Source organism: Anomaloglossus baeobatrachus, chromosome 1 (genome assembly GCF_048569485.1).
Source record: "Anomaloglossus baeobatrachus isolate aAnoBae1 chromosome 1, aAnoBae1.hap1, whole genome shotgun sequence".
Classification (NCBI taxonomy): Eukaryota; Metazoa; Chordata; class Amphibia; order Anura; family Aromobatidae; genus Anomaloglossus; species Anomaloglossus baeobatrachus.
In genome coordinates, this window is record NC_134353.1 from 291,973,983 (window position 1) to 292,118,161 (window position 144,179).

Below are 144,179 nucleotides of genomic sequence, written 5' to 3' on the forward strand. Positions count from 1 at the left end.
GTGTGGGTGTGATGCCTGAGATCACTACAAGTTCGTAGACACCAAACATGCACAGCTTTACTTTTCTCTATGGGGTTAGAAAAATCACAAGTTTGTCCAAAAAAAGTGTCACACTTTTTGCGCCATTTTCTGAAACCCATAGCAGTCTCATTTTCGGGATTTGGGGTTCAGTGATGGCATATTTTTTGCATCTCGACCTTATGTCATAAATGGTACCATTTTTGCGCAGATGCTACGTTTTGATCGCCTGTTGTTGCATTTTGCGCAAAATTTGTGGCAACCAAAGAATGGGGGGTGATTTAAACTGTTAGGCTTTTTTATTTTTTTTACATTTTTTAAAACTTTTTTTTTAATTTACTAGTCCCCCTAAGGGGCTAGAAGGATCAGCAGTCTGATCGCTTGTGCATTTCTGTAGATGACAGCTGCAAAGCTCTGATCTGCTGAAATGCTGCTCTCCTCTCACACACAGCGCTCTGCCAGCAGTAAGAGGAAGTGACTCATGATAGTTACAGGAGCCATAACATGACCCTGTGCTGCTATGGCAACCATCAGCTCCACGTGATCTTGTCACGTGATTTCCGATGGCAGTAGGTGAGTGCACACTTATCGTGGCCGGCACTTACAGTCCGCTGTCACATTTTGACAGCATGATCTAAGGGGTTAACAGGCATGGGTGGATCACTGATCCACTCTCACCTGCGAGGCACACGTCAGCTGTTCAAATCAGTCATGTGCGGGGATCTGATTACCCTGACACGATCCATGATGTCGTGAAGAGGTTAATGAAGGTAGTGCTAGAGTAATGTGTACCTACTTCATTAAAGCATCACTCCAGCATTCCCATGCCCCTGGTCTTATAAAGTATTCACCTTCTGGTGGCTTCAACTTTTTTTGGCATTGCTCCAGTCCTGCAGCGCCATCTTGTGCCCATAACTTCTGACTGTCCAGAAGTCAGAAATTACGTTACAAGCTCTCATAGAAGAAGGCGGCTCTCATAGACTTGTATTGAGTTTTGACCTCCAGATTGCTCCATTAACCACTAAACGACATATGACATACTGGTATGTCATATGCCTTGTCCCTTGCTTTGATGCAGGCTCACACAATGAGCCTGCATCTTTCTCCACACATGACAGCTGATTTAATCAGCCATCATGTAACTTTCACATCCATGGGGGATCAGAGATCCGCCCGTGTTAATCAGTTAAATCCTGCTGTCAATATCTGATTGAAGCACTGTAGCACAGTATATGGTAACTGACCCTGCTTGGAGCCACGACACCCAGCATGCATTATAAAAGCACTTCATGATTAGGGGTACTTCTCACATAGCGAGATCGCTAGCGAGATTGCTGCTGAGTCACGTTTATTGTGACGCACCAGTGACCTCATCAGCGATCTCGCTGTGTGTTATACCAAGCAGCGACCTGGCCCCTGCTGTGAGATTGCTGATCGTTACACACAGTGCTGGTTCATTTTTTGGACGTTGTTCTCCCGCTGTGAAGCACACATTGCTGTGTCTGACAGCGAGAGAGCAACGATCTGAATGTGCAGGGAGCCGGCTTCTGACAGCCTGCGGTAAGCTGTAACCAAGGTAATTATCGGGTAACCAAGCGAAGTGCTTTGCTTGGTTACCTGATATTTACATTGGTTACTAGCATCCGCCGCTCTCAGGCTGCCAGTGCCGGCTCCCTGCTCCCTGCACACGTAGCCGGAGTACACATCGGGTAAATAAGCAAAGCGGTTTGCTTATTAGCCCGATGTGTACTCTGGCTAAGAGTGTAGGGAGCCAGCGCTAAGCGGTGTGCACTGGTAACCAAGGTAAATATCAGGTAACCAAGCGAAGTGCTTTGCTTGGTTACCCGATATTTACCTTAGTTACCAAGCGCAGCATCGCTTCCACGCATCGCTGCTGGCTGGGGGCTGGTCAATGGTCGCTGGTGAGATCTGCCTGATTGACAGCTCACCAACGACCATGTAGCGACGCACCAGCGATCCTGACCAGGTCAGATTGCTGGTGGGATCGCTGGAGCGTCGCGAAAGTGTGACGGTACCCTTAAAGCCTGCTTTACATGTTACGATTCTGCATACGATATCGTATGCGATCGTAACCGCCCCCATCGTATGTGTGTGGCGCCCTGGACAAGCCAGGGGCCACAGAGAACAGCACCCACACACCCCACACTCCCGGTCAGGCACACCGAAGTCAGACACAAACTCTTGTTGCCTTCCTCCAGGGGCTGATGTCCACACCAGGGGGCGGGCCAGGCGGTTGGCCCCGCCCACCGAGGAGTTCACAGTCCTGGAGGCGGGAAAAGTAGGGCAGATGAGATGAGATGAGAGGAGATTAGAGTTGGAAGTGAAAGTGAGAGGAGTGAAGTGGCAGTAGAGAAGCCTGAAGTTGGCCCGGGTGTGTGGCCCAGACGGATCAGCAAGGTTGGCAGACGGTGGTGACCGTCTGCAGGAGTGGCCTATCGGAGTTTACCGGACCGGTACACAAAGAGAAGTCAGCATCATCTGGCAGGGGCTTACGGACCCCGGCAAGGCTAGGAGTCGCCGTGAATTTGCCAAATCCGTCAGCGAAGGGAACCTCCTGGGTTTCCCAGCAGCCAAGTCCCGACAGAAGGCAACAGTCCAACCGTGAGAGGGAAACACAGCCACCGCCAAGGCTACCGTTCCCAGGGCCAGAGCCTGCGGGCAAAAGGGGCTCCTACAGCTCCCATCCAAGCTGGGGAGCGGGTTACCGGTGGGAACCCATTGGAACCGTTTACAGTACATAGGTGCAGGGAAAGGCAGTCACCATCAACCTGCTGGGAGAAACAACACCGCAGCCGTCTGTGGGACCCGTCCATCCAGCCGTGTGTTTTACCGAGAACTGTGTCCTCATCATTGGCTGAGTGAGTACCACCGTGCCGTGCGGCACAGCGCTGCCCCCGTGACCCTGCACCTCACCAGGCCCCGTAACCCGCCTGCCATCCATCCCTACCCCATCACCGGGCCCCGGGACAACCAACCTGCTACCCACGGAGGGGAGAACTAACATCAAAGCTGCTCCCTGTCACCGCTCCCGGGATCCCCGTCCAGAGCAGCGGTGGTGTCACTAACTTCACCACAACCGTGGGTGGCGTCACGGACAATCACCAAATCCCCACCATCCAATCAAATCCCCTTTTCACTCACGGGCGAGGAACGCCGCTCGAGTCCCCGGGATCCGGCCCACCGCTCGAGCCACTACAGAGCAGCGGCAGCAGCAGCCGGACCCGAGCAGTGGGAGAGCGTAGCGTCCCCTCCTCCGCCCGCGACAACTTGCCGTCATGAACAGGATCCTACCGTTCTACCAACTGGTGGAAGTGCGCCTTGTGTAACCGCCGGAGGTGTCCGGACAAAAAATTTGTGAAGCCGCCATCTTGGGCGCGAAGAATTCCCGCTCGAGCGTCTCCTCGAGTAGTGGAGGCGCGAAGGCCAAAACCCCGCCCCTGTAGAGGAGGAGCCGGAAAGAGACTAAGGGGAACGGAAACAAAATGTCTGCGCCCGACGGAGCCGCTGGAAGAGCGGCGGACACAGCCGTGGGAGCACCCGTAGATGGGAATGGGCCTGCCCAGGTCCCGGTCGCGCTGGCGGGGGGCGCTGCGGCCCCGGCTCTCGCTCAGGTGATGCCGTTCTCTTTGCCCTATGTGCCTGGAGCTGCCTGGCTACCGCAGTACGATGGGAAACCTGATGCCTTGCAGGTTTTCCGGAAAAAACCTAGTCCGCTACTAGAACTGTACCCCCTGACGGATAAGCAATGTGCAGCGCTAGTGCTGGGGCAGCTAACCGGCGCGGCTGAGCAAGAGGCGGAGACCTGGGCCGAGGGGGACCGGTCCTCTGTAGCCACCATCTTTGAAAAGCTGCAGACTGCCTTTGAGACCCGTACCGAGGCAGAGTTGCGGATGCAGTTCTATCAATGCCGACAACGGCCCGCAGATAGCATTCGGGACTATGCCTTGCGCCTGCAAACCGCACTCCGCACACTGAAGCGGGTGGACACCATCAACAGTGTGGACAGTAACAAAATGTTAAGTGAGCAGTTTGTGCAGGGGATGAGGTCCTCAGAGGGCAAACAGCTTCGGCTGTGGGCCCTAGAACACCCTGATGTGGACTTTGCCATATTAAAGGAACGGGCCATCAAAGCTCTGCAACCCGCCGCATTTGAAGCTCCTGAGCCAGCCCCGTGGCCGCTTGAGACTGCTCCTGTCGTGGTGGCCTCTACCCCACCAGCACCTCCAGTGCCTGCAGCCCCAAGCGGAACGATGGAAGAGCTCGCTGCTCAAGTTCGCCGCATGATGGGGACCTCGCTAAGATCCTCGCCGCGCTCCAGCCTCCGACCAGATCCCAGGCCCCGGTGAAGATGCAGCTCGCCGACAGCCCTGAGGACGTCCCCTGGATGCAGCGGAGGAGGACCAATGACTCACGGAATGGACCCCCAATCTGTTACAGGTGCAGCAAACCCGGCCACTACTCCCGACGGTGTCCGTTAAACGAGCAACCCCTGGGGCCAAGGGCCAATCCTCAGGAGTAGAACCCCATGGCCCCCCAGACTGGCGGGACCGGTACATCGGGGCCCGGCCCATCATCCCCGTGGCTGTGGATGGCATACCGGTGATGGCTCTCCTGGACACTGGATCACAGGTAACCACCATACCATACACACTGTATCAACGGTATTGGGGAAAAGACGAACTGGCTCCCCCAGATGCCAGTATGACACTGATTGCTGCTGATGGACTCCCATTGACCCAAGTGGGATACAAACAAGTGGCCATGACTGTGGGACGAGCTGAACTGCAACACCAGGGTATGATTGTGATAATGAATGAACCCAGTGATCATAACCCGAAGGTAGTGCTAGGGACCAACGTGATGGAGCACTGTATGAGTGACGTGCTGACCCTACTGCAGCAGCTGGCCGTCACGGCGGCGGGGAGCCAACAGAGAGCTGTGCAGCGTGAGATCCAAGCCTTGATGTACCGCCAACATGTGAACTCGACAGGAGGAGAGATTGGTGGGGTGAGAGTGATGGATGTTGCCCCTTTGATTGTACCTCCCAGGAGCGAGATGATGATTAGGTGTAGGGCAGCGGTAGGGCCCCAGGGGCATGACTACCCCGCCATGATAGAGCCCATGCCCTCTGAACACTGGCCTACAGTAATGGCCGCCCGAGGAGTGGTAGATGTAAAGAAGGGGAGAGTGCCCGTGAGGGTGCTGAACCGCGGGGAGGAAGAAGTCAGGCTTCCTCGGTACGCTACCCTTGCCAAGCTGTTCACCCTGGATCCCCACACCATCCACGAGGCCACTCCCCCAACCTCACCACCCACTGCTAGCACTCACCTATCCCAAGGGGAGTTAGACGAGTGGTGTCGACAGCTACACGTAGGCACTGACGATACCCCAACACATCACAAACAAGGGGTATACCGGGTGGTACGGGAGTATGAGCGAGTTTTTAGCAAACATCCCCTAGACTTTGGGCAGATTAAAGGGGTCCAACACCATATCCCCACCGGTGAGCACCCCCCTATCAAAGAGAGGTACAGGCCTAATCCCCCTGCACACTACCAATGTGCCAAGGACATGTTGAGGAACATGAAGGAGGCAGGGGTTGTTAGGGACAGCTGTAGTCCCTGGGCCGCCCCGTTGGTACTGGTTAAGAAGAAGGATGGCACCATGCGGGTGTGTGTGGATTACCGAAAAATTAACCAGATAACACATAAGGATGCTTACCCTCTGCCCCATATTGAGGAATCTCTGGCTGCGCTGAGAACCGCTAATTACTTTTCCACCCTTGACCTCACCAGTGGGTACTGGCAGGTGGCTGTGGCACCAGAAGACCGAGAGAAGACTGCATTTGCTACCCCTATGGGACTCTGCGAGTTTAACAGCATGCCGTTCGGGCTGTGCAATGCCCCTGGAACCTTCCAACGGCTGATGGAATGCTGTCTGGGGCATCTAAACTTTCAGACCGTCCTGCTGTACCTGGATGATGTGATTGTGTACTCCCAGACATATGAAGCCCACCTGGAGCACCTAGCCGAGGTGTTCGCATCCCTTGCCAAATATGGGATGAAGTTGAAGCCCTCAAAGTGTCATCTGCTGAAACCCAAAGTGCAGTACCTAGGGCATGTGGTCGGTGCAGAGGGTGTCGCCCCTGACCCTGATAAAATCACCGCCATTCAGGACTGGCCGAGACCGACCACGGTGAAGGAGTGAGGCAGTTCCTGGGCCTGGTGGGGTATTACCGTCGCTTCATCAAGGGGTACACGAAGATGGCTGCTCCCATGCAAGACCTCCTCGTGGGACAGACCAAAGGTGGTAGACCCCTAGGAGCCCCATTGGTGTGGGAAGAAAGGCATGAGGAATCCTTCCGTCAGCTGAGAGCGGCCCTGACCGGAGAAGAAATCCTAGCATACCCTGGTTACAACCACCCTTTCATCCTTTACACCGATGCCAGCAATGTAGGCTTAGGGGCAGTCCTATCCCAGGTCCAAGGCAGAAAAGAAAAAGTGATTGCTTATGCTAGCCGAAGGCTTCGACCGACTGAGAGGAACCCCGACAACTACAGCTCTTTCAAGCTTGAACTCCTGGCACTGGTGTGGGCTATCACCGAGCGGTTCCGCCATTACCTGGCAGCGGCTAAGTTCACCGCTTTCACGGATAATAACCTGCTGACCCACCTGGACACCGCCAAGCTGGGCGCGTTGGAACAGCGGTGGTTGGCTAGGCTAGCCAACTACGATTTCACCATCAAGTACAGGGCCGGCTGTGCCAACGTTAATGCTGATGCACTCTCTCGGATGTCCCACTTGTTGGAAGAAGGGCCTGAGGATGACGACCTCGAAGAGATTGAGCTGCCCGCGTTTCATCAGCCACTGACTGAGAAGGTGCATGTCTATCAACAACGGGTAAACCTGAACCTGCTGCCCAGCCAGGAGTGTCAAGAAGCTCAGGACCAGGCACCCGCTGTCCGCTTAGTCAAGATCTTGGTGGAACAAGGCGCTGCTGGAATAGACCCTGCCGCCCCAGCTGAAGCCCAACGCCTGTGGTGAGAACGGACCCGGCTGTATCTACACCAGGGGAAGTTGTACCGTGAGCTGATTAACCCGAAGACCCATGAGAAAATCCGCCAGTTGGTGATTCCCCAAGCTAATGTGCCCACCGTCCTGCAAGCGTACCATGATGGTGCTGGACACTTCGGGTGGAAGAAACACTAGAAATGCTGTTGAGAGAGCGGTTCTATTGGAGTGGAATGCGGGAATCTGTAGAGGCCTGGTGCCGAGAGTGTGGCCCTTGCACGCTGAGAAGGAAGAACGAGGCCAGCCAGAAGGCGCCCCTACACCCGATCATTACCCATCAACCGCTGGAGCTGGTCGCCCTGGACCATGTAAAGTTCATCCCCAGCCGAAGTGGGTACACCTACGCTCTAACCATTGTCGACCACTATTCAAGGTTCATGGTGGTTGTCCCAGTCAAAGACCTAACTGGCCGTACCGCCGCTAGAGCGTTCCAGGCTTATTTTTGTAGGCCACATGGATACCCTGAGAAGGTGCTTACTGATCAAGGCCCGGCCTTTGAAGCGGAAGTATTCCATGAATTTTGCCAGTTGTACAGCTGCAAGAAAATCCGGACCACGCCTTACCATGCCCAAACCAACAGCATGTGTGAAAAGATGAACCACCTGGTCCTGGGCCTCCTCAAGACGTTGCCGCTAGAAGAGCGGAACCTGTGGCCGGAGAAGCTACCTGACTTAGTCGACATGTACAACAATATCCCTTCCAGCTCAACGAAATGCACCCCCGCATACCTGATGAGGGCTCGCCCCGGCCGACTACCGGTGGATCTGGACATGGGATTGGAAGCCCCAGAAGCACTCCCTTCGACAGCTGAATGGGACACTCGGCGGAGGGTGCAGTACCGACAAATTCAGGAGTATGTCGGAAGAATTTGAGTCGGAGTCGGGAACAACAGGAGCAGCGCTTCAACCAGAAGGCGTCTGCTGGTCCTTTCCAGCCTGGAGATGTAGTGCTGAAGCGAAAAAGGAGGACCCACAAGCTGGATGATCAATGGGAACAAACCCCATATGTCATACAGCCCACAGGATGGGAAGATGGGAAGGCCTACCAGATCAGTCGTGACCAAGGGGGCACTTTGGCCACGGTTTCCCGGGATCATCTGAAGAGGTGCCCACCAGCATTGAGGGCAGCGGCTGAAGCTCAGGTTCCTAGACCGGCGGAGGAGGCAAAAGAGGTAATCCACACCGTGATAGATGACTTTCCAGCAGACTGGCCTACAGAGAATGGTGCGATGATCCTTCCAGTGATACTGTTCCCACAACCTGTGGATGAAGAAGTGATGGAAGTGGTCGACCATGAGCCAGTGCTCAGGGATGAACCTGTACCCAGCTCCCCTATGCCTCCGCCTGCCCCACACAATAGCAGGGAAGAGGAACTGATTGTTTCCTCTGCCCCACCGCCTGTCCCCACTGACACTGGACCCCGGAGGTCCACTCGGCCCAACCTAGGTAGACCCCCACTTAGGTACAGGGAAACTGTTCTTTAAAGGGGGAAAAATTCTGTGTGTGTGTGTGTGTGTTAAAAGTACCGTTTAAAAGTTGTGAATGAAAAAGAATGATTACCGTGAAGTTCACCTGATTGACAAACCGTGATTGAGACCGGTCGTTGCCGGCACCGTTGTCCCCGTGGGGACTGTCTACAAGTTTTGCATAAGGGACTCCCTATGGACAAGCCTGAGAACTTGCAAGGCAACCACGAACTTGTGGCTTGTAAATAATTATGTTTATGGCTTTCACCGTTGCCGCCTCTGGAGAGGCAGATTGGAGGAAGGGCCCGCAGTGGAGCAGGCTGGGGCCCAGCCACCACCGGAACCGGTGGCGATCCTCTGGGGGTTTCAGGGGTTCCCAATGGACGTGGGTCCCCTGAAAAGGACAGAACCCGCTCGGGTAACTTGTGCTGGACTGAGGTCAAGGGGTGCTGCCTGTTTGCTTAGGGGCAGCATCAGGGCCAGGGTGCTTGGGTGGGAGAGAGCGGAAGCCGTAACTGTTTGCAACGTTAAAGTAAGAGTACCTCCCGATGTGGGAAGATGTTATTTTAATTGTAATCTCTGTTTTACCGTTTATCTTTTCAGTTGTGAAAATAAAACCGGTGATGGACGGGCAGCCCGCGGACGGTCTGCGTTTTACTAAGGGGGAATGTGACGCCCTGGACAAGCCAGGGGCCACAGAGAACAACACCCACACACCCCACACTCCCGGTCAGGCACACCGAAGTCAGACACAAACCCTTGTTGCCTTCCTCCAGGGGCTGATGTCCACACCAGGGGGCGAACCAGGCGGTTGGCCCCGCCCACCGAGGAGTTCACAGTCCTGGAGGCGGGAAAAGTAGAGCAGATGAGATTAGAGGAGATTAGAGTTGGAAATGAAAGTGAGAGGAGTGAAGTGGCAGTAGAGAAGCCTGAAGTTGGTCCGGGTGTGTGGCCCGGACGGATCAGCAAGGTTGGCAAACGGTGGTGACCGTCTGCAGGAGTTGCCTATCGGAGTTTACCATAAGGACCGTGGACGGGCGGTGGCCCGGCGGTACCGGACCGGTACACAAAGAGAAGTCAGCACCATCTGGCAGGGGCTTACGGACCCTGGCAAGGCTAGGAGTCGCCGTGAATTTGCCAAATCCGTCAGCGAAGGGAACTTCCTGGGTTTCCCAGCAGCCAAGTCCCGACAGAAGGCAACAGTCCAACCGTGAGAGGGAAACACAGCCACCGCCAAGGCTACCGTTCCCAGGGCCAGAGCCTGCGGGCAAAAGGGGTTCCTTCAGCTCCCATCCAAGCTGGGGAGCGGGTTACCGGTGGGAACCCATTGGAACCGTTTACAGTACATAGGTGCAGGGAAAGGCAGTCACCATCAACCTGCCGGGAGAAACAACACCGCAGCCGTCTGTGGGACCCGTCCATCCAGCCGTGTGTTTTACCGAGAACTGTGTCCTCATCATTGGCTGAGTGAGTACCACCGTGCCGTGCGGCGCAGCGCTGCCCCCGTGACCCTGCACCTCACCAGGCCCCGTAACCCGCCTGCCATCCATCCCTACCCCATCACCGGGCCCTGGGACAACCAACCCCATACCCACGGAGGGGAGAACTAACATCAAAGCTGCTCCCTGTCACCGCTCCCGGGATCCCCGTCCAGAGCAGCGGTGGTGTCACTAACTTCACCACAACCGTGGGTGGCGTCACGGAAAATCACCAAATCCCCACCATCCAATCAAATCCCCTTTTAACTCACGGGTGAGGAACGCCGCTCGAGTCCCCGGGATCCGGCCCACCGCTCGAGCCACCACCGAGCAGCGGCAGCAGCAGCCGGACCCAAGCAGTGGGAGAGCGTAGCGTCCCCTCCTCCGCCCGCGACATGTGCGGCAAGTTCAATTTTGTTGAATGTGCTGCACAAACGATTAACCCCCGTCACACGTACTTACCCGTCCATACAACCTCGATGTGGGCGGCGAACGTTTACTTCCTGGAGTGGGAGGGACGTTCGGCGTCATAGCGACGTCACGCGGCAGCCGGCCAATAGAAGCGGAAGGGAGGAGATGAGCGGGACGTAAACATCCCGCCCACCTCCTTCCTTCCGCATTGCTGGCCGGGAGCCGCAGGACGCAGGTAAGATCTGTTCATCGTTCCCGGGGTGTCAGACACTGCGATGTGGGCTACCCCGGGTACGATGAACAATCTGACGTTCAATTCATGAGGAATGAACGACGAGGCGTGCGATGAATGTTTTACCGTTCAATCGCAATCGCACGTAGCTGTTACACACTGCAATGTACCTTACGATGCCGGATGTGCGTCACTTACGACGTGATCCCGCCGACACATTGTAAGATACATTGCAGCGTGTAAAGCAGGCTTTAGATAATCCTATTTTAAAGTAATCAGCCCCTGACAGGAAGTTGTCACTTTAGGGGGTTTTTGAACATTATAAATAGCTTGATTTGGCAAGGAAAAACAGGCACGCCTCCACGGATATCTGCAGACACCGAAATGTATCCTGCCCAATTAATGTGGTTGTTTCTGCTCCTGGTCTAGGAACGCCCAGAAATATGGGACGCTCGAGACCCTGGACATACAGTTAGGTCCAGAAATATTTGGACAGTGACACAAGTTTTGTTATTTTAGCTGTTTACAAAAACATGTTCAGAAATACAATTATATATATAATATGGGCTGAAAGTGCACACTCCCAGCTGCAATATGAGAGTTTTCACATCCAAATCGGAGAAAGGGTTTAGGAATCATAGCTCTGTAATGCATAGCCTCCTCTTTTTCAAGGGACCAAAAGTAATTGGACAAGGGACTCTAAGGGCTGCAATTAACTCTGAAGGTGTCTCCCTCATTAACCTATAATCAATGAAGTAGTTAAAAGGTCTGGGGTTGATTACAGGTGTGTGGTTTTGCATTTGGAAGCTGTTGCTGTGACCAGACAACATGCGGTCTAAGGAACTCTCAATTGAGGTGAAGCAGAACATCCTGAGGCTGAAAAAAAAGAAAAAATCCATCAGAGAGATAGCAGACATGCTTGGAGTAGCAAAATCAACAGTTGGGTACATTCTGAGAAAAAAGGAATTGACTGGTGAGCTTGGGAACTCAAAAAGGCCTGGGTGTCCACGGATGACAACAGTGGTGGATGATCGCCGCATACTTTCTTTGGTGAAGAAGAACCCGTTCACAACATCAACTGAAGTCCAGAACACTCTCAGTGAAGTAGGTGTATCTGTCTCTAAGTCAACTGTAAAGAGAAGACTCCATGAAAGTAAATACAAAGGGTTCACATCTAGGTGCAAACCATTCATCAATTCCAAAAATAGACAGGCCAGAGTTAAATTTGCTGAAAAACACCTCATGAAGCCAGCTCAGTTCTGGAAAAGTATTCTATGGACAGATGAGACAAAGATCAACCTGTACCAGAATGATGGGAAGAAAAAAGTTTGGAGAAGAAAGGGAACGGCACATGATCCAAGGCACACCACATCCTCTGTAAAACATGGTGGAGGCAACGTGATGGAATGGGCATGCATGGCTTTCAATGGCACTGGGTCACTTGTGTTTATTGATGACATAACAGCAGACAAGAGTAGCCGGATGAATTCTGAAGTGTACCGGGATATACTTTCAGCCCAGATTCAGCCAAATGCCGCAAAGTTGATCGGACGGCGCTTCATAGTACAGATGGACAAAGACCCCAAGCATACAGCCAAAGCTACCCAGGAGTTCATGAGTGCAAAAAAGTGGAACATTCTGCAATGGCCAAGTCAATCACCAGATCTTAACCCAATTGAGCATGCATTTCACTTGCTCAAATCCAGACTTAAGACGGAAAGACCCACAAACAAGCAAGACCTGAACGCTGCGGCTGTAAAGGCCTGGCAAAGCATTAAGAAGGAGGAAACCCAGCGTTTGGTGATGTCCATGGGTTCCAGACTTAAGGCAGTGATTGCCTCCAAAGGATTTGCAACAAAATATTGAAAATAAAAATATTTTGTTTGGGTTTGGTTTATTTGTCCAATTACTTTTGACCTCCTAAAATGTGGAGTGTTTGTAAAGAAATGTGTACAATTCCTACAATTTCTATCAGATATTTTTGTTCAAACCTTCAAATTAAACGTTACAATCTGCACTTGAATTCTGTTGTAGAGGTTTCATTTCAAATCCAATGTGGTGGCATGCAGAGCCCAACTCGCGAAAATTGTGTCACTGTCCAAATATTTCTGGACCTAACTGTATATATCTGCCGGCTGATGTATCCAGAGTTTGAAAATAACCCATCTGATGTCAAAAATTGAATTAGTAAGGTTTTTTTTGCAATCGCTTATTCATCATGCATATCCTTTGCAGTACCATACCTATGGTAAATTAGATTTCCATAGATTCTTAGGCTATTTGCGCACGTCTGCGTTCTGCCGTGACAAATATTCTGCAGCGTTTTGTCACTGCATGTGCGTTTCCAAAACACAGCCAAAACACTGCGATTTGGATTTATTTTGAATGCGGAAGAGATGCAGAATTTATGCGCTCTGGATGCTTGCTCTACCATAGACAGAGTGGGAAAAGCAACCAAAACACACAAAAGAAGTGACATGTTGCTTTTTAGAACGCATCGATTTTGTAAAAAAATTGACATTCAAAACGCTGCGTTTTAAAATGTAACGTGCGCATGGAATTTGCTAAATTCTCATAGACTTTGGTGGGGCCGCAGAATGCATGTGTTTATGCTGCAGATTAAAACGCTGCGTAAACGCATAAAAAAACCCCTGCAACATGCGCACATAGCCTTCAAGTACCTTGATTAGTTGGTTGCACATGTTTTTGTGTAAAATACAAAAGACCACATACAACATGCTGCAACATGTAGCACACACTACATGCTCAACAACATGTGCCAGATCAAGGCTACACAATATGTGTCCTGCTAGCCACATATGGCTTGTGGCCACGTGGCGTATCTTGTGGCCTTGTTGCCAATATTACTGTGGCTAGCAAGGTCAAACATTTTAGGGAGATCCTGCCAAAAGCATTGTGTGTGTGTGTATGGGTGTACATGCATGGTCAGTAAATGGAAGTTGAATTTTAGATCTATTTGTGTTTGGGTTTTATTAAGGGAAAGTGGTTGTTTACACACAGAATATCTTATGTGAATTTGCCTTTTAATTTTAAATTATTCCCGTAAAATGGTGAAAAAAAGGCCAACCAACAACCCCCCCCCAAAAAAAAAAAACAACAAAAACTGCCATACTAACACATTGTTAAAATGCTATATGGAGGTGTACTGCCCCTGCAGCGGTCGAATCGCTCGGATCCGGGTGTCACTGCTCGTGGCTAAAGGGTCTCCAGACCCGGGGGCGCGGGGTCACTCTAAAACGTGATGGGGTCTATTTACGGGGGAGTATTAGATAGTTTGTGATGTCACCCGTGGTGTGCGGTAATAGGGAGTACCGCCGCTGCCGTTGGGAGTACCCGGGGTGATGGAGTGGGCAGCCAGATGACGTTACCCTCCACGGGTAGGGAAGGCCCCAAGACTCTGGATGGTGGGATGGATTGCAGGGGAACGCAGGCTCGCTGGGGCAAGGGGTTATCAGGTACTCACTCAGAAGGAAAGCAGACGCTGAAAACATAGTAAACCAAGTCTCTGGGTGCCGCTGCCCTCTTGGGGGAGCTCGTCTGGGTTCCGTTCCCTGCAGCACTGCCTGATTGTCTGGAGCCTGCCTCCGTGCACAGATTTTAGTAGTCCAAGTGGCCCGTAAGCTTGAAGTTGTCCGGGCCCCGCTCCCCACTTTTTGGTGTGAAGGAGCTGTGCTCTGCTCTCAGGAGCTCACGCTTGGGATTTCAGTTGGCTGCTATGGTTTTAAAGCCCTATCCCCCTCGTTGCACTAGTGGCCCCCATCTCTGAGCTTCATGGGGACACTCCCTATCCTCCGCAGGTTAATTGCCGAGTTGCTTGAAGCCTCTCCCCGACCTAGGGTCCAGTACCCCGGCGTGCTTTTGTGACGCCCTGGACACCCCAGGGGTCACAGGTCACTACACTCACCACATACACCCCCACCCCAGTAAGGTACCACCAGTCAACCAAAAGACCTGATTGCCTCCCTCAGAGTCAGACAGGCACACCAGGTGGGCAGAGTCAGGCGGATAGACACGCCCTCCGAGGAGTCTGCTGGCCTGAGGCAGGAAAAACACAAGAGAGTGAGAGTTTGGGGAGTTAAGAGAGAGGAGCTCAGTTCTATGTGGGGCCTGGGTTGGAGCCTAGGACCCCAGATCAGTCAGGCAGACAGACGGTAGTGACCGCCTGCAGGAGACCGGGAATACGACCGGCGGAACCGTAAGGGACCGGGACAGGGTAGTGGCCCGCCGGAACCGAACTGGGGAGCTAACTGGATACCGGAGTACCAGGCAGGGTACTCAAACCCCGAACTAGGCTATAAGCCACCACCATAGTCAAATCAACTGATTGCGGTCTGGACCTCAGGGGTTCATTCCCACCTAAGTCCCGATTGAAGGCAACAGCCCAACCCGTCCGGATAGGAGCCACTGCCAGAGGCCAGAGATCCAAGGGGCCAGCGTCTGTGGACATATACGCCGGGGAGCGGGCTACCAGTGCCCAGGCACAGTAGCCAAGATCACATACAGGTTCAGGAGAAAGGCGGACATTACCAACCGATCTGGAGAAGCTGCAGCCGGCTGCGGGCCCCGTTCGTCACCCCGTTTGGTTTACCAGTGACTGTGTGGTTTAATCGTGAGTACACCAGTGCCCTCGGGCAGCGCACCGCACCGCAACCCTGCGCCCAGCAACCTCACTACCGGGCCCCGGGACACACCGCCCCTACCCACGGAGGGGTTAACACCAAGCTACGCCACTACACTGCTCCCGGGAGCCCCCGTACCTTCACCGCAGCGGTGGTGTCCACCATCACCACAACCCATGGGTGGCGTCACGAACTGTACAACACAACCAACCCACAACCCCTGCGTGCATCGCCACTACACCCCTTCCTGAGCGACGTGACCCCCGGGTCCGGAGGCGCTCGAGCCACCGACACACACTAGCCCAGACCCGAGCGGATCGGTGGTCGCAGCCGAGGCCGCGGGGCGGTACACTTTTGGTCCCAGACCGGCTATTGTACTGCTGCTGACCGTCCTCCTAGACTAAGCCAGGCACCCAGTCCCAATATCCCGCGACCGGGTCTCCAACTCCTCCAGGTCTAGACCACCATCTGCAACCCAATCTACTTCTCCCCTGGAAGCTCCAACTCCCAGCTTCATTCAAGCTCTTCACTGCTCGAGGGCTACCAATCAACTCCACTTGTCACCTCCCACCTCACTGCCTGACCCCTAGGTGGGCGGCCCTATTCCAGCTTAGCAGCCCACTGGTGTGCCTGACAGGGTGTGGTGCGAGGTGTGATTGGGATTTTCGATACTGATGGAGGCAGTGCCGCAAGTTGGGAACCCAGAACCAAGAGAAGTTGAATCATGCACAAAGAGATAAAGAGCATGCAGTTCCCTGTGACGACCTGACTAGTCCAGGGGCGTCACACATATTTTGCATTAGATGATGAGTCATGTACTGATCTTATTATATTGTTTGTGTACACACATTACAATGACAGATCTCACCAGACAATGGTGCATCTGTCGTGATCAGTATAGGAAGGAGAGGCAGCAGCACAGCATAAGTGGCCAAGGGACCTAAAAAAAAGGCTATATACAAGTGCATCTCAATAAATTAGAATATCTTCAAAAAGTTAATTTATTTCAGTGATTCATTACAAACAGGGAAACACATATTATATAGAGTCATTACACACGGAATGATTTATTTCAAGTGTTTATTTCTGTTAATGTTGATGTGTCACGCCCCAGGGCTTTGGGGTACTCGGTCCCGGGCCTGGTTTCACTGGGAAGTGTCACGGGTGTGGTGGCCGGTGCCCGGTTCCATGACCCTGGGGGGGTCGCTTTTAGGAGGGGGAATATTTACAGGGATTATTAATAAAGTTTTTGTCGTGACACCACTTGCGGGTTGCGGCTATATGTATGGAGATGCCGCTGCACAGTCTCTCACTGCTGGGGCTGGTGTTAGTGGCAGCCTGGATGTTGTAGCCCTCCACAAGTAGGGCTAGGCCCCAGGGGATAAATGATGGTATTTGATATTTAAGTCCATTCACAATACCGGGGCGTGGAAAGAAGGTAGACCACACAAGGGATTGCAGTGTAACTGGTTCTTTACTCACGATGGTGATGCTTGCAACCCGATGGAGGCTGGTCCTCACCACTGGTCCCCTTAGTTCCAGTGCCAGTGTGGTGACCTGGTGGCTTACTTCCCCTGCACTTGTCTCTGGTTGGTGGGTCCCCATGGCTTGGAGCATCTGGGGGTCCCCTTCTGGTTGTCTTTCAGTCTTGGTCCGTATGGCAGGCAGTTTTAACCCTGCGTGGTCGGTTCTCTGCTCCGGTCCCTGGTTCTCCCGTCACTGCTGGTGCCTCGAAATTTTAAGATCGGTGAGGTCCTGGATGGTCCCCTCACTGTGAAGATTTTATTAGGTCTGCCTGGAGCGTTTTCCTGACCTAGGGCTCTGCACCCTGTCGGTGCCATGGTTCCGAGAGTACTCCACCGTACTCCTTCGGCAACCACACGCCTGAGCCTGACAGGTCACTGTTACACTCTCCCGTCAGTACCGTTACATCCGTCTCCTTTCACTTCCACTTACTGTCTGTCTGACCCCTCCTCCCTGGTTGTTGTCTAGGGGACTGGATCGGTTCCACCCCTAGGTGGCCATCCATTGGGTCCAACCCTAGCCTGTCACCAGTTCTTGGGGAAGGGAAAAACAGGGATTATATGTGTGTTTTGGTGTTATCGGCACTGGTCTTCTGGATCCCTGGGGGTAGGTCCTGCATCTTTGACAAGATGCAGTTCCCTGAAGCTCCTGATGGCTTCAGGGTCGCTACAGATGATTATGGCTTACAGTCAATAAAAACCCAAAAGTCATTATCTCAGAAAATTAAAATATTATATAAGATCAACTGAAAAAATTATTCTAAACTCAGAAATATTGGCCTACTGAAAAGTATGTGCAGTAAATGCACTCAATACTTGGTCGGGGCTCCATTTGCATGAATTACTTCATCAATGTGGCATCGCATGGAGGCGATCAGCCTGTGGCACTGCTGAGGTATTATGGAAGCTCAGGTTGCTTTGATAGCAGTCTTCAGCTTGTCTGCATTGTTGGCTCTGGTGTCTCTCATAGATTCTCTATGGGATTTAGGTCAGGTGAGTTTGCTGGCCAGTCAAGCACAATAATACTGTGGTTATTAAACCGGGTATTGGTACTTTTGGCAGTGTGGACAGTTGCAAGTCCTGCTGGAAAATTAAATTTCCATCTCTAAAAAGCTTGTCGGCAGAGGGAAGCATGAAGTGCTCTAAAATCCTGTCCTGGTAGACGGCTGCACTGACTTTGGTCTTGATAAAACACAGTGGACCTACACCAGCAGATGACCAAACCATCACTGATTGTGGAAACTTCACACTAGACCTCAAGCAGCTTGGATTGTGCACCTCTCCCCTCTTCCTCCAGACTCTGGGACCTTGATTTCTAAATGAAATGCAAAATTTACTTTCATCTGAAAACACCACCTGGGACCACTGAGAACAGTCCAATTCTTTTTCTCCTTGGCCCAGGTAAGATGCTTCTGATACTATCTATTGGTGAGGAGTGGCTTGACACAAGGAATATGACACTTGTAGCCCATATCCTGGATATGTGTGTGGGGTGGCTCTTGCAGCACTGACTACAGCAGAAGCCCACTCCTTGTGAATCTCCCTCAAATTTTTTAATGGCGTTTTTTTAACAATCCTATCAAGGCTGCGATTATTCCGGCTGCTTGTGCACCTTTTTTACCACACTTTTTCTTTCCACTAAACCTTCTATTAATATGCTTGCATACCGCACTCTATGAACAGACAGCTTTTTTTAGCAATGACCTTTTGTGGCTTACCCTCCTTGTGGAGTGTGTGAATGACTGCCTTCTGGACATCTGTCAAGTCAGCTGTCTTCCCCATGATTGTATAGCCAACTGAACCAGACTAAGGGACCATTTTAAATGCTTAGGAAGCCTTTGCAGGTGTTTTGTGGTAATTTAATCTATTTTTTTTTTTAGATATTGACTTTTGGGTTTTTATTGGCTGTAAGTCTTAATCATCAACATTAACAGAAAATAGATCCCTCTGTGTGTAATGACTATATAATATGTGTGTTTCCCTTTTTGTATTGAATTACTGAAATAAATTAACTTTTTGATGATATTCTAATTTATTGAGATGCACTTGTATATACACATTGCTCGCCTCAACTTCCTTGCACCAATCATGGAACTTAGGCTGTAAGTTCACAGGGGATTTTTTTTTACTATATTTAGTAATACTTTTTATTGTCTTTGCACATCTCATTGACTTTTTACCTTAGAGAACAGACACAAATTTACAGGATTGGGACACTACTTCTGAGGCAGAGAGCCATGAAACAGTGAAAGAAGAGGCAGGACCATCTGGTGCACCAGCAGCAGAGGACAGAGAGGGGGAACAAGGGCACCACAGCAGTAGTCCCACATTGCCACTGGACACCTCCCTCATAGCTGTACCAATTACCCCCAAAGGTCGGCGAATATGAAGGTAAGAACTCTCAACAACACCCATCGCAAGGTAGATAGTCGACCATCTAGCTCACATGATTAACGACAATTACTTATTTCCGTAGTGTGGCTCGGTTTTTAAGGGAGGTGCCTAAGGAGCTGCAGCTGAGGACCAAAGCCACAATCATGATGCTAATTGATTCCTTAATCAGGCCCCCATATAGTGCACTGGATGTGCTCACATTGCTAGAATCCAAGCAGCTGTGGCCCCAAACCGTTTCCACTAGCACTGTGCTCACCCAGACCCTTCATCAGGCAACCCCAACAAACACCACCACCAGACCCCGAACTCCTGAATACCCTGGAAGTCCCTATAACCACCAGATGAGCATCCAAAAGGAAGGGTGGTGTTGTAAGGGGTGGGCAGACCCCTTACAAGGAAGCACAGGTTTTCTCTGAAGTGGTTAATGCTGTCCCCATAGTAACTGTAGAGGAGGGAGGAGGAGCCGGCAGCTTAGGGGGAAAGGAAGTGTGTGCTGAAGGCAGTTGTGTCCGGGACGGGAGAGAAGAAACAGCCAGGGGCAGAGTGTGGAGCTGAGTGGGCAGAAAGAAAGAAAGAAAGAAAGAAGGGAGCTGGAAGAACAGGGAAGCCGGAGAGAAAAGGAGCGGGCGGAACCTCATAGTGCGAAGCAGTCCCGGTGTGGGTCCGGGCTGTGGGTAGCCATAAGTGGGAGCCGGGCGAAGAGGAGTAATCAGGCAAGTCACCCACTTGAGGGGACGCTAGGGCAGGCTTTCCCTCAGCTAAAGGAAGCGCCACAGCACTGTGTTTTGTTACTGCCAAGTGTGGAGAATTGCGAAGAATAAAACATGTTTGTTATTTGCATTGAACCATGCCTGAAGAGTATTTGTGCGCCGGACGACATCTGCACCACCACACTCTGCCCCACCAAGACATCTCCCGTCCCGATAGTGACGGCGCAGCCAGGGGTAAGCCTGTCAGCTAGGGCCACGACTACAAGCCCAGAGGCGCCCCTGGCACCCCGTTACATTTGGCGTAGTCGGCAGGATCCGGATCGTATGCAAGGGGACCCGCTCCAAGAAGATGGAGACCAAGTGGTGCCCAGGGCCCCTGATCCGGACTTTCAGCGAAGATTTACAGTCCCATGGTGGGAAGAAGAAACAGTGCCTGAGGCGTTGGACCGGGCACAAGATGGCGGCAAGGTGGCCGTCGTCTGTGAAGAAACAGAAAGCGCGCGAAGAATTGGCGCCAAAAGAAGAGCCTGGGGCTGGCCGGTGCCGAAAAAGAAGTTCGGAGTACTCCGCCCAAAGAGGGGAGGTGCCGGTCCCAGGGCACGAAGGAAGATATGTGAAGTGGGCGGTGTTCCAGAGAAAAAGAAGAACCGCCGCGTAGGGGTCGACCTGATGTCTGAGACTGGGGGTGGAGTATACCCAAGAGCGGGAAAAGTAAGCCCGCCTCCACTTCCTCCAGCATCTCCACTGACCCCGACGCCATTACCAGAAACGCTGACTCCGAGCAAGATGGAGACTCCAGGAAGACAGCAAGCTGCGGTAGCCGCACTAGTAGCGACTAGCCTGGGCAGAGGACGCCCGAAGCAGACTGCGGCTGCGGAAGGACCCACCCTTAACCTACCGGCTGTGCCAGGAGGACCGGAGCAGCCCACTACACAAGAGGCCGCACAGTGGCAACAGGAAATCGAGTGGGAGGAATGCCAATACCGGCGGCGGTCGCAGCAAAGACCGGTGCTAGCTGAACTCTCCCACCCGAGACGTTGGAGCAACCCGCCAACTACGAGCCCTTCCGGAGGCTGCGCCAGTTGCCCGGACAGTCCCTGTCGGAGTACGTGCAGGCCCAACGAGCCGAATGGCAACGTGCATATCATCCGGAGTGACTTTTCAAGACCGGAAGATGGCGGGCCTGTTTTTGTTCAACACCGGCGTTGTTTTGAGCCGGAAGAAGGTGTGTTGTTTGTAACCGTTCAAGTTGCTGAGCCCGGAAGAGAGCCTGATGCTGGACTGAGCCAGGGGCTCCCTCCGCGTCGTTAAGAAGATTTTTGCCGAGTTGTGTTCCTGCCAGCTAACGTCTAAGACCGGGAGTGCTGCAAAAGCCTCCGGGCAGAAACTCCACTAAGACCGGGAGTGCCTGCCGACGGCCTCCGGGCACGACTAAGACCGGGAGCTTCCAGGAGGAACTCCGGGCGCTGGACTGGTGTGCCCTTGCGGGTGCCCTCAGGTGAACATGTTCGCAGTTTCATTAAAATGACTTTGTTTAGTTTTAAAATGTGATTTTAGATTTGTGCCTTGCCGGGAGGCTTAGGCTTAAAGAGGGGAGGTATGTAAGGGGTGGGCAGACCCCTTACAAGGAAGCACAGGTTTTCTCTGAAGTGGTTAATGCTGTCCCCATAGAAACTATAGAGGAGGGAGGAGGAGCCGGCAGATTAGGGGGAAAGGAAGTGTGTGCTGAAGGCAGTTGTGTCCGGGACGGGAGAGAAGAAACAGCCAGGGGCAGAGTGTGGAGCTGAGTGGGCAGAAAGAAAGAAAGAAGGGAGCTGGAAGAACAGGGAAGCCGGAGAGAAAAGGAGCGGGCGGAACCTCATAGTGCGAAGCAGTCCCGGTGTGGGTCCGGGCTGTGGGTAGCCATAAGTGGGAGCCGGGCGAAGAGGAGTAATCAGGCAAGTCACCCACTTGAGGGGACGCTAGGGCAGGCTTTCCCTCAGCTAAAGGAAGCGCCACAGCACTGTGTTTTGTTACTGCCAAGTGTGGAGAATTGCGAAGAATAAAACATGTTTGTTATTTGCATTGAACCATGCCTGAAGAGTATTTGTGCGCCGGACGACATCTGCACCACCACACTCTGCCCCACCAAGACATCTCCCGTCCCGATAGTGACGGCGGAGCCAGGGGTAAGCCTGTCAGCTAGGGCCACGACTACAAGCCCAGAGGCGCCCCTGGCACCCCGTTACAGTGTCACCAACTTCATCCCTATCATGTGGGCTCCATGGCCCATTTGTGCACGCAAAGCCACCACCATGAGGCCCCACCTGCTCTAAATGTAGTTGAGGAAACATACTTTCCACCATATCCAAACCCAGCACACCCTTCTAACCCCTGGCCAAGCACCTTTTATTATTCTTCAGCTCCTCGTCATAGCCATTACAAACCTTGCAACAGTCCCGCACCCCCTTCCTCTTCTCCATTGCGGTATTCTAAACATAATTTATGCTGAGGTTTGAAGATTTTTTATTTCATGTATTATGCAGTCAGCCCCTCAGGCCTCCATGTATCATGCAGTCAGCCCCCCCAGGACTCCATTTATCATGCAGCCAGCTCCCCAGGCCTCCATTTATCATGCAGCCAGCCCCCCAGGCCTCCATGTATCATACAGCCAGCCCCCCAGGCCTCCATGTATCATGCAGCACCGCAGGCCTCTGGCCACCGTGTACTCACTGATTTATAAAAATAAAAAAAATAAAAAACAAGTACTCACCTCTCTCCTCCTTCCACCGCTGCTCTGTCCTCACCTCTCCTTGTTTTACAACTGCTCCATCCTCACCTTTGTCCTCGTTCCCCTGCTGCTCCGGTCAGCGTCCTCCCGTCCTGCACTCTGTGATCTCAGCACAGCAGTTGCACAAGAGTGATGTCACCACGCAGGCACGGGGGGAGAATGATGATTCATGCAGCAGCGCCGGCGATGCAATATTATTGCAGTGTGCGAAGGGGACAGGGATGGTGGCACCGGGTCAGCGGTAGTGGCACCGGGTCATATTGCAGCTGCATGGTCTGCGACAGAACAGCGCAACTCCTCTCTCACAGAAAGGATCTGGCTGTTAATCTGCAGGGTGGCCGCGGGCCCGGGCCCGGTCACAATGGCGACCCCTGCGACCATGGAAGATAAGAGATTTGTAGGCCTTCCATCCAGTCGCCAGGTACCACTGATCTGGACACTGGACCGTTGTCCCATGAATCGATCTGCTCACCTCTAGACCCAACCATCCTAGATGCATGGGCAATCTCAGATTTGGGTCTACACAATGAAGTCTTGGGCATTTGCTGAATGTCCTTCATTGACACCGCCCCTCTGACATCTCCTCTTGCCAGGGTAGAAAGAGATATCAAATGGGTGTGGCTTGGCATTTTCAAAATGTGACATGCCGCGCTACACAATTTATCGCCTTTTCTATTTATCCAAACTTAGGCTGTATGTACAAAAAAGTAAGAACACCCCTACTTCTTCTGTAGCACCACATTGGGTAGGTGGTTAACCTACTGGTCGCCGGGCCGTTTCGGGTCGGGTCAGGCATTGTTACAGGGTGACCTTCCCCGGTTCTGTTGCTCCGAGGTATACATTAAATGGTGGGGGAAGCGGGGTATTGGGAAAAGTTTGTCGTGATGCCACCTGTGGCTTGCGGCCAGGGAGTAGCCGCTGCTGCCGGGTTCCTCGCCGGGGCAGGTGATATGGCAGACGGGATGGTGTCGCTCCCCACAGGCGGAGTGGGTCCCGGGTAGATGATGAGGGTTGTAATGGCCTTTGGCGCTTAAGCGCTGGGCAGTAGCGTCGGTAAGGACGAGCCAACACAATCTCCACAGGTTCAGGGTGCAGTTTAGTCACAACTTCAGCTGCCAGCCCGGTCATACTGGTCATTGCCGTGTTGGGCTCAGGTCAATCACAGAACCAGTAAGGGGTCACCATCGGTCTTTTGAGAGAGAAGGAGTGAGAGTCCTATTTCTAGGGTGTCCCCTTCCGCAGTTATGTACCCTGGCTGAGCTCCCGCTCCAAGCCCCTGGGCCCAATAAAGTCCAAGTTCTCCAGAGATGTCTTGACAGAAATATGGTCCTGACGGGTCTGTTTTTGATGTGTGTGCAGCATCGGTCTGGCGTGCCGGGGTAGCGGGGAAACCCCCGGTAGGCCCCGAACTTGTTTTCAAACGAAGCTGTCCCCGTCAGTCTTCAGGGCCCCCCCGCCGGGTGTATTAAAATGACCTGCGGCTGCGGCTCCTTACACTGTCAGGCCGCCACCGCAGGTCTGTATGTGGCAGACAGATTACCATAGTTCCAGCAGCGTAGCTACAGGGGGAGCAGAGGGGGGCGGTCCTGACCTGGAGGGGGCGCCCGGAGCTTATGAGCTGCAGCGCGGCAGGGGCAGAACACAAGCTGCTTCAGAGAGGAAGACAATGCATCCTAGTGGTGGATCTGCCAGGACTTGCGATGACTCATGCCCATGTGACCGTGTGGGAGGAGCTGGGCAGGAGCTGCCGACCGAGGAACATGTGCCCGAGGAAGATGTGTCCGGTGAGGGGGGGCAGGGTGAGTGACATATGAGGGGTACAGACTGTGACACAGGGGTGTTAAGGGATACCGTGTATGTGGATTATGGGGTTTCAGTGTGTTTAAGAGATGGATAATTTGGGGTACAGCCAGTCTGTGTGAGATATGCAGAACATGGTGCTGGGTGTGTGTGATTTGGGGGGTGCTGGGTGTGTGCACCAGTTCTTGCTGCGTGACGTGGGTGAAGTCCACACGGTAACCATATATCAGTAGGGATTAGGAAAAGAGGGATAGCAGCAGTCAGAGCATGGGATGGGATTGGAAAAGCTGGGTACTGAGCTGAAAGAAAGGCACTTTCTTACTCGTCCCCCAGTTTTTCTATGTTCTGATATCCATTTTGACCTCAGTTCCCAGCTTTCCCATTCTCTGATATCATGGGAGAGCTGGGTGCTGAGGACAAGATGGCTCTCAGAACATAGAAAAACTGGGTGCTGAGGAAAAGAACCAAATGTCCAGAGTAATTATCCTGTACCCCAAGTGTCTTATCCTGTACTAAGTATCAATTGTCAGTATCCTGTACCCCCAGTGTCAGTGTCATTAACCTGTACCCCCAGTGTCAGTGTCCTGTACCCCCAGTGTCAGTGTCATTATCCTGTACCCCCAGTGTCAGTGTCATTATCCTGTACCCCCAGTGTCAGTGTCGTTATCCCATACCCCCAGTGTCAGTGTCATTATCCTGTACCCCCAGTGTCAGTGTCATTATCCTGTACCCCCAGTGTCAGCGTCATTATCCTGTACCCCCAGTGTCAGTGTCATTATCCTGTACCCCCAGTGTTAGTGTCAGTATCCTGTACCCTCAGTGTCAGTGTCAGTATCCTGAACCCCCAGTGGTATTGTCATTATTCTGTACCCCAGTGTCAGTGTCATTATCCTGTACCCCAGTGTCAGCGTCATTATCCTGTACCCCCAGTGTCATTATCCTGTATCCCAGTGTCAGTGTCATTATCCTGTACCCTGAGTGTCAGTGTCATTATCCTGTACCCTGAGTGTCAGTGTCATTATCCTGTACCCCCAGTGTCAGTGTCATTATCCTGTACCCCGGTGTCAGTGTCATTTTCCTGTACCCCCAGTGTCAGTGTTATGATCTTAGGCTATATGTAATTACTCTTCAGGGGGCCTCTATATGTGATGTTAGTACAGGAGGGGCCTCAATCTAAATATATGTAAAAAAAAAGCACCTGATCTGCCTATAGAGCAGAGTTGTCAGAATACACAGGACTAGTAAAGGGTTATCCTACATGTTAGACTATGTGCTCACGTTGCATTTTTTCTTATGTTTTTGTCGCGTTTTAAACTGTACTTTGTCAATGACAAAATGCATGCTTTTCCTTCCCCAGCAAAGTCTATGAGAAATCAGAATTTCCATGCACGCGTTGCAGTTTTTTGTCAGCGTTTTGTTGACAAATTTTTGTCAAAATCTTTGACAAAAAAAAGCAGCATGTCAATTCTTCATTGAGTTTTGTCAACATTTGTTACCCATTGAATTCTCAATATGAAAACGCACTGTCCAAAATGCAACAAAAACACGGGGAAATCGCATGCATTTTTACCGCGTTTTTTTGTCAATCACAGTGTTTACATTAGTCAAAAGTCTGCAGAGGGTGCAGTTTTGTTGTCAAACCGGAACGCAGCGTGCGCATATACCCTAAACTAATTTGGAAACCATAGTGCGGCTTTTATAGGTCTCTGTCCCCACACAATGACTGTTCACATTTAGTATAAATGCTCATGGCCGATCATTACCTGATAATTATTCAAGGCTCTGTGCCCACGTGTGCGGATTGCATGCAGTTACGCTGCGTTCTGCACTGCAGCGTAACTGCATGCGTCCTGTGTCCCCAGCACAATCTATGAAGATTGTGCATAAACCATGCGCACGTTGCGTTTTAGTACGCAGCGATTTGCATGCTGCCAAACCGCTGCGTTGTAAAAAGCAACATGTCACTTATTCCGTGCGCTTTGGATGCAGGTCACGCTCTGTCTATGGTGGGGGCTGCATCCAGAGCGCATGAAATCATCTTTTTCACTGCATTCAATACGCAGTGTTTCTGCAGCGATTTGACGCGCACATGTACTATCAAATCGCTGCAGAAATTTCTGCAGGGACACGACGCAACGTGCACACATAGCCTAAATGTGGAAGGTGGAAAGAGAAGACAAATATTCACTAGTCTCCAAATAGAAGAGTGTATGGAGGGTAATGCTTCACACCTCCACATACTGACACTTATAGGGGATTTCCCTATATGGTGGATAGATGGCGGCACAGGGAGATTCATTTTAGTAATCTTTTCCATGTGAAGATGCTGGATAACATTTCTCTTTGAATATTATTTGGCTGATGGACTCGGTGGTTTACCAAGGACAAGGAACGTCCTTGTGTAAGAAAAACTGCGACTGACTGTAAATAATAGATTCCATTATTAACTACAATAAATAAGATGCTATAACAAATCCTGTGCTATCTGCAGGGCACAATACAGGTCTCTTCTGCGCACTGTATAGTTTGCTAAAAGACGCATGTTATACTGAGAGAAGCCGAAATGATCAAGTAATAAAAATGTTTATGGCAGCTATAGTGCGGGCCCCTAGAGTCATTTTCTCAGGTAGGCCCCTAGCACCCCAATCTGATCCTGTGTGTGTGTGTGTTGTGCCCATTTCTACCCCAAGTGGAACCCGCCCCCCAGGTGGCTGGCTTCAGTGACGGGGAAGTCCATGTTCGTCTGGCCAGCCCTCTGCCTACCCTGAGCAAACCCACTCTGTGTGAAGGCTCCTAAGCAGTATGTAGTGTGTGAATGTGAAACATCGGTGATTAACCGCCTCCTTACCTGAAATAGATACCGCACCTTAATTGAGGTGCAGTACCCTGTGGCGACCAGAGCCTCAGGGGCGCCACACTTCCATATAAATTAAGAGGGTATGTAGCCATTGGATGCTATTAATCAAATGTGCTTGATTAATGTGAGATACAGAACAATATCCGTCCCACGAAAGACACCAACAGAAACCTGGTATACTCCACTGACTATGATGTAGGTTGCTGGTTTTTGGTTAGAGTGACCTTCATAATATGCAGTGCTTTTTCTTTGAGTGAAAATTATGCAATATGTTACTCTAAACCCAGATATAAAATTAGCTAAAATAGATTCAAATTCTCACAATAGCATTTTTCCATGCCGCCATTTTCATACTGTGAGAGAGGGTAAGGTGGCCTCTCAGATACTTCTGGAAGTGCAGGCCTTTACATGGTGACAACAATTTTTACTTTGACAGAATGTTTTCACTCCTATAATCACTCCTATATGCTTACATGTTCCAGGGGCACAGTGAAAATAAAGGAACAATTTACAAGTTGTTTAATTTTATCATGAGGTTCAACGAATAGTGAGGACCAAGCATCTCCATGTTCAGGCCCCACAAAAAAAATAATTAAGAGGCTTGCTTAATTTTTTCATGGTTTGCATTATTGAATTATTCTGTCCAGTAGCGTCGCTAGCGGGGGGGCAGAGGGTGCGGCCGCCCCGGGCCTCGTGCTCAGAGGTGGCCCACCTGGAGCTGCGATACCATTAACTATATCAGTGTGCACAGCGCGCCGATATAGTTAAGGGCTCATTCACATGACCGTTCCGTCAGTTCCTGTTTTTTTGCGGACCCACGGACAGGACCATCTTTTCAATGTCTTTTGTGTAGGATCGGATGGCACATGGAAGAACGTCCGTGTGCATCCGATCCTACAAAAAAACACATCGAATGCCGTATGTCCATTCCGTTATTATGGAACATGTCCTATTCTGTTCCGTAATAATGGACCGTGACTCAATACAAGTCAATGGGCCCTCAAAATCCCTGGAAGCCGCACGGAAGCACTTCCGTGTGACCTCCGTCGGGTGCCCGTGCAGTCTGTTGTCCCGCTCCCTGCCAGCCCCGCGGCTGCCCGCACAGCAGTGTGTCAGTGTGTGCCCGCAGTATCAGCAGCTTCTCACACTGCAGTGTCGGCAGCCGCGGGGATGACGAGCGCTGCTGTCAGGAGGTTAGATGAGATCATTCCCTGCTGTGATGATCTCCTGCCCTCCTGACATCAGCGCTGTTACTGCCCGCTGCGTTCTCACATCACGTCTCGCGGGCGGCCCGGGACTGTCACTAGCAGTGACGTCACGGGCTCCCGCGATATTGCTGAGAACGCGGCGGGCATAGAAGGCAGTGACAGCGCTGACGTCAGGAGTGCAGATCGTCACAGCAGGTAATGATCTCATCTGACCTCCTGATGGCAGCGCTCGTCATCCCCTGCAGTGACCTGGGCTGACCTCATGATGTTAGCTCAGGTCACTGCACTGCTCTCCCAGCCAATGGGGAACATTCTGTTCTTCATCGACTGGGACAGTGACTACGGTATGGATCGTCGTGGGACCCCCTTATTGGATTACGCCGGACCCAGATTTGATTGTTCTTTTCAATAAATTGGTGAAAGAGGGAATATTTTGGGGAGTGTTTTTTCAAATAAAACTTTTTTTGTTGTCAATTTTTTTTTTTATTACTGACTGGGTTAGTGATGTCGGGTATCTGATAGACGCATGAGATCACTAACCCCAGGGCATGATGCTAGGTGACATTACATATCTGGTATCAACCCCATATATTACCCCATTTGCCACCGCACCAGGGCAACGGGATGAGTTGGGGCAAAGCGCCAGGATTGGCACATCTAATGGATGCGCCACTTCTGGGGCGGCTGTGGCCAGCTATTTTTAGGCTGGGGATTGTCCAATAACAGTGGACCTACCTAGCCTGAGAATACCAGACAACAGCTGTCCGCTTTACCTTGGCTGGTGATCCAATTTGGGGGGGACCCCGTGTTTTTTGTTTTAAATTATTTATTTAATGTAAAATAACAGCGTGGGGTGCCCTCTGTTTTGGATTACCAGCCAAGGTGAAGCTGCCAGCTGTGGTCTGAAGGCTGCAGCCATCTGCCTTACCCTAGCTGGCTACAAAAGATAGGGGGGACCCCATGTAGTTTTTTTTTAAATTATTTATTTATTTTTTGGCTAAATACAAGGCTAAGCACCCTTTAGTGCCACATGAAAGTCACAAAAGGGTGCCAGCTTAGAATATGCAGGGGGGTGGGACATTATATAGGTCTTTCTCATCTATCTATCTATCCCTCTATTCATTCATTCATTCATTCATTCATCCCTCTATCTCTCTGTCTCTATATCTATCTGTCCATCTCAATATCTACTCATCTATTTATCTATCTTGCTGCTTCCGTTTTTTTGCGGTCCGCAAAAAAAACGGAAGGTACACGGATGACACACGGACCGTATACGGAACGGAACGGATGTCACACGAATGCATCCGTGAAAAAAACGGACCGTTTTTTGTGGCCCACAAAAACGGAACGGTCATGTGAATGTAGCCTAAGGGAAAGGGAACCTGTCACCTTCAATATGCAATCTGACATATTATAAGATGCATATTTGCCCTAATAGTTGCTCCCTACCCATCCCTGTGCTGTAAAATTGTGTAATATGAAAGTAATAAAAAACGTTTTATTACTTTCATATTTCTTATGTAGATTACAGAGCCGCTAGCCCCATGGGCGGCGCCTTGCCCTATGGGCGTCTGCATACTTTCCGTGGTATCACGCCCCTGTGGGCGTGATACTATGGAGTCACATGAGCAACGTCCCCGTCGCTCATTCTATCCTGCGCGTGTTTATACTTACCATTGCGGCAGGCTTCTCTTCTGGGTTCTCCTTGTCAGTTTCAGACGCGCACTGCGCGTCTGAAGCCGGTGAGTGAACACCCGGAAAAGAAGCCTGCCGCAATGGTAAGTATAAACGTGCGCAGGATAGAATGAGTGACGGGGACGTAAAAGGTGAGTAATTTCATCCAAAAGAACGTCATCTGTAAGTCATCATCTATAACTGCACTGTGATTCTCTTGTATGTGCTGCAGGACCGATATCTACCTCTATATTGTCACCATATAGTGGTAATATCTGGGTCATCTGCTGAGGTTCCACTATACCCACGATTAGTCTGCGCCACCGTAGTTATCATAGTTACCTGGTAAGGGGCCCGCTCAGATGTTTTGCCCCCCCCCCTGAGCTGAAATCCTAGCTACGCCACTGCTTCTATCCATAATTTCACGAAGCAGATCAACACACCCTTAGGGACCTTTTTTTTAAAGGGAACCTGTCAGGGTATGCACCCAGTGCCACTAGCAGTTCTGGGTGCATATTGCGAATACCTGCCTAACCATCCCTGTATCTAGTAGCATACATAAAGTGATCTTTAGAAAAATTATTTCAGACGCGCGGTCACAGCAAATACAGTTATCGCATGAGCCTTTTAATGAATCAGGAGTGTCCAAAAAACAGCACTTCCATGTATCTCAACACAAATCTTACTCCAGTTAGGGGATGAAGTAAGACTTCTGGTGTAAGGTATAGCACAGTTTGTCATTAGTGATGGGTGACTAATGAAGTATTCGGGCTTGAATTATTCATTTGGAATGTTTCATCCCATTTGTGTATTCATCACAAATAAGAGATCTAATGCAAGTCAATTGGGTACGCAAATAATTTTCCGGCGCACCCTCCCAGGATGTTTGGTGGGGCTGAAATGGATGGAAAAGTGCTTAAATTGAATGGAAACATCATGGAGAAGATGCCTGAAGGCATCTCTAACACAGGTCGCTTGTTGTCAGATTATTACGCCCCTTTGACATATGGTCTCCCGCCTATTTGTGATAACTAGCGCAGGTAAAATAGACAGAGTTGCAGCCTCCAGCAGTGTACTTTATTTTGGCTGGTTATCAAAAATAGAGGCTCCCCAAAGATGTTTTTTTTTAATTATTTAAACACATGATGTGGGCTCCTGCCCATTTTTTATAACCAGCACAGACATGGCAGACAGCTGGAGACTAGTATTTTCAGGGTGGAAAGGTCTATGGTTATTGGGCCCTTCTCAGCCTAAAAATAGCAGCCTGCAGCCACCCCACAATTGGCAAATCCATTAGATGCACCAGTTGTGGCGCTTTACCCAGCTCATCCCCATTGCTCTGGTGTGGTGGCAATTGGGGTAATACTGCATATGGGGTTCACGTCAGCCGTGATTTGTTAAAAATCACAGCTGACATCAAGCCAGGGGTTGGTAATGGAGAAATGTAAGTGTGACCCTCCCCATTACCAACCCTCTAAGTCAAAAGGAAAAACAAAAAAACACAAAAATCCTTCCATTTTTAAAAATAATAATAATAATAATAATAAAAGCACCCCTGCAGTTCCAACGTAATCCATATGACGTACCACAATGATCCCGGCTCTGCTACATACTGAGGCCATGGTGAGTGGTGACATTAGAACACGTGAATGTTTGCTGTGGCCTCCAGGACATACTGACAGCAGTGTGGGAGCTACCAGCTGTGACTTCAGGTGAACTCAGTGCTGGACTGTCGGACTGCTTGTCACAGAATTCACAGCTGGTGGCTCACATATAGGGTACTGTGAGAACCACCAGAAGTGACTTCAGGTTAACTCCGTGCCAGACTTTCAGACTGCATGTCATGTTGGCAGCGCAGTCTGACAGTGTGGTAGCTGTGAGGCCCAGAAACCTTAAAGGAGATTTTAAAAGGTAGACTTTAAGGTTCCTGGAGGTATCAGCTTACAGAAGTTCACAGACTCCAGGTGTCCCAACAGCTGGGCACTCCAGGAACCTTAATGGCTCTCTTAAAAGGCTCCTTTAAATTTTCTGGGCTTCAAAGCTGCAGAGAGACCCATTGGCTGTGAGCTCCGGTATCCTTTTAGGTTACCGGAGCTCACAGCTAGTGAGTGTCATGGCAGCTCTCAACCCAGTATCTTTAAAGGGACCCTTTAAGGTCCCTGGAGATCTTAGCTGTTGGGAATCTAGAGTTCACAGCCTCCAGATGTCCCAACAGCTGGAAACTCCAAGACCCCTAAAGGCTTCCTTAAATGCTCCCTTAAGGTTTTGTTGCCTCACAGCTATGAATTTGCCGGACTGCTGTGCCACTGTGTTCTGCAATCCGACAGTCAGCAATGGAGTTTACACTCGGGGGCTTCCCTGCTGCTCTCAGTGGATTCAGGTGAACCCACTGCCAGATGGTGTGACACAGTTGCACAACAGTCAGGCAATCCGGCAGTGGGTTCAACTGAGTTCACTGAGGGCAGCAGGGGGAACTCCAGTGACCTGACTGTCTGACTGCCAGATTGCCAGACTTCTGTGCCACTGTGTCCCGCAATCCAACAGTCGGGAAGCAGGTTCACTGGAATTCACACTTTGTACTGTGTGAATCCGGCTGTGAAATCCGATGACCTAACTGATGCCACTGCTTTTCACAGCCATGTCTCCCACTGCCCTCAATGTATTCCAGGAGCTGCAGTGATCGATCACATTTTCCATCACTGCAGCTTCTGTATATATCAGAGCTGGGATCGTCGTGGGAAGTTGTGTGGATTAAGCAGTACCTGCAGGGGTATTTTGGGGTGGGTAATAAATTGGAGAAAGAGGGTGTGTTTTGTTAATTGATTATTTAAAGTAAAGGATTTTTATGCATTTGGTTATTTTTCTTTTTACTTACAGGTCTGGTAATGGGGGGGGGGGGGGAAATAAGGTCTCATAGATACCTCTTAATTGCCAACCCAGGACTTGATGGCAGCTGGGATTTTTTGACAAATTGCGCCAATGGTGGGGCAGCTGTAGGCTGCTGTTTTTAGGCTAGGGCAGGCCCAATAACCATCCCAGCTGTCTCATTTACCTGCGCTGGTTATCACAAATAGGCGGGGACTGCACGTAATTTTTTTTTTCTCTGTGCCTGCTAATCATAGTAATGCTAGTAGCAAAGATGGCTACATTACTGTGATTGGCTGGCAATCCTTGCATGACTAGTGGCTGAAAAATCAGGCAACAAACATGTGGGGATCGGACTCGAAACTTACAAGGCAAATACCAAAATACTCAACTAGTAACAAATATCCCAAATACTGAAATATTCATGCGAGTAACAAATAGTGCCGAATATATTCGGTCATCACTACTGGTCATGAATTAGTTGAGCTGTGAGGGTCACATCCTTGTTCTGCCCCAGTCTAAATCTGGCATGAATAGTTCTATAGCAAAGTACTTTGATGAATCAGTGCAAAAATGTTTTCTTGTATCATTTCATCTGTCATGTGGCTAAGTTATAAGAAAGTTTTATTTATGCAGTTTTTTTGAGGAAGACAAAAACAACATGGGATGTAGTACAGGTTTTATTTCATGTCATCTTGCACAGGTAATGATATATAACACCACACAACAGTTCTGGCCAACACAATACCATATAGCTAAAGCCACATATTTGTGAAATAATGTGTATGAAATCCCAGAGCATGTCCAATATTATAGTGCTAAAAACAGTACTTGTGAAAGCTTGCAATGTAGCTTCATATTGTCAAGACTGTTCTAATGCTGCAAAAGGAATAAGAAAATAAAAATTAATAAGAAAACATTATCTAAAAATTCACATGTACTTGTGTAAGAATAGCAGTTATACTTTGGGAAGAGCGGACCCGTGAAGGTTTGGGTTTGCCTGGTTCAGCAGGACATTAGTTAAAAGTTCGATACACGGACATGACCTGAACTTGACCTTGGACCACAAACCCCCCCAAAAAAATCAATGGGGACCTGTACTTTTGTGCTGTAAAATGAACATAGGAAGGACTAGGGGGCTGCAAAAGGAAACAAAATGGTGGTAAGAGCAGGACAATTGTCCTGCAAACAAATCTTGATAGGGAATAAATAATTTAAAAAAAACAAAACAAAACACAATGAGATCCCCTCTAAATTTGAAAACCAGCCAATGTAAATCAGACAGCTGCAGCCGGCAGCTGTCCCCTTTACCTTGGCTGGTTATCAAAATTAGAGGGGATCCCACACCATTTTATTTTAAGAATGATTTATAAATAAATATTTTTGAAAAAAAATACTGCATGCTCATTTTTTTTTTTATAACCAGCCAAGGTAAAAGCAGACAGCTGGTATTATCAGGCTGGGAAATCCCATGATTATTTGGCTATTCCCAAACTAAAAATAGCAGGCCATAACTGCCCCAGAAGTGGCGCATCCATTAGATGTACCAATTCTGGCACTTTACCCAGCTCTCCCTATTGCCTTGACGCGGCTGCAATCGGGATAATATTTTTGTGGTTGATGTCAGCTGTGTATTGTCAGCTGGCATCAAGCTCAGGGAGTTAGTAATTAATAGAAACCTATCAGACACCACCATTACTAACCCAGTAAGAGAAAAGAAAAAAAAAAAAAGAAGAGAGACAGACACATACACACAAAAAAATAGTTTGCTTAAAGACTCCTCCCCCACACTCCCTCTTTCACCAATTAATTAAAAAATATATAATATATATATAATATATATATAATATCGCAAAAGTTTCTTTGGATTTTTTTAAATTAACAAATGTATGAATGAGGGAGTGTGAGGAGTCTTTATTCAAATAAACTATTTATTCTTATATGTGTGTTGTTGTTTTTATTTACACTTACTGGGTTAGTAATGGGGGAGTCTGACTGATATTTTCCTCTCTATTACTAACCCGTGAACTTGATGCGAGCTGTCAATTCACAGCTAACATCAACCTCAAAAATATTACCCCGATTGCCATTACACCAGGGCAGTTGGGAAGAGCTGGAGAAAGCGCTAGAATTGGCACATCTATTGGAAGCACAACTTCTGTGATGGCTGTGAGCTGCTAATTTTAGTATGGGAAAAGCCAAATAAACATGGGCCTTCCCAGCCTGATAATACCAGACCCCAGTAGTCTGCTTTACCTTTGCTGGTTATGAAAAGTAGGGTGGATCCCAAGCAGGTTTTTTTCATTATTTATTCTTAAATAAATACATTTTAAAAATGGTGTGGGATTCCTTCTATTTTTGACAACCAGCTAAGGTAAAGCAGATAGTGGAGGGCTACACTTGCAGTATAAACTTGCAGCCTTTCAGAAAGTTTATTCAGCATTCAAACAGTATCCAAACTCCACCACGGTATTGTATGAACGCCTAACTTTCCTGTTTGGATTCTCTCATCCCTAGTTATAATTCTTATAAAGTATACCAATGATAATAATACTAGTCAGATACCTCAATGATTGTAGATGTGAATCAAAAAGCTTTGAAGAATAAAGATTTGATTGTTACACCTGTTATATGATGCCCAAAAGAAGTAATATGCTCTGTGCTACCTTACATTTTATTTATATGTGTGCCAGCAGGAGCATACTGTAACTACAGAGGTCAAAGAGGGGGGGGGGGGCAGCACTACATTGTTATTTAAGCACCATATGCTTGGGCCTGTTCCGCCTTCATTCATGGCTGCTGGGTGGGCACTGTGAGGGCTAGTCTTGACATTCTCCCAGTGTGTGCGGCACACAGCTGCACGTGCTGGGATGTAGACTGCCTTTATTTACAGTTTGGCCTGTCTTTGCCGCATGGGAGCGGTTCTGACATGAATCAGGTATATGCTTGCTTTGATATGGTTCTGCTTTTAATTTAATTAGTTAGCCGTATGGCACATTGAAAATATAAATATAGGTAGGACCCCCCCTATAGAGATTTGCCTTGACCTTGGCAGGGGCGGCTCAAATTATTGCTCAATCATTTGCTAAAAATCTCAATTTGCATTACAGTACAATTGGAATAATTGTGAATTTACACTAAAAAAATATTTTTTGCATGCCATTCTCGGGCAGTGCTGGCTCCCCCCTTTTTGGTGTAACTACAGAGGGTGTTTGGATTTTAGTCAAACCCAGGCCCTGGACCCAAGGAAGGCCCAAAAGTTCTCATTGTACCACATGAGAAGATAAGTAATATTCAATACTTGTAATAGTGGAGGGTCCTGTAGAAGACTTCTCATTGGAGTCCATGAGCTACGACTTGTGCCACTGTGTTAGAGTGTGTGATAAAGGGTGAGTAATAACGTTAAAATACTTTGTTTTACATTGGTGCCCCCCAGCTAGAGTCTGTAACCAAGACAGACCCTCTTCAACTAGAAAAAAAAAATTTAAACCTACATATTTGACCACCACACAAAAAGCAAGGCCAGTTCAGACGTATATAAAGCCGGGCAGTGATACAGTGGTAAACACAAAACCTACAAACACTAGCCTCAAAGGACTCAAACAAATTTATTGCAAAAAAATCTTTATTATTAAAAGTTGTAAAACAAGAGTACAGCAGAAAACATGAAAAATATACCAATCAAATATGCCCCATAGCACTATATAGTCATCAGTTTGTCAACATTATCAAAATATATCATACATTAGTAGTCATAATGACAAACCTTAAAATATAGCATCAAATAAATAAATTATGACAAAATATCAAATCCCAAACAAAGGGGTCACAAAAATAATGTAATAGGAAATAGAGGATTATTCACAAAGAAAAGACACAGGCTAATTAGGTAGCAACTGTGATATATAACGTATACGACCTTGGAGAAAGCCACGGTGAAACACATCAGGGTGTTATTGGTGAGGCTGTTATAATACGTAGCACTGTGTTATTTTCTCAGTAAGCATTTTGTTTTATACTTTTTTTTTTATATATATATCAGGTTTTATTACAAGCCTTTTGATATTGATTGTTACTATACCGTTATTAGTATCTATTTGCCCATACAATACCATCTGGTCACATTTGCTACCTAATTAGCCTGTGTCTTTTCTTTGTGAATAATCCTCTATTTCCTATTACATTATTTTTGTGACCCCTTTGTTTGGCATTTGATATGTATGATATATTTTGATACTCAATGTTGGCAAACTGATGACTATATAGTGCCATGGGGCATATTTGATTAGAGAAAAAAAAACGCAGCAAGTCCTCAAGTGCAGATAAAAATATTGCTATACCAAAATCCTATTTGGGGACTCTGCAACAAAGTTCTGCCCCCTAAGTGAGCATGTCTCCACTTAGTACATTCATTGGTATGTAAGCCATGTGGATCTGCTCAATTGATTAGCTAAAGTGGGAACTGTTTGTTGCTAAAGGATGTGCCTAAAGCCCATCTCACACATCAGTGAAAAACACAGACGTTCTTCACTGACGTGTAAAACACGCCTATGTCCCTCCGTGTGCCGTGATTCACGGCACACGTGGGTTGTCTAAGTGCAATCCGGGCTCCGTTCTCCGTGGCCCGTGATTGCATTTAGAAATCAACTCACCTGTGCCCGCTCCCGCTCTCCATGGTGCTGATCGCTCCCGCGGTGCAGCATCCGGCCGGCGCTGACCCCCGCAGCAGCTGCTTCCAGGTTGGCTGTGTCGTGCATTATAAATATGCACGACAGTAATGAGCCGGCTCAGAAGCAGCAGGGAGAACAGGCTGCACAGAGCGTCGCTGGAGCCGGGTGAGTTAAAATGCTTTTTATTTTAGAAGCACGCTTTTTTCTGGCACGTGTTTCACGGATCACACCATAGTAGTCCTCTAATGATAATCTATTGATAATTATACAGTGATTTTATAAAAGCTACACTATGCAGCCCACTAAGTGACATATCGCTGGAATCAGGATCTCTGCCCCTACATTATGCTGCTCTCAGATTAGGTGGCAAAAACCTGATGACAGATTCCCTTTAAAATCTAGATATGACACACTTGGCACTGATTCTCCATAAAAAGCTGTTTTTTTCTAATACTGGTCAATTCATCTAATCTGAACAAACATATAAAAACGTAAAACCTCCCTAAGTAATTGTCATCCTCCAATTTTATATTATTTAATATTAAAATGACAAAGATATATTGCAAATACAATACATACCTTTCACCAGTGCGCATAAGATCAAATCCTTCATTGATCTTTTCCAGTGATAGCTTATGTGAAACTAGTTTGTCCAAATCAAATTTTTTTGCGTTGTAATCGGCAACCAACTGTGGAACAAACTGTTTACCTTTCACACCTAATACAAAGAAAACCTTTATTTTAGTTAAATTACAATGTATCTTAAATGACTGTTACAATGATCACTATTCTCTATTTGTGCATTTATCCATTATGACTGTAGCAGATTTACAAACGGTTTTAAAGTGAACCTGACAGGTCCAATATGCACCCAGAACCATGAGTAGTTCTGGGTGTATATTACTAACCCCTGCCTAACCGTCCCTGTATACAATAGCATAGTTAAAGATATCTTTAGAAAAAGTATTTCTAAAGATCATTTATCTTAAGCTAATGAGGCCAGTGACTAGTCGCAAGGGCGTTAGTTCCCATGGCTAGTCGGCTCTATTAGCATGTTAGTATGTCCCTGTGGGCGTGCTATCATGCTAATGAATACACAATGTCCGAGGATGATCTCACTCACCTATAAGCTGCCATCGACGCCCGACACTGGATTTCGGCTCAGTGCGAATGACCTCAGAGTTTGGGTCATGCGCACTACTTCAGTTTGAAGCCAGGACGCGTACATGCGACTTCATATTGCGCCTGACCCAAACTTCAGGGTCATGCGCACTGAGCCGAAATACAGTGTCGGGCGGTGATGGCAGCTTATAGGTGAGTGAGATCTTCCTCTGACACTGCGCATTCATTAGCAATGTTAGTACACCCACAGGAGCATACTAACATGCTAATGGAGCAGACTAGCCAGTTGATATAACGCCCTTGGGACTAGTCAGATGGGGGCGGCTACCCACGCTAGCGATATCGGTACCAATATCGCAGCGTGTAAAGCGGCCTTTAGCCTTAGGATTGAAAAGCAGAGATTTCACATAGTGTTCTCTGCAATAGAATATCTGTGCAATGGAGTGACGCAGTGCAAAATGGAAAAAAAAATGCAGAATCAAGAGACCATAAGGATTTTACAACATACAGTGCCTACAAGTAGTATTCAACCCCCTGCAGATTTAGCAGGTTTGATAAGATGCAAATAAGTTAGAGCCTGCAAACGTCAAACAAGAGCAGGATTTATTAACAGATGCATAAATCTTACAAACCAACAAGTTATGTTGCTCAGTTAAATTTTAATACATTTTCAACATAAAAGTGTGGGTCAATTATTATTCAACCCCTTGGTTTAATATTTTGTGGAATAACCCTTGTTTGCAATTACAGCTAATAATCGTCTTTTATAAGACCTGATCAGGCCGGCACAGGTCTCTGGAGTTATCTTGGCCCACTCCTCCATGCAGATCTTCTCCAAGTTATCTAGGTTCTTTGGGTGTCTCATGTGGACTTTAATCTTGAGCTCCTTCCACAAGTTTTCAATTGGGTTAAGGTCAGGAGACTGACTAGGCCACTGCAACACCTTGATTTTTTCCCTCTTGAACCAGGCCTTGGTTTTCTTGGCTGTGTGCTTTGGGTCGTTGTCTTGTTGGAAGATGAAATGACGACCCATCTTAAGATCCTTGATGGAGGAGCGGAGGTTCTTGGCCAAAATCTCCAGGTAGGCCGTGCTATCCATCTTCCCATGGATGCAGACCAGATGGCCAGGCCCCTTGGCTGAGAAACAGCCCCACAGCATGATGCTGCCCCCACCATGCTTGACTGTAGGGATGGTATGCTTGGGGTCGTATGCAGTGCCATCCAGTCTCCAAACGTCACATGTGTGGTTGGCACCAAAGATCTCGATCTTGGTCTCATCAGACCAGAGAACCTTGAACCAGTCTGTCTCAGAGTCCTCCAAGTGATCATGAGCAAACTGTAGACGAGCCTTGACATGACGCTTTGAAAGTAAAGGTACCTTACGGGCTCGTCTGGAACGGAGACCATTGCGGTGGAGTACGTTACTTATGGTATTGACTGAAACCAATGTCCCCACTGCCATGAGATCTTCCCGGAGCTCCTTCCTTGTTGTCCTTGGGTTAGCCTTGACTCTTCGGACAAGCCTGGCCTCGGCACGGGTGGAAACTTTCAAAGGCTGTCCAGGCCGTGGAAGGCTAACAGTAGTTCCATAAGCCTTCCACTTCCGGATGATGCTCCCAACAGTGGAGACAGGTAGGCCCAACTCCTTGGAAAGGGTTTTGTACCCCTTGCCAGCCTTGTGACCCTCCACGATCTTGTCTCTGATGGCCTTGGAATGCTCCTTTGTCTTGTCTTTCCCATGTTGACCAAGTATGAGTGCTGTTCACAAGTTTGGGGAGGGTCTTAATTAGTCAGAAAAGGCTGGAAAAAGAGATAATTAATCCAAACATGTGAAGCTCATTGTTCTTTGTGCCTGAAATACTTCTTAATACTTTAGGGGAACCAAACAGAATTCTGGTGGATTGAGGGGTTGAATAATAAATGACCCTCTGAATAAACTTTTCACAATTTAAAAAAAAAAAAAAAAAGAAATAACATTCTTTTTTGCTGCAGTGCATTTCACACTTCCAGGCTGATCTACAGTCCAAATGTCACAATGCCAAGTTAATTCCGAATGTGTAAACCTTCTAAATCTGCAGGGGGTTGAATACTACTTGTAGGCACTGTATTTAACTCCATTTTTTGTGAACAAGTGACAGGTTAAAATATCATTTTGAAAGGTTGTCATAGAAAAGTCATATGGGAAACATCTTGCTGATATAGTCTTGTACCTCCAAATAATGAGCTTTTTAGGGTGCGTCCAGTAATCAATATCAATGGATCAAACGTAATGGTTTTTGATAAACTCGCAACTCCAATGAACACGGTTGTCCCATAAGCAAAGTTACTTGCATTTATGGCAGCAGTCTGTAAGATACAAGCATAACACTGAAATGCAATGTAAAATGTAATAAAGATATATTTGACATTATGTAAAACAAGATTCTGGCATCTACAGTAGTCCAGATCAGTCTGTCAGCAGACTTTACAATACAAACATTATTAGATAGATTTCTTAGAACTGACAAGACTGGTGTTCATGGTTAAACCCCATCAAAATGGCCGTATAATCATTTCTGAAAGTTTAAATTCGGTCTTCAAACACTGAGCCTGATTGATAGCTCCTCAGTGACCCTCCTCCCTAATACTGCTGAAATCTCTCAGTGCTCAGTGCAAACTGCAGCCAACATTCATGCTGGGTGGGAGGAGTGGGCTCATGAGTAGAGATGAGCGAACCCGAGGTTCGGTGTTCGTATCAAACACAGACTTTACAAAGAAAAAACAAACAACTGAGTTTGGATTATGGTGTTCAGGTGCTTTATATATGAATTTCTCTTGAGCGAGCATCGCTGTGCTGAGGTACGCTTGGTGCTCAGCCCAGTGCAAGCCGCCTGCAGTATTTGAATGGCTCGCACTGGGGGTAACAACAGCGTGATCGGATGTAGTCTGCACCAAAAAATAAATTATCCTATGAATGGAAAAACCCTGCCCATGGAAGCGATCTGTTTATGGCTGGCTGCATGTGGGCGGAGACCCGAACTGCCCAGCCCAGTGACTTTCATTGGGGTCTGAGTCCCAAACGGATCTTAATTTAATGTTTGGCTGAACTCACCGTACCGAAGTTACATGGGTCCGTTCATGTCTACTTGGGCTCTCGCATAAAATGCCCATTTTAATATCAGGATTTTCCAACTAATCTCACCAGGTCTAAGAGCTCGTATGTAATTATGTATGCAGTTTGTATTGTGAAATGTAATTGGAGAGAAGCTCTGCGTCACCGATATGTAGGTGCTCAGGGGGAAAAAGCTACAAAAATAGAGGACAACCCTGGCACACTACTACTCCCAAAATAAGTAAAACATACCGCTGTTCATATGCAAATTTCTCTTTATTGATCAGATTCTTTTGTAAAAGATATGTAGTATGATTCGTCCAAACAAGTCGACATTTCGGCTTTGGGCTTTCGTCAGACTAGACTTTATCTGAACATGATGACAAAATAGAAATCAATATCATATACAAAATGGATAGAATGCAGTACAATTTCCAACAACATAATAATGTGACAGTGACATTGTAACAAGGTAGAGACATAACGTATCATACTGTGACAAAATCACATAGTATAAGGATATAGGTACCCTCCGTTGTACAGTGAAAGATATATGTCTATATATATAATTGCCTTATTCTGTCTGTCTGTCTTGCTCCAAAATTGTGTTGTTAGTGACATTGTGTCCTTACAGTGACAACCGTCGGATTGGCCGCTGGGCTCAGCCTAGCCCCGCCCCCCACGGATTGGCCGCTCGGCTCGGCCTGGCCCTGCCCCCCACGGATTGGCCGCTCGGCCTGGCCCCGCCCTTGCATGGATTGACCGTTTGGCCAGGCCCCGCCCCCTGCACACGATGCCCGCTAGGCCACGCCCCCGCATGCGGTGCCTGCTAGGCCATGCCCCCCGCATGCGGTGCCCGCTAGGCCACGCCCCACACACGTTGCCCGCTAGGCCACGCCCCCCACACGCGATGCCCGCTAGGCCACATCCCCGCATGGGATGCCCGCTAGGCTACGCCCCCCGCACACGCTGCCTGCTAGGCCACGCCCCCCGCACACGATGCTCGATAGGCCATGCCCCCACACACGATGCTCGCTAGGCCACGCCCCCACATGATACCCTAGGCCACATTCCCTTTACATTATGCCCGCTAGGCCACGCCCGCTCACACTATGCCCGCTAGGCCATGCCCCCTCACACTATGCCCGCTAGGCCACGCCCCCTCTCACTATGCTCGCTCGGCCACGCCCCGCTCACACTATGCCCGCTCGGCCACGCCCCCCGCACACGTTGGGCACCTGTACACCTCCCCCCCAGGACAACTCCTCCCATTATACTCCTCTTTCCCCAGGACTACGCCACCCATTATACTCCTCCTATTATACTCCTCTCTGAGGGTTTCGCAGCATGTGGGATGGAGCACGATGGGGGGGTGCAGCATGGGGCGTGGACCACGATGGGGAGTGCCCAGAATGGGGGGATGAAACACGATGGGGGGTGCTCAGCATGGGGGATGGAGCACGATGGGGGGTGCAGCATGGGGGATGGAGCACAATGGGGGTGCAGCATGGGGGATGGAGCACGATGGGGGATGGAGTATGGGGGATGGAGCATGATGGGGGGTGCAGCATGGGGGGTGGACCACGATGGAGGGTGCCCAGAATGGGGGGATGAAACACGATGGGGGGTGCGCAGCATGGGGGATGGAGCACGGTGGGGGTGTGCAGCATGGGGGATAGAGCACGATGGGGGGTGCACACTTCCCCCCAAAACACACACACACCGCCACACACGCACCGCACAACACACCACACACACACACTGGGAACCACAAACACCCCCATACACAGACACCCACACACACAACGCCGCACACACACAACACACAAACACCGCGGCACACACAAATATACGCACATACCGCGCAACACACACACATTGCACAAAACATACCTCCCCCCCAAAACACACACATGCACCCCACACCCACACGCACATAAACTCCACAACACACACAGCACCACACACACACAATGCTACACACACACAGCGCTCCACATACAACGCAACACACACAACGCAACACACAAACAACACTGCTCTCACACCCCCCACACCCAGACAACACCCAGAAAATTTACAGCGCCATACACAAACACTTGGCAACTACACACAACAACATCTATATATATATATATATATATATATATATATATATAACAAAAATCATACATTAACTACACAATAAATTCTAGAATACCCGATGCGTTAGAATCGGGCCACCTTCTAGTATATATATATATATATATATATATATATATATATATATATCCTTTAATCAATAGGCTAGCTGTATAATGGATCAGGAATTCAAATATCAGGTGATTATGTGATAGTGGTTAAGTTTAATGGAAGACTGACCATAAATAGAGGAAAGAGTGACAAATAGAATGAAAGAAGAAAAGAAGGAAAAAAGAAGTCAAGTAAAGGAAAGGTAGAAGATAGGATGAAGACAAAAGGGGGCAAAATAGCAGGTAAAGTAGTCCAAGGGAGCCCAATATGCCACTCACCACTGTTGGTATGATAACATGGAATCACGTCAAGGCGTGAGCCAAGGGATAAATGACGGAGGAAAATACGTCAAGTATGACATACACTATCATAAAGAAGATATGTATTAAGTGGGGTTGATATCACTGATCAGTTCATATACATAATGTTTTTGTACGGTGACGAATAGTAAACACTAGATACCTGTTACTAAGATTATATGGTTATGCTGATAGTCAATAATACCATGGGAACTCATGTAGGTACTGGAAGTGCATGAATTACATGCTATGTCTATGAAGATATCACCTTATAGGGTTTATAGCAGGCTCCACGACCTCAATGCAAAGAAATCATGTGCTATGAGTAACATAATTACAAAATAGTATGTCAGTACTAATATGTATATGCATACATACAAAGATGTTAAGGGGGATACCTATGGATACGTTAGTATCTAGCGTCTCGTGTGCGCTGGATCACCTTTACATGCCTCAAATAGTCATTGCCGGACTGCTGAGGGGTCCATATTCTATGTAGGGAATAAAGAAATGAGATATACACAGGAAGTGTTATAACTGTGGACAGGGCCGGCCTTAGGCTAAATGGCGCCCTGTGCCAAATTACCCTTTGGTGCCCCCAAACCATGTCACAGGCGACCTGCAACCAATTAGCAGCTGGTTTACTCTCTCATTCTTTAGATAAAACGGACATCCAGAGGAAGTCATAAAACAGCAGCAGCTGGATTACAGTTTTGAAAGAGGGATAGTGAAGCAGCCGCTGATTGGCTGCAGATCACAAGACCCCGGTGCCCGGTTGTATTGCTTTTCTGCTGCGTTTGTTTTTTTCATGCACTGTAAAATTACAAAAAAGCCTCGCCCTAAGTATACTGCAATTTAGTTATTTAAAAAAAAAATAAAATTAATTTGCAAAAAACATCCTGAAAGTCTATATGTATGTGCCGTTGTTACTGGCTTCATTTCTGGTGTCTATGCAATGACAGTATTCTGTGTCGTTTAAGTATATAGAGCGAGTGGCTTCTTCCAATTTTAGCCATCCCAAGAATGAGAAGGTTACCTCTTTTAGCCGTTTCATGGCTTTTGAAGCCTACAGCAGCTAAAATAATTAACCAAAGACGGAACATGTGCACAGCAAAATCATTTTGAAATGTCCCTTTGCTATGGTGTGTTTGCAGCGCTTTTTTAGGCAGGTACTCCCTGTTGCTCACACGCTTTATCTGTTGTGCACAGAAACAAGTCCGCTTTTTTCCGGCATCACTGATATCCCACAGACCACACTATGGTGTGATCCGTGAAACATGTACCAGAAAAACACGGACATTGAAAATAAAGTAATTTTACATTCAACTTCTCCAGCTGTGTACGGCCTCTGCTGGCTGCTGCTTCCTGCACGGCTAATTACTGTCATGCATATTCATTTATGCATGGCACAGCCGACCCGGAAGTACTTGCAGAGGGGAGACACAGCGGCGGCCAGATGCAGCAGAGCCGCAGAGTTCAGCACCATGAACAACAGGAGCAGGGGAAGGTGAGTTTATCTCCATGTGCTATCATGTATCACAGATCACGGATTGCACATTCACAACCCACGTGTGCTGTGAATCACGGCACACAGAGGGACACATGCGCTTTTAAACACGTCAGTGAAAAACGTCTGTTTTTCACTGACATGCAAAACAGGCCTAAAATCTTAAATCTTATATGTCAGAACGGATGCAGTCAGTAATCTCTGGTGAGGTAGCAAAAGCCTGCTGACAAATTCTCTTTAAGTGATAAGATGGATTTATTCTGCAGGTTGGTGCTGTAACATTGATACCAGATTTATATTGTTTAGCTTCTATCACACAGTGAAAATGCTTTTTTTATAAAAAAAAAAAAAAAAGTTTTTTCGTCGCCATATTGTGAGAACTGTAACTTTTTTCTTTTTGGAGTGAACAGGGCTGTGTGGAAGCTTATTTTTTGCGCAATAAGCTGAAGGATTTTTGGTACTAGTATGGGGTACATACCAGTTCTTGATTGCTATTTATTCAGATTTTTGAGGGAAAACCAGCAATTCGCTTATTATTTTACATTTTTTGCTCAGTTCACCATGCGATAAAAGTGATGATTGATTTATTCTTCGGGTCAGAACGATTACACTATACCAGATTTATACAATTTTTTATACTTTGCGACGTTTGCACACTAAAAGCAATATTTTACAAAAATGTATTTCTTTTTGCATCGCCATATTCTGAGAGCTGTAATTTTTTTAATTTTTTTGTTCAAAAGAGCTTTTAGGGCTTATTCCTTTACATATGACTTTTGTTGGCTTTTTATTTCATTTTTGTGTTTTCAGTAAGGCTAAAAAACATTTTTGGAGTGATTTTTCCCAAAGTTTTTTTTTTTTTTTAATTTACGGTTTTCGCGTAACAGCATTATAATTTCTTTATAATAACCTACACCTTAGGTTAGACATTTACTAAAAGAACAGCCCCTTTAAAAGGGCTGTCCACTAAATTTAACAACCCCTATTCATTCCATTTGTTGAAGCATAACCACATACACCCTTTGTAATAAAATGATGCCCCACTTCAATCCATAAAAGGGATGTCAACAACCCCTTCTCATTCCCCTTGTTTGCCCCAGAAAAATAAATAAAGCTATACTCTCCTCCGGTACGGCTTCGGTTCCAGCGATGTCTAAAGCTGCGTTCCATGAGGCCCCTTGATCAAACAGCGCCCAGTGTCTCTCTCTCCGCTTTCAGACATTTGAGCAGGATGTGAGCGCTACACTGAATTTCTGCCGAAATGTCCAAAGGTGGGCATAAGAAAGCCGGCGCTGATTGCTCTTGGGGGTCGTGTGTCATAACAATGTCACAGATGTCCCTGGAATGCAGTTTTAGACATAGCTGGAACCGAGGCTGCACCGGAGGGGCGTATAGCTTTCTTTATTTTTCTGTAGCAAACAAGGGGAATGAGAAGGGGTTGTCCAAATAGTGGACTTCCCTTTTATGGACTGGAGTGGGGCATCATTTTATTACAAAGGGTGTATGTGGTTATGCTTCAAGGAGGTGCCATTTTACAGTAATGGTGCATATTAATATACTACTATGTAAGGGCACACACACACACACACACACACACACACACACACACACACACACACACACACCACCCCTTGCATGAAAATGATGCCCACTCCAGGAACACAATCACATACCCTTGATGGTAACAATAGCACATACCATATTTTTTGTTTTATAAGATGTACCGGATTATAAGACGCACCCCAAACTTAGAGATAAAAAAAGGTAAAAAAATGGGGTCCGTCTTATATCCATTGTTGTCTTACTGGAGAGGGAGCAGAGTCACAGGAGGCAGGCACGGCGGTGTTAACGGTGTGGCGGTGCTGGCAGCGGAAGATGTGCTGGCAGCGGAAGCTGTGCTGGCTGTGTGGAGCAGGCTGGTGCGGCGGGTGTCCCAGATGCTCTGTCAGCGGTGCGGGCTTCAAAGAAATAGCCTCCGGAGCAGATTGAGCTCTCAGTTCAATGACAAGATCTTGAGCTAAGGGCTCCATCTGCACACACGCCGCCCTGGACACCATCATTTGAACCCAGAGCATCTGGGACATCAGCCACACTGCCCTGCTCCACACAGCCACCTCTGCCCGCAAAGACAGATATCCAGCCGGCCGGCCTCCAGCACAGAGAGGCAGGCAGCCGGCTACCTGAGGAAGGGGGAGGTTGTACCCCCGAAACGCGTAGTGGCATGTAAATAATTAATAAATCTACATCCCAAATAACCTCATCACTACCTTTCTGAGCAGCGCAGCGAAACCGTGCATTTTTCCCCTTTATTTCCCTGTATCATTATCTCCCTATGGGAGCTCACGGGGCTGCTGCAGCCAGAACCAGGATCGTATTATCCGTTTGAATCTAACACCAGGGGCTGGGGAATCACCGCATCTGTGATCACGGGACCGTCCGACCCGAAGGAGGAGCTGCTATCAGACGCCGGTCCGGCGGCTGCACACTGCACGTTGAAACCCCGATCGTGTGAGCAGAGTCCTGCGGAGTCAGGAGGACGGGATCCCTGCTGACAAGGAGCGGTGAACTTGCGATCCCCCTTCAATACCACCAACAGTGTTGTACCTGACGTACAACACTATCAGGTGAGTGTGCACCTCACATTGTACATACCTCGGTACATTAAGATCCCACACAGGAGCGCCCTCTCTCTCTGTATTAAGTATTGATCAGTTGGGCCTTAGAAATAAGAGCACGTTCATGCCTCCACACATAAATCATGCTGTTGAGGCCTATATCGATCTGATCCAACGTGATATTAATCTACACATTCTAGACTTCAAGTCAGGTAAATTCCCTACACATAACAATCTGAGTGAGATTGAGAGACAGGCACTTCAGTCTATCTGCAATAATACCAATATAATTATCAAACCGGCTGATAAAGGGGGTGGAATAGTAGTCATGAACAAGTCTTCTTATCTAGATGAAATTAAAAGACAATTATCGGACTCAAATACTTACATTAAAATACCTACAGATCCTACCCCTAGAATTCAGCGCTCAATCCAAAACATACTTTCTCATTATGCAACCAAGAAAATCATAGACACTAAAACCACCTCATTTCTCACCAATCCTCATCCGATCACTCCTGTTTTTTATGTTCTCCCCAAAATCCACAAATCATTGCAGAATCCCCCTGGACGTCCCATTGTAGCCTCGACAGATTCGGTACTAGCACCCTTATCCATTTTCCTTGAAAAACTTCTCACACCTTTGGCCAAACAAACTAAATCCTTTATTCTGGACACTGGGGATTTTCTCCACAAGATTAAAAACATCAATTTCATACATCCTAATAGCATTTTGGCCACAATGGACGTAAATAGCCTCTACACGTCCATCGTTCATGATATCGTCATTGAGGCAGTAAAAACCACACTTGAGGGCTCCGACCTTAATGATGACACTAGAGATTTATGCTTACAACTGCTTAATATAGTTCTAAGGGAGAACTTCTTCCTTTTTGGTGACGAATATTTTCTCCAGACCCACGGGACCGCAATGGGGTCCAATGTGGCCCCGGCGTATGCTAATCTGTACATGAACGCCTTCGAGACAACACATGTATACCCCCATCCCCTTTTCTCTAATATTGTCTGTTGGTATCGTTACATAGACGATATTTTCTTTATCTGGAACAGTGACACTGATAACTTAGAAACCTTCATTCATGATCTTAACTCCATCAGGGATGAACTCTCCTTTACATTTACTTACAGCCAAATGGAAATAGTATTCTTGGACACTAGGATCTCCAAAAATCAACAGGGCCAACTTAGCTCCGATATTTATACTAAACCCACTGACTACAATGGACTCCTTTCCTTTGACAGCTGTCATCCAAGGTCCATTAAGAATAGCTTACCCCGATCACAATTCACAAGGGTACGCCGTATCATTACGGATAAGGATACCCTACCCACACGACTCAACACCATGTCTGAAAAATTTCAGGAAAGACTGTATCCCCCCAGCCTACTTAAACATGAAGTAGAACGAGTTCTTAATCCCTGTGAAAGTTCGATTACATCACAATCACAAGCACAACGTATCCCATTTGTTCATAAATATCACCCTATAATTCCCAAGGTACAACATATAAAAAAACATTGGCCCCTTCTGAAGAAGGCTCATCCGGAGATTGGCCCATTTGATCCCCTCCTCTCATGTGCATGAAACGATCATCGAATTTACGAGACCACCTAATCAGAGCCGACTTCGGCCCCATCCACCGTACTCCTTTCCAAACTTTTCTAGGCACAAAACGCACAGGTACCTTTCCTTGCCTTAGTTGTGCTGCCTGCTTTAACGTGCTTAAAGGCAGTTCTGTCACTCATCCCAGGACAGGCAAACTCTATCCCATAAAAGATTTTTACACCTGTGACACCAATTTTGTCATTTATGTTGTTAAATGTCCCTGTGGTCTACTTTATGTAGGGGAAACCACACAACACGTACGAGATAGAATCGCCAGCCATAAATCCACAATACGATGTAATAAAACGTGGCTCCCGCTACCATACCACTTTAAAGAGGCCCGACATTCAGTATCTCAATTGAGTTTCCAAGTCCTAGAGAGAGTAGATCGCCCAAGACGAGGTGGCAACCATATCCAGCTTCTGAAACAGAAAGAGAGTTTCTGGATATATGCACTCCGTACATTAACTCCCTTTGGTCTCAACAGAGAAATGGATTGGTCCATATGATTATGTGTCTAACATATTTTATTTTTTCTAACAGACATGAATAAATGACCTACAATAAATTGGATCTCCATTCCTCATCTCCTCCTCCCCTTTCCCATATCCCGTCCTGATGGGTAAGACTGGTACGGCATTCCTGCTCTCTTTCCCTTCCTCACCTACTCCAATACTATCACTATAACTTTCTCTTTTCACTCCTCCTTTATTCCCCTGTCCTTACCTTTCTCCGTTTTAGTCACGGTTATATTCCTCTAGTACAGATGTGGCGTCTGCGTTTATACAGGGCGCCTTATCTGCACCATTATATCCTATCCACCTCTCCTTCTCTTCCATCCCAGTTTCACATGCTGACAAGCCGACCGCGCAGGCGCGCGATGTCACTCTAAACACTTTTTACTACATCCCCTATACCACAGGCGAAGACGACTACCGCGCACGAGCGCTACGTCACTCGCCAGCCTGTCATTCCTTTTCACCGCCCCCTTCATTTTATTACCCCTCCTTCTCATCTGAACATTTAGATGCCGACATCATCTTATGACGTCATGACGTCATCTTATGGTCGTCACCCAATGCATTCCCTACAACAGAGACGGTGATGACAGCCGCGCATGTACGCGACACTGTCCACCGATCTTCAACTCCTTCCATTACTACTAGTATTGGGAGATCGCTGCGCACGTTCGCTACGTCACCCTTCCCAGATACACATGACCCTGTCTCACAGCGTCAGCTAGTGTAATGTCACCATAGAATCCTGGTACAGCTAACTGCGCCTACGATTTAGGCCAATGTGATTACTTCCTATCTCTATAACCTCAAGGGGCGTTACCACACTTGTTCGTGACATCATACCCCTCCCAGCATGCAGCACATTTAAAGCCACATGCTACAGCTGATTAGCAGCCTTCACACACAGCTAAGGCACGGGAGTGCCAGCATCCACATAGGCTCTGGTAAGTCTATACTCTCTGGAGTTTTTTCCTTTTCTGCCTGACTGGACTTTTATACATGATTTACTTTTCATTCCATGCAGACTACATGCCATTGGCATACAGGACCCTATTGTCTAATTGTTCCACTCAAACCTATAGCCACAGGTAAAACACCCACTCACTATTTAAATTGTCATTTTTCCTTTTTTTTTTCTCGTTTTTTTCTTATTCACATTCTTTTTTTCTTCAGCTATTTTCTTTGGAACTACGAACCATCGGGGACAGGTATTATACCTGAATTCATTGTCTCAACACTCATTCCTACCAATACTAACTTTTGTGCACATATCTCTCAGTATATGCCGATACCAGCTCTCTACCCTCCCTTTTTTCCACTCTCCAGCCCCTATTTTTCCCAATGTTTCATGTTTAATGATAGTTACTCTGGACTTGACATACGGCTTATATATATGTATGTTTATTTGTATATGTATATTCCCTCTAAAAAATCCCGTACCTCTACTATGGACAAGAGCTGTATCTGTTTTCTTCCCTAGTTGATTGTAAAGAAATGTGATTCCTTCTTTATGTAATTATTTTCGTTTATTTTTTGTATCTCATTTCTCATAGTTAACTCTGTGAATAAGGCCATAGGCCGAAACGTCAGAGATTACTTGTTTACCCCAAAGAAGTTCTATTCCTTTGCTTGGCTTTTTTGATTCTGAATAAAATCATCATTTATTGACATTTGAGTGTGCAGTGTAACTATATACGCACAGAGAGGCAGGCGGCCGCCCGCCCGCACAGACAAGCGGCCGGCGCCCGCACAGAGAGGCAGGCGGCTGCCCGCCCGCCCGCACAGACAAGCAGCCGGCGCCTGCAAAGAGAGGCAGGAAATTAACTTCTTACCTCTCTGCGGCGCCCCCCCTGAAGCATGGCCGTCGGCACCCTGTGCGGCCGCACAAGTCGCACATGCCTAAAGCCGACCATGACTGTGGAACCGTTGCAGCCACAATCTCCACTATGTCATAGAGGGACATGTCACAAAAGTATTAAAAGTAATATACTTGCAAGTCAAGGGGGTGTAACTGGAGATTGCCGGGATGCAGATCAGTATGTGATGAGAGAGCTATGTATGCTCTATATAGGAAAGAGAAACAGGGATCTAAAAGAACGATTGCAGCTACAAAAAAGATTATGCTGACCAGAAAGAGATATACAATAGGTGTTACCTATAAATCAGGCCAATTATGTATAATTTTAGCTCTCTCACCACATACTGATCTGCATCCCAGCAATCTCCAGTTACACCCCCTGCCATTGACTTGCAAGTATGTTACTTTTAATACTTTTGTGACATGTCCCTCTATGAAATAGTGGAGATTGTGGCTGCAACGGTTCCACAGTTATAACACTTGCTGTGTATATCTCATTTCTTTATTCCCTACATAGAATATGGACCCCTCAGCAGTCCGGCAATGACTAATTGAGGCATATAAAGGTGATCCAGCGCACACGAGACGCTAGATACTAACGTATCCATAGGTATCCCCCTTAACATCTTTGTATGTATGCATATACATATTAGTACTGACATACTATTTTGTAATTATGTTACTCATAGCACATGATTTCTTTGCATTGTGGAGCCTGCTATAAACCCTATAAGGTGATATCTTCATAGACATAGCATGCAATTCATGCACTTCCAGTACATACATGAGTTCCCATGGTATTATTGACTATCAGCATAACCATATAATCTTAGTAACCGGTATCTAGTGTTTACTATTCGTCACCGTACAACATTATGTATATGAACTGATTAGTGATATGAACCCCACTTAATACATATCTTCTTTATTATAGTGTATGTCATACTTGACGTATTTTCCTCCGTCATTTATCCCTTGGCTCACGCCTTGACGTGATTCCATGTTATCATACCAACAGTGGTGAGTGGCATATTGGGCTCCCTTGGACTACTTTACCTGCTATTTTGCCCCCTTTTGTCTTCATCCTATCTTCTACCTTTCCTTTACCTGACTTCTTTTTTCCTTCTTTTCTTCTTTCATTCTACTTGTCACTCTTTCCTCTATTTATGGTCGGTCTTCCATTAAACTTAACCACTATCACATAATCACCTGATATTTGAATTCCTGATCCATTATACAGCTAGCCTATTGATTAAAGGATATATATATATATATCTTTCACTGTACAACGGAGGGTACCTATATCCTTATACTATGTTATTTTGTCACAGTATAATACGTTATGTCTCTACCTTGTTACAATGTCACTGTCACATTATTATGTTGTTGGAAATTGTACTGCATTCTATCCATTTTGTATATGATATTGATTTCTATTTTGTCATCATGTTCAGATAAAGTCCAGTCTGACGAAGGCCCAAAGCCGAAACGTCGACTTGTTTGGACGAATCATACTACATATCTTTTACAAAAGAATCTGATCAATAAAGAGAAATTTGAATATGAGCAGCCGTATGTTTTACTTATTTTGGGAGTAGTAGTGTGCCGGGGTTGTCCTCTATTTTTGTATTGTGAAATGTGGTGTAAGATCTGCTTTAATAAGTGAAGGACACAAATTCAGCAATAGTTATTTTCACACTGGTTTTAATGGTTTCCTTTAGAGTTTCATCTAAAGTTTCATATCATACAGCCTTTTGGCAAAGATCAAGTGAAGTATCTGTTGTTGTCAGGGTCTATTGCCAGGGCTGCTGATCTGGATATATGTACCGCCCCGCGGGCTTGGCTGCGGCCGCCGAGCCGCTCGGATCCGTGCTCGCACTTCGGGTGGTGGCTCGAGCCTCTCACGGACCCAGGGGTCACGTCGCTCTGCAAGGGGGTTGGCGCTACACGCGGGGAGTTGGGTGTTTGGTTTGAAGTGATAGTTCGTGACGCCACTCACGGGTTGTGGTGATTGTAGACACCACCGCTGCGGTGAAGGTGTGGGGGCCCCCGGGAGCGGTGTAGTAGCACAGCTAAGTGTTGACCCCTCCGTGGGTAGGGGATATTGGTCCCAGGATCCGGCGGGCCTGGGCTCGGGTGCATGGTGTAGTGTTGCGGTGCAGCGCGGCGCGGTGCCGGATGGCACTGGTGTACTCACTCTGACACAAGACACTGGAGTCACTGGTAAACCAAATGGAGTGATGAACGGGGCCCGCAGCCGGCTGCAGCTTTTCTCAGATTAGGTTGGTAATGTCCGTCTTTCTCCTGCACCTCTGTGTGTGAATCTTGACTCCTGTGCATAGGCACCGGTAGTCCGCTCCCCGACGTGTTTCTGTCGTAGGAGCCCGTTTGCCCGCAGACGCTGGCCCTTTGGATCTCGTGCCCTTGGCGGTGGCACTTATCCGGAATGGTTGGGCTGTTGTCTTCAATCGGGACTTAGGTGGAAATGAACCCCTGAGGTCCAGACCGCAATCAGTTAATTCGACTATGGTGGTGGCTTCTAGCCTAGTTCGGGGTCTGAGTACCCTACCTGGTGCTCTGGTATCCAGTTGGCTCCCCGGTTCGGTTCCGGCGGGCCACTACCCTGTCCCGGTCCCTTACGATTCCATCGGTCATCTTCCCAGTCTCCTGCAGGCGGCCACTACCGTCTGACTCCTTGCCAATGGTGACTGGGCTCCAACCCAGCCACCGGAGTAGTCTTCGGCAGGCCTGAGCACAGGTCTGCTTCTGGACACAACCTCCCTCCTTCACTGTCAAAACTTCACTGTCAAAAAGTTCAACTGACTTGAACTTGACTACTAGGTTCCCGCCTTCAGGCCTGTAAACTCCTCGGTGGGTGGAGCCAACTACCTGGCTCCACCACCCCCTGGTGTGGACATCAAACCGAGAGGGTGGTGACAAGGCTTTTAAGTTTGACTGATGGTACCTAACAGGGAAGGGGGGGTGTAGTGTTGTTGTGTCTACCTGGGACGACCTGGATAGTCCAGGGCGTCACATATACCTTACAAATTCATATTTAACCCCTTCCCAACAATTGATGTACCTCGTACGTCCAGATGGTCAGTGTTTTCCCAACCAAGGACGTATGGAGTATGTCCTGGCGATCGTGCGGACATAAGAGCTGTGCCCGTTGTAGTTGCCTCTGGCAACTTGGCTTCTCAAAAAAGCTGAGCCCTGGCTTTCACAGCCAGGGATGATAGCAGTGGTGTCCTTGGCTGTTTTAACCCCTAAATGCCGTGATTGATATCAATCGCAGCATTTCGGGGTCTGGGATCATGATCCCTCTGATCAGTGCCCTGCAATATGATGTCGAAGTCCCGATGGAGACCCGAGGTAGTCATGACGACCTCCGGGTCACCAAGGAATGGAAAGCCTCTGGGATCATGCCAGGAGCATGATTCCAAATGCTTCTGACAGCTATACAATATTGCAATGACTGTGCAATACATTATAACTGCAAATCAGGGCAATAAAAGGAAAATTCCGATATAGAGACTAAGTAAAATTTTTATTTTCTTCCTTCCACATTCCTTTTAGTTTCTGGGAAGCACTTAAAGGGTTAATAAACTTCTTGGATGTAGTTTTCAGCAGTTGGAGGGATGCAGTATTTATAATCGTGTCACTTTTGGGTATTTTCTGTCACCTAGGCCTCTCAAAGTCACTTTAAATGATGTGGTCCCTAAAAAAAAAAAAAAAAATGGTTTTGTTGGAAAAATTAAAAATTGCTGAAACTTTGAACCCTTATAACTTCCTAACAAAAAAAAAGGAGGTTTCAAAAATTGTGTCTATGTAAAATAGACATGTGGGAAATGTAATTTATTAACTATTTTGTGTGACATAACTCTCTGGTTTAAAAGCATCAAAATTCAAAGTATAAAAATTGTGACATTTTCACCAAATTTCCAATATTTTTTCACAAACAATTTTTTCCCCCAAATTTACCACTATCATGAAGTACAATATGTCACAAAATAAAAATCTCAGAATCACTGGGATCCGTTGATGCGTTTCAGAGTTATCTAATATATAAAGTTGTGTGTGTGTGTGTGTGTGTGTGTGTATAGGTGTGTGTGTGTCTTCGCTAAAGGAATTCGCATCGTTGTATTTACAATCACAAAATTTTGCACAGGCACCCCATGTGACTCAGGGAACGTCATAGACCATGCTTTGACGGGTACATTTAACCCAGTGCTTTACAGTTACTCTCCAAAAAACCTGCCTCCATTAAAGTCAATGGAGCTGCGAGCTACAGGTTATTAATGAGCTGTGATTGGTTGCTATAGTAACAAAATAAATTGTTAGTATAAGAAGCTTGTGTGAGGTAATAAGATGTCGGTGCAAAGACGGATAGAGAGAGACAGAAAGAGACAGACAGACATAGACAGAGTAAGAGGCAGACAGGGAAAGAGAGAGCGAGAGAGACAGACAGAGGCCGACAGACAGGGAAAGAGACAGAGGCAGACAGACACAGACAGACGGGGAACGAGACATACACACACAGACAGAGACAGAGACAGACACAGAAACAGACACACAGAGACTGGGAGAGAGACAGAGAGATAGTTACTATCCCGGGCAACGCCCAGGTACTACAGCTAGTTACATCATAAAGTGACAGTGGTCAGAATTGAAAAAAAAAACCTCGGTCATAAGAGTGAAAATAGGTTTGAGGTGAGGGGGGGTAATTTATATTTTTGTCCCTGTGTGTTCATGTTCCATGTTATTGCAATGAGTTTTCAGAATGTGACATCCTTATAAGACGTTAATCCAGAGGTCAAAATAGGTGTGTCTATACATCATTGCTCATCCTTGCAACCCTTTGTGCCTGCCTGTGTGTGATTATGCAGTGGCATTAATAGTAGCAGCCCAAGTGGAAGCCGGGAGCATGATGGACTCTCGGTAAGGCACCTTTCACACGAAACTCACCATAGTTTCAATATTGCCAATGCATTCAAAGACATAATCTATCCCTCCACCAGATTGTTCCATCAGCAGCTGAGCAATTGGTCTGTCAATGTCTTGTGGAGCAATACATTCAGTTGCGCCAAGATCTTTAGCTTTTTCAAATTTAGATTTCTTGATATCTATTCCAATGATACGTGAAGCTCCCGCTATCTTACAGGCGATGATAACTGCAAGTCCAACGCCACCTAATCCAAACACCGCACAAGTGGATCCTGGTTTTACCTGCACAATAGAAAAATCACAGCAAAAAGCTGAAGCTCAAAATGCAAAACCACTGAGGATATATTCAGACATGTCAGATTTATTACACAAATATCTATGACTCTCCTGTTCATGTGAATGGCGCTTCAGACACACATGCATTTGCTGAATAAAGAAGTTTCTACTATAAGTTTACCTTGGGAAGATATGTTAATGTTACACATGAATCGGTGTGACACCCTAGACTAGTCAGGTCGTCCCAGGTAGTCCCATGCACACACACCTGAAAAGGTGACAGCAGCCAACCAAGAAACCCTTGTCTCCACCCTCCAGGTTTTATGTCCACACCAGGGGGACGGAGCCAGGCGGTTGGCTCCGCCCACCGAGGAGTTCACAGGCCTGGAGGCGGGAAAGACACAGAAGTTCCAGTTCTAGTGCAGAAGGTAGATGAGTCTTGACAGTGAAGGAGAGAGGTTGAGTTGAAGGGCAGACCTGTGACCAGGCCTGCCAATAGTCTACTTAGGTGGCTGGGTCGGAGCCCAGTCATCTCTGGCAAGGAGGCAGACGGTGATGGCCACCTGCAGGAGCTGGGATTACAGCCGGTGGAACGGTAGGGACCGGGATCGGGCGGTGGCCCGCCGGTACCGAACTGGGGAACCGATTGGAAACCGGAGCACCAGGAGGGGTACTCAGATCCAGTACAAAGCCCTGAACCAACAAGGCCGAGTCAAATCAACTGATTGAGGACTGGACTTAAGGACCTATCCCACACAAGACCCGTTAGAAGACAACAGCCCAACCATACAGAGTAAAGCCACAGCCAAGGCATAGAGACCCAAAGGGCCAGCGTCTGTGGGCAAACAGGGCTCTTCCGACAACCAGCAAGCCGGGGAGTGGACTACCGTTGCTTAGGCATAGGAGTCAAACATTCATATAAAAAGGTGCAGGAGAAAGGCGGAAACCACCAACCCGTTCAGGGAGAAGCTGCAGCCGGCTGCGGGCCCCGTTCATCATCCCGTTTGGTTTACCAGAGTCTCCCGTGTATTGTGTCATAGTGAGTACACCAGTGCCTTCGGGCCGCGCACCGCGCCAGCTTCCAGTACGCACCCGCTCCCACTCCTCCTCACCTACCTTCGGACCCCCGGGACCATCACTGCCCTACCCACGGAGGGGTCAACACCAAGCTGCGCAACACCGTCCCCAGGAGGCCTAGTTAACGGCAGCGGTGGTGTCCATCTATTCACCACAACCCGTGGGTGGCGTCACGAACTTACAACCCCCCTACCAAACCACCGCGGCCCCGGCCGTGGAACATCTCCCCACTGAAATCCCTGCGTGTAGCGCCAACCACCTTGCAGTGCGACGTGACCCCTGGGTCCGTGAGAAGCTCGAGCCACCACCCACCGTACGAGCACGGATACGAGCGGCTCGGCGGTCGCAGCCGAGCCCGTGGGGCGGTATATCGGCAAGTCAGTTGTAACACACCGATTTCGGCAGAATTGACTGATGATCTAACATACTCAAATATGTTGACAGGAAGGTTAACACATGGACACATTACTGTATTATCTGTTTTCCTAGTTCGGACACATTCACAGTCCAATCTCATACATTTCAATGACTGGGTCTATGATGTGAAGAGACCCAATCCATGTGGCATCCAAATCCATGTTTTGTCTGTGTGAATTATGGCCGAGTTTCAGTATACATAATCCTTTGTTCTTTGAGTACATCTGTCACTACAAATAAGTGTCTGGAAGAAGTTCATTTATAAGTGTCTGGAAGAAGTTCATTTACCTCCTTTAAGATTAATATAAACATCTTCAATATCCATTTTGCTATCTCATGCACTGTGAGCTTAATGGTTGTACTCTTCAATCCAGTATAATTATCAAAAGATTGAGCAAATTAGTCAGAGACATAGGGCAGAATTTATCACAGCTGGTATTTAATCCATTAGTCTTGTACTTATAGCCCATCGGAGTAAGACGGGCCCATTATGAGATTCACCACTGTTAAGATTAGTTCCTCTTTTGAGCTGTCAATACACCAGAAAATGAAACCTAATTTCTTGTATATGTATTATAGTAAATTGTACTATGGGAAATCAATCCCCCTTACTAAATTTTGCCCACTACTGAGAAAGTAGAGAATTACGTACAATTACCATTTGTGATAAATGTTCTCATTTTGATGCCAGAGAGGTCTAGAGGGCATGATAAATCCCATCCGGTTTATTTTACATTCCTATTTCAGTAGACTTTAGTATCTTCATACCTCAGCAGTCTTTACAACAGATCCATATCCGGTAGTGAAGCTGCATCCTATAAGGCAGACACTACCCATGGGGGTCTCATCATCAATTTTGACACAATTAATTTCATTTACAACTGTATATTCAGTAAATGTGCTGGTGTTCATGAAATGGTGGATTTGCTTCCCTTTGCAAGTAAATCTTGTTGTTCCATCAGACATCATCCCAACAGCTGTGGCCATGCTGGTAAGAGAGAATTGTAAGGATGGGTAGAAGTAATGTAAAAATTTTACAACAAGGTTAGTTGCTGACCATTGATTAAGTAAACTTAAGTGGAATAAATATATTCTTTTAAGAGGTTATAAAGAATCTATCGGACCTATACATATCTACCAGGTTCAGTGTTGCATCTCCATTGCTCTGTGGCTAAAACCTGCTTTACACGCTGCAATTTCTCGTGCGATCGCACCCGCCCCCATCGTTTGTGCGTCACGGGCAATTTCTTGCCCGTGTCGCACAAAGTCGTAAACCCCCGTCACAAGTACTTACCTTCCAAACGACCTCGCTGTGGGCGGCGAACATCCACTTCCTGAAGGGGGAGGGACGTTCGGCGTCACAGCGACGTCACACAGCGGCCAGCTAATAGAAGCGGAGGGGCGGAGATGTAAACATCCCACCCACCTCCTTCCTTCCGCATTGCTGGTGGCCGCAGGTAAGCTGCAGTTCATCGTTCCTGGGGTGTCACACGGAGCGATGTGTGCTGCCTTGGGAACAATGAACAACCGGCGCGCAGAAGGACGTTCGATTTTTAGAAAATGAGCGACGTGTCAAAGATCAACGATAAGGTGAGTATTTTTGCATGATCACACTCGCTCGTAGCTGTCACACGCTACAATATGTCAAACGATGCCGGATGTGCGTCACTACTGACGTGACCCCGACGACATATCGTAAGATATATCGTAGCGTGTAACATGCCCTTTAGAAGGAGGTACAGGCAAATTCTAGTGCATTGTGTACACATTTCTGGATACCTCATATCAGCAGAATTAATTATTTTGCTTTGTTATATAGCACTATCATATTCCACATTCCTTTAGACCTCATCATCATTACTGGGGGGCTCACAATCTAAATCCGTATCAATATGATTTGAGAGTGTTGGTGGAAACTGGAGAAACAAGAAGAGAACAGGAATGAGGTCTTTTGACCCATTAAGTAATCCAAGAAAGAGTATATGGATTAGGGAGGTGGCCTTCCATGCCTGAGACTCTCTCCACTGTAGTTCATTGGCACTGCAAGTTGTTTATTAGCACAAAGCCTATAGGCTTCATTGGAGAGCGGCACATGCTCCTCCTCATTACACTATGTTCATGTACCGCCCGGGGCTCGGCCGGCTGCTGAGCCACTCGGATCCATGCTCGTCGGTGGGTGGCTCGAGCTCTTCACGGACCCGGGGGTCACGTCGCTCTGAAAGGGGTTGGCGCTACACGTAGGGACTTCGGTGGGGAGGTCCACGGCCGGAGTCGCAGTTGTTTGTAGGGGATTTGAGGTTGTGACGCCACCCACGGGTTGTGATGAATGGATGGACACCACCGCTGCTGTTGACTAGGCTCCCGGGGACGGTGTTGCGTAGCTTGGTGTTGACCCCTGGGTAGGGGGATGATGGTCCCGGGGGCCCGAGGGAGGTGCTGAGGCGGGGGAATTGGATGCGTGCTTGTGCGGTGCGCGGCCCGAAGGCACTGTTGTACTCACTATTACAAACAAGCTGGAGTCTCTGGTAAACCAAACAAGATGGTGAACGGTGCCCGCAGCTGGCTGCAGTTTTCCCCCTTAGGAAGTTGGTGGTTTCCGCCTTTCTCCTGCACCTCACTAAGTAGAAATCACGACTCCTATGCCTGAGCAACGGTAGTCCGCTCACCGGTTTGATATGTATCGGGAGAGCCCTTTTTGCCTGCAGACGCTGGCCTCTCGGGTCTCTATGCCTTGGCGGTGGCTTTACCCCTATGGTTGGACTGTTGTCTTCAGTCAGGTCTTAGGTGGGAAAGGTCTTGAAGTCCAGTCCTCAATCAGTTGATTTGACTCAGCCTGGTTGTTTCTGGGCCTCGTACTGGGTCTGAGTACCCCTCCTGGTGCTCCGGTTTCTAATCGGTTCCCCAGTTCGGTACCGGCGGGCCACCGCCCATCCCCGGTCCCTATGGTTCCACCGGCTGTATTCCCAGCTCCTGCAGGCGGCCACCACTGTCTGCCTCCTTGCCAGAGGTGACTGGGCTCCAACCCAGACACCTGGTGTAGACTTTGGCAGGCCTGGGCACAGGTCTGCCCTTGAACTTGACTCCACTTCACTCCACTGTCCAAGCTAATCTACTGTTTTCCCGCCTCCGGGCCTGTGAACTCCTTGGTGGGCAGAGCCAACCACGTGGCTTCACCCCCTGGTGTGAACATCAAACCCAGAGGGAGGCAACAAAGGTTTTGTAGTTTGGCTGCTGTCACCTAACTAAGGGGAGGGTCGTGTGTGTATGGGACTACCTGTGACAACCTGGCTAGTCCAGGGCGTCACATTCATACAACTTTAGAAGGTTTTAGAGCCAGATTCTACTCCAAAATCCACTTCATAATGGCTCCAAATACTCTTTCAATGAACATCCTATTGATTTAAATAGGAAATGTTCAAAATTACACAAGACCATGTACAACATAGTGTTTTCCCATTAATCTCAATAGGCAGGTTATTCATAGAATAATTGAGGTTGTTTTTGAAGAATCCGCTGCTAAATTTGTGTAAATGATTCTGTGTGGACATGCCATTAGAGTGCTGATTGGAGAAAGTTGGAGCTTCATCTATCAAACATTTATGACATAAATGTCTGAGAAGCCAATACCGCTGTAATTTTTTATTTTTTTAATCTTCAGTGTAGAAGAGGAGAAGCAGGGTTAATGCCGCGCTGCTGCCAAAAAGGAGGAAAAATGTTGATTTGCTAAATACAAGTATTTTATTTCATAAGTCTATGAAATAAAATACTTGTATTTAGCAAATCAACATTTTTCTCCTATTTGGCGACAGCGCAGCATTAACCCCGCTTCTCCTCTCCTACACTGAAGATTTCTACACGTGGACCTGCGACAGCCGCCATTATCTTAATGCCTGCACAGGAGTTATGGCTTTCACAACCCCAAAATATGAGTGTAATATCTTGCACATTGCACTTTTTATATCTGATAAGACCCTATTTGCGCTCTTTGTCCTCGGCTTTTACATTTTTATTCCTAGAAATGGTTACATCGAACAATGTAGTCCTAGGATTATATAAAAGGTAAAGAACCGCTGCTCTGGTGCATCTACAAAAGTGTTATGACAGGCAAAAAAGGACAAAAATACTAGTTTGTGAGCTTGAAAACTGGTATAAAGCTGTGTGCACAGTGCATTTTTAACGTGTTTTTGATGCGATTTTTAGTGCTGTTTTGTCATAAAACTGCAAGCAAATCCTGATATCAGCAAAGTCAATGAGTAACCTGAAGTGTAGTGCACATGTTCAGTTTTTTTCTGCTGATTTGGTGGAGAAAATCTGCAGCATATCAAGTTTTTCAGCGTTTTGCCTGCATTTTTCCGAATTGAAAGTAATTAAAAGAAAGCGCATGAAAAAGTGCATATTTGGCAGCGTTTTTCCTGCCAAGAGATGCAGACGTTTCTGCAACCAACGTGCACATATAGCCTAAAGGCCACGTTACACGCAACAACATCGCTAACGAGATGTCATTGGGGTCACGAAAATTGTGGCGCACATCTGTCCTCACTAGCGACGTCGTTGCATGAGACACGTACGAGCGACCGCTAACGATGCAAAATACTCACCTAATTGTTGATCGTTGACACGACGAACAACACCGTACCTGTGTCCTCCGGCAACGAGGTGGATGTGACTTTCATGCGGCTGCTCTCCGCCCCTCCGCTTCTATTGGGCACCTGCCGTGTAATGTCGCTGTGACACCGCACGAACCGCCTCCTTAGAAAAGAGGTTGTTCGCCGGCCACAGCGACGTCGTTAGGAAGGTAAGTATGTGTGACGGGTACTAGCGATTTTGTCCACCACGGGCAGCAATTTGCCCATGACGCACAAACGACGGGGGCGGGTGCTTTCACGAGCGACATCGCTAGTGATGTTGCAGCGTGTAAAGCCCCCTAAACACTAATGATGAATCAGACACTTTGTGTATTGTGTCCACAGTTCCTATGCAGACATACTGTATGTGCCTTCATGAGCTGATTTTGCCTTCCATGGACAAACATTAAAAGGCTCTGACTACAGAATGAGACTAGAAATGACCTGCTCACTAATTACCCTAAAGACGAATATTAGGAAACAATTACATACTCATTAAATGGTTGCAGAAATCAGATTTCCTAATTAACAATGATTAACACCAGCAATTTATTACTTCTTACTATGGTAATAGACAACTGTTCACACTGCTATCTCATAAGGAAAAACGTCGACTCAACATATATACAATATTTAAAAGCTTTTTAATATACCTACTGTGGCCTGAAAAAGAATTCATACAACGTGAACTTTGCAACATCTTTTACATCCACAAACTGAAAAGTATTTTAATAGGATTTTTCTTGATATACTAAACACAAAGTAGCAAGTAATTGTGACGTGTAAAGGAAATGATGCAGGATTTTTAAATGTATTGCAAATACAGTGGAACCTCGGTTTACGAGTAACTTGGTGTGCGAGTATTTCGCTATACGAGCAAAGCTTGCTGTAATTTTGTAACTCAATTTATTAGCAATCTTTGCTGTACGAGCAAATAGTCATTGCACACACATCCGGTTCTGTACTTTCACCACGCTCTGACATGCTCTTGCACAAACACACACAAACACACACACACACACAAACATATTATGCTCACCTTACCTTCCGTTCCCTCACCGGCCTCCTGGTTCTCGTAGTCCGCAGGTACAGTATGTGTATCTGGTAACCATTGCGACGATGGAGGAACTTCCGCTGTCAGCGCTTTTCAAAGGCAGTGAGCTGACCAATAAGAGGCAAGCGGCTCATGCCTTTGACGTCAGCGTGCTGGCCAATCAGAGGCAAGCGGCTCCTGCTTATGACGTCTGCTGCTGACGCGCTGACTGGGGAAGCTCCGGCATCGGTTGCGATGGTTACTGGTGTTTGTGTGTGTGTGTGCCCGTGTGGAATGGAACAACAGGGGAATATATTGAACAAGTTGTGAAACGAATTGTCTGAGCTTGCATTATTTCCTATGGGAAATTTTGCTTTGCTAGACGAGTACCTTGGTTTACAAGCACACTCCAAGAACGGATTGTTCTCGTAAACCAAGGTTCCACTGTTTCATTTCTACTCAGCCCCCCTGAGTCTATACTTAGCAGGACCATCTTTTGCGGAATTACTGCTGCAAGTGTTTTGGGGGTCTGTACCAGCTTTGCACATCTAGAGGCTGAAATGTTGGCCCATTCTTTGCACACTACCTCTAGCTCAGTGAGATTGGATGGAGAGCTCTGAACATCAATTTTCAACTCCTTGTACAGATTCTCAATTAGTTATGTCTGGACTATTGCGAGCTTTACACGAGACGATCTATCGATCGATCGTACCCGCCCCCGTCGTTCGTGCGTCACGGGCAATTAGTTGCCCGTGGCGCACAAAGTCGTTAACCCACCCCGTCACACGTACTTAATTCCCAGGCGACGTCGCTGTGGGCGGTGAACATCCACTTCCTGAAGGGGGAGGGACGTTCGGCGTCACAGCGACGTCACACGGCAGCCGGCCAATAGAAGCAGGGGGGCGGAGATGAGCGGAACGTAAACATCCTGCCCACCTCCTTCCTTCCGTATTGCCAGAGGGACGCAGGTAAGCTGAGTTCGTCGTTCCCGAGGTGTCACGCGGAGCGACGTGTGCTGCCTCGGGAATGATGAACAAGCAGCGCGCAGAAGGAGGAACAATTTTTTTGAAACTGAGCGACGTGTTAACGATGAACGAGAAGGTGAGTATTTCTGCTCCTTCACCGTCGCACGCAGCTGTCACACGCTATGATATATCAGACGATGCCGGATGTGCGTCACTATCGACGTGACCCCGCCGACATATCGCCCGATATATCGTACCGTGTGACGCCCGCATATGACTGGGATATTCACACATGAACATGCTTTGATCTAAATCATTCCATTGTAGCTCCTGCAGTATGTTTAACCCCTTTGCCCCCCCAGCCTGTTTTCACCTTATACTGACCAGGAATTTTTTTTTTCAATTTTGATCAGTGTCACTTTGTAGAGATAATAACTCTGGAATGCTTCAACAGATCCCAGTGAGTCTGAGTTGTTTTTTTGTGACATATTCTACTTCATGATAGAGGTAAATTTAGTAAGATTTTTTTTTTTTTGCATATATTTGTGAAAATATAAGAAATTTAGCAAAGATTTTGCAAATTTCAAACTTTGAATTTGTATACTCTTTAACCAGAAAGTTATGTCACATAAAATAGTTAATAATAAATACTATTTCCCACAGCAGTGCAATTTTTGAATTTTTTTTCTTTTTGTTATGAAGTTTGAAGGGTTCAAATTTTATCAGCAATTTCTCATTTTTCAAGCCAAACTTACAAAACCATGTTGTTTTGTTTTTTTTAGGGACCACATCACATTTGATGTGACTTTGAGAGGCCTAGGTGACAGAAAATACCCAAAAGTGACACCATTCTAAAAACTGCACCCCTCAAACCCACATTCACAAAGTTTATTAACCCTTTAAGTGCTTCACTGGAACTAAAGCAATGTGGAAGGAAAAAAATGAACATTTTTCTTTTTCCCACAAAAAATTTTACTTTAGTATAACATGAGAAAATGCATAATTTAATTTGGTGTGCAATTTCTCCCGAGTACAGATACCCCGTGTGTGGTGGAAATCTACTGTTTGGGTGCATAGCAGGGCTCGGAAGGGAAGGTTTGCCATTTGATTTTTTGAACTGAAAATTGGCTGGAATCATTAGTGGACAGCATGTCACGTTTGGAGAGCTCCAATCTGCCTAAACAACAGACCTCCCCCACAAATGACCCCATTTTGGTTTGCTTTAAAAAAATGTTTTACTGCTTGCACTCTCCCATAAAGGCCATATTTGTGGAGTATACAGCTAAACCTGGGGTCACATTAGCATCTACATCCGATGCAAGGGCATTGAATGCAATATGCTAATGACACTTGGCTCAGGCTCTGCTGTGGGTATATCCAACTGTACTCAATATCATCTGAAAGCAGTCTGATGTTTCACAAGCACCCATAGACTTCTATGGGTGTGAGTGATGCAAGATTCACAGACCATAGCAGCATGCTGCGATTTTTTTTTTCCTCAATCAGATTTGGGCTAAGGAAAACATTGCAGATTTGAGCTGCATCATTAACCAACATTGGGCCAAGTGCAATGTGAGATTTTCTCGCTTTGTGCACTTACGTGTCATGTGCCAGTGTAATTCTAGCCTAAGGCTATGTGCGCACTTTGCATTTTTACCTGGTTTTCCGCTGCTTTTTCAACTGCAGCGTTTAAGGCTATGTGCGCACTTTGCTTTTTTACCTGCTTTTTCGCTGCTTTTTCAACTGCAGCGTTTTAATGCCAAAATGCATGCGTTCTGCTTTTCAAGCATAGTCTATGGCAATTTGGATATCTTGTGCGCACTATGCTGTTCAAAACTCTGCGTTTTTGTTGCAGAAATTTGGGCAAAAACTCTGCTTTTTAAAGAAGCAACATGTCAATTGTTTTTGCCATTTGCGTTTTGAACTGCAAGTACCTCGACGCAAAGTGCGCACATAGCCTAAAAGCAGAGTTTTTGCCCAAATTTCTGCCACAAAAACGCAGTGTTTTCAACAGCATAGTGCGCACAAGAAATCCCAAATTCCCATAGACTTTGCTTGAAAAGCAGAACGCAAGCATTTTGGCATTACAACGCTGCAGTTGAAAAAGCAGGTAAAAAAGCAAAGTGCGCACATAGCCTAAGGGTATGTGCGCACGTTGCTTTTTACCTGCTTTTTTGCTGCTTTTTCTTCTGCGCTGTTTAATGCCAAAATGGATGTGTTCTTCTATTCAAGCAAAGTCTATGGGAATTTGGGTTTCTTGTTCACACTATTGTTGTTCAAAATGCTGCCTTTTTGTGGCAGAACTTTGGTCAAAAACTCAGCTTTGCAGTGCAAAACCCATATGGCAAAAACAATTGACATGTTGCTTCTTTGAAAAGCTGAGTTTTTGACCAAAGTTCTGCCACAAAAAGGCAGCATTTTGAACAACATAGTGTGAACAAGAAACCCAAATTCCCATAGACTTTGCTTGAATAGAAGAACACATCCATTTTGGCATTAAACAGCGCAGAAGAAAAAGCAGCAAAAAAGCAGGTAAAAAGCAGGTAAAAAGCAACGTGCGCACATACCCTAAGGGTGGAAACACATCTATGCGAGTAAAATCGGTCCGACTGGGCTGAAAAATACTCGGCTGATTTTAGTTCACGTTAGGTGCGAGTGCAACGCAAGTGCGATGCTATTTGCTCGCGTGTGTGTTGCGATTGCGATGCTAGTTTCATGCAACATCTTAATTAGATAAAAGCTATTACACATGTGTCATTTAATTAACCTATGGGAATGTGCTGTCACATTCATCTAATGTGCGAAGTTACTGCCACACTCGCAAATGTGAACGGTGGTGCGCGTGTGTGATGCTACTTTTAATCCCCTTCCATAGGAAATCATTGGGACAAATGGTGCGAGAAACTCGCAAAAAAGCAGCATGCTGCGATTTTTTTCTCGGTCCGATTTGGACTGAGAAAAAAATCGCAGATGAGAGCTGAATCATTGACTAACATGTGTCCGATTTCAATGCGAGTTTTTCTCGCATTGCTCTACTGCGAGAAACTCGCAAGTGAGAAGCAGCCCTTATAGTTGTCCTGTGGATAGATTATCCCATCTTACCTGTGGCTTTTTGCAGCTTCTCCAGAATGAATATGTCCTTCTTGGCTGCTTCTCTAATTAGTGCTGTCTCCTGCTTGGGGTGTCAATTTAAGTGGACAGCGATGTCTTTGTAGGTTTGCATACTAAGATTTTTGGATGATGGACTGATCTTGGTCTATATTTTCATAACCTAACCCTGCTTTACTCTTCTCCTCAACTTTATCCATGAACTCCATGTATTCCTTAGTTTTATGAGGCTATTTGATCCCTAATATTCTCAATCAAACCTCTGAGGCCTTCAGAGAACAGCTGTAGTTGTACTGAGAATAAAATTACACATATTTAGGTTATTTCTGGAGGCAATAGGTCACTCAGAATTTCATTTCTGGGTATCAGACTACAAGCGGCTGAACACAATTTAATGTACAGTACAAAGTCACAATTTTGAGATTTATATTTTTAAAATATTTAGAAAACCATTTATCATTTCCCTTACACTTCACACATACTTGCTACTATGTGTTGGTATATCACATAAAATCTCAATAAAATATAACCATGTTTGTAGGAGTAATGTGAAAAAACTGGAAAAGTTCATGGGGTATGAATACTTTTTCAAGGCACTGTATTAATTGATTTACAAACAATTTATCTGAACTAAAAGGAGCTATATGTAAAGTTTTGTTTGTTTTTTTCATTGTTTTTTTGTTTGTTTTTTAAAGGATATGTACCAAGTTTTGGAAGTTATCCCTTGTCCATGACGACCCCACTGATCCCAAGAACAGGGCTCTGAAGAGTGGAGGTGCACATGCTTGACTGCCGTTCCATTCATTCTCAGTATAACCGCTAGAGATAGCTGAGCAATGCACTCAATCTTCAGCACTACTATTGTAGATCAATGGAGCAAAAGTGTGCATGATAGATCTCCACGCCATTCTGATTGGGCTCTTCAGCCAAAAAGTTGGACCACCGTTGCTTGAGAAGTTATCCCCTATCCATTTAATAGAGAATAGCTTTCAAAATTGATGCAAGCCCTCTAAATTAATAAAAATTGTAAACAATAAATACATGGCTAAATTAGTAATACACTGAGGGATACACTCCAAAGGTTCCCACAGGAGGGGTGCCAACTTCAAAGAGAAACATTGTAAACAAAGAGGACAAAGAAGAGAATGGCACGAGAATATTGCAAAAAGGTAAGTTTTATTGAAAAATATTATTAAAAGTATTTAATAACAAGACAATCAAGATTTTTGCAATGAAAGATAAAAGATAAAGTCACAGAGATGTAGGTGGATGAATTATAAGTATGGTACAGAACACAGTTGTAATTACATGAACCATACCACCACTCAAATAACCCTACCAAAGTAATGAGAAATATATATATGTGACTAAAAACTAGTCGTGGGTCACAGAGGTAAGGTAAAGATAAATGAGATATTGAAACACCTCCATTGTCAATACTCCCCTTAGGTCATGTAAGAGTTAAATATTGCAAAGTCAGATATAAGGGAGGGAGGTTGTAGGTGGTAACTGAAGGAGGATGTCACAAGGTTAGCAATGGAAAGTATAGGAAGGAAGGAAAGACCGTGTCAGCAGGGATCAGTAAAATTGAATGCAGTGTGCACCGCTGGCACGGGCAATCAAGGAGCCAAAATTACCTGGTGGGGTGGCAGAGCGGGGTGGCAGGTAGGAGGTCCCAACGTCCGTTTCGCTTGGGCGCTTTTTCCCTCGAAAAAGCGCCCAAGCGAAACGGACATTCAACATTTTACCCTCTGTGGCCTTGCCTCTGTAACCTACAACTAGTCCTTATTCTCTGGCCACATTTGGAATATAGACACACCGGTGGTAATCCTCACTATCATTATTATTTTTGTCTTCCCTTTGGCATTCCCTGTTTTATCTGGGCTCTTTACATTACTTTATTTTCCTTCCCCTTTTGTGGATTATCAGCGGTGCATCTATTTCTACTTTCCCCCTCTCCCACCTCTCACAGACCCTCCCCCTGAATTAATGTTGCCTCCACACGACTATAGGGGTTTTTTAGGGGTTTCCTTGTAACTTCTTCTTTTTTGCCCTCATTTATTGGTACATCTATAAATTATCCAGATTGGCTCTTTCTGTCATTACTATATTCACTGTACTTTTTAGTTTTTGTAGACCATTTGTTTTGATGTTTTGAGTGCATTTTATGATATGGGACTTGTTATATTGACTATTCTATGCCAGTGGGTCTACTACAACTAGTATTCAGTGGTTTCCCATCTCTCATTGGAGCCACTTACCTGGTGTATATATATATATATATATATATATTTATATATATATATATATATATATATATAATTGCCTTATTCTGTCTGTCTGTCTGTCTGTCTGTCTTGCTCCAAAATTGTGTCCTTACGGTGACAACCGTTTGATTGGCCGCTAGCTCGGCCTGCCCCCCCCCCCCCCCCACGGATTGGTTGCTCGCCTCGGCCTGGCCCCGCCCCCCGCACGGATTGGCCGCTCGTCCCGGCCTTCCGCACGCATCGCCAGACATAACCTTGCGCTGCTGGGATCGTGACGGAGCCGGTGAACGCTGGTAACCATTATACACATCGGGTAACTAAGGTCCCTTAGTTACCCGATGTGTATCATAGTTACCAGCATACACCGACTCCGTCACGATCCCAGCAGCGCCACACATACCCTTGCGATGCTGGGATCATGACGGAGCCGGTGAACGCTGGTAACCATTATACACATCGGGTAACTAAGGTCCCTTAGTTACCCGATGTGTATCATACTTACCAGTGTACACCGGCTCCGTCACGATCCCAGCAGCGCCACACATACCCTTGCGATACTGAGATCGTGACGGAGCCGGTGAACGCTGGTAACCATTATACACATCGGGTAACTAAGGTCCCTTAGTTACCCGATGTGTATCATAGTTACCAGCGTACACCGGCTCCCTTTATACATGTGCAGGGAGCCGGCATTATACTCCTCTCCCCCCAGGACTACTCCTCCTATTATAGTCCTCCTATTATACTCCTCTCTGAGTATAATAGGAGAACTATTATAGCATGGGGGATGGAGCACGATGGGGAGTGCGCAACATGGGGGATGGAGCAGGATGGGGAGTGTGCAGCATGGGGGATGGAGCACGATGGGGGGTGCGCAGCATGGGGGATGGAGCACGATGGGGGGTGGGCAGCATGGGGGATGGAGCACGATGGGGGGTGGGCAGCATGGGGTATGGAGCACGGTGGGGGGTGCGCAGCATGGGGGATGGAGCACGATGGGGGGTGAGCAGCATAGGGGATGGAGCACGATGGGGGGTGAGCAGCATGGGGGATGGAGCACGATGGGGAGTGCGCAGCATGGGGGATGGAGCACGATGGGGAGTGCACAGCATGGGGATGGAGCACGATTGGGGTGGGCAGCATGGGGGATGGAGCACGATGGGGATGCGCAGCATGGGGGATGGAGCACGATGGGGAGTGCGCAGCATGGGGGATGGAGCACGATGGGGGGTGCGCAGCATGGGGGATGGAGCACGATGGGGGTGTGCAGCATGGGGGATGGAGCACGATGGGGGGTGCGCAGCATGGGGGATGGAGCACGATAGGGGGTGCACACCTCCCCCCAAAACACACACACACCACCACACACGCACTGCACAACACACCACACACACACTGGGAACCACAAACACCGCCCTACACAGACACCCAACACACAAACAGCGCGGCACACACAAATATACGCACATGCCGCACAACACACACATTGCACAAAACATACCTCCCACCAAAACACACACACACACCCCACACCCACGCAACACTCGCAACACACAAACAACACCGCTCTCACACCCCCCACACCCAGACAACACCCAGAACATGTACAGCGCCCTACACAAACACTTGGTAACTACACACAACAACATCTATATATATAACAAAAATCATACATTAACTACACAATACGTAAATTCTAGAATACCCGATGCGTAGAATCGGGCCACCTTCTAGTATATATATATATATATATATACACACATTTCTCATTGCTTTGGTAGGGTTATTTGAGTGGTGGTATGGTTCATGTAATTACAACTGTGTTCTGTACCATACATATTATTCATCCACCTACATCTTTGTGACTTTATCTTTTATCTTTCATTGCAAAAATCTTGATTGTCTTGATATTAAATACTTTTAATAATATTTTTCAATAAAACTTACTATTTTGCAATATTCTCGTGCCATTCTCTTCTTTGTCCTCTTTGTTTACTAAATTAATTAAAAGCATAAAGAAATGATGTTTTGTAGCAATGGACAAATGTACTGAATTAGGACCTACATAAACTTACTTTGAAAAACAGAAATTGCTCCTTGGGTCTTTGCAAGAGGGACATTGATCACACTGACCCGCAAAAAGTGGAATAACCTTATCACCTGCAGAGTAAAATATAATATTGTCAGAATAGCAGGTAAAGTCCTTCAATTATGTGCTGCTGTGGTAGACAGAAATAGATCCATCTATATAAAGATATGGCTCTCCAGACAACACAGAAGAGAATTTGTCATGAAAGTTCAAACTGATACAGTATATTGGCCTACTATGGATACACATAACAGTGTAAGGTTGATATGAGCAGATGTGACAAAATTTGAATGTGACAAATTGAGCATAATTTGCAGAGAAATTCAATTTTCAGTGAAGTTCCAGCCTGGATTACTACTGCAGTAAAAGAGGACAGAATCTGCTCTGATGTGTCTGATGTCACATCTCCCCCTACCCTTCTGGGCATTTCCAAAAGGGTAAGGGAGGATGAAATTTAAGATCACAGTGCGGAGCCATTTTGTTTGGGACTGCAAAGTGGTCCTAATATGTCTAAGGCTATGTGTGCACGTTGCGTAATTACATGCAGTTATGCTGCGCTTTGTAGCGCAGCGTAACTGCATGCATCCTGTGTCCCCTGCATAATCTATGGAGATTGTGCAGGGGCCGTGCGCACGTGGCGTCTTAGAGTGCAGCACTTCGGCTGCTGCCCGAAGCGCGCGTTCTAAGAAGTGACATGTCACTTCTTCCGTGCGCTTTGCCGGCAGCCCCTGCTCTGTCTATGGCAGGAGCTGCATGCAGAGCGAACGTTCTCTGCCGGCACCATGCGCTTCAGAACGGAGCTTTTCAGTTGCGCTCTGAAGCGCACCTTTTAGGTGCAGTGCAGAGCGCACACGTGCGCACATAGCCTAAAGTTTCACCAAGGACAGCTGGCATAGTGCTCCACTGTATAATGTGGCCCACTGTATTCTGTGCCCCATAATATACCATGCTCCACAATACCATGCTTCATAATTTACCGTGCCCCATAATATACTGTGCCCCGTAATATACTATGCCCCATAATATACCATACTCCGCAATACCGTGCCCCATAATATACCATGCTCCGCAATACCATGCCCCATAATATATCGTGCTCCGCAATTCCATGCTCCATAATATATCATGCCCCCCAATCCATACCCCATAATATACCACGGTATATTATGGGGTATGGATTGGGGGGCATGATATATTATGGAGCATGGAATTGCGGAGCACGGTATATTATGGGGCATTAAATCATAAATCATAAGGAAACAAAGAACAAAGAGAGCAAGAACCATAGTGTACCTGGTTTAAAATCTTTAACATCTTCACCTATACTTTCCACAATGCCAACACCTTCATGACCAAGAACGACAGGAAACTTCATATCTTTGAGATTGCCTGTGACTGCATGTTCATCTGTACCGCATATTCCTGTAGTTATAATCTGACAAAATGCTCTAATTAAGTACATGAGAATTAATTTATCATTTCATAGGAGACAGGTAGCATCAATTAGTGGTGGGTAATTATCCTAAGGAGCCACATGAGACCCCAAACCAACATGCTGAACTTAAAGTTTGCTCATTATTATTATTATTATTATTACTAGAAGGTGGCCCGATTCTAACGCATCGGGTATTCTAGAATTTACGTATTGTGTAGTTAATGTATGATTTTTGTTATATATATCGATGTTGTTGTGTGTAGTTGCCAAGTGTTTGTGTAGGGCGCTGTACATGTTCTGGGTGTTGTCTGGGTGGGGGTGTGTGAGAGCGTGTGAGGGTCTGTCTTCCTCTCTCTCTGTCTGTCTCCCTCTCTCCCTGTCTGTCTGTCTCCCTCTTTCTCTCTGTCTGTCTCCCTCTCTCTCTCTGTCTGTCTCCCTCTCTCTCTCTGTCTGTCTGTCTCCCTCTCTCTGTCTGTATGTCTCCCTCTCTCTCTGTCTGTCTGTCTCCCTCTCTCTCTGTCTGTCTCCCTCTCTCTCTGTCTATCTGTCTCCCTCTCTCTCTGTCTGTCTCCCTCTCTCTCTGTCTCCCTCTCTCTCTGTCTCCCCCTCTCTCTCTCTCTCTGTGATTCCCCCTCTGTGTCTCCCTCTCTCTCTGTCTCCCTCTCTCTCTGTCTCCCTCTCTCTCTGTCTCCCTCTCTCTCTGTCTGTCTCCCTCTCTCTGTCTGTCTCCCTCTCTGTCTGTCTGTCTCCCTCTCTGTCTGTCTGTCTCCCTCTCTGTCTGTCTGTCTCCCTCTCTCTGTCTGTCTCCCTCTCTCTGTCTGTCTCCCTCTCTCTGTCTGTCTCCCTCTCTCTGTCTGTCTGTCTCCCTCTCTGTCTGTCTCCCTCTCTCTCTGTCTGTCTCCCTCTCTCTCTGTCTGTCTGTCTCTCTCTCTCTGTCTGTCTGTCCCCCTCTCTCTCTGTCTCTCTCTCTGTCTCCCTCTCTCTCTGTCTGTCTGTCTCCCTCTCTCTCTCTGTCTGTCTCCCTCTCTCTCTGTCTGTCTGTTTCCTTCTCTCTCTCTGTCTGTCTCCCTCTCTCTCTCTGTCTGTCTCCCTCTCTTTCTGTCTGTCTCCCTCTCTGTTTCCCTCTCTCTCTCTGTCTCCCTCTCTGTCTGTCTCCCTCTCTCTCTCTGTCTGTCTGTCTCCCTCTCTCTGTCTGTATGTCTCCCTCTCTCTCTGTCTGTCTGTCTCCCTCTCTCTCTGTATGTCTGTCTCCCTCTCTCTGTCTCCCTCACTTTCTCTGTCTGTCTCCCTCTCTCTGTCTGTCTCCCTCTCTTTCTGTCTGTCTGTCTGTCTCCCTCTCTTTCTGTCTGTCTGTCTGTCTCCCTCTCTTTCTGTCTGTCTGTCTCACTCTCTCTCTCTGTCTCCCTCTCTCTCTGTCTGTCTCTCTCTCTCTCTGTCTGTCTCCCTCTCTCTCTGTCTGTCTCCCTCTCTCTCTCTGTCTCCCTCTCTCTCTGTCTGTCTCCCTCTCTCTCTGTCTGTCTCCCTCTCTCTCTGTCTGTCTCCCTCTCTCTCAGTCTGTCTCCCTCTCTCTCAGTCTGTCTCCCTCTCTCTCAGTCTGTCTCCCTCTCTCTGTCTCTCTCTCTCTCTGTCTGTCTCCCTCTCTCTCTGTCTCCCTCTCTCTCTGTCTGTCTCCCTCTCTCTCTGTCTGTCTCCCTCTGTCTGTCTGTCTCCCTCTCTCTGTCTGTCTCCCTCTCTGTCTGTCTCCCTCTCTGTCTGTCTCCCTCTCTCTCTGTTTGTCCCTCTCTCTCTCTCTGTCTGTCTGTCCCCCTCTCTCTCTCTCTGTCTCTCTCTCTCTCTGTCTGTCTCCCTCTCTCTCTGTCCATCTCCCTCTGTCTCCCTCTCTCTCTCTCTGTCTGTCTCCCTCTCTCTCTCTGTCTGTCTCTTTCCTTCTCTCTCTCTGTCTGTCTCCCTCTCTTTCTGTCTGTCTCTCTCTGTTTCCCTCTCTCTCTCTCTGTCTGTCTCCCTCTCTCTCTGTCTGTATGTCTCCCTCTCTCTCTCTGTCTCCCTCTCTCTCTGTATGTCTGTCTCCCTCTCTCTGTCACTCTCTCTTTCTCTGTCTGTCTCCCTCTGTCTGTCTGTCTGTCTCCCTCTCTCTCTGTCTGCCTCTCTCTCTGTCTGTCTCCCTCTCTCTCTGTATGTCTGTCTCCCTCTCTCTGTCTGTCTGTCTCCCTCTCTCTCTGTTTGTCTGTCTCCCTCTCTCTCTGTTTGTCTGTCTCCCTCTCTCTCTCTGTTTGTCTGTCTCCCTCTCTCTCTCTGTTTGTCTAGTCTCCCTCTCTCTTTCTGTCTGTCTCCCTCTCTCTCTGTCTGTCTCTCTCTCTCTCTGTCTCCCTCTCCCTCTCTCTGTCTGTCTCCCTCTCTGTCTGTCTTCCTCTCTCTCTCTGTCTGTCTCCCTCTCTTGCTCTGTCTGTCTCCCTCTCTTTCTCTGTCTGTCTCCCTCTCTTTCTGTCTGTCTGTCTCCATCTCCCTCTCTCTCTGTCTGTCTCCCTCTCCCTCTCTCTCTGTCTCCCTCTCTTTTTCTGTCTGTCTCTGTCTGTCTGTCTCCCTCTCTTTCTGTCTGTCTCCATCTCCCTCTCTCTGTCTCCCTCTCTTTTTCTGTCTGTCTCTCTCTGTCTGTCTCCCTCTCTCTCTCTGTCTGTCTTCCTCACTCTCCCTCTGTCTGTCTCTCTCTCTTTCTCTGTCTGTCTCCCTCTCTTTCTCTGTCTGTCTCCCTCTCTCTGTCTGTCTGTCTCCCTCTCTCTCTGTCTGTCTCCCTCTCTCTCTGTCTGTCTGTCTCCCTCTCTTTCTGTCTGTCTGTCTCCATCTCCCTCTCTCTCTGTCTCCCTCTCTTTTTCTGTCTGTCTCTGTCTGTCTGTCTCCCTCTCTCTCTCTTTGTCCGTCTCCCTCTCTCTCTGTCTCTCTCTCTCTGTCTCCCTCTCTCTCTGTCTGTCTCCCTCTCTTTCTGTCTGTCTCTCTCCATCTCCCTCTCTCTCTGTCTCCCTCTCTTTTTCTGTCTGTCTTTCTCTGTCTGTATGTCTCCCTCTCTCTCTGTCTGTCTCCCTCTCTCTCTCTGTCTGTATGTCTCTCTCTCTCTGTCTGTCTGTCTCCCTCTCTCTTTCTGTCTGTCTCTCTCTGTCTCCCTCTTTCTCTGTCTCCCTCTCTCTCTGTCTGTCTCCCTCTTTCTCTCTGTCTGTCTGTCTCCCTCTCTCTCTCTGTCTTGTCTCCCTCTCTCTCTCTGTCTGCCTGTCTCTCTGTATGTCTGTCTCCCTCTCTCTGTCTCCCTCTCTTTCTCTGTCTGTCTCCCTCTCTCTGTCTGTCTGTCTCCCTCTCTCTCTGTCTGTCTCCCTCTCTCTCTGTCTGTCTCCCTCTCTCTCTGTCTGTCTCCCTCTCTTTCTGTCTGTCTGTCTCCCTCTCTTTCTGTCTGTCTGTCTCCATCTCCCTCTCTCTCTGTCTGTCTCCCTCTCCCTCTCTCTCTGTCTCCCTCTCTTTTTCTGTCTGTCTCTGTCTGTCTGTCTCCCTCTCTCTCTCTCTGTCCGTCTCCCTCTCTCTCTGTCTCTCTCTCTCTGTCTCCCTCTCTCTCTGTCTGTCTCCTTCTCTCTGTCTCCCTCTCTCTCTTTGTCTGTCTCCCTCTCTGTCTGTCTTCCTCTCTCTCTCTGTCTGTCTCCCTTTCTCTCTCTGTCTGTCTCCCTCTCTCTGTCTCCCTCTCTCTCTGTCTCCTTCTCTCTGTCTCCCTCTCTCTCTTTGTCTGTCTCCCTCTCTTTCTGTCTGTCTCTCTCTGTCTGTCTCCCTCTCTCTCTGTCTGTTTCCCTCTCTCTCTCTGTCTCCCTCTCTCTCTGTCTCCCTCTCTTTTTCTGTCTGTCTTTCTCTGTCTTTGTCTGTCTGTCTCCCTCTTTCTCTCTCTGTCTGTATGTCTCCCTCTCTCTCTCTCTGTCTCCCTCTCTCTCTGTATGTCTGTCTCCCTCTCTGTCTGTCTTCCTCCCTCTCTCTCTGTCTGTCTCCCCCTCTCTCTATCTGTCTTTTTCCCTCTCTCTCTGTCTCCCTCTCTCTGTCTGTCTATCTCCCTCTCTCTCCCTCTCTGTCTGTCTTCCTCCCTCTCTCTCTGTCTGTCTACTCTCTCTCTGTCTCCCTCTCTCTCTGTATGTCTGTCTCCCTCTCTCTGTCTCCCTCTCACTTTGTCTGTCTGTCTGCCCCTCTCTCTGTCTGTCTCCCTCTCTCTCTGTCTGTCTCCTTCTCTCTGTGTCTCCCTCTCTCTCTCTCTCTCTGTGTCTCCCTCTCTCTCTGTGTGTCTCCCTCTCTCTCTGTGTGTCTCCCACTCTCTGTGTGTCTCCCTCTCTCTGTGTGTCTCCCTCTCTCTGTCTGTCTCCCTCTCTGTCTCCCTCTCTCTGTCTGTCTCTCTCTCTCTGTCTCCCTCTCTTTCTCTCTGTCTCCCTCGCTCTCTTTCTCTGTCTCCCTCTCTCTGTCTACCTCTCTTCTCTCTCTCTCTGTGTCTACCTCTCTCTCTCTCTCTGTGTCTCCCTCTCTCTCTGTGTGTCTCCCTCTCTCTCTGTGTGTCTCCCTCTCTCTGTGTGTCTCCCTCTCTCTCTCTGTGTCTCCCTCTCTCTCTCTCTCTGTCACCCTCTCTCTCTGTGTCTCCTTCTCTCTCTCTGTCTGTCTCTCTCTCTGTCTCCCTCTCTCTGTCTGTCTCCCTCTGTCTGTCTGTCTGCCTCTCTCTCTCTGTCTGTCTCTGTCTCCCTCTCTCTCTGTCTCCCTTTCTCTGTCTGTCTCCCTCTCTCTCTGTCTCCCTATCTGTCTGTCTGTCTGCCTCTCTCTCTGTCTCCCTCTCTCTCTGTCTGTCTCCCTCTCTCTCTCTGTGTCTCCCTCTCTCTCTTTGTGTCTCCCTCACTCTCTCTCTCTGTGTCTCTCTCTCTGTCTCCCTGTCTGCCTCTCTCTCTCTGTCTCTGTCTCTCTCTGTCTGTCTCCTTCTCTTCCACCACACATCATGACATTCTCACAGCTCCCACCACACAGTATAATGTGTTCTCAATGTAACTAGCAAAATGCTTATACAAACGGTCACAATCTTAAAGACAGATTCTTTCTGAACCATGAGGAAATAAAAACCTCTGTGTATAATATTGACAGAATATGAAGTTATATTGTGGACTCATAGATTTCTATAGTGCATTTGTTAGGAATATGCATAATACTGATCCAAAATAAAGATTCATAATGTTATTATATGACTACAAAGAGAAATAAATACTTACTTTGATTCTTATCTCTTGCTTTATAGGTGGAGCAACTTCAATTTCTTCCAAACAAAAAGGTTGATTTGCTTCCCAAGCCACAGCTGCCTTGCACTTAATTATCTATAAAGATAATTATATTATATAAAGATGTATTATATTCTATATATAAGATATAAGAATATATATATTATATTAATATATTATACTATATATTAAGAAATTCAGACTTTCTGTGGCATAGTTTTCTACAGAAAACAACATTTTACACACTGTAACAATGAATGAGATTCAAGACGTCCAATTCATACTAAGTATTTTCTCCAGAAAAGTGGTGTAAAACACTTTGAAAAGTCACATTTTTGCACAATGGAGAGATACACAAAAATGTAATGACTTTTGCCATTATTACACCAATTTGAAGCATTTCTGCCAAAATTGTCAGAGCTTGGGAGGAGCTGGAGGGTGGGACATGGCATGTCCGAAATGTTACTCCAGTATTTTGGCGTTGTACACCATTAAGAAGAAGATGTTTCAAGTTCATTAAAGAAGTTATCCTGCAACAAAAGTTCATTTTAATCAATAGCTCTTGGAATAATAATAATTTTTACAATTGGGTGTGTTTTATAACAATGTTCCTGTGCTCAGATAATCTTATATATGTGCCCCCCTGCCAGTGCTTTTTTTGTAAAAAAATATTTGCTAGCTCTCTGAGGTGAGGAGCGGGGGGGGGGGATGCTTTCAGGTGCCGGCGGCTTAGATTGAGGATGATTCACTCGCTGGCTTCAGGCGCGCACTGCGCATGCAGTCTGAAACTGACAAGGACAACCCGGAAGAGAAGCCTGCCGCAATGGTAAGTATAAACGTGCGCAGGATAGAATGAGCGACGGGGACGTCGCTCCTGTGACGCCCACAGGGGAGTGATACCACGGAAAGTATGCAGACGTCCATAGGGCAAGGCTCCGCCCATGGGGCCATCGGCTCTGTAATCTACATAGGAAATATGAAAGTAATAAAACGTTTTTTATTACTTTCATATTACACAATATTAGAGCACAGGTATGGGTAGGGAGCAGCTACTAGCGCAAAGGGGTACAGGATAATGACACTGACACTGGGGTTACAGGATACTGACACTTGATACTCGGTACAGGATAAGCCACATGGGGTAAAGGATAATTACTATGGACACTCGGTTCTTTTCCTCAGCTCCCAGCTTTTCTATGTTCTGGGTGATGAGGAAAAGAGCCTCTTTCTCTCAGCTCAGCACCCAGCTTTCCCAATCCCATCCCATGCTCTGACTGCTGCTATCCCTCTTTCCCTAATCCCTACTGATATATGGTTACTGTGTGGACTTTACCCACGTCACACAGCAGGGACTGGTGCACACACCCTGCACCCCCAAATCACACACACCCTGCACCCTCATGCCCTGCACATCTCACACACACCCAGCATCCTCATGCCCTGCACATCTCACACACACCCAGCACCCTCATGCCCTGCACATCTCACACACAACCAGCATCCTCATGCCTTGCACATCTCACACACACCCAGCACTCTCATGCCCTGCATATCTCACACACACCCAGCACCCTCATGCCCTGAACATCTCACACACACCCAGCTGTTATGATCCGGAACCGTGGAAGACAACCATACATCATTGGTAAAAGGTGACAAGAGCATTGGCAACTAATCTGGCCGCCATCCCCTTACTAACCATCACAACTAGAAGTAGCCGAGGGGTGAACTAACATCCTGTGCACTGCGAACCCAGCCGGAGAACTAGCTATCCTAAAGGAAGAAAAAATGAATAACTCTCTGCCTCAGAAAGTAGATAAAGAATAGAAAACCCCCACATTCAAAGACTGCGGTGATATAGGAAAACACAATACACAGATAGATGATAGGATTAGCAAAAGGTGAGGCCCTACTGACTAAATAGTACAGGACAGGAAAGGGACTGATGGTGGCCAGAGAAAAACCCTGCAAAAATCCAACAACCTGATAGTACAAAAAAGCCCTCAGATCGCTAGATCTGAACTCTGTCCTATACCAGGCGCTCTTGTCATACCAATGAACAGAAAGCAGGAACCGTTACAAATTCAAGAAGCAACAAACACATGGACTTATAGGAGCAATACTCCAAACATAGCTGCAGGGAGCTTTCTAGTTAAGCAACTGAGAGGAAAGATCCCTGCATGCAAATAAACTGAAAACAACCAGAGCAAATGACAAACTCAGATAAGAACAAAAAGAACCAAACAAAAATAAAGAGCCAAGCACTTATCTGGGGTAGATGTGGTCAGGAGCAGGATGAACCAGGCTGGTGAACAAAGAACAACTGACATCCGGCATAGTGTGCTAGCAGACCAGGGTTTAAATAAGCAGAGAGTTAGCAATGGAAATGCCCATTGCTCAACACACCTGGTCTCTGTCCAAACCATTCCTGGCCACAAAAGGGAGCCTCACAGCAGCCAACGTATAACTGACATTCACAACAGTACCCCCCCTTGAGGAGGGGTCACCAAACCCTCACCGACACCACCGGGTCGCTCAGGATGTGCATGATGGAAGGCGTGAACCAACCTGTCCGCATGAATGTCAGAAGCCACAACCCAAGAGTTACCCTCCTGCCCATAACCCTTCCATTTCACAAGGTACTGAAGCTGTCGCCTACTGCGACGGGAATCCAGAATTTTTTCAACCTCATACTCCAGATCCCCTTGTACCAAAACAGGGTCAGGAGGCGCTGCTGCTGGAATTGTTGGCTCCACATGTTTCTTCAACAAGGACTTATGGAAGACATTGTGAATCTTAAATTACACAGGCAGAGTCAAAAGGAAAGATACAGGGTTGATAATCTCCGAAATCTTATAAGGTCCAATAAATCTGGGCTTAAATTTAGGAGATGGAACTCTCATAGGAATATTTTTAGAGGACAACCACACCATGTCCCCCACTTTAAACCGGGGAACAACAGTCCGACGCCGGTTGGCAAACTTTTGGGCAGTTTCTTGGGACTGAAACAATTTATCCACTACCTGCCCCCAAATCTGCTGCACTCTGTGTACCACCGAATCCACCCCTGGCAGTCAGACGCCTCAAGTTGCCCCGAGAGTAACCTGGGGTGATACCCAAAATTGCAGAAAAAGGGGGACACCAATGTGGAAGAGCTAGCTCTATTGTTAAGGGCTAATTCAGCCAAAGGCAAAAACAAAACCCAGTCATCCTGATCCGCAGAAACAAAACACCGTAAATAGGTCTCCAGGGTCTGGTTAGCCCAAAAAGAGCGTCTCACAAGATCCCGAGTACCAAAAATGCCAGGATGACCTGCCAAAACAGAGCAATGAACCTCAGAGACAACTCGGTCTCTCCATTGGTCCGGAACAGTTTCCCAGTAGGATATCTCTCAGGTTTATCCCCCTGAAATTCCGCCAGTGCCAACCGCAGATCAGGCGAAATGGCCGAGAAAACAACACCATCATTCAGGATAGTAGACGGCTTGACAACCTCCAAAGAGTCAGCGCAGAAACTCCTGGAAAGGGCATCGATCTTAACGTTCTTGGTGCCCGGCAAAAAAGAGACCACAAAATTAATCCGGATAAAAAACAAAGCCCACCTGGCCTGCCGAGGATTCAACCTCTTGGCCGATTCCAGATAGGTAAGATTCTTGTGGTCCATAAGCACAACAACTTGATGTCTAGCCCCCTGCAACCAATGCCTCCACTCTTCAAATACTCACTTCATAGCCAATAATTCCCGGTTCCCCACATCATAATTCCGTTCAGAAGGAGCAAACTTCGGAGAGAAAAAGGCACAGGGCTTAAGTTTACCCGAAGTAGCGTCTCGTTGAGACAGAACAGCTCCTGCTCCGATCTCTGAGGCATCGATCTCAACTTGAAATGGGCGAGACACATCAGGTTGCTGCAGGACTGGGGCAGAAGTGAATAGCCTTTTAAGCTCCTGGAAGGCCACAATCACCTCTGGGGTCCAATGCTCAGCATCAGCTCCCTTCTTTGTCAAATCTGTCAGAGGTTTGACAATGGCAGAAAAATTGGCTATAAATTTACGGTAAAAATTAGCAAACCCCAAAAACTGCTCCAGGGATTTTAGAGAAGTCGGTTGCACCCAGTCGTAAATAGCCTGAACCTTAACCGGGTCCATTTTGATAGCGGAGGGAGACAAGATGAAGCCCAAAAAGGAAATCCTTTGCACCCCAAAGAGGCACTTTGACCCCTTAACGTACAGTGCATGATCCTTAAGTATCTGAAAAACAGCCCGTACCTGCCCAATATGAGAGTCCCAATCATCAGAAAAAATCAAGATGTCATCCAAATACACAATCAAAAATTTACCAATAAGGTCCTGAAAAATATCATTCATGAAGGCCTGGAAGACAGAGGGTGCATTAGTGAGCCCAAAAGGCATCACTAGGTACTCAAAATGCCCCTCAGAATTATTAAAAGCCATCTTCTATTCATCACTCTCCTTAATACGGATGAGATTATACGCACCCTTGAGATCCAGTTTCGTAAATCATTTGGCGCTCTTCACTCTAGAGAAAAGATCAGACATCAGAGGCAAAGGGTACTGATATTTGACCGTAATTTTATTAAGAAGACGGTAATCAATATAAGGCCTCAACGACCCATCTTTCTTAGCAACAAAGAAGAAGCCAGCACCCAAAGGAGAAGATGAGAGCCGAATGTGCCCCTTCTCCAATGATTCCCTGATGTATGACCGCATGGCATCATGTTCAGGCACAGACAAGTTGAAAATCCGCCCCTTGGAAAATTTACAACCCGCCACCAGCTCAATGGCACAGTCACAGTCCCGGTGTGGGGGCAGAGAATCAGATTCCTGGTCATTAAATACATCACAGAAATCAGACAAGAAGGCTGGAACATCAACTGCCTGAGCAGATGTGAACGACATGGAAAGGTCCTGATGCAAACCTTGACAACCCCAACTAGCTACCGACAAGGATCTCCAGTCAAGAACTGGATTATGGGTCTGCAACCACGGAAATCCCAGTACCAAGGTATCCTGTAGATTATGCAATACTAAAAATGTACAATGTTCCTGATGCGCTGGTGCAACTCTCATAGGCACCTGGGTCCAAAATTGGGGTTTTTCTGCCAAAGGAGTAGCATCAATGCCCCTTAAAGGAATAGAAGTTTGCAAAGGAACCATGGGAAAACCACAATCCCTAGCAAACCCAAAATCTATCAAATTGAGCGCTGCCCCTGAGTCCACAAAGGCAAATGCAGAAAAGGAAGACAATGAGCAAATCAATGTGACAGACAAAAGAAACTTTGGTTGCAAAGAACCCACAGTAACAGAAGTAGCCAATCTCCTTTCACATTTAGGGCAGACAGAGATGTTATGAGAAGCGTCTCTACAATTGCAGCACAGTCTATTCTTCCGTCTGAACCCCTTCCGACTAGCATTAGAAAGGACCCTATCACACTCCATAGGCTCCAAAGGCTGTTCCACAGGCACAAAACTAGCAGGTATCTTCCTGCGTTCACGTAACCGCCTATCAATCTGAATGGCCAAGGTCATAGAAGCATGAAGACCAGAAGGGACGGGAAATCCTACCATTACATCCTTCACAGTATCAGCAATACCCTTCCGAAAAAGAGCCGCAAGCGCATCATCATTCCATTTGGTAAGGACCGCCCACTTTCGAAATTTCTGACAACACGTTTCTGCAGAATCCAAACCCTGAGTTAAGGACAACAAGACCTTTTCTGCTTGGTCCACAATATTGGGTTCGTCATATAAAAAACCCAAGGCCTGAAAAAAGGAGTCCACATCACTGAGAATCGGATCATCAGAAGCTAAAGAGAAGACCCAGTCCTGAGGGTCACCACGCAGAAGGGAGATGACAATCTTAACCTGCTGTACGGGATTCCCTGAGGACTTAGGGCGCAGGTCAAAAAATAATGTACAATTATTTTTGAAGCTCAAAAATCTCGACCTATCTCCCAAAAAAAATTCAGGAACGGGAATCTTAGGCTCTGCAAAGGGAGTTCGTGCAAGATAAGACTCGAGATGACGAACCTTAGCATCAAGATGAGCAACACGCTTACCCAATTCATCCATGCTAGAAAAAAGAAATCTTCCTTGGAACCCAAAGAAGAAGAGGAAAAACACCAAAAAAAAAAAAAATCAGCAGACCTTTTTTTTTTTTTTCCTTCTTAAGAGTACCCTTTAAATTTGTTGGCCGGATATACTGTTATGATCCGGAACCATGGAAGACCACCACAAATCATTGGTTAAAGGTGACAAGAGCATTGGCAACTAATCTGGCCGCCATCCCCTTACTAACCATCAACACAAAAAGTAGCCGAGGGGTGAACTAACATCCTGTGCACCGCGAACCCAGCCGGAGAACTAGCTATCCTAAAGGAAGGAAAGATGAATAACTCTCTGCCTCAGAAAATAGATTAAGAATAGAAAGCCCCCCACATTCAAAGACTGCAGTGATATAGGAAAACACAATACACAGATAGATGATAGGATTAGCAAAAGGTGAGGCCCCCACAGACTAAAATAGGAAAGGACAGGAAAGGGGCTGATGGTGGCCAGAGAAAAACCCTGCAAAATTTCAACTTCATGATAGTACAAAAAGGCCCTTAGATCGCACGATCTGTACTCCGTCCTATACCAGGCGCTCTTGTCATACCAATGATGAGAAAACAAGAATCATTACAAATTCAAAAAGCCACAAACACATGGACTTAAAGGAGCTATACTCCAAACATAACTGCAGGGAGTTTCCCAGCTAAGCAACTAAGAGGGAAAATCCTTGCATGCAAATAAACTGAAAACAACCACAGCAAATGACAAACTCAGATAAGAGTAAAAGAACCAAACAACAAATACAGAGCAAAGCACTTATCTGGGGTAGATGTGGTGTGGAGCAGAATGAAGCAGGCTGGTGAACAAAGAACAACCGACATCCGGCAAATCCTGCTATCAGACCAGGATTTAAATAAGCAGAGAGTTAGCAATGGAAACGCCCATTGCTCAACACACCTGGTCTATGTCCAAACCATTCCTGGCCGCAAGAGGGAGCCTCCCAGCAGCCAAAGCATAACTGACATTCACAACACCCAGCACCCTCATGCCCTGCATATCTCACACACACACACACACACACACACACACACACACACACACACACACACACCCAGCACCCTCATGCCCTGCATATCTCATACACACCTTGCACTCCCATGCCCTGCATATCTCATACACACCTAGCACTCCCATGCCCTGCATTTCTCACAGACTGGCTGTACCACAAATTACTCCTCTCTCAAAAACACACTGAAGCTCCATGTCCAACACAGATAGTATCCCTTAACACTCCTCTTTTACAGTCTGGACCCCCCATATGCCACTCACCCTGCACCCCCCCAACCCACCCACCCCATCATCCCTAATTACCGTGCTCACATTTCCTCGGTCAGCAGCTCCTGCCCGGCTCCTCCCACACGGTCACATGGGCATGACATTACCGCAGGTCCTTTCTGTTTTGCCCCTGCCGCGCTGCTGCTCATAATTTCCGTGTGCTCTCCACCAGGTCAGGACCGCCCGCTCTGCCCCCTGTGTAGCTACTGGCGCTGTCATCTGACGGTTGCTTGCAGTGCAGTATTATCACCTGCTGCGGCGGCCAGACGGTCTAAGGAGCCCTAGCCGCAGGTCATATTAATACACCCAGCAGGGGCCCCTGCAGGCTGCCGGGGACAGCTAATGGTGGTGTCACACACAGCGACAACGACATTGCTGCTAAGTCGCCATTTTCTGTGACGTAGCAGCGACCTCAACAGCGACGTCGCTATGTGTGACACATAACAACGATCAGACCCCTGCTGCGAGATCGCTGCTCGCTCTCGAATAGCCCAGGTCATTTTTTAATCGCTGCTATCCCGCTGCGCCTCATGAATCCTTGTGTTTGACACCACAGCAACGACGATCGCGACGATGCTGAAGGCAGCGACATGGGCCTGAAGGTAGTGACATGGGCAAGATAGCGACGCGTGTCGTTATGATCGCTGCTGCGTCGCTACTTTAAAGTACATGTTTGACAGCTAAGTAGCGATCATGTAACGACTTACAAGGTCGCTGTTGCGTCACAGAAAATGGTGACGTAACAGCGACATCGTCGTTGTTGTCGCTGTGTGTGACTCCAGCTTTAGACTGAAGACAAGATCAGGGCCTACAGGGGGTTTCCCCGCTACCCTGGCACGCCAGACCGACGTTGTGTACGTGACATCATCACAGGTCCTGCAGCTCCAATAGCTGCTCTGCTTGTGCCTTGGCTCCACATATGGCTAATTTGCAGGGACATGGTCTGATCATACCACATCTCCTGCTATGTACTGTATAAGTGTATGTACTGTCTGACTATACAGGGACATGGTCTGATTATGCCACATCTCCTGCTATGTACTGTGTAATGGCCGTGTCTGACTATACAGGGACATGGTCTGATCACACCACATCTCCTGCTATGTACTGTATAACTGTATGTACTGTCTGACTATACAGGGACATGGTCTGATTATGCCACATCTCCTGCTATGTACTGTGTAATGGCCGTGTCTGACTATACAGGGACATGGTCTGATCACACCACATCTCCTGGGCTGGGGAGGAAGTAAAAAAAAAAGTATACAGACATTACAGGATGAGTTTGCAAGTTATCCTCTTTTTGAGATAAAACATTTTTTTTTTAAACAGGTTTTTTACACAGGTTTGGAAATGTTTCACCTCACAAAAAGAATCTGTATGTATAGAAGCTGTAGTGTCTGTATACTTTTTTTTTACTGAGCAAGAGCTCAGGAAATGAGACACTCAAAGATGCTTGAGCACAGAAAATGCCAACATAATTTGAAGCAAGTATTGAATGTTCTCAGTGAGAGGAACAAAATTATAATCTTGTGATACCTTTTAATGGCTAACTAAAATAAAATAAAGTGATGTTATAAAGCAAGCTTTCGAGACATCTCAGGTCCCTTCATCAGGCATGGTATGACAAAATATCTGAAGAAACACAAATATTTGTCATACCATGCCTGATGAAGGGACCTGAGATGTCTCGAAAGCTTGCTTTATAACATCACTTTATTTTATTTTAGTTAGCCATTAAAAGGTATCACAAGATTATAATTTTGCTCCTCTCACTGAGAACATTCAATAATTTTTCAACTGGCTAACACGGTACCAAAACCTTTTCACTTGTAACTTGAAGCAAGTAGGAATACTCTTTGGTTCACATGTAAAAGACATTAAGTGCACAAACCGTGACTGATCTGTTAGAATGAACGGCTAGTGCACTGTATTATAACTCCAGCGTAAAAAAAATACCTTAGCAAGTAAATGTAAAAATAAATGCAGACTAAGATCTTTGTGTTACTGAATAATGCAGGAATGTAATATGAAGCAATAGCATACATAGGTGAATGAAGAAGCTATGGACTCACCTTGCCTGTTGTCTCCATCTCTTTTCTGGCCTGTCAGTAAGGTAAAGAAAACAACAAAGTTTATTGGTCTGAACATTCACTAACAAACTTTGTGCCAAACTATTCTGCGTTGCATGAGATCATATGTGTGCTCCTAAAGTTAATAATTCTACACAGATATATCTGGACTTGTATGGAAGAAGAAACCTTTGGTCACATTCTTACAACCTTCTCATATTTCACATTTTCAAAGTGGAATAAAAGTCTCCTGCATCAATGCGCATATTACTCAGAAGACTGACTAAGGCCCCTTTCAGATGTCCGTGTTTAAACAGGTGGAAGCCACATGTACAGTATGGTCATACGTGTGATATCCATGTGACATCCTTGTTTGCATACGTGTGATATCCGTATGACTGGTACTGGTAAAAAATGCATGATACTGAAATGAATGGTTTTTTAATATGTGAAAGATGGGCAAAAGCCTGAAAAATTATAGATAGATATAGAAAGATAGATAATAGATAGAACAGATAAAATAGATGGATGGATAGATCGAAAGAAAGAACATATAAAATAGAAAGAAAGAACAGATAGAATAACTCAATAGATATAGAGATAGCTAGCTTGGCCAGCTGTTTTACAGCATTTTTATTTCTAAAAAAAGACGGGTGCAATTCTCAGCTGTCTGCTATACCTTGGCTAGTTATTAAAATAGAGGGGGATCCAACACTTATTTTTAAATTTTTAGATTTTGAAAAAACAAAAACAAAAACACATGGGGTACAACCAGCCAAGGTACAGCTGACAACTAGGAGCTAATATTATTAGGGTGTGAAGGGCTATGCTTATTTGGCCCTTTCCAGCCTAACAGTAGTAGCCCGCAGCCGCCCCAGAAATGGCGCATCCAATAGATGCACAAATTGTGGTGCTGGACCCAGCCATTCCCATTGCCATGGTACGGTGGCAAACAGGGTAATATTTGTGGTGTTGATGCCAGCTCCAGCTGGCATCAAGCCCTGGTGTTAGTAATGGGTGGCGTCTAGCAGACACCCCCATTACTAATCGAGTAGTTGAAGGAGAATAAAAAAAAGTTTATTTGAACTAAAACCCCCCCAACTCCAGCCCTTGTTCACCAATATATTTGTTTTTTTTTTATCAATAAAAAAAAAGTACAAAAAAGGTCTGCCATAATCCAAGGTGAGGTCCCATGGCGTTCCCCAAAATTAAACCTGAAAAGACATGACAAGAGAAAATTATTCAATAAATAAAGACAAGAGACACCCACTTTTTCAATTTATTTTCCTGTCAAAGCCTTAATCCTGGTCTTCCGTAATCCAATTAGAGGGGCCCAAGTCAATCCCATACTGCTGGCACATTCAATGGAGAATCGAATGTTCCTCATTGATTGTGAGAGCAGCCCCTGCAGGCATACATACCCTGCTGTGTATGCTTCAATACGGTAACGTGGAGCTCATAAGGTCAGCTCAGGTCACTGCAGGGGTACCCTCAGTAGTGTGTGTGGGAGCTTCAGTGATGTCACGTGTTAATCGAAGTTCACAATGAACTCGGATGACCTTCTGACGACACCCCCATGACATCTGCGCTATCGCAGGTGTCATGGCAGTAACGGCACGGGCTCATCAAAGTTCACAATGAACTCTGTTGAAACCGTGAAGTCACTGCACACACACTGCTGGTTACTCACCTATCCCCAGGGCTGATGTCTCCGGCTATGCTTCTGCTTCCAGGTCCAGGGTACAGTGCATATGCAATGAGCGGGGGGTCGGAAGCAGGTGACAGCAGTGCTGAAGATAGTAGCGGTGGAGACAGGTGAGTATAGAAATTCATTTTATTTCAAAGACACATGTTTTCTGCGGTACGTGTCACACGGATCACATCAGTGTGTGGTACATGTCACACCCGTGCTGTCGGAGAAAAAACGGACATGCCTCTGTGTGTGTGCGGGGCCACACTGTCCGTGCGGCTGTGTGAGTAACACCACAGAATAACATAGGTACACGTGGCATCTGTGTTAAAAACGGATGTCACATGTACCTGAAACACGGACATCTGAAAGGGGCCTAAGCTGAAGCCTAAGGAACTGGCACTGACGAGTGGCCCATCAATTTTTTATTTTTTTTTACTGATTATCAATTACTGTACTTGTAAAAAAAAAAAAAAAAAAAAGTTATCACATCAGCTCACCCAGTCCAGGTATCATCCAACCTAGTAAGGTTGCGGTGCATAGGCAGAAGTCACAAAAATAAAGTACTTTTCTTTTTTGCATCATGTATTTATGAGAGCGCGAATCATTTTTTGACCTATATGCCACTGCGCATGCGCGAGACTTAAGGAGCATGGCGGAACATGAGGGGGGCGGCCTCATCTATGTAAATGAACACTGGGGGACGGCAAACAGCGGCAGGAGGGAGGATAACAGAAGAAATACAGCCAGCCCACCGGGCCAGCAAACCTCATTACCATAGCAAAAGGTAATATTTTATAAAGTTGTTATTTAGGTCTGGCCCAGTAGCAAGATGAACCTTTCTAGAATGCAGCCCATGAGCCGCAGAAGGGGATTTTTTTAGTTTAATAGCGAAAATTCTGGTGACAGGTTCCCTTTAAATGCATGTGTGTGATGGTCCTTGGTGAGGGTGCGTATGTGTGTGTTCTGTGTGCTATCTGTGTGACATCCAGATAGCACACAGACAGCATGAACTTGTATACTTACTGTACTTGTCTCCGATGCTGCGGTTACTTCCGAGTATATGGTGAATGCAATGAATATGCAATGAGCGGGCCTGGAAGCAACAGCAGAGGCAGAGACAGTCAAGTATAAAAATTCTTAATTTTATCTGACCTGTGTTTTCTCTGGTACGTGTCACATGGATCACATCACTGTGCCATCCGTGTGACACCAGGCTGCTGGCAGAAAATGGACATGTCGCCATGTAGAGCACATGGACACGCGTGTGATCCATTCGGACTCAGTCCATATGAAGACACGAATGTGTGACCAAGCTCATTGATTGTTAATGCACCTACAGGAGACCATGTCTCCGGTATGTGTGGAAACAGACGTCACACAAACTGGAGTGCAGACATGGATGTGCGAAGAAGACTTAAGGTCGCTATTACTGCTTTCTGGAATGCTTTGCACCATAATTCTCTCCCAAAGTTTAAGGCCCTGTGCGCACGCTGCGGATTTACCGCGGATTTTGCCGCGGATTTGCTGAAGAAAATGTGTCTAACATTGCTGCAGTCATTCTCCAGCAAATCCTATGGGTTTTAAAAAATGCTGTGCGCACATTGCGTTTTTTTAAACCCGCGGACTTACCTGCGGATTTTCAGCTGCGGAATTAATGAGCATGTCACTTCTTTTCTGCAGGTACCTGCAGTTTTTGCCATAGATAATGGTAAAAATTTGCAGGGACCAACCTGCGGAAAATCCGCGGCAAATCCGCAAAAAAACACACCAATCGCATGCGGATTTCGTTGCAGTTTTGGTGCGTTTTTTTTTTTTACTGGATTCTTTAATAGGGTCCGGAATTTTCTTAAGAAAAAGGCACTTTCTAGTGCGCACATAGCCTTAAACTGCTTTATTATGCACCAAAGAAATTACTATGGTTAACACTTATTTTTTCAGCTCCAAAAGAACATATGGCTTACTAAAGTCGTAATTTACGCCAAATTTATTATTGGCATGAACCAGTTGGCTATATTTTAATGGATATGATACTGTCAGTCACAGATGCTCAGTAGCTCAGCAGCACCCCAGATCCTCTTGCAGACTGCAGCAGTGTTAGTTCTGCTATTTTGAAGGACAGCCACTAAGTGTAGATGTAGTTTTCATTCCGAGTGCGATCAGACAACACATTGGATCACACTCGGACCAATGTTATTCAACAGAGCCATGCACAAGACTGATATTTTTCCCCAAGGAAAATATAAAAAAAAAAAAAAAAAAAACAAAAATCGCAGCATGCTTATGTTGCCTCCATAAATTGGATTGGACATGCAAATCAGTGGGTCCATTGCAAGGAAAAAAAAAATTGGACTACACTCGGATGACATCTAAGTGTGGTCCAATTTTCAAGGATTAACAGAATGGAGACAATAGAAAAAGAAAATTCCCCATCTCCTACATATCAGAAAATTAGATCACACTCTGATCAGACTGTGATTAGCATAGCTGGACTGATTTTTTCAGATGAAAAAAAAAACAGTCTTCTGCAACTAGACTTGGCGATAGATTCTGTAGGAAAGAACATTAGTGAGCAATGGAGGACACAAGTCATATAATGGCCTTAATTAATGGTTCTCATGCAGGCTATTCTGAACAGTTACGTGATAAAAATGACAGGTGCATTTAATTAAAAGCTTGCCAGTTCATGAAATACTGTCAAAGACAGACGTCAGATGAAAGGAACCAACAATTGGCCATAGAAAATGTCTGCACATAGATGGGATGGTTGTATAACCATTGCAAAAGTGCAATTTTGAGACAATGAAGGTACGGCAGCATCATTCACCAGAACTGTAGAAAAAGACATGGATCACACATCCAGAAATCGTAGGTTGATCTAGTGCCGCTAGGCAAAAGTTTTTATAACTGAACATGAGGTTCTTGGTTTATCATTCTGATCAGACTGTATGAAGCCCACTGACATATCACGGCGAACCTCTAAGTTAATAGCCATAAGGCGGGCTTTGCACACTACGACATCGCAGGTGCGATGTCGGTGGGGTCAAATCGAAAGTGACGCACATCCGGCGTCACTTGCGATGTCGTACTGTGTAAATCCTAGATGATACGATGAACGAGCGCAAAATCGTCGTCATCGTATCATCGCTGCAGCCTCCGACATTTCCATAATGCCGGGGGAGCGACAGGTACGATGTAGTTCCTCGTTCCTGCGGCCGCACACATTGCTGTGTGTGAAGCCGCAGGAGCGAGGAACTTCACCTTACCTGCCTCCCGGCTGCAATGAGAAGGACGGAGGTGGGCGGGATGTTTACATCCTGCTCATCTCCGCCCCTCCACTTCAATTGGCCGCCTGCCGTGTGACGTCACTGTGACGCCGCACGACCCGCCCCCTAAGGAAGGAGGCGGGTCGCCGGCCAGAGGGACGTCGCACGGCAGGTATGTGTGTGTAAAGCTGCCGTAGCGATAATAATCGCTACGGCAGCTTTCACTATATATCGAACGTGCGACGGGGGCAGGACTATCGCTGCAGCATCGGTAACACATTGTTACCGATGTCGCAGCGTGCAAAGCCCGCCTAAAGGTGTGGCTTAATGTGCCAACCACCGACAGAGAAACAGTGCACCAGCAGGACGGGCAACCTGGTGCCTCACAAGTCACAACACCCATGCCACAACAATGGCTGACACACCACACCACTACATGGTGAAAAGAGCTGGACAACTCGGCATCCACAAATTCACAGGTTGTGAACTGGAAGATATAGTATATTGATATGCTCCATCCTTCCTCCCCCCCCCCCACCTTACTTGGACCATCACTCCTCCCATTTGGCACGGGCGTTTTTAATCAGCAGGGACTGCATACGAGGTTCTGGTTTGTTTTTTGTTTTTTTGCTGTGCTCAGTTCACAGTTTGGGAGCTTGTGGAAGGTGAGTTGTCCAGCTCCTTTCACATTTTGTTGCTGCGGTGTAGCAGCCATTGTCTTGTATATGTCTTTGGGGCTATGTGGCCTGTAGAACCTGTGTTGTGAGGACTCCAGTCCACACCGAAGACTGAGTTCTGATCAGCATCTATATATATATAATTGCCTTATTCTGTCTGTCTGTCTTGCTTCAAAATGACATCATTACAGTGATAACCGTCGCCACAGCGCTTGCGCTAAAGAGCCTGCGACCAACGGCTCAGCTAAGGCTCCCTGCACACGTAACCAGGGTACACATCAGGTTACTTAGCAAAGAGCTTTGCTTAGTTACCCGATATTCACCCTGGCTATGTGTGCAAGGAGCCAGCGCTAAGCGGTGTACGCTGGTAACCAAGGTAAATATCTGGTAACCAAGCAAAGCACTTTACTTAGTTACCCAATATTTACCCTGGCTACGTGTGCAGAGAGCCTAACTGAACAGCCTAAACTACGGGCCGACAGGACGACACTCGACACTTCCCCGCTCGGCTCCGTCCCCCCCTGCATGTATACACTGAACACACACACACACACACACCTGGATAGTCACCTGTCCCCAGCCATGCAGTCCCTGGCACTGATGTCCTCAGCGCCATGGGCCCACTCGGCTCCACCCACCCCGCACTCCGCCCCCCGCACACATTAGGTTGCTTTCATACTTGTGTTGTGAGTCATCCATCACAGTGCGTTGTGTGACGCATGCATTGCAAATAGTGTGCTAATAAAGTAACGGATTCCTGTAAAAGAACGTTTCACATTTTTTTTTTAATGTTTTGCGGGGAAAAGGAGATGGAAGATGGAGATCCCCTGAGTGAACGCAGTGAGCCGCGCGATCAGCAGTGCCGTCACTCAGGTGATCCGCGGCCACAGCTGCAGTCCTCCACCCGAGAGCTGTGTTCACGGATCACCTGAATGAGGGCACAGTTGATCACGCGGCTCACTTCAGTTGCTGCATGGAGCTGATAGAGAGCGGTCGTGTTCTATGGCCGCTCCTGTCAGCTTCATGTAGCAGAGCTGAAAGCATTGTGGGACCTCTGTGGATTACGTCGAACCTGGAGGGGTATTTGGGGGTTTAATAAAGTGGTGAAAGAGGGGAGTTTTTTTGTCTTTTATTCCAAATAAAGGATTTTTTCAGCTGTATGTGTTTATTTTCTTTAACTTACAGGTTAATCATGGAAGGTATCTCGGGGAAACGCCTGCCAAGATTAACCTAGGACTTAAGGCTGCTTTACACGGTACAACCGATTGTGCAATTGCACAATCGATCGTACCCGCCCCCGTCCTTTTTGCGTCACGGGCAAATCGCTGCCCGTGTCTCACAAAGTCAGTAACCCCCCGTCACACATACTTACCTCTCGTGCGACCACGCTGTGGGTGGCGAACGTCCACTTCCTGGAGTGGGAGGGATGTTCTGCGTCACAGCGACGTCACACGGCCGCCGGCCAATGGAAGCGGAGAGGCGGAGATGAGCGGGACGTAAACATCCCGCCCACCTCCTTCCTTCACATAGCCGGCGGCGGCCGCGTGACGCAGGTGAGCTGCTGTTCATCGTTCCCGGGGTGTCACACGGAGCGGCGTGTGCTACCCCGGAAACGATGAACAACTAAATTAAACGATATTATGGAACCTAACGAGCAGTACACGACTCACGATTTGTGAGCGATACTGCGTCGCTAGGAGGTGTCACACAGGCTGGCATCGTCAGCGATGCCGGATGTGCGTCACAAAAACCGTGACCCTGACGATCTATCGCACGATAGATTGTCTGGTGTAAAGCAGCCTTTAGTGGCAGCTATGGACTGCTGCCATTAACAACTTATTACCTCGATTGCCACCGCACCAGGGCAATTTGGGATGAGCCGAGTAGGGTCCCGGGACTGTCGCATCTAATGGGTGCGGCAATTTCGGGCGGCTGCTGGCTGATATTGTTAGGGTGGGGGGGCTCCCCATAACGTGGGGCTCCCATTCCTGAGAATACTAGCCTTCAGCTGTGTGGCTTTATCTTGGCTGGTATCAAAGTTGTGGGGGGACCGCACATAGTTTTTTTTTAATTATTTATTTTACTGCACGATATAGACCCGCCCACCGGCAGCTGTGATTGGTTGCAGTGAGACAGCTGTCACTCAGCGTGGGGGCGGGTCTGACTGCAACCAATCATAGGCGCCGGTGGAAGCGGGAAGCAGGGAATACAAGATTTGAAAATGCCGGACACTCATTATTCAAAGAGGAAAAGCTGCCGGAGCTTTGTGACAGCGGTGCAGCGCGGCGCCCGTGATCGGTGAGTATGAGAGGAGGGGGGAGAGAGACCAGGAGTGATTTTAAACAATTTAGATCGTTCTGCTGGACATGGTGAGCATGCTCAGTAGAACGTGATGGAATTTGTCAGCGGATTCCGCCGCTTTGCGCATAGTGGCGGAATCCGCCACCATAGACAATCATTAGACACTTTAGCGGATTCCAACGGACCCTGTCAATGTGCGTTATTTTAACGACCCAAAAAACGCTACATGTAGCATTCCCTCCGCCTAATGCTGCATCAAAATAACCACTCAGCGTCGTCCAGCGGATGCAATGCAGTCACTTGCGTTACAGTACGTCATCAATACAAGTCTATGGAGAATAGTACAGTGCGTTAACAGACTGCGCTATTCTCCATAGTGGCGGATTGCGCTGAACGCTAGTGTGAAAGCGACCTTACCCCGCACGATGGGGGCACGTCATGCCGCCATTGTTTGTCGCGAAGATTCCCGCCAGAGTCTTCTTCCCTGCGAAAAGAGCGCGAAAACTGAAGCCCCGCCCCCTGGGAATGCGGCCGAAAAGCAAAGCCGGAAGTCGAAAAACGAAACTTACCGGCCAGAGAGAGGAGTACCGTGAGAAGACCAAGGGAGGGTGGGCGAAGATTCAGCAACATGTGACCGAGCTGATAAAGGGCAGGGACTCCAGGACTCTGCCACACTTCCCGTTCCTGGACCCCGAGAGTGACATGGCTGACCCGTCCCGTAAGCCCGGACCACTGAAGCCCGCGCCCGGAACAGCGACGTGGGTGGAAGCCCATACTGTGCAGATGTGTCGCCGGATGCAGGCCCAGGTACGGTTCTTGATGGAGCGGTGGATGGCCGAGATGGAGGAGCTGGTGCTACCGTGCGGGCACGCGAAGTTGAGGCAACCTTAGAAGAGCGAGTAAGCGACCCACGCCCCTATGTTCCCGAGGGACCAGCCGAACAGACTGAGGGACCCGGCTTGCCCCTGCCCTCTATATTGCCTTCCTCGCTGCCCGTACCGGTTGCCGCTGGTCCCCCACTCAGTCCACTGCCACCAACACCAGCAGCGGAGCCCGTCTCACCAGCCCGTGAAGACCCGCCTGCGGAGACCGCCGGCGGACAGTCAGTCGCCGGCCCGGCACCCATACAGCTTCCCTGGAAGATCAGCCTCTGGAGGGTGCCCGGCTCTGGAGTGAACCCGCCAGTCCTGGAGGAAGCCGCGCCCCAGCTAACCAAGGCCCCGGCAGTCCGCCCGGCCAAGATGGAGGTGCCTGATGACCGGAAGGAGGCCCAGTGGGCAAAGCTGGCCGCTCCCAAAACCCAGGCCTCGGCTCAGGCACCGCGGGGTTGCCGCTGCGAGGCAGCAGAGCAGGCCGCGACACAGCGGGGTTCCCCAGTGCAGAAGGTGCCGGTCGTCGGTTGTAGCCGGCACGGGGGAGCTCCGGCTGGGCCCGACCCCCGCGCAGAGAGAGCCGGAGTAGGCAGATGCAGCTGGGCCGGGAGATAGCGGCCCGCGAGAGGAGAGAGCGGAAGTGCTGGCCCGGACGATCCAAGAAAAGGACAACCTCCGGACTGCCACCTACTGGGGGGGGGGGGCCTCATATGAAGGCCAGGTCCGGCAGTTCGACCCTCAACGTGGATGGGGGTTCATCTTCGAGCCGGGCCTGGAGGCGGAGATCTTTTTGTCCCGGAGGGACGTTTTCCCGCATCTTCCCGTTGACCATCCCGACCGGGATCTGGAGCCTGGAGAGCTGGTGAGCTACACCCGGCATTGCGGGGAGAGGGGATGGTTCGCCCTCGATGTCAGGAGGAGGGTGAGGCGCAGTGCCCGGAGGCACACCCATTCCCCTCCCCCGCCATACAGTTCCGTTGAAGAAGAATGTTAAGTGGTAGCGGTTCCTGGCTACCTTACTGCCTGTCCCCGTTGGGACCAAGTTAATGTTCCCTTTTATTGCATTTAAAGAGACAAGGCCGAGAACTTGCAGGCCAACCCAAAACTTTATGGTACAATTAAACAGCAACCACCTATACATGGTATATTTATCTAAACACTTAGAATACATGTGTAAAATATCTCAATAATAGAAGAAATTCAACCCAATGTACAGGATAGGACTACTATGTACATTGGGTTGAATTTCTTCTATTATTGAGATATTTTACACATGTATTCTAAGTGTTTAGATAAATATACCATGTATAGGTGGTTGCTGTTTAATTGTATGGTGTTCTGTTTTACTGTGTTTAGCACAGGAATTTCAACAACCACATGGCTTAATCAAGTCGACCGTGTTTTTGGTGGAGCAACATCTAACATCCAGCAGGATTCTGCACAGGGTTTAGATGTAGTATATTCTGAGATACAGCGGATGTTAATCAAGCGTACGCGACTATGGTGGAATAGGTTGCTCCTTGAGCAATATGTTGCTAGAAAACTCATTCCTAGAGGTCTACGGATTAGGGTGACACCCACTTTTTATGTAGACGATGAGTCTTTTATTGAAAAGTGGGAGACAGCATGTAATCTATGCTCATTTACGTTAATGAATCTACTTATTGAGTTGGATAACACCTCTTTGACCAAACTTGATCAGACCCTGGATAGTAAATTGGGTGAATTCAGGGCTAAATGCTCACCAGACCAATTAAAGGAATATGAAGACAAACTAGCGAAGAAAATTGAGGGATGTGTAAAGAACATACACCATACTCAGATAGCCAAGATCAATCGGGATCAATCTGATTTCGCGAAGAAATCTGTATATTTATGGAGACGTTCGACAGACACTGTTGGAGTTTCAGAACGGACTATGTCCTTGTCCTCGACCAGCTCTCTTAGTGAATTCTCTGATGCATCTACCTCCTCTATGAATACACGATCTGGGGCACGTTATGGTGGTGGAACCTCGGGTGGCTCTGCACCCAGACAATATCAATCTGGGTACAAGAGACAAGAGAAAAAGGTATTGAATCTAAGTAGACACAAATTATCTGATGTAGACTTGAGGCTGTTGGAAAGGGGACTCTCCTTTTCTCCAGCCTCAACATTTGATTTATTTTCTACTATCAAGGATCTACACATTTTTGCAAGATCTGTGTTATTTAAAAAATATTTTTTTGATGATTCATTACATACCTTATTCCCCACAGAGGAGGAACAGGAGGCATTGAGAACACTCCAGGAGTTGTTTACATTTTCCTTATCTGGCAGGGATCTTTAGTTGAGTTACATCAGTTTATGTCGCGGCTGAACTCCAGTGGACGCAACATTTTCATTACATACCAATGGTCTTCCCAACAGGTTGAATTTTTGGACGTTTCTGTCAGGAAAGACACGAATTACATCTTGCAGACAGACCTCTACCGCAAGCCGGCCTCCTCAAAGACCTTGTTGCATGCATCATCAGTACACCCCAGATACATGATACAGTTGGTCCCCATGGGCCAGTTTCTCCGTCTATGGAGAATTTGCTCCACAGATATAGATTTTGAGAGACAGGCCTTAGACCTGATGGACAGGTTCAGTGAGTGGGGATACAGCAGGAGGATGATAAAAAGAGCCTATCATAGGGCTAAATATTCACATAGAGATCAACTGCTGTATTCTACCACTACCCCTGGACCTCCAAATCAGATTCGATTTATCACCAATTATAATTACAGCTTTTATATGGTGAGATCAAGCCTGGAATGTGCCTGGCCCATTCTTATGGCGGACCCCACTCTGAGGAAGGTGTTGTGAATGTCAGTTATGCTTTTGCTGCTGTGAGGCTCCCTCTTGTGGCCCCAAGTAGGCTCAGAAATAATGATATGGTTATCACCACTAATAAACCTCTGGGGGCATATAAATGCCTAGCAAAAAATTGTTTATGTTGTCATATCATTCAACACAGAAGGGTCACTTTTGGGTCAGATCCAGGGGGGGACAGAATTTTCCATTAAAGGCCATCTCACGTGCCAATCGGATTTTGTAATTTATTTAATAGCGTGTGAGTGTAATAAGCGTTATGTGGGTAGGACGACACAGCCTCTCCATAACAGACTTAACTCACACAGGCATAATATAAAAATAGGGTTCTTGTTACACGGCCTGTCCAGACATGTGACCCTGGTACATAAAGGAAAAACCCGATTGAGGATTACTCCTATTGAACAGATATCCCCCCTTGCCAATAATCGTATTGAATTATTGAGCAGAAAAGAGACATTTTGGATTTACAAGCTCAACACGCTGAAACCGCTGGGGCTGAATGAGGTGACCGATTTATTCATTAAGGGATAAAGAGGTGTTGTTGTTTTAATATAAATTCACTATATTATATGTAGGTTTGTATATGTGTTTTTAAAAAATAATTTTTTAAAAATTTTTCGGGGGGTTTTTATTATAACCATCAGCCTCCCCTTTGTTTCCCTACATAGACACATACTATTGTATATATGGTTGACATCCTAGATTATGTAGCATTTCATTTGGATATTATCACTACATATATTGCACATTGCACTTTGAATATACGATCCCCATATCCTTTTGATGGGACTTGAGGTTTCACTACTTATTTTTACTTCTACTTTCAGCTCTGTTTTGGAGGGCACACCAGCTGCTTATCCTTTTCTCTGACTTGCGCACTATGTTTTTTTCCCACGCTTTGAACTCTATTCACCTCACCAGTTGCTTATCTGACTTATTGACAGTTGCCCTGGGTGTTTTCTCAGACGTTAAACTTCATCGATCTCACCTCTGGTGCGCACTTTGTGATAGTGTTTTCTCTGGAGTATATATATATACATATATATATTTTTTCTGTATGGAGACTTTCCCGTTTCCTTCCGTACTACTATTAAATGATAATTCTCATTTTCCCCTTATTACCTTTCATGTGGACTCCACAACACCGTGTCCGGTGGAGACATAGGCATGCATTTCGCTGTTTGCCGTTTTGACTTGATGTATATTTGCCCCATGGGAACAGTGTTTCGGTACTGATTCACTGTAACTGCTCTACTATATATATTTTTTACACACAAAAAATACATTTTTTATTATACTATTTTTATGTCAAAATTCAGATTATGTGGCTACATATCACATATTATAGTAATATGTTTTCTTTTTTTCGGGTAGTCCTGTTATTTATTACAGGATGACCTTTTTAATTTTATTTTTAGATATGAGTATTTTAATTATATTTATTCTTTTTAATTATCAGGTCATACTTTTTTCATAGGGATGTTCCTGTATACGTATATTCAAAGATTCTGTTAGCGTCCCTTATGAGTGTTCATTGGTTTTATTATTATTACATATTATTCACTATTACATATAATGCACAATGCACTTTGGATATACTATCCGCCTGTCAGAATGACGGGTTATGAGGGTTTTTCCAGATGCCTGTATATTTCTCTAGGAGCTTTGGCTCGGGTGATACACTAGCTCCTTATCTTATTCTTTGACATGCGCACTTCGTTTTTTCCCACGCTCTGAACTTTATTCACCCCGCCTCCGGCGTTCACGCTGGGATTTCTATGCCTTTGGAGTATAGTAGCCGCACTGGTGTTTTTGCGTATCTTTCCTCACGGCTGCATCTAATAGATCTATCCTCTTCTTGGTACCGATCTCCTATCTGTACTTCACAACATTGGTGGTGGAGACATAGGTATAGGTCTCACTGGGATTTTGCTTCATTTAATAGGCAATTACCTAAGGGGTTCGAGGCCGACCTATAGTCATTTTATTTATAAATGTGAAAGGGTTCGCCCCCTTCTTTCTTTTTTTCATACACATTAATGACACATTTTTCTTTCAAAATCAAATTTATTGAAGTTTCATTTTTTGTGACACATTACAGCTATATGTTCATTTGTGTTTTTCTGTAATTCTTGTCTATATTATTGAACTACGTCATGATCATCTTTATATGTATGTTTTTTCCCGCGGATTTTTTGTAAAGGAGGCTGGTTTTTTACGTCACTGTGACGGAGTGTATATAGATCTTGCATTCCTCGTGCTTCCAGCAGATTTGATGTACTTTTTCCTGTATGTCCTGAGGAAGGGAGCAGAGACTCCAGAAACGCGTTGACCTGAATATGTAATAAAAAGTAACATTAATCTTACAATCGGTCATAGTGGTCATTGGCGCGGCTTTGAAAGCCCTACTTCACTACTCTCCGTTACCACAATAGAACTGGGAACTTAGTCTAGATTAGTCCTCGCAAAGAAAGAGTCTGGGTTTTGCCAGAAAGATTAGCAAGGTTAATATGTGGACCCTTTGCACTTCAATAACTACTACGTAGTCGTTTGTATTCACAAAGTGCTATACAGGGCTTTGAATATGACTTCCTGCTAATCTATGCACTTTCTGATCGAGGGCGCTATGAGGATCATGCACCACACCGGTAGGAAATATGTGTTATTAATTAATTAGCCACATCGGTATAAATATCTTTGTATGTTTGCTGCACTATGTGACACCCACCGCCCCTGATGAAGCTGCTTAGCGACACGTGTCGGGCCAGGCCTCTCTGCACAGCTCTCTGTGATTAGGTAGAGATTGTTACCATGGCAATTTTTTCCTTATAACTTGATAGACTTTAGTGGTTTTGACCACCAGCACAATTTTAATCTAAGTTCTAAGTGCTTGTTCTGTCTGTAGCCAGGATATTATGCCTATATTTGTTTAAGTGATATCAGTTGATGTTTTTTATGCACTAGTTGGGATGAATTGTTGGTATTTGTATTATTCCTTATAAAATTGGCTTTTTATATCTCCTTTATATGCTATAACTAGTACGATCTCTTAATATCCATGGTACAATCTCTGTAATTGTTGCTATATATCAGGAGGATTTGGGTGCAGGATGGGTTCTGTACAATTTTGGTGTTTTTATTTATGTAATTTGTATGTCTCTTTTTAATGAAAATATACACAAATAAAATTGATATCTTTATATTAATAAGACTTTTGAGTGAGTGCCGTTTTATGGTCAAGCACTTTACTTCCTAATAAATAGCACATCATAATGCACACTGCCATCTGCTTTGGAGATAGAAGTGGTCCCCCTTACCGCTTGGGTCCTTCTGCAGTTACACAGGTTATACCAATGGTATTTCCAAGATCCGCTCTCCACACGCTCCAAAATCGGGGTACTGGCGCCACGAGGCGCCAGTACCCCGATTTTCTACCAAAACGGTCCAGAAAATACCAAGCATGAACCCTGAGAGCAAGCTCCCACACTTAGCCATAGCGGGGAGCGGGACCCGACTAATTTCATACTACCGGGACCAACAGAGAAGTAAACTTAGTGCCAGGAAGAAGGTCACGGATCACTTGACAGCATCATTGGGGACGGGACTCGAACTATCTTCCCTCAGAGGCAGCGGTATAGATAACTTTGATTTATCCAGTTGTCGGTGTCAGCTTAATGGACTGAGTACGAGAGTGACCCCTTCGCACCCAACGGCACTCCCCGAACATCATCACCGAGTCCCGGGGCATCCCCCCTACCCGTGAAGGGTTCTAACACCTTGCTGCCCCACTCCATCGCCCCCGGGTACTCCGAAATGCAGCGGTGGTACTCCATATTACCACACACCACGGGTGGCATCACGAACTCTAAACACTATTCCCTGTAAATACCCCCCTTCATTTGAGTGGCCGCACGACCCCCGGGTCCGGACACCCCTCGAGCCACCGCAGATCCGGATCCAAGCAGCACGGCTGCTGACACGGGGGTGGCACACATCCTGTTGGGGATGCAGGACCTACCTCCTGGGACCTGGAGTACCAGTGCCGATACCATCAAAGCACAACCAAAATCCTAGTTCTCCACTCCACACCGGGCATAGAGGGTTAACTATGTAAGGGGATGGTCGCCATGGAAAGGAACGAGTACCGGGTTTAGCCCACCTGATGGGAGGGGTCAGCAGTCAGTCTAGAGAATTGTGGCACACAGAGAGGTGTGCGAACGTGCTTAAGCTTGGTCCAAGCAACGGTGACCCCGGGGGCACGGAAGAGAGGTCGCCAGGGTGGGTAGGGATAGGTACCGCTGGGACCGGAGCATGCACGGGGCACAGGGCCCTAGATCAGGTGCCAGTTCTACATGGCTTGATAAACATCTGCACGGTGAGGACACCTTCACGGATTTCACCGAACCAAATAATCCGGGGACATCAGCAGTAAACGAGGATCGGGGTTCGGACACTTACCTCCCCACAGGGTCCGCACTGCCCGCCGTACGGAGAAGGAGACTGTACCCCAAAAGGGACAGTCGGGCCCCAAACGCTCCACGCTATGGGGACCCAACCAACAGAGAGCGCCGGGGACAGAGCAACTTGGGTCACTACATTGGCACTGATACTCCATGGGACCTGAACCAGCAATCCCTGGGTCCGAGTAAGTAGAGATTGTTAAAGACAACCTGGTGTGGTCTCCGTTATTACCCCGTTACATCTCCCAGGCGTAGCCCTACCTGCGGAGGGCCTAACACCATTGCTGCAACCACCATCAGCTTTGGGAGTACCCACATTGAGCCGTGGCGGTTCTCTACCTTTAACCGCAGCCCGCAGGGGGCGTCACATGAACATTAACTATTATCTCTACTGTATATACCGCTTTTACAAAAGAAGCACCAGGGCACGGGACCGGGTAATGGCCACCAGAGTGACATTCCCAGTTGCAAGCAGCCCGGGACCGAGTACCCCCTTCCCTGGGCGCGATAATCACATGATACCCGGGCTCCATGACCTTTTAGATCCATTGATGTCAAGTCAACTTCCAGTTGACCCGACATCACTGAGCTGGGCCCCAGTCTCCCTGAGTGAATGGGCTGTGGGCGGAGTTTCACTGATCGTCACAACCCAGCATCTCCTTGCTCTCCTTCACTACAAAGTGCCGCAAGCAGGAGCGATGCTGGGCTGTGACAAGCGGTGAATCTCCACCCACAGCCCAGTCACTCAGGGAGACTGGGGTCCACCTCGGTGATCTCTGGTCAACTGGAATTTGAAGTGACATCACTGGATCTCAGAGGTCACGGAGTCGGGGGGGGGGTCACTTGATGGTGATGAGCGGTTCGCAATATCGCCACTCAGAGGCAGAATGTACTACACAAGGTATTTGAGAAAAGCCTTCTTTATGAGTTTTACAGTGATGTGTGGCCACTATGCTGTGTAGTGGACCACTCCTTTAATCCAGCCTCATGAATTTCATTCTGGGGAGCAGGGTCACCCAATCGGCCGACTATATAAGCCACTTATGTAAAGAGGTTCATCTCACCGTATAATTGGTGCTCAGGAGAAAAAAATAGTCCATAAAATGAAAAGAATCAGGCACTCAAAACATTTTTGTGTGAAAATCTTTTAACGTTTATTTGTTCTTTTTGTTCGATAAAAAGCAGTCAATAAAGAAATGACGTTTCAACGTGAGCCTTCTTCAATGACTGAAGCTAATAGAATGTAACAAAAGATTTTTTTCTTTTTGGACACTCAATAAAAGGGCTTCTATATCTTGACTGATAATGTCCTCTAGGGGATAAATATTCATATTATTCTACATATATGGTAGATATCATTATCTTATCTAATTGTATAAATACCTCAAATCATTAGGTATCAGAATAAGATCTAAGGAAAATCAAGTACAGATTTGGAGAACAGACTACAGAAACTTTGTTCTTAATTTAATGAATGAATAATCCTATTTGCGACTGTGACAATAGGAGACTTCAATTGTGGTCCAAGAATGTGTCTAAGGAGATCGGGGTGATAGGCTGCAGAGTGTAGGCAATTCCTAAACACTTCTTTCTTTGCCATCACAGTAAGGGTACCTTCACACTTAGCGATGCAGCAGCGATCCGACCAGCGATCTGACCTGGTCAGGATCGCTGCTGCATCGCTACATGGTTGCTGGTGAGCTGTCAAACAGGCAGATCTCACCAGCGACCAGTGAACAGCCCCCAGCCAGCAGCGACGTGCAAGCGACGCTGCGCTTGCACGGAGCCGCCGTCTGGAAGCTGCGGAAACTGGTAACTAAGGTAAACATCGGGTATGGTTACCCGATGTTTACATTAGTTACCAGCGCACACCGCTTAGCTGTGTGTGCAGGGAGCAGGGAGCCGCGCACACTGAGCGCTGGCTCCTTGCTCTCCTAGCTACAGTACACATCGGGTTAATTAACCCGATGTGTAATGCAGCTAGATGTGCAGAGAGCAGGGAGCCGCGCACACTGCTTAGCGCTGGCTCCTTGCTCTCCTAGCTGCTGTACACATCGGGTTAATTAACCCGATGTGTACAGCAGCTACATGTGCAGAGAGCCGGAGCCGGCCGGCAGCACAGGCAGCGTGAGAGCTGCGGAGGCTGGTAACTAAGGTAAATATCGGGTAACCACCTTGGTTACCCGATGTTTATCTTGGTTACAAGCTTACCTCAGCTGTCAGACGCCGGCTCCTGCTCCCTGCTCGCTTCATTTGTCGCTCTCTCGCTGTCACACACAGCGATCTGTGTGTCACAGTGGGAGAGCGCCTTTGAAGAAAACGAACCAGGGCTGTGTGTAACGAGCAGCGATCTCGCAGCAGGGGCCAGATCGCTGCTCAGTGTCACACACAGCGAGATCGCTAATGAGGTCACTGCTGCGTCACAAAAACCGTGACTCAGCAGCGATCTCGGCAGCGATCTCGCTGTGTGTGAAGCACCCCTAACCCAAGGGGTTTTGTTGTTAGGGAGATTGACCTCATGTATATGGGCTATAATAGGGGAGGGCATATTAAGCGTTGACTCCTGCAAAAAGAGACCCGTTGGATGGTCACCCTTGATACCATCTCAACCCAAGGTCTAAATGAAGCTGTCACTTTTAAATCCTTTTTGTAGTTTCTATCTCTTTGAGGGCTTTCCTGTTGTTTTTAATTGTCTCACTTTTCTTAATTAGGTCCATGCTGGTTATTATGGCTCATGCTCTTATTCCCCTCCTATGATTGGGCACACCTACATTTTTTGATGGTGGCCACCTATCCTCCTTTGGACCATGTGGAACATTTACGAACAGGATTCAAGCACAACGTCCTACTGTAGCGTGCATGAAGAAGGGATGGACACAATTGTGTCCCCGTGATACTTGTCAGGACCCTGAATACAAGAATACTTTTGATTCTGATTAATTATATATTGTCCTTTTTTTCTATTTTTGTTTTTTTCTTTGCTATTTCCCTTTTGTTGAATGGGGGAGGCTGGCATGCCAGCTCAGGTTTGCCCCTGCTGGTTTTTCTAGGGGGGATTCCCTGAGAACGCACGCTAGCTTCCTTTTACAGTATAGTCTCGATATGGATATCAGAGTGGGTCATTTTGTATTATTTGACTCACTCTGATATGGTCCTTATTACATTGTCTTTGTGCTGTTTAAATATGATGTATGGTTTGCGGGGTATTTCTATCTTTATTTGTGGGATTAATCCTAATATGTGATATGTCTTGACATTACTTTTATCCCCTGTGTACAGTATATGGCTGTTCCATCTATTCAGCCCACTAGATGGATTACGCTGCTTATAACGATCCATTGCCTGCGAGCCTAGTTGGTTCTTTGTTTACATTCTGTGGGGGGGCAGTACCATACATCACGTGATTTACGTTCCTGGCACAGATACGCCACGTATTTACGCTGCTCCTGCCTCCTGGACGCCGTTGCTGTGCTCGAGTTGCCGGGGTGATGGGTGGTAAAACGCACGTCCTCCTTCCCATCACCTCTTGCAAGCGGCGGCCGCGCCGTTTCCGGTGGGCAGAGCAACATGGCACTGTGCTGATTTGTCATTTCCCGATAGCCGGCAATTGGACACACTATTTAAATGTTCTCTTCACATATCTCCCTCGCCTCCTGACGAAGCCGCTTGGTGAAACGCGTTGAAGCGCGTTCAGCTACCAGGATCCCTCTTGGCTGCCTGACCAACATTATACAATTATGACACTAGGTAACCAGCTGATATTTTGTGTTATATTCTGCTCCGGTGCACTCTACTATGTATTGGGATAAATTGGTGTGGTAAGCGGCAGGTTCCTCTGTACACCAATTCCTTTATACCCTGCTGTAATTCACATTATGCTTATACACTGATGCGGTTGTAGCACCCCTTCAGTAACAGGTGCCACAAATGTAACTCGTGGAAACCTAAACCCTAGAATATCCGTGCCAGTATGTACACCAGCACCTTTAGGCCAACACATCAAGCTGGGAGACTGCCTAGTAACAGGTAAAAGGGGAGGGCACTGATTGGATGTAGCCACCCAGCCTGTAGGGAGAGACCCAGTGAGGGGGAGGGGTCAGTGGTCAGTTGGGAAGCGTGTAGTTAGTTAGGAGTGTGGAGGTGAAGGAGAGAGTAGTGAAGTGAAGGAGTAAAAAGAGTAAAGCACTGAAAGCATGACCTGCAGAGACAACGGAGAGCTGTAATAAGGAGTGAGAACTGTGGAGTACGGAACCACGACTCCAGGCATCGTGTGATACCTGTGGAAGCAGCAGACTTCAGAAACCACGGGAGGCCTGTGGAAGTTCGGAACCAAGCTCACGGGACTCAGCACAAGGCGGGGTGCACACCCTACGAAAGTGGGACACTTTATGGTCAGCTGTTAACTCTGCCGGGCGAGAAAATCTCCAGGGTCAATCGCCAACCTAAAAAGCCTGAAGCACAAGCAGAAAAAAGAGGGGACCAGGGACTGAACCCCTTAAATAGGGCCCAGAGAGAAAAGAAGGGACTTCCAAGTAGCTCTAGGCCACAGGAGTCCAATCACAAGTGTGCACGGAGGACAGCCATCACAGGTCCAGCTGGGCACGGAGAACAAGGGGAGCGGGTACACCTGGAGCCAACACCCGTGGTTCCATCACCAAAAGTAAACAAGGCAAGTTAAACTAAAACACTGGTGTGGACTGTTTCCTTAACGGCGTGCACTCAAATTGACTGTTTCCCACTACAACCACCATCAATTATCCACTGCTGTGGCCTGTCCCTGCTTGTGGAGGGCTCTAACCATCCAGGCTCCATCCCTCCATCAGCCCCAGCAGAAACCTGCAGCGTCGGCCCCAAATAACCTGGCCGCACACCACAAGTGGCGTAGTCGACAAACACTTTTATTATTTTCAGTTATTTTTAACAAAACCCCTTTTTCTTTCCTGGGGAACGGCACCCCAAGGGCCACGGTACCGGGCCACGACCACGACTGACCACACCTAGCACTACAGAGCCCAGGACAGAGTACCCCACAGCCCTGGGGGTCACACAGTCTTATGTATTTTTATATATATTTGGTAAACAGTTTTCCTCTGGTGATTCTGGGCAATTTTGTCTTTGTGGGTATAGGTGATACAACTTTTGCAGCCTTGAGTGATCCACTAGTGCTGGTCAGTTTTAACCTTCTGTATTGTGTTTTCCTGGGGTTGTATATACCTTTCTCAGCCCTGCCGCTTTGTGTACTGCTCACTTTAGTTATCTATTTTTTCAATAAAGTTTTGCTATATTTAGTATAAAACTGGTCCTTGGCTTGCTTGGTCTCTTCCGTACTATTTAGGCTGCTTTCACACTACGTCTTTTTAACATGCGTCCTGAACGTTTTTTTAACGCAAAAACGGATCCAGTGCAAATGCGTTTTCATTTCAATGCATTTGCAATGGACTTGCGTTAACATGCGTTCACCTGCGTTTGCGTGCGTTATAGTGAGGATCCAGCGACTTGCAGTTTTTTAACATCTTTCAAAAACGCTACATGTAGCGTTTTTGAGCTGCGTCAAAATACTGCAAATCGCTGGATCCTGACTAAACAGCGCGTAAATGCATGTGAACACTGGCATGCTGATAGACAGGATCCTGCTTGCTCTACTGAACATGCCCAGAACCAGTCTCGCGTGATCAGTCCCTCTCTCTCCTACCTTTCTGTCTCTCCCCCTCCCTCTCCTCCACCTGAGAGCTGCGGACACTCGTAACCAAGGTAAATATCGGGTAACCACTTATCTTAGTTACCTGATGTTTACGTTGGTTACGTGTGCAGGGAGCCCGGCTCCTAGCAGCTGCAGACGCTCGTAACCAAAGTAAATATCGGGTATCCAAGCAAGTATACCCGATGTTTACCTTGGTTACGAACCTCCGCAGTTGTAAGAAGCCGGCTCCCAGTCTGGCACGTTTAGTTCCCATCACTCCCGATCACATGGCTCCAATGCCCGCCCCTAAACATCCAGTGACAGGATCCTGCAAAGTAACACATGCGTTTTCATGCGTTTTTTGCTGTAAAAGCAGGATCCGCTTTTGCAGCAAAAAAACGTTCAGGACGCATGTTAAAAAGACGTAGTGTGAAAGCCGCCTTATGCTATATTCTCTATGGGAGAAACCCTCTTTGGCTTTGATTTCTGTACAGGACCCTCTTCTCCTCAGGAGAAGATTCTTTAGGGTGATGACCTTTTACTGGGAGCAGGTTAGCAATGCAATGAGAAATTAATCAGAATCTAGGCCACTTCTTTGTGGGAGTCATGAATATTCACTTCAATTAGAAGGCTGCTTATCTCAGAGGTGAAGCACAATCTGAAAGGGTCCTAAGTAATCAATGGTCAGTTGAACGCAGCAAAGCTGCTAAATGATAGGTACCTTGCCACAAAGGTCCATTGGTTAGGCTGACTTCATTAAAATGCCTAGAGAGAAACAAGGAGCAGATCCTTCCTCCACAGTTTGAAATAACCAAGGACCATAGTTAAAGGGGTTATCCGGCTTCTTTGACTTTTTTTTATTTCCCTATTGGGCTACATTGGGGCAGGTAAGTAGATAGAGACCACTTACCTGCCCTGCTGTCAGCCCCTCTCCCCCGGCTCAGAGCGGTCATGTGACCGCTCATGCAGCGATTTTGCTGCTTCCGGTCATTTCATGTCAACATGGGCAGGACCATGTTGACATGCAAATGTGGAACAGCATGTCGCCTCCCTGCTGGGCAGGTACAGTGCGAAGAGCCCCGCCCCCTTCCCTGCACCCTCCCACACATTCCCCCGCACCTCTTTTACTCTCCAGTAACCTCCCCCTGCACTGCTGTGGGGTCCGTGACCTGGGGGAGGGGCCTGGCGGCGGCTGCCGTGGTGTCAGCGCCAGCACCGGGCCCCCTGCTCAGGATCACACATTCAAATGTACCGGCATCACAGATCACAGATGCCGGTACATTTGAAAGTGCTGATGAGAAGCAGCGCAGCGCTGCTTCTCATCACTGTCCCGCTGTCTGTGCTCTCTTCAGCACAGCGGTGACGTCACTACTGTGCTGATATGGCCAGAGCACAGACAGCTGGCGAACGTGCAGGAGCGGCGGGGACCGAGGACGGGTGAGTATGTTCCCCCTACATGTGTTCCCTATGGGGCTGGGGGGTGCAGAGCCATATGTGTGCGTGTGCAGAGCCATATCTGTGCGTGTGCAGAGCCATATGTGTGCGTGTGCAGAGCCATATGTGTGCGTGTGCAGAGCCATATGTGTGCGTGTGCAGAGCCATATGTGTGCGTGTGCGGTACAGAGCCATATGTGTGCGTGTGTGGTGCAGAGCCATGCGTGTGCGGTACAGAGCCATATGTGTGCGTGTGCGGTACAGAGCTATATGTGTGCGGTACAGAGCCATATGTGTGCGGTGCAGAGCATACGTGTGCGGTGCAGAGCCATATGTGTGCGTGTGCGGTGCAGAGCCCGATGTGGGGCTGTTATTTGCAATGCTGTAGTGATACCAGGGGAAGAATACTGACTGGGAATGTGTGTGCAGGGGGCGAGGCTGGACACTGAGGCTGGGTGGTGACAGCTCTGACTGAGGTTTAGCAAAGGAAGTTATCATGTTTGCTGGATCTGAATGTAAACAAGAAGCTGCAGAGAATAAAGGGATAATTCAAGAGGAACAAAAGTAGAAAACAAAAAATAACAATGTAGGTGTGATTTATATGACAATACAGCACAGATAAACTCAAAAATTTTTGTTAAGCTAATGTCGGACAACTCCTTTAAATCTCATAACTACTGTAGAAGCAACAACTCATAAAACATAGAAATAAAGCAGCAGATAGAGTCTTTATATTTGCTGTATAGAAAGAGTATCAACACAAGCAGAGTTTAGAAATATATTAAATATTTATTATAAATAAAGTGCTGTAGGGTACAAAGGTGAAAACAATTCACCACGTGTTTTATCCCGGTGTATACGTGATCTGGCCTGGTGAGTAGTGCTGCCCTTATTCTGCTGCACATGGAAGGCTTCACTCCATGTGAGCTTTTGGTTACGCTGTTGCAGCTCCACTCTTTGGCCTGGGCAATGCCCATAGCTTTTTAGGGATCACCTTGGAGTGAAAAAATCCTCTTTTTCTCTCCTTCTCCGGGACATGTGGGGTTCTTTCCCCTTCAACACCTCCCCTCCGGTTCTACTATTTATAATTGTTTTCACCTTTGTACCCTACAGCACTTTATTTATAATAAATATTTAATATATTTCTAAACTCTGCTTGTGTTGGTACTCTTTCTATACAGCAAATATAAAGACTCTATCTGCTGCTTTATTTCCTTCCTCCACAGTGCAGTCTATAAACACTAAGAGAACTGGACGTCAGCTTGATGAGACTCTATTCTGCATATTTATTGGCACCACTGGACGGATACTAATGGTCGTCAATAGGTAATAGCATTTAAACAAGCCTATATAATTAGAGAGTATTCTACCTGTTAACATGTTTGTGAGCAGTAAATATGTAGCATCACACCATACATATAAATGTGGCGCGCTGAAACAGTGGTGTAATGTGATGGACATTTCACATTTATTTGACCCTTATTTAATAACACTTCTAGATAGACTGATTCTACCTATATTTGCATTCTGACATCTGCATTTAAATGGTTAAATTGCAGTGATCAGAGAAAACGCCAGTCACTGCAGTTACAGACACATGCCAGCTGTGTAACACAGCCATCACCTGTCTCGTGTGAAGCAGACCAGCACTTCTTACAGTGACCTATAACAAAATTATTCTCAATAGGTTTTCTTCATGCATTACTGTGTTAGAAGCCAGCTATACACTAAACTAGCTTTTTTCAACTAGGGTGCCCAAACTGACAGTGTAAGGTAAGCACATAGCTTTGTAGGGCCTAGAGCCTCTTTAAAAATCACACCCTTAGGCCTCTTTCAGACGTCGGTGATTCTGATACGTACAGTGCCTACAAGTAGTATTCAACCCCCTGCAGATTTAGCAGGTTTGATAAGATGCAAATAAGTTAGAGCCTGCAAACTTCAAACAAGAGCAGGATTTATTAACAGATGCATAAATCTTACAAACCAACAAGTTATGTTGCTCAGTTCAATTTTAATAAATTTTCAACATAAAAGTGTGGGTCAATTATTATTCAACCCCTAGGTTTAATATTTTGTGGAATTACCCTTGTTTGCAATTACAGCTAATAATCATCTTTTATAAGACCTGATCAGGCCGGCACAGGTCTCTGGAGTTATCTTGGCCCACTCCTCCATGCAGATCTTCTCCAAGTTATCTAGGTTCTTTGGATGTCTCATGTGGACTTTAATCTTGAGCTCCTTCCACAAGTTTTCAATTGGGTTAAGGTCAGGAGACTGACTAGGCCACTGCAACACCTTGATTTTTTTCCCTCTTGAACCAGGCCTTGGTTTTCTTGGCTGTGTGCTTTGGGTCGTTGTCTTGTTGGAAGACGAAATGACGACCCATCTTAAGATCCTTGATGGAGGAGCGGAGGTTCTTGGCCAAAATCTCCAGGTAGGCCGTGCTATCCATCTTCCCATGGATGCGGATCAGATGGCCAGGCCCCTTGGCTGAGAAACAGCCCCACAGCATGATGCTGCCACCACCATGCTTGACTGTAGGGATGGTATTCTTGGGGTCGTGTGCAGTGCCATCCAGTCTCCAAACGTCACGTGTGTGGTTGGCACCAAAGATCTCGATCTTGGTCTCATCAGACCAGAGGACCTTGAACCAGTCTGTCTCAGAGTCCTCCAAGTGATCATGAGCAAACTGTAGACGAGCCTTGACATGACGCTTTGAAAGTAAAGGTACCTTACGGGCTCGTCTGGAACGGAGACCATTGCGGTGGAGTACGTTACTTATGGTATTGACTGAAACCAATGTCCCCACTGCCATGAGATCTTCCCGGAGCTCCTTCCTTGTTGTCCTTGGGTTAGCCTTGACTCTTCGGACAAGCCTGGCATCGGCACAGGTGGAAACTTTCAAAGGCTGTCCAGGCCGTGGAAGGCTAACAGTAGTTCCATAAGCCTTCCACTTCCGGATGATGCTCCCAACAGTGGAGACAGGTAGGCCCAACTCCTTGGAAAGGGTTTTGTACCCCTTGCCAGCCTTGTGACCCCCCACGATCTTGTCTCTGATGGCCTTGGAATGCTCCTTTGTCTTTCCCATGTTGACCAAGTATGAGTGCTGTTCACAAGTTTGGGGAGGGTCTTAATTAGTCAGAAAAGGCTGGAAAAAAAGATAATTAATCCAAACATGTGAAGCTCATTGTTCTTTGTGCCTGAAATACTTCTTAATACTTTAGGGGAACCAAACAGAATTCTGGTGGTTTGAGGGGTTGAATAATAAATGACCCTCTGAATAAACTTTTCACAATTTAAAAAAAAAAAAAAAAAAAGAAATAACATTCTTTTTTGCTGCAGTGCATTTCACACTTCCAGGCTGATCTACAGTCCAAATGTCACAATGCCAAGTTCATTCCGAATGTGTAAACCTGCTAAATCTGCAGGGGGTTGAATACTACTTGTAGGCACTGTATGTGCTAGTTTTTTTATGTACCAGAATAACGGATATATGCAGACCCATTATAATCAATGGGTCTGCGTACACATCAGGTATTTTTCATTGACCATGTCTCCATGCGGCGTACATGCATGTCCGTGTGCTCCGCACTGAGACACGTTCATTTTTCTGACATCACTGATGTCCCACGGACCACACTATGGTGTGATCCGTGAAACACGTACCAGAAAAACATGTACATTGAAAATAAAAAGCATTTTACACTCACCTTCTCCAGCGACACGGTCTCCGGCCTCTGCTGTCTGCTGCTTCAGAGCCGGCTAATTACTGTCATACATATTCATTTATGCAGCCACAGCCAGCCCGGAAGTAGCTGCAGCGGGCGCGGAAACACAGCAGAGCCGAAGAGTTCAGCACCAAGGACAGCTGGGAGTTTATCTCCATGCAATCACAGATGACGGATCACGTATCACGGATTGCACATGGACAACTCACGTGTGCCGGGAATCACAGTACACGGAGGGACATATCTGTTTTTAACACGTCAGTGAAAAAGTCTGTTTTTCACTGATGTGTAAAATAGGTCTTAAGGGAATCTATTACCAGGTTTTTACTACCACATCTGAGAGCAGCATAATGTAGAGACAGAGTCCCTGATTCCAGTGATGAATGTACAGAAACGTTTTGAGAATGCTACAAATATTAATTTTTACAAAGTCTACTGCTTAAGTTTTTTTAATGGCAATTTGCATATACTCCAGAATGTCATAAAGAGTGATCAGCTTAACAGCAATTACTTGCAAAGTCAATATTGGCTAAGAAAATGAACTTTAACCCCCAAAACACATTTCAACATCATTGCATTCCTGCCTTAAAAGGAGCAGCTAACATTGTTTTAGTAATTGTTACATTAACATAGGTGTGGGTGTTGATCAGGACAGGGCTGGCGATCAATCAGTCATAATTAAGTAAGAAGGACACCACTGGACACTTTAAAAGGAGGCTGGTGCTTGGTATCATTGTTTCTCTTCAGTTAACCATGGTTATCTCTAAAGAAACACGTGCAGCCATCATTGCTCTGCACAAAAATGGCCTAACAGGGAAGAGTATCGCAGCTACAAAGATTGCACCTCAGTCAACAATCTATCGCATCATCAAGAACTTCAAGGAGACAGCTTCCATTGTTGGCAAAAAGGCTCCAGGGCGCCCAAGAAGGACCAGCAAACGCCAGGACCGTATCTTAAAACTGTTTCAGCTGCGGGATCGGACTACCAGCAGTGCCGAGCTAGCTCAGCAATGGCAGCAGGCTGGTGGAGTGCTTCTGCACGCACTGTGAGGCAGAGACTGCTTGAGCAAGGCCTGGTTTCAAGGAGGGCAGCAAAGAAGCCACTTCTCTCCAGAAAAAACTTCATGGACCGACTGATATTCTGCAAAAGGTACAGGGAGTGGACTGCTGAGGACTGGGGTAAAGTCATTTTCTCAGATGAATCCCCTTTTCGATTGTTTGTGACATCTGGAAAACCACTTATTAGGAGAAGATGAGGTGAGCGCTACCACCAGTCTTGTCTCATGCCAACTGTTAAGCATCCTGAAACCATTCATGTGGGGGGTTCCTTCTCAGCCAAGGGAATCGGCTCACTCACAGTCTTGCCTAAAAACACAGCCATGAATAAAGAATGGTACCAGAATGTCCTCCAAGAGCAACTTCTCCCAACTGTCCAATAGCAGTTTGGCGCCCAACAATGCCTTTTCCAGCATGATGGAGCACCTTGCCATAAAGCAAAGGTGATCACTAAATGGCTCATGGAACAAAACATAGAGATTTTGTGTCCATGGCCTGGAAACTCCCCAGATCTTAATCCCATTGAGAACTTGTGGGCAATCATCAAGAGACGGGTGGACAAACAAAAAACAACAAATTCTGACAAAATGCAAGCATTGCTTATGCAAGAATGGACAGCTATCAGTCAGGATTTGGTCCAGAAGTTGATTGAGAGCATGCCAGGGAGAATTGCAGAGGTCCTGAAGAAGAAGGGTCAACACTGCAAATATTGACTTGCTGCATTAACTCATTCTAACTGTCAATATAACCTTTTGGTACTCATAATATGATTGCAATTATATTTCTGTATGTGATGTAAACATCAGACAAACACAATTAAAAACCAGAGTGAAACAGATCATTTGAAAATATCATTTTGGTGTCATTCTCAAAACTTTTGGCCATGACTGTACTTAATGCGCTGCTTGCCTTTATGTTGATAAAAATCAGTGTTTTATCTGCTTCAGATCTACCATCTCTCTGAATGTTGAGCTCTGCATAACCTCACCCACACCACTGATTGGCAGATGTCTGCCCATATATAGTGTACACAGAAATCAGTGGTGGGGGCAGGGTTATACAGCAGCTTTACTATTCCTCTAGTGATAATCTGCTGATAAAACAGTGATTTAGTTATAACTACACTAAAGGCCCCGTCACACTAAGCAACATCGCTAGCAACATCGCTGCTAACGAACAACTTTTGTGACGTTGCTAGCGATGTTGCTGTGTGTGACATCCAGCAACAACCTGGCCCCTGCTGTGAGGTCGTTGGTTGTTGCTGAATGTCCTGGGCCATTTTTTAGTTGTTGCTGTCCTGCTGTGAAGCACAGATCGCTGTGTGTGACAGCGAGACAGCAACAACTAAATGTGCAGGCAGCAGGAGCCGGCTTCTGCGGAGGCTGGTAACCAATGTAAACATCGGGTAACCAAGAAGCCCTGTCCTTGGTTACCCGATATTTACCTTTGTTACCAGCCTCCGCCGCTCTCACTGTCAGTGCCGGCTCCTGCTGTGTGCACATGTAGCTACAGCACACATCGGGAAATTAACCCCATGTGTGCTGTAACTAGGAGAGCAAGGAGCCAGCGCTAAGCATTGTGCGCTGCTCCCTGCTCTGTGCACATTTAGCTGCAGCACACATCGGGTTAATTAACCCCATGTGTGCTGTAACTAGGAGAGCAGGGAGCCAGCGCTCAGTGTTTGCTGCTCCCTGCTCTCTGCACGTGTAGCTCCGTGCGGTGGTAAGCAAGGTAAATATCGGGTTGGTTACCCGATATTTACCTTAGTTACCAAGCGCAGCATCTTCTACGCGGCGCTGGGGGCTGGTCACTGGTTGCTGGTGAGCTCACCAGCAACTCGTGTAGCCACGCTCCAGCGATCCCTGCCAGGTCAGGTTGCTGGTGGGATCGCTGGAGCGTCGCAGTGTGACAGCTCACCAGCAACCTCCTAGCAACTTACCAGCGATCCCTATCGTTGTTGGGATCGCTGGTAAGTTGCTTAGTGTGACTGGACCTTAAGCAGCTCAGTAAGTGACAGATCTGTGGAATCAAGGTCTTTGTCTCTACTTTATGCTGCTCTCAGATTATGTAGCAAACACCTGGTGACAGATTCCCTTTACGTTCCTCACACACATTAGATTATTAAAGCACTACACAACATTTTTGTTTATTTTTTGCTTTTTTTTTACCTCTGGAGCGGAGCTTATAAGGTCCTTGACCCAACTCTTGTACTCACCTTCCGGCATCTTCACCTTTTACGGACCCCTCTCCAGTCCCATGGTGCCATATTCTGACCGCAACTTCTGACTATCCTTAAGTCAGACGTTACGTGACAAGCTCTCAATACATCTCTATCAGAGCCAGAACGAGGCCAGACAAGGCTCTTATAGACTTGTGCCGGAGACCTACAGGAGTGGAGCTGCAGAAAAATGAAGAGGGCAGCAGGTGAGTATATGAGTAGGGTAAGATAACTTAGATTTAAGGCACCCCTCTAGTGGTAAAATAAAAAAAAATGCTGGAGTGTTGATTTAACCCCTTAACGACCCATGACGTACTAGATACGTCATGGATCGTGTTCCGGTAAGCCCCGCCCCCTGCCGCCGGCAGGCGGCGGCGAGACGCGCACATATCAGCTGTTATCAACAGCTGATATGTGTGCCTGCTAGCCGCGGGTGGAATCGCTTCCACCCGCGGCCATTAACCCCTTACATTTCGCTGCCAAAGTCTTGGCAGCGATATGTACATGGGCGCCGCCATGACAGTGACTTACCCTGCCCCCGCCGGAAGTCACGTGACATGATCACGTGACTTTCGGCGGTTGCCATGGTAGCACAGGGTCATGTGATGACGCCTGTGGCTAACATGAGTCACTTCCTCTCAATGCCGGAATACAGCCGGCATTGAAAGTGAAGCAGCAAATCTGCAGTTCTCAGCTCTGTAGCTGAGATCTGCAGATTGTGCAAAGTGATCGGATTGCTGATCGCAATAGCCCCCTAGGGGGACTATTTTCACCCCATTGAAAATTAAAGGGTTAAAAAAATAAAAAATACACACATATTTGGTATCGCCGCGTTCAGAAATGCCCGATCTATCAAAATATAAAATCAATGAATCTGATCAGTAAACGGCGTACCGGCAAAAAAATTCCAAACGCCAAAATTACGTTTTTTGGTCGCCGCAAATTTTGCGCAAAATGCAATAACAGGCGATCAAAACATAGCATCTGCGCAAAAATGGTACCGTTAAGAACGTCAGGTCAAGACGCAAAAAATAAGCCATCACTGAGCCTCAGATCCTGAAAAATGAGAACGCTACGGGTTTTGGAAAATGGCGCAAAACGTGCGCCACGTTTTTCGGACAAGCTTGTGAATTTTTTTTAACCCCTTAGATACAAGTAAACCTATACATGTTTGGTGTCTATAAACTCGCACCGACCTGAGGCATCATACCCACACATCAGTTTTACCATATAGTGAACACGGTGAATAAAATATCCCAAAAACTATTGTACAATCCCACTTTTTTTGCAATTTTTCCGCACTTGGAATTTTTTTGCCGTTTTCCAGTACACTATATGGTAAAACTTATGGTTTCATTTAAAAGTACAACTCGTCCCGCAAAAAACAAGCCCTCATATGGCAAGATTGATGGAAAAATAAAAAAGTTACGCCTCTCGGAAGAAGGGGAGCAAAAAACAAAAACGCAAAAACGGAAAGTGCCCGGGGGCTGAAGGGGTTAATGTCGGCCCAACCAGCTGATATCAAAAGATTAAGTCAACAACCTAATATGTATGGGGGGCTCCGCCTCAATTTCACACTGACTATGCTTTTCATCTTTAGAGATGTCCCCACTAGACATGTCTGGCAGCGGCTCTAAGGTCCTGTGCTCACGCTGCGTATATATGAAGTCAGCAAAGTCTATGAGAATTCAAAAGTGCCGTGCCTACATTGAGTATTTTTCCCATGTGTATTTAGTGCAGATTTATTTTTTTCTGGCGAGCACTGATCTTACAGGAGCTCAGAGACAGACACAGAGGAAAGAGCAGGTCCACAGCAGCACAGAGGATGTCAGGAGAGGAGAGCGCTGATCTTACAGGAGCTCACAGACAGACACAGAGGAAGGAGCAGGTCCACAGCAGCACAGAGGATGTCAGGAGAGGAGCGCTGATCTTACAGGAGCTCACAGACAGACACAGAGGAAGGAGCAGGTCCACAGCAGCACAGAGGATGTCAGGAGAGGAAAGTGGTGAACTTACAGGAGGTCACAGAGATACATAGAGGAAGGAGAAGGTCCACAGCAGCACAGAGGATGTCAGGAGACGAGAGCGCTGATCTTACAGGAGGTCACAGAGAGACACAGAGGAAAGAGCAGGTCCACAGCAGCACAGAGGCTGTCAGGAGAGGCGAGCGCTGATCTTACAGGAGCTCAGACACAGAGGAAGGGGCAGGACCACAGCAGCACAGAGGATGTCAGGAGACAAGAGTGCAGATCTTACAGGAGCTCACAGACAGACACAGAGGAAGGAGCAGGTCCACAGCAGCACAGAGGATGTCAGGAGAGGAGAGTCCAGATCTTACAGGAGCTCAGACACAGAGGAAGGGGCAGGACCACAGCAGCACAGAGGATGTCAGGAGACGAGAGTGCAGATCTTACAGGAGCTCACAGACAGACACAGAGGAAGGAGCAGGTCCACAGAAGCACAGAGGATGTCAGGAGAGGAGAGTGCTGATATTACAGGAGCTCACAGACAGACAGACACAGAAAAGGTAGCAGGTCCACAGCAGCACAGAGGATGTCAGGAGAGGAGAGTGCTGATCGTACATGAGCTCACAGACAGACACAGCGGAAGGAGCAGGTCAACAGCAGCACAGAGGATGTCAGGAGAGGAGAGCACTGATCTTACTACGGGCCATACAGGAATCACAGTACTGAAGAGGCATAGTCAGTATTACAAATGAAAATTTACATCCAGGTACTTTATAGCTGACATCTTCTCTGATTTGAGGCGTTTTCATCCCTTTTGTTTCTATGTAGTCCAGATGCCATGAGGATTTTGGACATCCACAGCTCGTCTCTGCAGACTTCCATCTTCTCTGGTCTGCTGCAGCACATCCCGACACAGTGCCCTTAAAAATAGAGTGTGATTATAATTCCCTTTACATAACAATATCTGTTCCTATTCTGCCCTAAATAAGCCCCTTAAAGCTATCACATTTTCCGCTTTATAAATTTTTAACCACCACACCATGCGCCCTTATGAACCATGGCCAATACCATGGCTGTCCCCTCTCCACTATTTTCCCTTTCTGTATCTCCACACTGTCCCCTCCACCATGTTAACACCTCTTTTTACCGTGCCTCCATTTCTAGCTGTCCACTCTTCATATTAATACTGTGCCCCCTCTTCACACTATGCCCACGTACTACTCACCATACTTCTCTCTTCAAACTGTGCTCCCACCTCCCCCACTCAGTATAATGGTCACCACAGCCCCCATACAATATGGTTACCATAGTCCCTCATATGCAGTATGGTGTCCATGACAGCCCCCCATACAAAATGGTTACCACAGCCCCCCTACTATATAGTATGATGCCTATCACAGTCCCTATATAAAATATGATAATCACCACAGCATCCCATCTATATATATAATTGCCTTATTCTGTCTGTCTGTCTTGCTCCAAAATTGTGTCGTTACAGTGACATTGTGTCCTTACAGTGACAACCGTCGGATTGGCCACTGGGCTCGGGCTGGCCCCGCCCCCCCACGGATTGGCCGCTCGGCCCCGACCCCCACGGATTGGCTGCTTGGCTCGGCCTGGCCCCGCCCTTGCATGGATTGGCCGTTTGGCCAGGCCCCACCCCCTGCACACGATACCCGCTAAGCCACGCCCCGCACATGATGCCCGCTAGGCTACGCCCCCGCACGCGAAGCCCTCTAGGCCACGCCCCCACAAAGTGATGCCTGCTAGGCCACGCCCCCTGCACGCGATGCCCGCTAGGCCACGCCTTCCCGCACGCGCTGCCCGCTAGGCCACGCCCCTACACACGATGACCGCTAGGCCACTCCCCCACACACGATGCTCGCTAGGCCACGCCCCCGCACACAATGCCCTAGGTCACTCCCCCTTACACTATGCACGCTAGGCCACGCCCCCTCACACTATGCTCGCTCGGCCACTCACCCCTCACACTATGCCCGCTCGGCCACGCCCCCCGCACACGTTGGGCACCTGTACACCTCCCCCCCAGGACAACTCCTCCCATTATACTCCTCTTTCCCCAGGACTACTCCACCCATTATACTCCTCCTATTATAATCCTCCTATTACACTCCTCTCTGAGGGGTTCGCAGCATGTGGGATGGAGCACGATGGGGGGTGCAGCATGGGGGATGGAGCACGATGTGGGGTTGCAGCATTGGGGGTAGACCACGATCGGGAGTGCCCAGAATGGGGGGATGAAACATGATGGGGGGTGGTCAGCATGGGGGATGAGGCACGATGGGGGGTGCAGCATGGGGGATGAAGCACGATGGGGGGTGCAGCATGGGGGGTGGACCACGATGGGCAGTGCCCAGAATGGGGGGATGAAACACGATGGGGGGTGTGCAGCATGGGGGATGGAGCACGATGGGGGTTCGCAGCATAGGGGATGGACCACGATGGGGGGTGCAGCATGGGGGATGGAGCACGATGGGGGGTGCAGCATGGGGGATGGAGCATGATGGGGGGTGCAGCATGGGGGGTGGACCACGATGGGGGGTGCCCAGAATGGGGGGAAAAAACACGTTGGGGGATGCGTAGCATGGGGGATGGAGCACGATGGGGGTTCGCAGCATGGGGATGGAGCATGATGGGGGGTGCAGCATGGGGGATAGAGCACGATGGGGGGTGCCCAGAATGGGGGGATGAAACACGATAGGGGGTGCGCAGCATGGGGGATGGAGCACGGTGGGGGTGTGCAGCATGGGGGATAGAGCACGATGGGGGGTGCACACCACCCCCCAAAACACACACACACACACCGCCACACACGCACCGCACAACACACCACACACACACTCTGGGAACCACAAACACCCCCATACACAGACACCCACACACACAGACAACGCCGCACACACACAACACCGCGGCACACACAAATATACGCACATACCGCGCAACACACACACATTGCACAAAACATACCTCCCCCCAAAACACACACATGCACCCCACACCCACACGCACATAAACTCCGCAACACACACAGCACCACACACACACAACGCTACAGACACACAGCGCTCCACATACAACGCAACACACACCACGCAACACACAAACAACACCGCTCTCACACCCCCCACACCCAGACAACACCCAGAACATTTACAGCGCCCTACACAAACACTGGCAACTACACACAACAACATCTATATATATAACAAAAATCATACATTAACTACGCAATAAATTCTAGAATACCCGATGCGTTAGAATCGGGCCACCTTCTAGTACAGTATAATGACCACAGCCCCCTAAAGTATGATGTCCCTACAGCTTCAAGTGTAACATTCCCACAGACCCCCATATAATATGATGTCCTCACAGCCCCCAGTATAACATTGCCACAGCCCCCAATATAATAGGATGTCCCCATAGACTTCCAGTATAATGTACACCATAGCCATGATGTCTCCACAGACCCCAGAATAACATACCGTACCCCACAGATTGCCATATAATGTGATGTCCCCACAGCCCCCAGTATAACATTCCCACAGACACCCATATAATATGATGTCCCCACAGACCCCCAGTATAATGCACCCCATAGCTATGATGTCTCCACAGACCCCCAGTATAATGTACCACATAGCTATAATGTCTCCACAGCCCACCATTTAGTGGGCAAATAATATAAACAATATATGAGAAGCTCATATCATCTATTCCAGGCTGCCGTCCTCTGCAGTCTCTATCTCCTCTTCTATCACTTCTCACAGGGGACGCTGTGCGGCGCGATGATGTCATCACGCTGTGTCACGTTCTTTGCGCGGCAACGGTCCCACTCCCAACGGTTTCGCTGAAGTAACCGGCGGTGTAGGAAGATGATACCGCTCCTCCGCTCCTGTACCCGGCGGCGCTCCCGGAGCAGGAGGAACGGACGACAGCCGGGAGCAGGAAGAGAGCGGTGACTGCGGCGGAGGAAGGGGCCCGGGCCGCGGGGGCGCAGCTGTCACACAGTACATGGAGTGGAAGGCCGTTAGCTCCCGCGCTCCCTCTGCTGGCGGTTGCAGTGTCATGTCATCATCTATAGAGGCTTCAGATCTCTACAGCAGATAGAAGAGCTCTGAATAAAGGTGTCCCCGGTATAAAGCAATGAACTAGCGCCAAGTTCCCCCGGTGTGCTGCAGATATGGGCAAACAATAGAGGGTTCATGGCTTCAGGCTAAAACTGGCCGAAATGAGGGTTAATGTTTGTAGCGAGATGTTCATATTTATAGATGTTCTCATACAATAGGGTGTGGGGTAATACTGTGCTGTGCTGGGGGCGGTTATCACAGAGAAACCTCTACATAAATATTTATAGATGTTATCATACAATAGGGTGTGGGGTAATACTGTGCCGTGCTGGGGGCGGTTATCACAGAGAAACCTCTACATAAATATTTATAGATTGTCTCATACAATAGGGTGTGGGGTAATACTGTGCTGTGCTGGGGGCGGTTATCACAGAGAAACCTCTACATAAATATTTATAGATGTTCTCATACAATAGGGTGTGGGGTAATACTGTGCTGTGCTGGGGGCGGTTATCACAGAGAAACCTCTACATAAATATTTATAGATGTTATCATACAATAGTGTGTGGGGTAATACTGTGCTGTGCTGGGGGCGGTTATCACAGAAAGACCTAGACATAAATATTTATAGATGTTCTCATACAATAGGGTGTGGGGTAATACTGTGCTGTGCTGGGGGCGGTTATCACAGAGAGACCTCTACATAAATATTTATAGATGTTATCATACAATAGGGTGTGGGGCAATACTGTGCTGTGCTGGGGGCGGTTATCACAGAAAGACCTAGACATAAATATTTATAGATGTTCTCATACAATAGGGTGTGGGGTAATACTGTGCTGTGCTGGGGACGGTTATCACAGAGAGACCTCTACATAAATATTTATAGATGTTCTCATACAATAGGGTGTGGGGTAATACTGTGCTGTGCTGAGGGCGGTTATCACAGAGAGACCTCTACATAAATATTTATAGATGTTCTCATACAATAGGGTGTGGGGTAATACTGTGCTGTGCTGGGGGCGGTTATCACAGAGAAACCTCTACACAAATATTTATAGATTGTCTCATACAATAGGGTCTGGGGTAATACTGTGCTGTGCTGGGGGCGGTTATCACAGAGAAACCTCTACATAAATATTTATAGATGTTATCATACAATAGGGTGTGGGGTAATACTGTGCTGTGCTGGGGACGGTTATCACAGAGAGACCTCTACATAAATATTTATAGATTGTCTCATACAATAGGGTGTGGGGTAATACTGTGCTGTGCTGGGGGCGGTTATCACAGAGAAACCTCTACATAAATATTTATAGATTGTCTCATACAATAGGGTGTGGGGTAATACTGTTCTGTGCTGGGGGCGGTTATCACAGAGAGACCTCTACATAAATATTTATAGATGTTATCATACAATAGGGTGTGGGGTAATACTGGGCTGTGCTGGGGGCGGTTATCACAGAGAAACCTCTACACAAATATTTAGAGATTGTCTCATACAATAGGGTGTGGGGTAATACTGTGCTGTGCTGGGGGCGGTTATCACAGAAACCTCTACATAAATATTTATAAATGTTCTCATACAATAGGGTCTGGGGTAATACTGTGCTGTGCTGGGGGCGGTTATCACAGAGAAACCGCTACACAAATATTTATAGATGTTATCATACAATAGGGTGTGGGGTAATACTGTGCTGTGCTGGGGGCGGTTATCACAGAGAAACCTCTACATAAATATTTATAGATGTTATCATACAATAGGGTGTGGGGTAATACTGTGCTGTGCTGGGGACGGTTATCACAGAGAAACCTCTACATAAATATTTATAGATGTTATCATACAATAGGGTGTGGGGTAATACTGTGCTGTGCTGGGGGCGGTTATCACAGAGAAACCTCTACATAAATATTTATAGATGTTATCATACAATAGGGTCTGGGGTAATACTGTGCTGTGCTGGGGGCGGTTATCACAGAGAAACCTCTACATAAATATTTATAGATTGTCTCATACAATAGGGTGTGGGGTAATACTGTGCTGTGCTGGGGGCGGTTATCACAGAGAAACCTCTACATAAATATTTATAGATGTTCTCATCAGGGCTGTGGAGTCGGAGTCGGAGTCGTGGAGTCGGAGTCGGAGCTCATTTTGGTGGAGTCGGAGTCGGAGTTGGAGTCGGTATAAAGTGCACCGACTCCGACTCCTAAAATATATAATAAATTGGGGACAGGAGTGCAATGCAGAATGTGCTGAATATTTTACTAAATAATAACATTTAGTATAATGCTTATATTTAAGTGAAAAATTTATTGTAGTATAATGTGAACATCAGACATTTAATTGTTTTTATGATACAATAATCAAGATATTTGGATAGAACATAAAATATTTATTGGATACAACTTTAGAACACAAAAAACTAATAAATTGTAAATATGTAATATTATATATATATACACAGTGTATATACACACACAAGATATATATGTAATCTACTGTATATTACATAGTGTATTACATATTTACAATTTATTACAGTTTTTTGTGTTCTAAAGTTGTATCCAATAAATATATTTTATGTTCTATCCAAATATCTTGATTATTGTATCATAAAAATTATTAAATGTCTAATGTTCACATACACATATTCATGTACTACAATAAATTTTTCACCTAACTATAAGCAATATATGTAGGAGTCGGAGTCGGAGCCGGAGTCGGAGTCGGAGCCGGAGTCGGAGTCGGTGCAAGAGAATTTGAGGAGTCGGAGTCGGAGTCGAAGGTTTGGCTTACCGACTCCACAGCCCTGGTTCTCATACAATAGGGTGTGGGGCAATACTGTGCTGTGCTGGGGGCGGTTATCACAGAGAAACCTCTACATAAATATTTATAGATGTTCTCATACAATAGGGTGTGGGGTAATACTGTGCTGTGCTGGGGGCGGTTATCACAGAGAAACCTCTACATAAATATTTATAGATGTTCTCATACAATAGGGTGTGGGGTAATACTGTGCTGTGCTGGGGGCGGTTATCACAGAGAGACCTCTACATAAATATTTATAGATGTTCTCATACAATAGGGTGTGGGGTAATACTGTGCTGTGCTGGGGGCGGTTATCACAGAGAAACCTCTACATAAATATTTATAGATGTTCTCATACAATAGGGTGTGGGGTAATACTGTGCTGTGCTGGGGGCGGTTATCACAGAGACCTCTACATAAATATTTATAGATGTTATCATACAATAGGGTCTGGGGTAATACTGTGCTGTGCTGGGGGCGGTTATCACAGAGAAACCTCTACATAAATATTTATAGATGTTATCATACAATAGGGTCTGGGGTAATACTGTGCTGTGCTGGGGACGGTTATCACAGAGAAACCGCTACACAAATATTTATAGATTGTCTCATACAATAGGGTGTGGGGTAATACTGTGCTGTGCTGGGGGCGGTTATCACAGAGAAACCTCTACATAAATATTTATAGATGTTACTAGAAGGTGGCCCGATTCTAACGCATCGGGTATTCTAGAATGTGTGTAGTTACTGTATTATTTTTGTTATATATAGATGTTGTCTGTAGTTGCCAAGTGTTTGTGTAGTGTGCTGTAAATGTTCTGGGTGTTGTCTGGGTGGGGGTGTGTGAGAGCGGTGTTGTTTGTGTGTTGCGTTGTTTGTGGAGCGCTGTGTGTCTGCAGCGTTGTGTGTGTTTGGTGCTGTATGTGTTGCACGGTTTGTGTGGGTGTGTGTGTGTTTTGGGGGGAGGTATGTTTTGTGCAGTGTGTGTGTGTGTGTTGGAGGAGTAGTCCTGGATGGAGAGGAGTATAACAGTAGGAATAGTCCTGGGGGGAGAGGAGGATAATAGGAGGAGTAGTCCTGGGGGAGAGGAGTATAATAGGAGGAGTAGTCCTGGGGGAGAGGAGTATAATAGGAGGAGTAGTCCTGGGGGAGAAAGGAGGATAATAGGAGGAGTAGTCCTGGGGGGAGAAAGGAGGATAATAGGAGGAGTAGTCCTGGGGGGAGAAAGGAGGATAATAGGAAGAGTAGTCCTGGGGGGAGAGGAGGATAATAGGAGGAGTCGTCCTGGGGGTGAGAAGTCTAATAGGAGGAGTAGTCCTGGGGGGAGAGGAGTCTAATAGGAGGAGTATTCCTGGGGGGGAGAAGAATAATAGGAGGAGTAGTCCTGGGGGGGAGAAGAATAATAGGAGGAGTAGTCCTGGGGGGAGAGGAGGATAATAGGAGGAGTAGTCCTGGGGAGAAAGGAGGATAATAGGAGGAGTAGTCCTTGGGGAGAGAGGAGTATAATAGTAGGAGTAGTTCTATAGAGAGAGGAGTATAATAGGAGGAGTAGTCCTGGGGGAGAGGAGTATAATAGGAGGAGTAGTCCTGGGGGAGAGGAGTATAATAGGAGGAGTAGTCCTGGGGGAGAAAGGAGGATAATAGGAGGAGTAGTCCTGGGGGGAGAAAGGAGGATAATAGGAAGAGTAGTCCTGGGGGGAGAGGAGGATAATAGGAGGAGTAGTCCTGGGGGTGAGAAGTCTAATAGGAGGAGTAGTCCTGGGGGGAGAGGAGTCTAATAGGAGGAGTAGTCCTGGGGGAGAGGAGTATAATAGGAGGAGTAGTCCTGGGGGAGAAAGGAGGATAATAGGAGGAGTCGTCCTGGGGGTGAGAAGTCTAATAGGAGGAGTAGTCCTGGGGGGAGAGGAGTCTAATAGGAGGAGTATTCCTGGTGGGAGAGAAGAATAATAGGAGGAGTAGTCCTGGGGGAGAGGAGGATAATAGGAGGAGTAGTCCTGTGGGGAGAGCAGGATAATAGGAGAATTAGTCCTGGGGAGAAAGGAGGATAATAGGAGGAGTAGTCCTGGGGTGAGATGAGTATAATAGAAGTAGTCCTGGGGGGAGAGGAGTATAATAGGAGGAGTAGTCCTGGGGGGAGAGTAGGATAATAGGAGGAGTAGTCCTGGGGAGAAAGGAGGATAATAGGAGGAGTAGTCCTGGGGGGAGAGTAGGATAATAGGAGGAGGAGTCCTGGGGAGAAAGGAGGATAATAGGAGGAGTAGTCCTGGGGGGAGAGGAGGATAATAGGTGGAGTAGTCCTGGGGGAGAGGAGTATAATAGGAGGAGTAGTCCTGGGGGAGAAAGGAGGATAATAGGAGGAGTAGTCCTGGGGGAGAAAGGAGGATAATAGGAGGAGTAGTCCTGGGGAGAAAGGAGGATAATAGGAGGAGTAGTCCTGGGGGAGAAAGGAGGATAATAGGAGGAGTAGTCCTGGGGAGAAAGGAGGATAATAGGAGGAGTAGTCCTGGGGGGAGAGTAGGATAATAGGAGGAGTAGTCCTGGGGAGAAAGGAGGATAATAGGAGGAGTAGTCCTGTGGGGAGAGTAGGATAATAGGAGGAGTAGTCCTGGGGAGAAAGGAGGATAATAGGAGGAGTAGTCCTGGGGGGTGAGGAGGATAATAGGAGGAGTAGTCCTGGGGGGAGAGAAGAATAATAGGAGTAGTCCTGGGGGGAGAGGAGTCTAATAGGAGGAGTAGTCCTGGGGGGAGAGGAGTCTAATAGGAGGAGTAGTCCTGGCGGGAGAGAAGAATAATAGGATAAGTAGTCCTGGGGGAGAGGAGGATAATAGGAGGAGTAGTCCTGTGGGGAGAGCAGGATAATAGGAGAATTAGTCCTGGGGAGAAAGGAGAATAATAGGAGGAGTAGTCCTGGGGTGAGAGGAGGATAAAAGAGGAGGAGTCCTGGGGGGAGAGGAGTATTATAGAAGGAGTAGTCCTGGAGGTGAGGAGTATAATAGGAGGAGTAGTCCTGGAGGTGAGGAGTATAATAGGAGGAGTAGTCCTGGAGGTGAGGAGTATAATAGGAGGAGTAGTCCTGGAGGTGAGGAGTATAATAGGAGGAGTAGACCTGGGGGGAGGTAACGACAGAATTTTGGAGCAAGACAGACAGACAGACAGACAGACAGAATAAGGCAATTATATATATAGATCATACAATAGGGTCTGGGGTAATACTGTGCTGTAGAGAAAAAAAAAAGGGTTTTCAGCTCACCAGTTTGTTGAAAATTCAGCTGGATGAAAGCTCCTGGACGGTGCTCGGTAGAACAAGGGAGGCTGTAGAACAATCAAAGTGAGGAGGTGCTACGGCACAAAACGTCCATGCAGACAGAATTGTTAGAGATTAAAAAAACATCTTTAATTCCTAATAGTTAAAAAACATGGTGAGGATAAAAATTCCTATGATTGACGCGTTTCAGACGCTGGGTCTTTAGTCATAATCATAAGGAGAAACCACACTAGTGCGATATAAATAGTCTTGTGAAAGCTAAAAAAAGAGGAAATGACATGGTCAAAACAATTAATTATGCAAAATAGAGGACATTAAATATGCAAAAAGAGTGTATGACCTTAGACTCAATAAATATACCAAAGATCAGTCCGTTTGTTTAAACCTGCAGGTTGTTTAGTATTCATATATAATATCATAAAGGCTTCTTGTTGGTGTAACATTTGAATACGATTTTCACCCGTATTATTGGTTATAATGTGTTTCAGGGCATGTACTTTAAAATTGCTTAGATCACCACAATGGGCATGTACAAAATGGGATGAAGCACCAGAAAGATTCCTAGAAGTGGGGTTATGTATATCATAAATATGTTCGGAAATACGGACACGCAAGGGGCGGCTAGTACAGCCGACATACTGAAGCTGGCATTCCTGACACGTGATGACATAAATAACAAAGGAATCATTACAATTCAAAAAAACATCATTCTTTAGAATTTTGTTAGTGGCAGTGGATAGAATGGATTTTTCATTAGTCATAAATGGACATAAGCCACATGCCCTCCTGCCACATTTAAAAGTTGTTACACCAACAAGAAGCCTTTATGATATTATATATGAATACTAGACAACCTGCAGGTTTAAACAAACGGACTGATCTTTGGTATATTTATTGAGTCTAAGGTCATACACTCTTTTTGCATAGTTAATGTCCTCTATTTTGCATAATTAATTGTTTTGACCATGTTATTTCCTCTTTTTTTAGCTTTCACAAGACTATTTATATCGCACTAGTGTGGTTTCTCTTTATGATTATGACTAAAGACCCAGCGTCTGAAACGCGTCAATCATAGGAATTTTTATCCTCACCATGTTTTTTAACTATTAGGAATTAAAGATGTTTTTTTTAAACTCTAACAATTCTGTCTGCATTAACGTTTTGTGCCGTAGCACCTCCTCACTTTGATTGTAATACTGTGCTGTGCTGGGGGCGGTTATCACAGAGAAACCTCTACATAAATATTTATAGATGTTATCATACAATAGGGTGTGGAGTAATACTGGGCTGTGCTGGGGGCGGTTATCACAGAGAGACCTCTACATAAATATTTATAGATTGTTTCATACAATAGGGTGTGGGGTAATACTGGGCTGTGCTGGGGGCGGTTATCACAGAGAAACCTCTACATAAATATTTATAGATTGTTTCATACAATAGGGTGTGGGGTAATACTGTGCTGTGCTGGGGGCGGTTATCACAGAGAGACCTCTACATAAATATTTATAGATTGTTTCATACAATAGGGTGTGGGGTAATACTGTGCTGTGCTGGGGGCGGTTATCACAGAGAAACCTCTACATAAATATTTATAGATTGTTTCATACAATAGGGTGTGGGGTAATACTGTGCTGTGCTGGGGGCGGTTATCACAGAGAGACCTCTACATAAATATTTATAGATTGTTTCATACAATAGGGTGTGGGGTAATACTGTGCTGTGCTGGGGGCGGTTATCACAGAGAGACCTCTACATAAATATTTATAGATTGTTTCATACAATAGGGTGTGGAGTAATACTGTGCTGTGCTGGGGGCGGTTATCACAGAGAGACCTCTACATAAATATTTATAGATTGTTTCATACAATAGGGTGTGGGGTAATACTGGGCTGTGCTGGGGGCGGTTATCACAGAGAGACCTCTACATAAATATTTATTCCACATTACAAACAAGAGAACATATTCTGAATGTACTGAAAATAATGAATTGTAGCAGACATTTCTGCCACTCCCAGTCCTGGGCTTCCCCTTATGACATCTTTGTCTTCTCCCTTATGACACACCTGGATCCTCCACACGTACCAATTGTAGGCGATCACTTGAGCACGCAGTCTTCCTCCCAGTAGATGTGTCACCTTAGATCAGGGGTCTCAAACTCGTCTGGGTGTATGGGCCGCACAGAGGAAAAAAAATAATTTGGGGGGCCGCATTCTTTGCAGGACAAAGTGACATTTTTATTGGTACCATATATATATATATATATTTTTTTTTTTTTACACACCTTTGGATCACTGATTTTGAACATTTTCACTTGTTCATTATAGCAAACGTGCACAATCTTTGTTTAAATATAAAACTTTTTTTTTTTTTTTTTTTTTTTTACATTTTATTCCTTTCTTGTAACTAATAGTCTTACAATTACACTATATAGAAATTTTGACCAACATCTTTTAGTAATGTTCCCCATGTTGTAATGTGCCCATCCTTGTCCCCTTGTAGTATTGTGCCCTATCCCACAGTAATGTGCCCATCCTTGTCCCCTTGTAGTATTGTTCCCCATCCTAAAGTAATGTTCCCCATCCTTGTCCCCATTTTGTAGTAATGTGTTCATCCTTGTCCCCATGTTATAGTAATGTGTTCATCCTTGTCACCATCCTATAGTAATGTCCCCAATCTATAGTAATGTGTCCATCCTTGTCCCCCATCTTATAGTAATGTTCCCCATCCTTGTCCCCTTGTAGCAATGTCCCCATCCTACAGTTAGGTCCAGAAATATTTGGACAGTGACACAAGTTTTGTTATTTTAGCTGTTTACAAAAACATGTTCAGAAATACAATTATATATATAATATGGGCTGAAAGTGCACACTCCCAGCTGCAATATGGGAGTTTTCACATCCAAATCGGAGAAAGGGTTTAGGAATCATATCTCTGTAATGCATAGCCTCCTCTTTTTCAAGGGACCAAAAGTAATTGGACAAGGGACTCTAAGGGCTGCAATTAACTCTGAAGGCGTCTCCCTCGTTAACCTGTGATCAATGAAGTAGTTAAAAGGTCTGGGGTTGATTACAGGTGTGTGGTTTTGCATTTGGAAGCTGTTGCTGTGACCAGACAACATGCGGTCTAAGGAACTCTCAATTGAGGTGAAGCAGAACATCCTGAGGCTGAAAAAAAAGAAAAAATCCATCAGAGAGATAGCAGACATGCTTGGAGTAGCAAAATCAACAGTCGGGTACATTCTGAGAAAAAAGGAATTGACTGGTGAGCTTGGGAACTCAAAAAGGCCTGGGCGTCCACGGATGACAACAGTGGTGGATGATCGCCGCATACTTTCTTTGGTGAAGAAGAACCCGTTCACAACATCAACTGAAGTCCAGAACACTCTCAGTGAAGTAGGTGTATCTGTCTCTAAGTCAACAGTAAAGAGAAGACTCCATGAAAGTAAATACAAAGGGTTCACATCTAGATGCAAACCATTCATCAATTCCAAAAATAGACAGGCCAGAGTTAAATTTGCTGAAAAACACCTCATGAAGCCAGCTCAGTTCTGGAAAAGTATTCTATGGACAGATGAGACAAAGATCAACCTGTACCAGAATGATGGGAAGAATAAAGTTTGGAGAAGAAAGGGAACGGCACATGATCCAAGGCACACCACATCCTCTGTAAAACATGGTGAAGGCAACGTGATGGCATGGGCATGCATGGCTTTCAATGGCACTGGGTCACTTGTGTTTATTGATGACATAACAGCAGACAAGAGTAGCCGGATGAATTCTGAAGTGTACCGGGATATACTTTCAGCCCAGATTCAGCCAAATGCCGCAAAGTTGATCGGACGGCGCTTCATAGTACAGATGGACAATGACCCCAAGCATACAGCCAAAGCTACCCAGGAGTTCATGAGTGCAAAAAAGTGGAACATTCTGCAATGGCCAAGTCAATCACCAGATCTTAACCCAATTGAGCATGCATTTCACTTGCTCAAATCCAGACTTAAGACAGAAAGACCCACAAACAAGCAAGACCTGAAGGCTGCGGCTGTAAAGGCCTGGCAAAGCATTAAGAAGGAAAAAACCCAGCGTTTGGTGATGTCCATGGGTTCCAGACTTAAGGCAGTGATTGCCTCCAAAGGATTCGCAACAAAATATTGAAAATAAAAATATTTTGTTTGGGTTTGGTTTATTTGTCCAATTACTTTTGACCTCCTAAAATGTGGAGTGTTTGTAAAGAAATGTGTACAATTCCTACAATTTCTATCAGATATTTTTGTTCAAACCTTCAAATTAAACGTTACAATCTGCACTTGAATTCTGTTGTAGAGGTTTAATTTCAAATCCAATGTGGTGGCATGCAGAGCCCAACTCGCGAAAATTGTGTCACTGTCCAAATATTTCTGGACCTAACTGTATAGTACAGTCCCCATTATATAGTAATGAGCCCATCCTTTAGTAATGTGCCAAACTTGTCCCCACCCTATAGTAATGTCCCCAGCATTATCCCTATTCTATAGTAATGTTTCCCATCCTTGTCCCCTTGTAGTAATGTCCCTATCCTACAGTAATGTGCCCTCCTTTTCCCCATCCTGTAGTAATGTCCCCATCCTATAGTACTGTGCCCACCTTGTCCCCATCCTATAGTAATGTCCCCAGCCTTGTCCCCATTGTATAGTCATGTGCCCATCCTAGTCCCTATCCTATAGTAATGTCCCCATACTATAGTAATAATGTCCCCATCCAATAGTATTGTGCCCATCCTTGTAATGTCCCAATCCTATAGTAATGTCCCCAGCCTTATTCCCATCTCATAGTAATGTTCGCACTTTGTCCCCATCCTGTAGTAATGGGTCAGCAGCTCCCCTCACCTTCCACAGACTCCGGAGTGAAACTGAGGGGAGTGGTCTCTGGCCCCAGATCCACAGTGATTGGAGAGATCGGTCACAAGGCCGGTCTCTCCAATCAGAGCTGGGGGCGGGTGAAACACAGGTCACCCAGCTCCAGCCAATGATCAGGGATACAGCTGCACTGATCTTGGCTGGATTTCAATGTTTCAGCTTTTATCAATGGCTAAAACATTAGCGTCTGTGATTGGCTGAGCGGCGTTTGTCAGCCAATCACAGCCTCCGTAGGTCCGGGGAGGAGACACCACCCCTCCTGAGGTCCCCTCCTCCCCAAATCTAAGGTATTTGCAGCGATCGTAGCCACCGGGGCTGCTATTTTGCCATGACGTACTGGGTACGTCATGGGTCCTTAAGTACCAGGGAGCTATAACGTACCCAGTACGTCATAGGTCGCTAAGGGGTTAATGTCCAACACACACACACACACACACACCCCATTCTTCTCACCTGTCCCGCGCTCCCTCCGCTGCCTCATCTCTGCTTCGTGCGGCCCCCAGGCCCGTGCCCCTGTTCACTATCGCGGCAGGTGCAGTGTCACTGTCAGTGATTTATGTGAGATGACTGTATTGCCGGCGCGAGAGCATAGTGCTGGCAACACATTCATCTGACATAGAGTGCAGACAGTGGCTGCGGCCCCTGCACCTGCCGCGATAGTGAACAGAGGCACGGGCCTGGGGGCCGCACGAACTACCCTGAGGGGCCGCATGCGGCCCGCGGGCCGCGTGTTTGAGACCCCTGCCTTAGATGGTGAACACAACCAGCTTATGAGGTGTATGTGTGAATATGCAGATATGTACAGTTAGGTCCAGAAATATTTGGACAGTGACACAATTTTCGCGATTTGGGCTCTGCATGCCACCACATTGGATTTGAAATGAAATCTCTACAACAGAATTCAAGTGCAGATTGTAACGTTTAATTTGAAGGTTTGAACAAAAATATCTGATAGAAATTGTGGGAATTGTACACATTTCTTTACAAACACTCCACATTTTAGGAGGTCAAAAGTAATTGGACAAATAAACCAAACCCAAACAAAATATTTTTATTTTCAATATTTTGTTGCGAATCCTTTGGAGGCAATCACTGCCTTAAGTCTGGAACCCATGGACATCACCAAACGCTGGGTTTTTTCCTTCTTAATGCTTTGCCAGGCCTTTACAGCCGCAGCCTTCAGGTCTTGCTTGTTTGTGGGTCTTTCCGTCTTAAGTCTGGATTTGAGCAAGGGAAATGCATGCTCAATTGGTTTAAGATCTGGTGATTGACTTGGCCATTGCAGAATGTTCCACTTTTTTGCACTCATGAACTCCTGGGTAGCTTTGGCTGTATGCTTGGGGTCATTGTCCATCTGTACTATGAAGCGCCGTCCGATCAACTTTGCGGCATTTGGCTGAATCTGGGCTGAAAGTATATCCCGGTACACTTCAGAATTCATCCGGCTACTCTTGTCTGCTGTTATGTCATCAATAAACACAAGTGACCCAGTGCCATTGAAAGCCATGCATGCCCATGCCATCACGTTGCCTTCACCATGTTTTACAGAGGATGTGGTGTGCCTTGGATCATGTGCCGTTCCCTTTCTTCTCCAAACTTTATTCTTCCCATCATTCTGGTACAGGTTGATCTTTGTCTCATCTGTCCATAGAATACTTTTCCAGAACTGAGCTGGCTTCATGAGGTGTTTTTCAGCAAATTTAACTCTGGCCTGTCTATTTTTGGAATTGATGAATGGTTTGCATCTAGATGTGAACCCTTCGTATTTACTTTCATGGAGTCTTCTCTTTACTGTTGACTTAGAGACAGATACACCTACTTCACTGAGAGTGTTCTGGACTTCAGTTGATGTTGTGAATGGGTTCTTCTTCACCAAAGAAAGTATGCGGCGATCATCCACCACTGTTGTCATCCGTGGACGCCCAGGCCTTTTTGAGTTCCCAAGCTCACCAGTCAATTCCTTTTTTCTCAGAATGTACCGGACTGTTGATTTTGCTACTCCAAGCATGTCTGCTATCTCTCTGATGGATTTTTTCTTTTTTTTCAGCCTCAGGATGTTCTGCTTCACCTCAATTGAGCGTTCCTTAGACCGCATGTTGTCTGGTCACAGCAACAGCTTCCAAATGCAAAACCACACACCTGTAATCAACCCCAGACCTTTTAACTACTTCATTGATTACAGGTTAACGAGGGAGACGCCTTCAGAGTTAATTGCAGCCCTTAGAGTCCCTTGTCCAATTACTTTTGGTCCCTTGAAAAAGAGGAGGCTATGCATTACAGAGCTATGATTCCTAAACCCTTTCTCCGATTTGGATGTGAAAACTCTTATATTGCAGCTGGGAGTGTGCACTTTCAGCCCATATTATATATATAATTGTATTTCTGAACATGTTTTTGTAAACAGCTAAAATAACAAAACTTGTGTCACTGTCCAAATATTTCTGGACCTAACTGTAAGTTTACTGTCTATAAAGTCTATGTGCATTTCTGTGTAGTATATATATGGTATGTTTGTGTAAATATAGTATATGTAGGTATAGAGTATACACTATGCAGTTTTTGTATATAGGGAGTATACACGGTACATTTAATGTATAGCTTTATTCCAGTAGCTCTTCTGCTCCCTCTAGTGGTGGCAGCAGGTATTCATCATTAGGGCTCATTCACATGATCTTTCCGTTTTTGTGGTCCGCAAAACACGGTACGGTTGTTTCAGGGATGCATCCGTGTGGCATCAGTGTGACATCCGTTCCGTATACGGGCCGTGTGTCATCCGTGTGTCTTCCGTTTTTTTTTACGGACCTCAAAACACGGAAGCAGCTAGATAAATAAATGGATAACTAGATATAGATAGAGGGAGGATTGAATGAATAGAGGGATAGATAATAGATGAGAAAGACATATATAAATAATTAAAAAAAAAAACTACGTGGGGTCTGCCTATTTTTTGTAGTTAGCTCGGGTAAAGCAGACGGCTGCAGCCTGCAGACAACAGCTGGCAGCTTCACCTTGGCTGATAATCCATAACAGAGGGCACCCCACGCTGTTATTTTAAATTAAATAAATAATTTAAAACAAAAACGTGCCCCCCCCCCCAAATTGGATCAACAGCCAAGGTAAAGCGGACAGCTGTGGTCTGGTATTCTCAGACTAGGGAGGTCCGCGGTTCTTGGACCTTCCCCAGCTTAAGAATAGCAGGCCATAGCCGCCCCAGAAGTGCTGCATCCATTAGATGTGCCAATCCTGGTGCTTTGCCCCAACACATCCCGATGCCCTGGTGCGGTGTCAAATGGGGTAATATATGGGGTTGATACCAGATGTGTAATGTCACCTGGCATCAAGCCCTGGGGTTACTGATGTCACAGTGTCTATCAGATACACGACATCAGAAACCCAGTCAGTAATTAAAAAAAAAATAGACGACAAACAAATTTTTATTTGAAAAAAGGTCCCCAACACATTCCCTCTTTCACCAATTTATTGAAAAGAAAAAACAAATCCGGGTCCAGCGTAATCCAATAAGGGGGTCCCACGACGATCCATACTCACTGTCCCAGTCAATGAAGAACAGAATGTTCCCCATTGGCTGGGAGAGCAGTGCAGTGACCTGAGCTAACATCATGAGGTCAGCCCAGGTCACTGCAGGGCATGACCAGCACTGACTTGAAGGAGGTTAGCGAGGTACATTACCTGTAGTGATGGAAGCCGCTGCACTCCTGACATCAGCGCTGGTCACTGTGTGCCCGCAACGTTCTCAGATCACCTCACGCGAGCGGCCTGTGACGTCACCGCTAGTCACAGTCTCGGGCTGGCCGGGAGAGGTGATGTGAGAATGCGGCTGTCAGTGACAAGCGCTGATGTCAGGAGGGCAGGACTTCATCACACCAGGTAATGAACTTTACTAACCTCCTGACGGCAACGCTCATCATCCCCTCGGCAGCTCACACTGCAGTGCGGGCATATGCTGACACACTGCAGTGCGGGCATATGCTGACACATTGCAGTGCGGGCATATGCTGACACATTGCAGTGCGGGCATGTGCTGGCACTTTGCAGTGCGGGCATGTGCTGGCACTCTGCAGTGCGGGCATGTGCTGGCACTCTGCAGTGCGGGCATGTGCTGGCACGCTGCAGTGCGGGCATGTGCTGGCACGCTGCAGTGCGGGCATAGGCTTGCACGCTGCAGTGCGGACATACTGCAGTGCGGGCAGCTGCGGTGCTGGCGGGGGAACGGGACACAGACTGCACGGGCACGTGACGGAGGTCACATGCAAGTTCTTCCGTGCAGCTTCCGTGGATTTTGCGGGCCTATTGACTTGTATTGAGTCATGGTCCGTTATTACGGAACAGAATAGGACATGTTCCATAATAACGGAACGGACATATGGCATCCGATGTGTTTTTTTTGTAGGATCGGATGCATGTGGAAGTGCCACTGTGTGCCATCCGATCATACACAAAAGACATTGAAAAATTGGTCCTGTCCGTGGGTCCGCAAAAAAACAGGAACTGACGGAACGGTCATGTGAATAAGCCCTGAACGGGAAACTGTCAGGTCCCCTATACCCTCCAACCCAGCAGCATTCACAGTGTATGCCAAATTCCCTGTGTAACCCGCCCTGTATAATGCTATTTACCAAAATCAATGTTTTTGTTGTTTTTTTTTAAAAAAAAGGCATATATGGAGTGTGCTGTTCCTGTGCTAATTAGGGCCTTGACTAGTGGAAGGGGTATTGTTTCCCCAGACTATTGTCCCTCCTTCCATGTTATCATGCCTCAGAGGCCGGGTGTATGAGTGCTGTCTTCAGAGAGGTGCACGGCACATGATTGGAAGTGCAGATTGTTTTCTTCCGATCATGCGCAGTGTGCCTCTCTGAAGCCGGGAAGTGTACACACAGCTTCTGAGGGCGCACTGACGCTGCTAAAACGAGCCGCACACATGCACAAGATTTCCAGGAGCTGGAATGACGCTGGCTCGTGGAAATGATGTTATTATATCCACAGGTGCATGATGGCATGGAAAGAGGGCCGACTAGTCTGGGGAAACAACGACCCATCGACTAGTCAAGGCCCTAATTAGCATAGGGACAGCGCACTTTATAAATGCTTTATTTAAACCTTGATTTTAGTAAATAGCATTATACAGGGCTAGCTAGGCTGTGTTCACACAGGGCTTTTTTGGTATCTTTTTTTCCTGACCAAAACCTGATCTTGTGGCAGGAAATCTCATTTTGAGTTATCTGTGTTTTTGGTGCGTTTTTGCAACAAATTGGGTTGTATCAATGAAAAAATGTTGCAAAAACGCTGCAAAGAATTGACAAGCTCATTCTCTGATATTTGAAGGAAAAATGCAGGTATTTGACAAAACAGTCAGGAAAAAATCTGCAGGTCTGTGTGTGCATGAGATTTCAGAAATCTCATAGACTTTGCTGGGACTGTAAAAAGCTGCTTTTTATTAGCATGGATTTGCATAAAACCAAGGCAAATCTGCAACTAAAAAACACAGCAAAAACTTAGCAAAAACTTACCAAAAAAGCCCTGTGTGAACATACCCATAGGCAGCAAACTTGGCATACACCTCTAAATGCTGCTGGGATGGAGGGCATAGGGGATCTGATAGGTTACCATTAAATCAATTTCTTTACAGAGGAGTCAAATCTGTACATCAGATAAAACGAGCTCTGATTAGTATTAGTACCATGATGAGCCCTTTATATATTTATACATTGTACCATGTCCATAATAATAGTGGTTATGGGGTAAATTTCCATAGTGGCATTCTGTGGGGAAGGAGTTTAACCCCTTAACGACCGTGGGCCGTAAAATTACGTCCTAGCGGTCATAATGTTACTGCCCGCAGTCTGCTGGCGGCAGCATGCCGCGATCGGCACACATCTCAGCTGATTTTCACAGCTGAGATGTGTGCCTGCTAGGCACGAGCAGAATCGTTATCTGCTCGTGCCGTTTAACCCCTTAAATGGCGCTGTCAATATGTGACAGCGCCATTATAAGCGCGATCGCGGTAAACTTTTACTTACCGCCCGATACCGGAAGTCACGTGACGCGATCCCGTGACTTCTTAGTTGTCATGGTAGCACAGGGTCATGTGATGACTCCTGTACTACACATGAATTGCTTTCACTTTCGCTGTGCCAGCGGCACAGCAAAAGAGAAAGAGAGCGTATCTGCTGTTTACAGCTGTATAGCTGTGATCAGCAGATAGTGCAGAACGATCGGATTGCTGATCGCAATAGCCCCCTAGGGGGACTAGTAAAATAAAAAAAAAAATTAAAAAAAAGTTTTAAAAAATTAAAAAAAAACAAAAGAACCTAAAAGTTCAAATCACCCCCCATTCGCCCCATTGAAAATTAAAGGGTTAAAAAAATAAAAAAATATCCACACATTTGGTATCGCCGCGTTCAGAAACGCCCGATCTATCAAAATATAAAATCAATTAATCTGATCAGTATACGGCGTAGTGGCAAAAAAATTCCAAACACCAAAACGACGTTTTTTTGGCGCCACAACTTTTGCGCAAAATGCTATAAGAGGCGATCAAAACGTAGCATCTGCGCAAAAGTGGTACCGTTAAAAACGTCAGCTCGAGACACAAAAAATAAGCCGTCACTGAGCCATAGATCCCGAAAAATGAGAACGCTACGGGTCACGGAATATGGCGTAAAACGTGCAACACTTTTTTCGGTCAAACGTCTGTTTTTTTTTTAACCCCTGATATAAAAGTAAACCTATACATGTTTGGTGTCTACGAACTCGCACTGACCTGAGGCATCACACCCACACATCAGTTTTACCATATAGTGAACACAGTGAATAAAATATCTCAAAAACAATAGTGCTATCGCACTTGTTTTGCAATTTTTCTGCATTTGTAATTTTTTTGCCGTTTTCCAGTACACTATATGGTAAAACTTATGGTTTCATTTAAAAGTACAGCTCGCTCCGCAAAAAATGAGCTTTCACATGATCATATTGACTGAAAAATAAAAAAGTTACGTCTCTCAGAAAAAGAATGGTAAAAAAAAAACGGAAAGCGAAAAATCGGCCGGTCGTGAAGGGGTTAACAGAGAGTTTCCTCTAAATAAAGATTGCAGATTATACAATTTATTACCATGTTTTCAATCTACTCAAAATACTGAATAGTTGTAGGAGATACTGCTATGCTATTTCTGGGCTTCTCCCTTATGACATTTGTCTTCTCCCTTATGACACAGCTGGATTCTCCACACGCACCAGT

The 144,179-nt window shown here is 46.8% G+C and overlaps 1 protein-coding gene across 1 annotated transcript; it reads right to left on the reverse strand.

The window, feature by feature from the left end:
• Positions 1 to 33,809: 33,809 nt before the first annotated feature.
• Positions 33,810 to 89,749, reverse strand: LOC142291973 (alcohol dehydrogenase 1-like). Its single transcript, XM_075336968.1, has 9 exons — positions 89,661 to 89,749; positions 80,176 to 80,277; positions 74,773 to 74,914; positions 73,466 to 73,550; positions 60,161 to 60,380; positions 57,644 to 57,904; positions 41,142 to 41,277; positions 38,389 to 38,527; positions 33,810 to 34,018 (listed from the first exon to the last, which is right to left on the reverse strand). Exons 1-9 carry the CDS (start codon positions 89,676 to 89,678, stop codon positions 33,994 to 33,996), a joined length of 1,128 nt encoding a protein of 375 aa, XP_075193083.1. The 5' UTR covers positions 89,679 to 89,749; the 3' UTR covers positions 33,810 to 33,993.
• Positions 89,750 to 144,179: the final 54,430 nt, after the last annotated feature.

Bases quoted from the DNA above. Each gene is read 5' to 3' on its own strand.
- LOC142291973 (XM_075336968.1), bottom strand. The intron at 74,915-80,175 runs GTAAGTATTTAT...GCATTTTGTCAG, and splicing joins AGCAAGAGATAAGAATCAAA to ATTATAACTACAGGAATATG. The intron at 41,278-57,643 runs GTGAGTTTCGTG...TGTATCTTACAG, and splicing joins TTGGCAATATTGAAACTATG to ACTGCTGCCATAAATGCAAG.